Source organism: Solea senegalensis, linkage group LG16 (assembly GCF_019176455.1).
Source record: "Solea senegalensis isolate Sse05_10M linkage group LG16, IFAPA_SoseM_1, whole genome shotgun sequence".
Classification (NCBI taxonomy): domain Eukaryota; kingdom Metazoa; phylum Chordata; class Actinopteri; order Pleuronectiformes; family Soleidae; genus Solea; species Solea senegalensis.
The window spans coordinates 16,412,566-16,556,744 of NC_058036.1; the positions used below are offsets into that span (position 1 = coordinate 16,412,566).

At 42.2% G+C, this 144,179-nt stretch overlaps 4 protein-coding genes across 5 annotated transcripts; 2 read left to right on the plus strand and 2 right to left on the minus strand.

Annotated features, from left to right (window-relative positions):
• The first annotated feature begins 27,787 nt into the window (after nucleotides 1-27,787).
• Nucleotides 27,788-85,864, plus strand: hs6st1a (heparan sulfate 6-O-sulfotransferase 1a). The gene is made up of 4 exons (XM_044047251.1): nucleotides 27,788-28,690; nucleotides 79,448-79,670; nucleotides 82,057-82,305; nucleotides 85,242-85,864. Exons 1-4 carry the CDS (start codon nucleotides 28,191-28,193, stop codon nucleotides 85,581-85,583), a joined length of 1,314 nt encoding a protein of 437 aa, XP_043903186.1. The 5' UTR covers nucleotides 27,788-28,190; the 3' UTR covers nucleotides 85,584-85,864.
• An 8,593-nt stretch (nucleotides 85,865-94,457) lies between these two features.
• On the plus strand, nucleotides 94,458-123,607 carry uggt1 (UDP-glucose glycoprotein glucosyltransferase 1). Its single transcript, XM_044047533.1, has 40 exons — nucleotides 94,458-94,540; nucleotides 96,481-96,619; nucleotides 97,215-97,294; nucleotides 97,509-97,639; nucleotides 97,732-97,844; nucleotides 97,931-98,105; nucleotides 98,723-98,819; nucleotides 98,929-99,007; nucleotides 99,291-99,391; nucleotides 103,259-103,358; nucleotides 103,465-103,525; nucleotides 106,236-106,327; nucleotides 106,942-107,092; nucleotides 107,300-107,419; nucleotides 107,516-107,601; nucleotides 107,990-108,125; nucleotides 108,318-108,449; nucleotides 109,058-109,222; nucleotides 110,176-110,296; nucleotides 110,518-110,616; nucleotides 111,353-111,447; nucleotides 111,768-111,974; nucleotides 112,102-112,233; nucleotides 112,353-112,483; nucleotides 112,585-112,680; nucleotides 112,850-112,952; nucleotides 113,050-113,129; nucleotides 114,095-114,284; nucleotides 114,794-114,952; nucleotides 115,816-115,901; nucleotides 116,018-116,102; nucleotides 116,679-116,767; nucleotides 117,148-117,252; nucleotides 117,375-117,459; nucleotides 118,694-118,876; nucleotides 119,604-119,764; nucleotides 120,068-120,182; nucleotides 121,136-121,252; nucleotides 121,683-121,854; nucleotides 122,037-123,607. Exons 2-40 carry the CDS (start codon nucleotides 96,489-96,491, stop codon nucleotides 122,054-122,056), a joined length of 4,581 nt encoding a protein of 1,526 aa, XP_043903468.1. The 5' UTR covers nucleotides 94,458-94,540; nucleotides 96,481-96,488; the 3' UTR covers nucleotides 122,057-123,607.
• On the minus strand, nucleotides 123,348-133,267 carry LOC122782933 (transcription factor Sp3-like). 2 transcript variants are annotated; one of them, XM_044047535.1, is made up of 8 exons: nucleotides 133,112-133,267; nucleotides 130,894-131,124; nucleotides 129,621-130,196; nucleotides 128,890-129,087; nucleotides 128,034-128,238; nucleotides 127,755-127,944; nucleotides 127,251-127,447; nucleotides 123,348-126,068 (listed from the first exon to the last, which is right to left on the minus strand). In XM_044047535.1, the coding sequence occupies exons 2-8, from the start codon at nucleotides 131,113-131,115 to the stop codon at nucleotides 125,821-125,823; spliced, it is 1,836 nt and encodes a 611-aa protein (XP_043903470.1). In that variant the 5' UTR covers nucleotides 131,116-131,124; nucleotides 133,112-133,267; the 3' UTR covers nucleotides 123,348-125,820. The 2 variants fall into 2 exon arrangements, with proteins under 2 accessions (XP_043903470.1, XP_043903469.1); XM_044047534.1 differs by having other exon boundaries at nucleotides 132,688-133,267.
• Nucleotides 133,268-134,609: 1,342 nt separating this feature from the next.
• On the minus strand, nucleotides 134,610-139,814 carry LOC122782934 (obg-like ATPase 1). Its single transcript, XM_044047536.1, has 11 exons — nucleotides 139,720-139,814; nucleotides 139,324-139,421; nucleotides 138,572-138,715; nucleotides 138,219-138,346; nucleotides 137,574-137,749; nucleotides 137,407-137,487; nucleotides 137,202-137,299; nucleotides 136,973-137,113; nucleotides 136,669-136,765; nucleotides 136,031-136,153; nucleotides 134,610-135,936 (listed from the first exon to the last, which is right to left on the minus strand). The coding sequence occupies exons 2-11, from the start codon at nucleotides 139,419-139,421 to the stop codon at nucleotides 135,835-135,837; spliced, it is 1,188 nt and encodes a 395-aa protein (XP_043903471.1). The 5' UTR covers nucleotides 139,720-139,814; the 3' UTR covers nucleotides 134,610-135,834.
• Nucleotides 139,815-144,179: the final 4,365 nt, after the last annotated feature.

Consider the following 144,179-nt stretch of genomic DNA (forward strand, 5'->3'; position numbering starts at 1 on the left):
AAAGGATGTAAATACTCATTTCCACTCACTCTCTCTGCCATTTCCTTCCTCTTCATCAATGCTTTTTGCATTAGGTTTTTGTAGATTGAGCCGTTCAGCTTTAAAATGTCCATTGAGGCAAGATGACGTCCTCTGTGAGACAAGTCCCGTGTCTAAAGTGTATATTAAAGGCTTAGGGTGCACTCACACCAGCTCCTTCGTAATTGAACCCTAGTTTGTGTGCTGGGAAAGTCCGAATTGTTTGGAGGGGGTGTGAATGCACAGAGGTGGGGCTACAACGCAGGGCATTGCATTGTGGGTAAACACAACCAAAACATACGCGTGTGTGGAGGAAACAGAAGTTGCTCCGCGTTAACCAACAGATGAGCGAGTTTTCTTGTTCATCGTTTGTCTCGTCTTCTCCTTCAGTAATTCTCGATGCAGCGCCACCTCAGGCGAGGAGGGGAACGTTATTCAGAAGGCTCGGTTCGTTTCACTAAAGTGGGAATGGGTGAAAGCAAACCTGGACAGGATAAATGCTGCAACCCCCAATCGAACCAAGACTTAGGCGGGAAAGCGAAAATTGGTGTCGTTAAATCAGTCTCATCTACACTTGTTGCCTCTGCCATTCTTGTCAAAGCATGTCATTGACTTTACACAAACATCAAAGTTTCTGTTTTGGGAAATTAAAGCCACTTTTTACACCTTTTTTCTGTTCTGTTCAATTACAGTCCGTTGTGAATTCAACATCACATACTTTCTCTAAATTGAATATTTCTGAAAATTCTTTGACAAAAAGACAGCAAAAAGCAAAAACTGCGTGTTTTTTGTCATGTCATTCACACAGAGAAACCTTGTGGACAGATTTCTCCAAACCACAGAGAAACTAACTTATATAGACCACATGTTTTAATATTCGGGGCTGGGCTGTCGCTGCAATTTTAATTCAAGGTTTGATCCCCGCGAAAACTGCGATGACAAATTAAATTGTCAAACGTTACCCCCCCCACCCACCCCCGTGTAAATGACCCACAGTTTACCCACCACCCCCACCACCAGCAGCAGCTTCAAATAGCACGCTGAAGTAACCACACGACACTCAAACGCCTCCTCGTCTTACCATATTTTGTCATGTCTCATTTGTCTGCTCTTAGCACAAAATATCAATGGCAGCTGTAAATAACTGCACTCTCTCTCTCTCTCTCTTTAGTTTTCAACCACTGTATGCTATGATCCTGAGAGGGTATAATTTATCATGAACATGACAAATTACTTTTGGTGGTGTTGAAGATTGCTGGTCGGCTGTGTGTGTGTGTGTGTGTGTGTGCGCGCGTGCCCTAAAGGATGATATGCTGCATCTTGGTCCCAGTGAAGTGGAAGGTGGGAGTAAAATTGGAATTACCGCTTTGTTCTCAGTGTGTTAGGAATGAGCGCGGCCACAGACTGCGGTCGCAGATCACAATCAGGCCTTGTACTGTACAAACAGTGTGTGTGTGTGTGTGTGTGCGTGTGTGTTTGTGCGGCTGAGCCTGTTTGTTTTGGATTTTTCCCAGATGCTTATCTCCTCTTCTCGCCTATCATGTGTCGATCTTGTCCCATCAACTGTATGTGTGTGTGTATCTGTATTTGGTGCCTCTTCAGGACCTGGCATAAGCACTGACCGTGTCAGGACCAGTAACCCCTCATGCGGACCAAAACCTGGTCCTAATAACACAGAACCTCATGACTTGAAAGTGTTGAGGATAAGGCTTTGTTTAGGCCGTCCAGTGTCTCACAAATGAAGAAGAATGGCTCTGCAAAACTGTGTGTTTGGTTCTGTTGATGTCTCTACAACAACCGTGCAGGTGTCATCACATAAACAACAGTGCCAAAGTCGGCAATGCTGACCAGACAACAACGGTCAGGCAGAGTGGGCAATAAAGGCTCCGCGATGATACGCGTCAGCTGGCTATTTCTTAACTCAGTGCAGTCGGGGCTCTCTATAACAGGCATTTAGAGAAGAAGGTTCTATTTAAAGCTGTATAGTAAGTAATAATAACCATTATTATGTTTGTATAAGTGTACAATTGCTTTAAAATAAGCCTTAGTACGACTTGTATATGTACTTCACAAACAAAGAGCCATTAGACGTCACTAACTCTTACACACTGGACCTTTAAGATTGTGTACTTTTATACGACAGTCACTGCAGAGCGTACACCGACACAGGAAAGTAATGGTTACGATTGTGCAGAGAGGAGTTAACTGGAACATGTGCAGTCTTATACTGCCACAAACAACTCCCTGCAAATAAATTGCTGTCTTTCTCACACGCACACACACACACACACATGCACAAAAAGGTTTAAGAAACAATGTATGGAGCCAAACTCCATCAGCACCAGTCACAGGAGGACAGCGAAAGCAGAGGAGGATCGATATTCCAATACTCCCCTGTCTGCTCCACTGGCCCCTGATGTTATCCCACATCATCGCAGCGGACACAAAGAAGACAAATGACTCCCATGTCAGGAACATGGGACTGGTGGAGGGAAGAGGGTGGTGGTGTTGGTGGTGGTGGAGGGAGCGTGATGAAGGCTGGCTGTGGGCTGATGGGTCACAAGATGTACAGGGCGTCCCTAACATCGGAGCTGACAGTGTCTTTCGAGACTTGACAGCGAGCGCATGCTGCAAAAATCAAAGTGACAGGGGAAACAGCCAGGATGTTCTAAAATAATAGCGGAGAAGATTGCCTGCATGCGAGTGGCAACCAAAAAGCACACAGCCCAGAAATGAGAACACAAATAGACAGACGGCGTGCGCCGCACGTCCTCATCACCTGCAACAAACACCCGCGGCCTAAATTAAACCGCCAGCCTCAAACCCTCAAGGTATATGCAGATATATATATATATACGCAGACGAGGACGACACTGAGACTCAGATCTCTTCCCAGTGGTAGGTAGATATAGCAGGTAAGTGATGCAGATTTGGCGCCTGTGTGTGTGATATGTGACAATTCACAGAGTGACAGACTGCCTGCGCGAGGAAAGGTGCCGGAATGAGGGAAGATGGATGAAGGGGAGAAACGCTCCCCTTTGTACCACAAAGAGTCTTCTGTTGTTCTTTTGATCCGCGCCGACTTCAAAGTGCAGAAGTCGCTTTTTTTTTTTTATTCCGGGCAGAACCTCCCCTCCCTCTGTTGCCTTATCACACATCTCATTTGTGGGGCTCCAGACGCACAGACAGCGGCGCAGGGTTGAGGGCCGCTGTTAGATTGAGGTTTGACAAATTAGATTTCCCCGTGATTGATGCCGATTCAACAGCCGAAACAAAGTCAGGCAGAAGGGTGGGCCGAGAGAGGGAGAGAGAAGATGGGATGATGAGAAGAGGAAGCGAGGAAAGCCCGAAAAAGGGCTGGATCAAATAAAACGTCTAAAATCTTTTTAGCCACACAGAGCGGCAGCCGTATTTTCTGACAATGTCAGATTGCCGTTGTAATTTGTGGGCCAGGACTCAGGGGCGTCATGAGTGGAACTCACAATTAGATTTATTGAAGTTTGGCGGGTGTGTGTGCGCGCGCCTGCGCTTGTAATTAGACGTTATTGAAATGCAGAGTCCCTGTAGCCCCACCATTACACCAAAATCAATATTAATCAAAAACACGAGTGAGGGAGCAACATTAAAAATGCAAAGAAATCGAGAGGAAGAGGGGACAAAGTTTAAAGTGGGAGCGAGGCGGGATGTGAGAGACCGATAAAGCGGGGACAGCGGAGAAATGAAACGCGGAGCTTTATAAAAACTTGTGATGGTTTACGGCGTCTCGAGTCCAAACTATTCAGAAGCACTTTCTGCCATTTCTGTGACTGCCTGAGGCCACGACGAGGGTCGTCGCAGTAGCTCAGCTAATTAAAAAAAGAAGAAAAAAGAAATTACGATAGCCGCTACTGAGTCGACTTGCTTTGGCTAAGAGTCTGATCAAATGGTGGAAATATGGAGATCATTTCATTTTTGATTGGTCGTGACATCGTTTCTAAAGGTGTCCGTAGTTTTGCGCGTCTTTAATAAAACGCAGCCCCAGTGGCGTTTATGTACATCTCTCAACTGTAAAACCCTCTAAAAACCTGAGTGACAGGTGCAGGTATTTATTTACAGAGCAGAATTTATGCACGTTGAAGACGGAGTGGCGTTGACGTAACGTTTAACGTCTTTGTGACTCAAGTGAGTAGGCGGTAAGGGGTTAAAATAGTTTAACCTGCTATAGCTCGAGGTTAAACGGTCGAGGAAAGACCAGGAAGAGGGTCAGTACAGTAAAAGCCACCATCACTGCGGGAGATAGAGCTACAACATATACCAACATTCGTGGTTACATTTTCAACCCTTTCATTTCCACTCCTTCTTTCCTCGCTTCCTTCCTCCGTCTCCTCCCCTCTCGTCTCGTTGCCGCGCTGACTTGTGTTGTGTTGCATCTGTGACAGCGGCTGTTTTATAGAACTGCGGGCAGCGTCTCTTTGCCAAGGTCAGGCCGACGGAGTGCATTATGGGAAAGTAATTCACTCTACAATGGGGAGTGCATTTACACACTCGGCGAGGTCTGCGGCATGAAAATGACTCAGTCATGTTTATAAACACAGCATATACTTTTCACATCAGGGCTATTGAGTCGCTTCTGCGGAGCATGCGCGCACCTGCACTCTGTGTGTGTGTGTGTGTGTGTGTGTGCAATGTAGTGACATTTGCTGCAATGTCTGATTAATTATCTTACAGCATGGATAAATCGTGACAGGTGTTAGTCATTTCCTTGGGATTAGGTGGTGGGAGGAAGACAGGAAGAAAGGATGGAGGTGCAGAGGTGCACAAGGAAGAGAGAGAGAGTGTGTGTGTGTGCATTGAAGAGAGAGGAAGAGAGAGAGCGAGAGACTTCCCCCCATCTTGTTGGGAGCAATTATCTCTCTATTAGAATCAGTGCTGATGTCTGAGTAAAACCGTCTTTAAACGCTGAGTGCACCTAGACCTTATTTAATGTGACCGCCACACACACACACACACACACACACACATAAGCCGCTGATATTGTGTGTGATGGCAGTTTGCAGGCAGTGCTGCCTCCCTCTCTTGCTCCTCTCACTGCAGAGAGAGAGAGAAAAAGGAAAAAAGGAGAAGTCAGCAGTTGGATGTGTGGAGGTCTTGTAATGACGGGTGTCAGCAGCAGCACACACACATTTCAGTGAAGTAACAACACTGGTAACGCCTCATGTTACCTGAGGTGTGACTGCAAAAAGGGAACACACACACAATAAAAAAGATAACCTAAGCATTAGGTCATCATTAGGTGACTCGGGAGATGCATTACTCCTTTAAAAAGTAACGATTTTACCATTATTAAAGTCAAAAAAGTGATGCACGGTAAGTTTCGTATGGAGCTGAGTCCACTTCATCGAGACAAAATTAGCAGTCCAGCTGCAGAACTGCAAACATGGCAGCGTCTCAAAAGCTGGATATGACTATAGGTAATGGATGGATTAGTAGGCTAATGGTACAATATAATAGCACTTTAGGGGAGGTAACACCTGTCTGAACTGTCAATTTAGTTTTTGTTCGGTCCATTAAACTCACGAGCAAATTATGTTTCTCAAAATCCCTCCTCTGGTGTTCTGCAAACGCTGCAGTAGAGCTTCGGAGAGAGAGAAAAAAAGTTTTCTAAGAAATGACTTCTTTGAAAGATGATAACCTCAGTGTGAATCTGGGTTCATCACCTCATGCTTCACACTCCCTGCGGCCTGCGAGGCGCGAGGGCTGGTATACATCACCAGGCTGTGACAAGTGAACAAGGTGTAGAGGAGCTGTTATGCTGTATACGTGTAGGTGGTGCAAACTGGCAGACCCAAAAAAACAGGGAGGAAAACATCACTGAAACATTCCCTTCAACCACCAAATTCTTCACTGAACTACAATATGTTCTTCCTTGTAAAATGAGCACATTAAACCCTGGACTCACATGTGTCTCGTCCACAGGTCAGAGCGCTGTCTGTTGTTGCATCGGTAACATGGAGGAAAAACCTCGTCCTCAAGCTCGTGCTGTGATGTGATTGGCCAGCACCTACTCCATATCATTAGCATACCATGATTTGATTAGCAGACGCTTGAAAAGTTCTCGCATTTAACCCTTCAACACCAAACGTATCGCAGACGGCGCTTGCATTACCGCAATTACGCGATGGTATTGTGCTATCGCGAAGTTGCGCGTCAAAGCCAACGTGTGGTTATTACGGTTATTTCACTCGCACTGTTGCAGGAAGCTGGAGAATCAGCGTCTTAGTCGCCGGAGAGGAAAGAGTTGGAAAAACACCTGTACATACTTTTCCATTTTTCGACCTGTTTTTGGACATTGAGACAAAACTCTTGCAGTAAATTGTAAATAACTGCCAGACATTGAACATTTTTCTGGAATAATGGGGCGAAAGCACTTAGTCAAAGAACAATTTATGGCCCTTTTATGGTTAAAACAAGTCTAAAAGTCCAGACAGACCTTTTGAGGCTTAGGTGTTAAAGGGTTAAAGTGAATGAGAAGGGTTTTCAGTTGATGCCTCCACACAAAAAACATACAAACCTATCTTTGAGAGGACATGTTGACCTTGTGAGGACATTTTGTCTGGGCCCCATAAATTTAAAGGGCCTTTTTCAAGGTTAAGACTTGGTTTTAGAGTTAAGGTTAGAATTGGGTTTAGGGTAAGGCTTAGGCTGTTTTTTTGTCCCACTCTGTCCCTGTGGCCATAAATATGACACCATAAAACTGAGGCTGTGGGCCGTACAAACTCTAACTGAGGGCCGTGATTGGCCCGTGGGCCGGACTTTGGACATGCCTAGGCTAGAGAATGCATTATGTCTAAGATGTGGCCTCACTAAGAGATAAAAACAGGTGTGTGAATGTGTGAGTGTGCAGCCAACTTGCAATTTTCCATTAACTTTCATCATTATTTGAGCTTTTACAGGCAATCACCACAGTCATCATCCATGAATCAAAGCCATTCAGATAAATATTAATTCAGAGCGATTGTGTTTGGCGCTCAGTGTGAAACTCATGACTGGGTGAAATTTATGACACACAGACGTTTGCTGACACTCGTGCCGCGCTGATGACAGATGCTCTGTCTGCCTTTTAGCAAGTGAAACAGCGACGTAGCTGGACTGAGGTCGGGACTTTACTGCTGACTTTCAACAACAGCAGCCCATTGATGAGTGATAATTAAAAAAAATAACAAAAAAAACCTCCACCTTGGTTTCTTTAAGCTGTGTGTTCAAAATCATACAATACTTTATGCCTAAATTGAAGATCTGCTGTTCCTGTTGTCACGTTCTAAGTTCAGAGTCAGCGCTTTAATCTCAGAAAGTGCTTTATTTATATCCTATTTACACAGAAATGTACACACACATGCACACACACACACACGTTTGCTCTTCATTATAGTGAGGAACCCAAAATGTCATCACTCTATACGGTTTATACGTTTTTTTTGGACCTCACAAAGCCACAAATACGAAAACAAACATACATCTAATAGTGTGTTTGTGCATCTGGGACCAGGACCAACACTGAACAGACTAATATCAATAACTATAGATTAATAATAAGATTAATACTGTGTGTGTGTGTGTGTGTGTGTTTATATTAATTTTGTATGAATTTTCCTGTAAATCCAGGCTGTTCCTCTCGTTTCAGGTCGCTTGGCCCTTACCCTTGTGTCTCCCCCTTTCCCCTCGAAAGGGTTGTTTTGTTTGTTAACTTTAGCCCTTGTTTTTGCTAGTAGTTTTCCCCTCAAAAGAGTGGTTTTGTTTGTAAGCGTTAGCCCTTGTTTTTGCTAGTAGTTTTGCCCCTTAGTTAGCTTTAAGAAGAGTGGTTTTGTTTGTTAGCTTAGCCTTGTTTTTAGTAGTTTTCCCTCAAAAGAGTGGTTTTGTTTGTTAGCGTTAGCCCTTGTTTTTGCTAGTAGTTTTCCCCTCAAAAGAGTGGTTTTGTTTGTTAGCTTTAGCCCCGTTTTTGCTACTAGTTTTTCCCTCAAAAGAGTGGTTCTGTTTATTAGCTTTAGCCTTTGTTTTTGCTAACAGTTTTTCCCTCATGAGTGGTTTTTCGTTGCACTTTCAAAATAAAAGATTGTTGATTATTTTTACTTCGTCTCCCGAGTCATGCACTTTGGTCCAAATCCTTGTTCGGTTGTGACAGCTGTATGATTTCAAGAATGAAAACAGACGTTGAACATGGATAACTCCTCATCAGGAAGTCTTTATTGTGTCTGTATCGTGCTTTACAGTGAGTCGATCTGCAGCAGTGGCTGATGATGAGAACTGGCAATCCGCTTGGATGAGGATCTGCTCTGTGACGCAGTTTTCACCTGTTCAGAATGCAGCGTTATTGGCTTGTTAACCACCCACTGCCACCTCTGTCTTCTCTTCCCTCTCAGCTCTTCCCTCTATCTTTAGACATGCCTTGCAAACCGTTTCACGCTCTGTCACTTTGGCGATGCCTGAGAAGCCCTTTCTCTCTCTCCCTCCCTCCTTCTGCATGCCCATAGACAGATATGCTTCTCTCTACTCATTACCCTTTCCCTAACAGGAAACTGTATTTCTACCAAACACAATCCCCAAAAATCTCCATTTCAGCAAATCTGTGCCTTCCGAGCCGTCATCACTCAGCTCCCAATGCTTCTAAAAGCCGAACCACTTCATCTTTGTGTGTTCAGCACATTTGCAGGTCGAGCTCAGGTGCAATTTTGTTTTGATGAAAACTAATTTAGTGCTGTTTGTGCCACCGCCGGCATGTATTTGGACCAATTAGATGGGAATGAAGGACACAGATAGGAGGAGATGTGAGAGGGAGAGAAGAGAAAAGGATGAGAATATTTTCAAGTCCAATGGAAGTCATTTCCTCATTTCAGAGTCACTGAAGCTGTGTGTGTGTGTGTTTGCGATTGGCTTTGCATTATGATGAGTGTTCGGGGGTGGCAGTGTGTGTGTTGACATGCAGAGCACAATGCCTCCATCAGCAACAGGATAATGAATGCATTTGTGCTCCCACGTGCAAACACATCTAACAAGGCTGTTAACTCTTCTCACAGAAAATGTTCTCTCTCTGATTTTATAATTTCCCTCCAACCAGGTGAAGGCGCAGGTGACAGCCAGCTCTTGTGTGACTGTGTGTGTGTGTGAGACTGCAACACCAGTCAATGTTTATATGACAACAACAAAAAAAAGCATTCATTATTGTGTTGGTCCAACTGAGATCTGGCTTTTAGAACACATGTAAACATGAGGCTGACTGATTTTGTATTAAAGTCCATCCACGCCACCCACATAACACAGTTGGAAGGCGTCCAACTGGACCGATCCACAGTTCCCACCCGCTGGGCTTTGACCCTGAAAATTATAAGAAGCCAATAGCCAGAAGAGGACCATGACAACAGTGAGGAAAAACATGGCAGAATAAAAAAAAATTGCATTTTTGGACTAACATAAAGACAAATGTAATATTTCAAAGTTAACCCTTACAGTAGAACACAGAGTATTTAGGATGCTTTTTTCCTCATCACTACAGCTCTCCCCTTTTCCCTTCGCTGCCTTTTAAAGTTTTCGCTTTCAAAAAACAGTTAAAAACTTTTGTTTTCATTCAATCAGGCTTTTAGTTAAACAAAGGTTCTTATTGTTTGATTTGTTTTTATTGTTTTCTGTTTGAATAAACCTATGATTTCTTTCAGTATTTATCGGTATTTCATGTATTTTAATGTAACTGTTTGTGATTCCATATGCTATAATTAAATTTACTTACTTACAAGATTGTGACATAAAAATGGTTCCATTTTCATGAGCAAAAAGTACCCAAATGTTTTAAAACCAGATTAAATTTGTGAAATTTGGAAGTACGTCACATTTCAAAGGCTCATTTTTATGAGCAAAATAAAATAAAATAAAAACGTTCTATTTTGTGACGTCTGCACAATTATCACTACTCCCTGTTTTTTCTTATGTTGTTGAGTCATAACTGATAGCTCAACAACAAGACAAAAAAATGCATTTTGTAAAGCCTGACTATGTGACCTATAAACACACACTCTCAGGATGTCCATGTAAGGAGTTGTGTGTTATACCCACAGCAATTTACCAAGGGTGAACCTACGGGCACTAGGGGTTAATAGACGGGGCTCAAAGTTGTGTTAGCCTCGAGCTAAAGTTGTTTTGGTCTGTGACATAATGGGTTAACCAGAATGATATCGCCCCCTAGTGTAGCAGAGTTGGACAAACTTGTATTGCGTCACGTTAATGGGCGTATAGTCATTCCACTGTAACTCGACTATTAAATTCTTTCCACTGATCTGTCAGACATTCAGATCATCAACTCATTTCGGTTTCAAAAAGGCTCGGAGGCTCAGTGCTTCCTCCAGGCCGTCACTAAAGATGGCTCACATTTTCACCCCGTTATCAGAGCTTGTCTCTGGGCTGAGCCCGGCAGGAGGCCTGTCTGCCTCACCGCTCCTTCGGGCGAGACAGATAGTAACCAATCACTGGCACCAATGAGACTTCCCCACGGCTCTTGCTGCAGATTCACATTAACATATCCAGGTGTGTGTGCGTGTGTGTGTGCGTGTGCTAATCAAATTGCAGTAGGGCAGCTTAGGGTGCAGCACTGTGTATGTGTGTGTGTATGTGGGGGGGGGCTTAGTCTGAGCTTAATTCTCGGTCAAACTGCTGTGTTTGATTGTATTTTGTTTACATTTGTCGCCCTTATCATCTGAAAACTACACACACACACACACACACACACACACACAGACAAACCTTAATCACAGCAGCCCATGTGTGCAGTACATTCACTGCTCTCTCTCTACCTCTCTCTCTCTCTTCTACCCCGCAGCACATGATTTATGTGAAAATTATTTGTGGCTACACACACACACACACACGCACAGTACGTCATGGTATTTATGACAGCACCCGTGCTGTGCCAAGGGGATATTGGACTTTCTCTTCAGTTATCAATGTTTCGGTTTTGATTGATGACCTTTATTGTAATTATTTATTGAAAGGCAGGAACGGGATAATTAGAAAAGGTCTGGAGGGGAGGAAAGTGCTGATCCAGTGGGAATTCTGGGGGAGAAAACCGGAACGCTGAAGGTGATAAAGTTCACGGATCTCCTCAGAATTCTGTGTCAGCGAACGCTGGGGGGGGGGAGATCTGCATGAGGAATCAATGATCAGAGCTAATGGCATACTAATGATGTAACTACTCTGCCACACACGGAGGACACGGGAATAGGGAGGGAAGAAGAAAGAAAGAAGTAAATTATCAAAGTATATTTTAGGTAATTTTGCTTTAACTCTGGAGTCAAACTGTTGATTTATATTTCATGTCACACATTTAAAATCAATGTAATAATCATTTATCCAAGACCTGGATGATGACTATAGGAAATGACCTGAATGTTTCCCTGAACCCGCCACATACTCCAAAATGAACTGTTGTCTTGATGAATACTCAAAAAGCGTCTTTACACAGCAGTTTTTCCCATTCACACGTTCATACGGCGCATCTATACGCAGCACTTTTCCCATCACACATCGCTCATAACCGTTCACACGCTGCCATCAGGAGCACGTTTAGGTTAAGTGTCTCACCCAGAGACCCAGCGGTGGAAAGAGTACTGAAATATTCTACTCAAGTAAAAGTACCACTATTGAGATACAAATTTACTTAAGTACAACTAAAAGTACTGTTAAGTAACAAAAGTAGCTTGTTTAAAATTTACTAGTAAAAGTTACTTAGTTACTTTTTCAACATGGTTCTTTCCTGTGTCACGCAAAAAGGACAAGGGAACACACATCTCACATGTCCTCATCATTCACTGCCAAACCATTTTTTTCACTCAGTAACGGATGTGATTTAATAGTGAGGTACAGTACTTAAGTAAAAAACATACTTAAGTAAAAGTAAAATTCCCAATTTTAAAAATGACTTAAAAAAAGAAAAGTACACAAAAAATCTACTCAATTACAGTAACATACGAGTAAATGTACTTCATTACTTTCCACCTCTGCCGAAATGCTAACATGTTGACAAAGACCCTGTCTGGGTGTGTTTGTGGGCGTGTCTGCTTGTCTTTGTCCCTGCAGGCTGGTCGAAGAAACCCCTTTTCCCTCCAACTCACCTGTTGCAGATTACTCTGATTGCCACTCACTCCAGTTTCAAAGCCTGGAGCAGCTCACCAGTTTTTGCCATTGTTTTGTTTTCTTACTGGTAACGTTGGTCCTTGCCTTCTCAGCGTTTCATCCCAGCCACGGTAACTTATTTTGCTTTTCGTTTTTTCCACGATCACCTTCCCTTTTTGTCCCTTTAACTTTGTTACATTACATTACTGCTGTTGAGGTACTTTATTAATGGCATAATAGTGTATTGTCATCACTTGAGCCTTGTTAACACATTCACAAACACTCTGTCATTATTTACCAGTGAACATGTAACAGCTGTTGTCTTCTCCAGCACAGTGCTACTGCATGATTACCTGAACACTGTGCTACTGGCAATTAGCAGACGTTGATAATTCAGGCTAATTAGAGGAATACTAAATTACACAGGTGCCACGTTAGGCTAAAAAAGATCAACTCTGAATGAATGCAGCTGTTTTTTTGGTTTGTTTTTTTTAAATGTGATATGATGTCCTTTTCTTTTATTTATGAGGACAACACACATTCATCAGCCTTTTCTGTATTTGTGACAAGTGTAGCAGTAACAATACAATCAGTATTCTCAAGATACGGGACGCCTTAAAAACACTGGTGCAATGACAACAATAATAATATAATAGTCCTGTTTTCAATCAGGCTACTGTTCAGACAAGCCACATAAAATGATTGTTTCCTGATGATAATATAAGTGGATAAGTGGACCAAAAAAAACAGATTTTTCCTCCATCTCATATAACGAATGGAGTGAAATGATCTATTTTTACAGGAGATTTAATTATTTTGACTACAGCTACAAGAAATAACCTTTCATTTGATTTTTCCGCACCGCCGCCGTCGCAGTCAGGCCTTTCAAAAGCCCAGTCAAGCATACACACAAGGCCAATAAATCAGGTATTTCCTGCAACTGTTGCTTTCCGCCCGTTAAGAACAAAAGGTTATTAATTTTCTTGACATCACACGTTGGCACATAGTCACGTCACCGCGGAGAAGTCACAGTAACGAAAGTCGTTCCCTCGCTTTAGTGCCGTTGGATTTCCTTTGACAGTTTAATGGATTAGGCAAAACATGGTTAACCGATGTCAGTTTCTCTTCGCTGGCATCGCCGCGTGGGCTTAAGTGTGTGGTTTTCAAACGGTCTTTAAGTGAATGCCAGAGTGAGAACTGACTTGAAATGAGGAGGACGTCCTTGTAGCCGTGCACCGCTGCATCCAAAATAAACCCGTATGAATGAATGCCTGTGGTGAACGAACAAAAACAGTGTTTAATTTACCGTTCTCAAACAATACCATTGAACAACTAAATGATTTCAATGCCACAGCTGAACAGTGGGCTTAACAGAACCTTAGAAACGTGCACACAGTAAAGACAATCTGTGCCTGTGCAGAGTCATGTCCTCGCTTATCCTTTCACTCTGAAAGCTCAGGCAACCTGGATATTACTTTGGAAATAACATGGTTAAAGTTAGTATTGCTCATTCTGTGTGCAATATAACTCCTTAGTACTCATCCTATGTACAGTATAACACAGTAATACTCATCCTTTGTGCAATATTACACTAATACTCATCCTGTGTACAATACAACACCATAATACTCATCCTGTGTACAATACAACACCATAATACTCATCTTGTGTGCAATATAACACCGTAATACTCATCCTTTGTGCAATATTACACTAATACTCATCCTGTGTACAATACAACACCATAATAGTCATCCTGTGTACAATACAACACCATAATACTCATCTTGTGTGCAATATAACACCGTAATACTCATCCTGTGTACAATATAACACAGTAATACTCATCTTGTGTACAATACAACGCCGTAATACTCATCCTGTGTACAGTATAACACCCTAATGCTCACCCTGTGTACAATATAACGCTGTCATGTTATATCAAGCTCATGCTGTATATATGTGTTTATTTAATGTATAAACTTCATGATAGTCAATATTTTGCCATATTGTGTATTCATAGATGTGAAATTGCAGGTTTATTATTTATTACCTTCACTGTCTTTGCTGTAAATGTGTGTTACAGAACAAAGTTTAGGATCATCTTAGCTTATCCTATTATCTAATTGCATTTCAAATAAGCTGGTATTAACCGTTCAATTACCTCCCAATTACAAAATGATTACTTTACTATAACCATGTACTGTAATGTGAAGTGTTAACCTGTTAGCGGTTCGTCAAGTGTATAATTTACTTACTTTAGTAAATGACTGAACATATTATCTCGCTGTTAATGTGCTTGATATTAATACAGAGACATCAATCAATGCTAATTAACTCTGTGAGGAAGAACTCTCTCTATGTTGTGAATGATGTTTGTTTGTCTTCATTTATTTCTTTATTTTTAAATAGAGTACACAACACCAAAGAGCCTTATGAAACTGGGAGGTTATACGGTCAGGACTCGTAGACCCAGGATGTCACTGGTGCAGATATTGCGACTGGTGCTGCACACGTGTGTGAAAAAGATAAAGGATGGAGTTTGATTTAAACGCAGCCTCTGTCGTCTGCCAGGTGTAGCGTTCCGCCCACCGTGGGGCAACAGTCGCTTTCCAAACAGCTGAAATGGATGAGTGGATCCGGTCTGGTGTGTTGCAGCTGTCTGGTGTCGGGAGCGGTGACTCGCTTTACATCAAGTTTCAAAAGTAGGGAAATGTGAAAGAGTTTTTGGCAAACAAACATTAAATGAGGCCCACGTCTATTCTACCGTAAATTAAGTTTAACATGTGAAGAGGAACTGCAGGGAACCCCAGTTTATTATGCTAGTAATATAATGATCGCAGAGACTGCAGGAACAGGAAAGTAGTCAGAAAAAGGCTCCCTACTTTGACTAACCCTGGACGCAGTAAAAATCATGTAAAAAAATGCAGCACAAACAAGGTAGCGACAAATGCTGCAGAGCCAAAAACACAACAATAACACCAGCTCTCTCAGCAACTGACTGAAACTTTGCATCCTTTTTTTTGTCTGACTGGTTGTTGAGGAAGAAGCGCATGTGGCTGCCTCAATAATATGACATTTAGACAAATTCACTGACAGAACACTGTCTCCACTGTGTGTGAATGTGTGAACATGTCTGCCTTGAGAGTCTGTGTGTGTGTGTGTGTGTGTGTGTGTGTGCGCGCGAGCCTCTGTGTATTGTGTATTGTACCTTGTCAGGACCAGTAGTCCTCAGGTATTCTGAGAAACTGATTAACTGGTTATGATTAAGGTTAGGGATACTAGTTTAAGGCTGTCCAAATGAAAGGAAGCTTTTTTCATTAGGCTTTTAATGTTTGTTTATTCCACAGCGCAGGAAGCCTCTGATATCATTGAAACCAAACATTTCTGTTTGACAACATTGATGGACCCGACTGTGTTAGTGGACTAGCATTTGCCTCCATCATACTTCCACTTCCCTCTCCATGTCTGTCCTTTCACTTCTCTGTCACACTGTCTGTCACCACAAAACTCCATCATCAGATCTGTGTGACTGTGAACACTGACGGTCATGCTGAAGTGGTGGCATGACTCACAGCAGAGTATTGTTAACATGACAGCATTTGTTATTCTCTGTTGCAGAAGAACTCATGTACAGAGCTTTTATTCAAAATATTCAAAAATATTCACACATTCTCTCACTGCTGGGGGAAAAAAACCTGCTTAATCCTAGTCTTAAACAGGATTTTGACCAGTGGCAATGTGTTTGTTCACTCTGGGGTCTAATGACTCCACAGTTCATGTTGGTTTTCATTGATTCCATCTAATTTCAGCTTCGTTCATTTCTGTTTCTGTGTTTCTGTATGCTTCATTTAAGGCAGCGACGCTCATTCCAGCATCATTATAAGCAAATGTTTGTAGCACACTTTACTTTTACAACTTTAATTTCACGTTTATAATGATTCTCAGAGCAATAGCTAATAAGCACAATCATCCTATGGCTGGTAGCACAGCTGTTAGCCATGGATGTTTTTAGCAAAGCTTACGAGTTAGGACAGTGTTTAATATATTTAAACTATTTTAATTGTTTTTCCAGCTGTTAGCATAACCATTAGCCTTTTTTCCCTTTTAAAAAACCCCAACAATATTTACAATACTTAGAGGTGCAATCATCTTCCGGTTGTTAGCATAGCTGTTAGCCATTAATGTCTTTAGCAAAGCTTACGTTTTGTAACCTAGGACAGTGTTAAATATGTTCAAATTAATTTTAATTAATTTCCAGCTGTTAGCATAGCTTTTAGCGTAACTTGTTTACAATAATATTATAAACAAGTTAGGCTAAAAGCTATTCTTATTATTTACAATGCTAAGAAGTACAATCATCTTCTGACTGTTAGCAAAGCTGTTAGCCACTAATGGCTTCAGCAAATCTTAGTACTTGTGACAGTGGTCAATATTGTTTTATTTCATTTTATTATCATTTCCATTTCACATTCATTTTCCTTTAACCACTAGGTGGTTTTATTTCATCTTAATTGCTTTGATTAGTGACTTAAATTAGTTTACTTTGAAGGAAAAGAAAAGTCGTTGTGCTTGTTTATGTTATTGTTTTCTTCTTCCTCCAGCTTGTTTTGTTTCCGACATATTTGTGAGGTATTTAAATGAAACATAAATACCACAGGTCCGACCAACAACTGGCATCGGGAATCACGATGATAGCATCTTTTTTACTGGGATAACCTGGGTTCAAAAATCCTGTTTATACTCACTCATTTTATTGGGAAAGAGGTTCTATCGAAACCTCACACAGAGACACACATGACAGGAATACAGTTTCAAGACCGTGAAGACGTGAAGACGACGGCGGCTGAGCACATGGAAATAAATTCTAATGTATGGACACAAGAAAGAAGCGAGGAAATGAGAGTGCCTTAACCCAGCGAGACGAGGGAGAAACTCAGCGATGGAAGGTCTGCGCGTGTGTGAGAGACAAACACGTGTGCAAAATCAAAGTGCTCGCACCTCAATCATCGTGAGTTCAGATGGAGGGTGATGGAGTGAAGCACGGGGGACCGGGGGGACGATGATTAGAGCACTTTAAAAAAAAGTGGAAGGAAATTAGAGGCGGATCTCAGGTTATTTTTCATTTTTCTGGGTCAGATCTGCTCCGTTACTGTTTGTCCTCAATCACACAATTTCGACATCATACCAAAGCTGGAGGGGGGGGCGGATATCATGAGGGTGAATTTAATTTCCCAACTTCCAAATTGATTTAGTGGAACCTATTGGAGGCTACAAGCTGACCTCTGAATTCAGCTTATTGTGCCTCGCTGTGCACTGTCAAACAGGCTGGATTTCCGATCAGCGCCGAGTTATGACCTGACTACGCTAAGATGATAAGATGATTAAATATCTAATTCACTTTAGATCATTAACTTTAATCTGCTTATACTTAGGAGGCAGACGAGGCAGCGGGAGAGAAAGAGAGAGGAGGACGAGGAGGAGGAGGAGCTCAGTGTTCTGGCTTCCATCTTTCAATATTCATCATGGGACCGGTTTTATCTTCACTGTGCATCTGAAAAAAAAAATGCAGCAAAGGGAACGGAATATGAGAACATCATGATGGATGAGGAGGAAATATACTGTAGCACGTCTACTGTGCTGCATGCTGGTTTTTATCTCCGCATTCATCTGCTGCTGTGTTTCCTGTGTGACTGAGGTGACGCCACTATGTATTGACCCATGGTGGATATTTTAGGTGGAATAAACAACAATTTCCTCGAGTTTCAGAGCAGTTTAGACTGATCTCCTAGCTTCTAAACTGTATTTGCTGTCATTTAATTGCATTAGAAAATGAACATGTATAGCCTGTTGATGTGATGTTTTGCAGAAAGTACCTTAACTGTAATTTATTATTACAAGTAAGTATTAAAAATATATAATAATACTGTAAGTTGTCCAGTGTTTGACACGTTTGCGCAAGCACACTTTGCATCACTGTAATTGCGGTGGTTATTACGGTAATTTTGCTCATGCTGTTACCCGGAAGCCGACAAATCAGCAGCGTCTTTATCACCAGAAAGGAGAGAGTTGGAAAAACACTAGCATAGTTTCCATTTTTAGGGCCTGTTTTTGGACATTGAGACAAAAACTCAAACAAATGTTATTTTAAATACGTTTTACACTGTTCAAATTTCAAATGTAACACGCAAAATCTGGCATTTGTGTACAACTGCAGTGTTTTTTTAAATAAAACTTTTTGTTTTTCTTCATTTTAAATTGTTAAAACGGTATTTCAATGTGCAGTAAATTGCAAATAACTCCAGTTATTCTGGAAAAATGGGCAAAAGCACTTACTCACAGGACATGTTCTGGCCCTTTTCTGGTTAAAATAAGCAAGACGCTTAGGTGTTAAAGGGATAAGCAGAGTGTCATGCACAGCTGTTATGTAATTCCTAGTGATTATGAGGCTGTCGGAACCTGATGTAGACCTACATTCGATAAACAACGGTCTGCTGGCTTGTCTATATGCCTGAGGAATAAACTAATAATTTTATTCCACCTGAAGCTGTTAACACGATTCAAAACTTCCCTGGAATCTTAATTGTAGGGGGAAAATAAATGTTTCTCTACTTTCCCTCGGTTTCATGTGTTATTGATGCATTGGACCAGCACTGACATGGCAGGCAGACAGGCAGGCGTTTGTTTTCAAGTCTCGATCCTGAGAAGGTACACTGGCACGTCCGCTGTGTGATTAAAAATCGAGTTTTGGTTACAGTTTACTGTAACCTGCTCATGGCAGGAAGACAACACTGAGGCCAGACTCTGCAGCTATATTTGGAACCGCACTGTATTTGCCAATCAGTCATGCCAATAATGTGTAATTGACATGACGATGGAGGTTCCGTCTGACGGCGGCGGGCAAACGAGGCTCAGATGAAAGAGCTGACGCACATGAGAGGAGGAGAACGTGGGACTCTGAGGTGAAAACCACCCACGGCCCAGTAATTATTGTCCGTTTATTTCAAAGGGGATAAGTGGTGCGACGGAGGATCGTGTGGATTTCTCCGTGTGGGAACCCGATGCCATGTGTCTTACGATTAAAAGACATGGTGAGGCAAAAGAGGAAAAGAGAGTGGCAGATGAGAAAGGAAGACAGGAATAAAGGGAGGAGAGGAAGGAGGAGGAGGAGGGTGAGACAGTGTGAGGTTACGTGGCTTCCATTAGCCGTCCGCTGTGTTCCAAGAACTGGAGCAGCAGCTAGATCAGATTGCACTCCACTCAAACAAAGAGCTTTGGTTATTTGAGCCCGATGCCTTTGTACCAGCTAAATTTCCCAGGGCAAATGTTGACAAAGAAAATTGATATTGAGTGCAATATTATTCACCAACGATCGCAAGGTATTTCCTTCATCAAAAAGTTGGAATCTATGACGTCTCTAAAAAGCTGCCGTGCATTTTTTTTCTTTTTTTAAAATTTTTTTGCATGGGCAGCCTTTCAAATTTCAAATGCCCGTCTTTGATAACGTGGCATTTCACTCTCGTTGTTCCCCTTTTTAAAAATAAATTTGCGACACGTCAGCTACTGAGCCCCGCGTAATCTCCACCGATCAATACACGATCACATGCCGGTAAACAATAGACGGCGGTCATGTTAAGCATTTTAAATAACGCCTTAATCATTAGCGACGGCCTCCAAAACATGAGATAATCCAATTCTCTCCGGGCACACGCCTGTGCACTTTTAATCCCTCATGTCTGCGAAGGGAGAATTAAGCGCTAAACCCATCCTGGTGCGGGCATACGAAACGGCACGACCTCTGACAACAAAGTTCAAGGGTCAACGTGTCCCTTGAAAACAACAACAACGCAGCAAGAAACGTGCGGGTACTCACGCGGGAATGTTTGCACAGTGAGACGCCCGGCGTTGTCGTACACAGGAGCGGTGACCTATGGTGACCCTGAGCGATGAGCAGGGGTCATTGCAACAGACAAAAGTAGTGTTGTACAAAAACATTGTGCGTATTAAAGGTTTAGTGTGTGACATTTAGGAAACATATCTCAGGTGTTTGTAGGTGTTTAATTGCTTTAATTGGTTTTTGTAGGGTTTAGAATAAGCCTTTGACTTAAGGTAAGGGCCTTGCTTAACCGAGGCCGCCATCTTGAGCCGCCATGCAGCTTGAACGAGTGTTAGAAACAAATATTGTATACTCAATTTTTCAAGTTTTAAGAAAAAGAGTCTTCCTATGGGTTAAGCAAATCTCGCCTTAAAACTGACCTTAAAAATAATCTTGTTTTTCTAGATTAAGATGATTTTAAGGATATATACCTTGTTTTTCTTTTTTTTTCTTTTCTATTTTGCAATCAGTGATAGTGAATTTTAACTTGCTATTTAATTATTTCTCTTTTTAAGCAAAAAACTAAGAAACTTTCCCCCAGAAACATTATTGAAAATATTTTTTGGCACCGTACAAAATGTTTTATAGTCATTAGTTCATGAAAATTGATGCCGTATCACCTGATACTGTGGTCTAATATTTTCACCCCATTTCTGTGATGACGATTATTACTGCAATGATTAGCACAGTGTTTTATTTGTGCTGTGACTACCTTTAAAGTAGGCAGTGGAGTGACTTAACACAGTGCACACACACTTATTTTTGCTTTATTTTAATTTTATTTTACCTTTATTTTACCAGGCAAAACTACAAGAGCAACGTCTTATATACAAAACAGTGTCATATTGTGGTCAAACATGTACAAGTGTCATTAAAAATCACCTTAAATGGCCTTTAAAAGAGATAAAATCATCCAGTTTCAGTGGGGGTTTTGTAATAAAGTCCAGTCATTTGATGCAGCAAATGAAAAGGACAGTTGCAGTTTGATATTCAAATGTAACAACAGCTAATCCGTTGTGGGAGAGACAGAGATTAGGATTTTTATCATCAGTATCAGGAATATTATTTCAGGTCCGTCCCTGGGATGGATTGCGTTGACATTTTGCTCGCTTGTATCTGCAGGATATTCTCACCGTTATCCCGTCAACATTTGAACATGTACACGGGTCATTACTGAAGTTTATGAATGGGACAGTCATGGTTCCCAGAGGGTGAATCCTAAAGATTTTACCCTGCTGGCACAATCGCGATGGATGACATTTGCGGGCGACACGTCTTTATGTATATGTCTTATAATTCAAATGTCAGCTAATGCTGTGAGTTCCCATCAGCTGCACATGCACTCTAGCGCTAGTTAGCGTAAATGTTAGCATGCTAATGTGCTCCGTTGACATGACAGGAAACAGGAAAACGTTCATGTAGAGAATAAAAATGAACAATATCCACTCTTGGTTGTGGCTGTAAAAGCAGAGGAGGGAAGTAACGATGTACAGATACTTTGTTGTTGTACTTAAACGTCCACTTTACCCATAAAATGTATAGTTTCCAGAGATAAATGTGTTATTTGACGGTAAAAAAAGTATTTTTCCTTTTGTACTTGTATAATGTGGTATCATAATGTAAACTGATCCCTTAATATAATAATAATAGAAAAAATACCCAGTCCATGATACTGTGTGGTTTGATAGTGATTTATTCCATCTCCAAAACAATACAGAGAATTCCACTCACCTGGTATCTGTCATGTTTTTTCATGCTGTTTATTACGGCACAATAATCAGTAGTGACCAATTTAATAATGTTTTAATGAGCATTATTTTCCATTAACATTTCCTATTTTACCCATTTTATTTGTTGACTCTTTTTTACCTTATTTCTTTTGACTTTACTTAAACTTGTAAGGCATTTTGGGAGAAACGCAGGTAGTTTTTTTAATGTAATATATCAATAAACTTGACCTTGACCTTAGAAGTACTTGTGTCTGTACGGCGTTGCATCTCACTAGACAATCACCAAACAGGAACAACTAGAGACAGCGAGCTTCTAAGTTGCTTTTATTTTTATTTCATTTTTAAAGCTGCAGTATGTAACATCTGAGGAATTCTGAGTGATAACCAAACCGTGTGACATATAGCTATAGATGATCATATAGATGATCCGGCACCTCCTTCTGTCTCTGACTATTGAAGGTCGGGCTTGTTTTAGCCGTAGAATCCACTTCTGAACCAGCTCTTCTTTGCATTTTCACTCAAACTGTTGCTTCCTCCTTTCCTCTAATCACTTCCTGTGTGCAGCATGGAGAAATACAGAGCGTCGCGTGGCGCTTCGTCAGAACTAATTTGGCGCCGCGTTGAATGTAATGGACTTTCATTTCTATTTAAAAGCAGCCGGAATAAAAGTAACATAATTAACCTAAAACCTGGGAGTCTGCAATGTCACGGTCCACCTCTCGCATAAACGTAGCACCGTCTGCATCGACCGCGCACGTAACCCGGGCGGCAATTACTTTTCCATTTTGAACATAATTAACCAAACATATGAATAAAATATGAAGTTATTCTCCGAGACGGGACGGGACGCGGCGGGGGGAAGAAGCACATTAACGTGTGTTTATTCATACAAACGCACACTCGTAGAGCCACGTAGATTCTCACGTGCGGTGGCGTTAGATGATAACGTCTCAGGCATGCACGCACACACACACACACACACTCTCAAGCCTCCTGAGTGAACTCTCTCTCTCTCTCAAACACTAACAGACTGTGGAATGTCGGAAACACAGTGGTGCCCAGTTTTGTTTTCTTTCTACAGTATATGCAACTTCCCCCTATAGGCACGTCCAAAAACAATATTTGTGTCTGAAACGGAAAAGCTCATCTTTTTGCGTGCGTGATGAAAACAGATGACTAATTCTTTTGAGAGATATGCAGCGGCATTAAAGAATTTAAGTTGAGAAAATTGGTTTTGTGTGTGTGTGTGTACATTCGTGCTTTTGTGTGTCTTTAATACCCTATTGGCATTATTTTGTTTTTCTGTGTGTGTGTGGTATTCAGTCCTGACCGCTGGCTGCATAAAAAAACAAAGCATAAACAGACTGTCGGGGGCATGTCTGAGCATGTGTGTGTGTGTGTGTGTGTGTGTGTGCGTGATGGACATGGTGATCTAAGTAGAGCTTCATAAAACGAGCCCCGTTTCGCTTGTGTCAACACGAGAGTCCGCTCTAATCCGCGGGCCACTTATTAATGTATTAATGCACTGGAGATTTTAATTGAGGGCATTTTCTGGGTCTCATTCACTTGTAAATATTTGCATGTGTGTGTGTGTGTGTGTGTGTGGGAGGGCGTGTCAGTGTAGTCTCTTCCTGTAAACACACTGTATGTGACGACTATTTGCTCATCCCAAGGCAAACTTCATTAACAAAAATGTGTAAAAAGAAACAACAACTCGAGACAGACAACGTGTGCGTGCGTGTGCGTGTGTGTGTGTGTGTGTGTGTGAGAGAGAGACACTGAGGCAGGACATTACACACAGCTCAGAGCTTCTGGAAACAGGAGGGAAATATCCATCTAAACACGATCATTATGTGAGAGGCAGCGGGAAAAAAAAGTGGTTTTGATGATAAACAGACTGTCATATCTCTCTATACCCAAGCCAGAGGGCAACACACTCTGTGACATCCATCTTCTTTAAGTAACGCTGCTCATAATGACACTGTGCACAGGGTTAGAGCAACACACACACACACACACACACACACAGAAGTTAACACACAGTATTAATATTCACAGTCACTTTCTCTCCCAGTCCCAGTATTTAATAGAAGCTTGGTGACGCCAGAGGCGACACGGAAGTCACAATCAGCAGTGTGACGCGCGCGGACGCTGCTTCGGTGTAAGTTAAAAAACATGTAAATAAGAATTGTGAATTATTCAAAAAGACGGCTGGATCACACATGGCGGCGGCCCCGCGCCCCCGCCACGCTCGGCTCCCGTCATGCTTGTGTAATCTCGGGAAGCGAAGGCCGAGTCTGTCCAAGACCCAGACGGTTTGGTTTTTCCACACAAATGCAATTAATTCCTGTGAAATGATGACATCACGTCCACACACACACACACTCACAGTCACACACGCGTGCGCACGGCTGTGGTGAGCTCAGAGGAGATGAGGTTAACCCTTTAACACCTAAGCCTTTAACTTATTTTAAACGTTAGTGATCACGCACCCATGATAAATTTGCCATGGGAATAATACACAACTCCTTATATGGACATCCTGGGGCGGGGTGTTTATAGGTCACATATTCAAGCTTTACAAAATGTGTTGTCGATTCATTTTCAATCACGTTTTTAGTCATGATATAAAGTAGCAATAATTGTGCAGAAGTCACAAAAATACTATCCTTTTTGTTCATAAAAACGAGTCACGTGAACTCCTAAATTTCACAATTTCAATCCGATTTGAAACATTTTGAGTACTTGCTCACCTGTGTTGTCCGTCTGGAACTCGCTCCCAAAGTTTTCCCCCGTCAACATCCGACAAAATAATTGTAAGTAATCTAACGTTTGCCAGATTATAAACGTTAGATATCTACAATTATTTTTGTTGAACGTCGACAGAGAACGAGTTCCACATGGAAACTCAGTAGCCAATCAGCAAGCAGCTTTCTAAGGCCCGCCCACAAACAAAAATCACTACGCAAACAAATCAGGAAGCGCAAAGAACAAGTGTATTTTCAAACAATAGAATACAATATTTTTGAAGTTTGTTTTTTTTCTTCTTAAAAAGTATTGTTTGGAAACATTGACACAAATCTAATTCCATAGGGTTAAAGCACAAGAATGTGCAGGACTGTGCAGAAAGTGTTGCTGGGCTCCTGACACAAGTGACGGCCGCCTGACATAATATTTGAAATTATAAGTTATGACAGGTTTCAGGAGGAGGAGGAGGAGGAGGATCTTCATAGATCCACATCCTTCTGGGAAATCACGGACGCTGTGATAGCACAGAGTCACACAGGTGACTTAACACACATCCCATCATCATCATCATCATCATCATCGTCCCAAAACCACTGAGGGAAAACACAACCCTCTCATTTACCATCGGCCACAACTCAACTGCTGCTGCTTTCACACCCCCGAGGCCTCGGATTGAGCCTGATCTTAGTGATTAAAGCTTCATTTAAGGAACATGTGTGAATCAGGGCCTGGTCACGTGACTCTGCCTCTATTACCACAACAACCACCAGCAGCAGCAGCAGCAGCAGTGAATACAGGCCTGCGAAACTGCATGTAAACCTCTGGAGAGAGAGAGAGAGAGAGGGAGATAAAAAACAGTGAGAGGGGGGAGAAAAACCACACAGTCAGCTGCTGGTGGAGACGTGTGTGTGTGTGTGGAAACACGCCTCTGTTCTCCACTCGTGGATGTGATTAGTCAAAACATGTTCCACTGTAATCGCCCGTGGGAATCACGTAAACATCCCTGACACGTCGTTTGGGGCTGAATTAAGAGGCGAAGAGCAGCAGGACTCAGTGCTGACCACTAGCGGTGGCCACGCGAGAGGCAGCGTGAACCACAGGTACTGGTTGGTCTGATGGTTGTCGGACAACTTGAGGTGTTCTCCTAATTGACTCGGTGGGAGATTTTAAGTGTAATTGGCCTGTGATGGGAACGAGGAAGCCGCAATAAAGCTGCAATAAATACAATACTTTATTAACCGTTTAATTCAAGGCAGATTTATTCATAAAAAAGAAAAAGAAAAGAGAAACCTTAACAGCATAACATAAGACGACTGAAAGTGTTAAAACAGCTACAAAAAAGACATTAAGATATAGATATACAATCATGATAGATACATTAAAAATGGAATAAAGGGACAATATTGTAAAAGACAATATAGATAAAATGAATCCAAGATATCTAAAACAATAACATTTTAAAGGTATTTATATGTTTATACAGAAACCTAAGCTTGTTTTGTGTAAATAAGCGATAAAATATCAAGATTTTATAGTGAAATACCACACTTTACATCACACTGTTTCTTTATTTTCAAACAATATTTCTATTTCACCTTTTTTTTCCCCACAAAACTCTAACAACTAAAACAAATGTTGACGTAAAAGAGCTGGCCACTTTATTAGGTACACCTGTTCAACCACTTTAGACGCAGATATGTGTTCAGCCAGTCACATGACATCAGCTGACCTGTCAAAGTTCAAACTGAGCATCGCTGTGGGGGTCAAAGGTCATTTAAGAGACTTCCAACAAGGCATGGTTGGTCTGAGTATTTCACAAACTGTTGATCCACTGGGAGAAAAAAAACATCTCAGAAAAGCAATAATAACTCAAATAACCACCTGTTTATTAGACGTCCTGTGTGCCTAATAAAATGGCTCGTGGTTGTAGATTTCCCTCCAAAATCAATATTTCACATATTTCACAAAACTTACAACAGACATTTTTTAAAGAAATGGCTTTTAGTAAAAGTAATTTCCCTTTCTTTTTTTTATGATTTAATAAGATATGTAATTGGAATTCATGCACACTGCTGACCTGCCCATTACTTAAGAGATTAAACCGACATTAGTGTTGGGACAGAATCGCTCACTTTGACCACTTATATAATTAACCCTATGAATCAGCCATGAATTCGACCACTTTACGTGCACGAGAGCGTTACAGTTTGATGTTACATTAATGCTTTCTCTTTTTTTAGCGTTTATAAATGATCATTCATTTCAAGAGACTTGTTAGTGCTGAAGTGATGGGTGAAAAAAAAAAGCGTACTTTTAGTTTGCCATAAATAGCACAGAGCAGTTTAGTCCCTCTGCAACACACGGCGGAGTCACCGGAGAGCCCTGTCATTTCCTTTTTGTCGTGTTTAGTGGTTGATATTACCAAACACATTCATAAATAATCAAGTTAGTACAAAGTAAAAACCTACACAGACAATCTGGAGCCCTGTGGGCTACAGTCTGGGGCAGCGTGGTAATCCATCTCTGCCCTGGTACAGAACAGTGCGTTGTGTTTAATGCACTTTTTCATAGGTTTGGGGTTTTTTAGCCTGTAAATGAATCTTCAGAGGCAAACTAAACGACTCCAGTTAGATACATGCGGTGTAGCGCACTGTTGCGCTTTATCAAATGATTTCCTGACGCGTTAAAGTGAGTTTCAGATTCAGATTCAGACAACCGTATTGATCGCCAGGAAGGGAAATCCATATTCATGTTTTGTGCTCAGACAAGACATGTCTGGATGATGTCCAGAGATGGCTAGATGGGTCTGGAGTTTGCTGTTCACATGTGGAATATGATGCAGAGGAATTTCCAGAGAACTTGCATTCACACACACACACACACACACACACACACAGGTCCTCCAGACCATCTCCTGACTCCAGTTTATGTCTGAAAGTTGCTATCGAAGAATCAGGCGAATTTTCACAAGTAAAAACTATTATTTAAGCCAGTGTTTCTCAAACTTAGTTCCTTCCTTCCTGCCTACCTTCCTTCCTTCCTTCCTTATATCCATCTACCAACCTTCTGTCCTTACTACCTACCTACCTACCTACTTACCTTCCTTCCTTCTATCTATCTATCTATCTATTGGCCACTTGCTATTGGCTGCTGGCGGGTGACGCGGTCGTTACGTGTGAACCAATAAATTAAAGAGACTCTCCCTTTCACAGTGTTTTCAGAGAGAGAGAGCGCGCGAGAGAGAGAGCGAGCGAGAGAGCGAGGGAGAGAGAGAGAGAGAGAGAGAGAGGTTGAAAAGGTACGTCTTCGCTTCACGCTTCATCCGGGGTACACGGCTCCATGGAGACGCAGAGAGTGAGTGAGTGAGTGAGCGAGCGAGCGAGCGAGTGCGGTGTGTGTGTGTTGTGAGGAGCACAAACCAAAGTAAAGTGAGCGGAGCAGACTCGGCAGAGAGCAGGAGAGCGGTGTCGTCTAACAATGAGTGTTTCGCGGTGTTGAACGATGAGCCAACTTCGCCGGTCGCCTCGAAGCGGAGCGAGACACTCTTGAGCCCCGAAAACGAGAGCTTCCTGGCGGCGGAGGAGAAGGGGGAGAGAGCGAGTATGAAGAAGCCGAGCGCCCCGCTGCCTGTTATGGGCTTAACTGGGAAATGGTAGCGTACTGTGGGGACCGCACTTGGAAGGAACATGGTCGAGAGGAGCAGCAAATTCTTGTTGATCGTCGTCGGATCCGTGTGTTTCATGCTGATTCTCTATCAGTACGTGGCCCCCGGGGTGATCAATTTCGGCTCCCCGCACGGTTACTTCGCGGAGGAGGACGAGGGGGACATCTTCCCCACTCCGGACCCCCATTACGTTAAGAAATACTTCTTCCCCGTCAGGGACCTGGAGAGGACGATCGATTTCCAAATCAAAGGAGAGGACGTGATCGTGTTTTTGCACATCCAGAAGACCGGCGGGACTACCTTCGGCAGGCACCTGGTCCAGAATGTTCGCCTGGAGGTTCCGTGCGATTGCAGACCGGGCCAGAAGAAGTGTACCTGCTACCGGCCCAACCGCAAAGAGACCTGGCTCTTCTCCCGGTTCTCCACGGGCTGGAGCTGCGGCTTGCACGCCGACTGGACCGAGCTGACCAACTGTGTTCCGGGGGTCCTCAACAAGAAGGAGAGCAAGCAGAAAAACCTAAGGTGAGAGCTCGCACTTTGTTTGCTTTTTGGCTTTTGTATCGGACACAGAAGCGTGAGGTTGAAGTTTAAAAACCTGTGCTCGGAAAACCAGCTCCCCTCTGACCTTTAAAGTGCTGCAACTTTACAACTGGAGCTTTTTCGATAATCAGGGCTGCACGATTAATCGCACAACAATCAATGCACGAGTGCAAAATCCAAATCCAAGCCAGAAACAAGCACACAAGAAATTCTGCAGTGCAGCAGGAATTCAAAAATGTGTTTTGTTTGTGGACAGACTAAAACCTTTCAAATCTGTCTAATTATTTAAAATCAATAATGAATTAAAATATGACGATAAGTCATTGTCATTCTAAATGAATCTATCTTTTATGCACATTAACATACATGTTGGAATAAGTTCACATCTTTGAGGTCTCATCATGGCCATAGAATATAGAGAAATTCATGTTTTGATAGCAAAATCACACTTGGATATCCCCCCAAAGCCCTAGTTTCAAGTTCACATGGACAGAAACCTCACAGAGTTTTTATTATCTATCTATATATATATATACATACAGTACATATACATACACAGAACTGTTGCTGTATTGCCAATGGAGGAAGATATCGCGATACGTATTGTTATCGACTTTCTGTCGTGTACTAGCACAAACCCAGAAAGATGTGACTGTAGTTAAAAACACAAAATGACACCAAATAAAAGAAGCACCGTTTTAAACAGTGAATACATATCAATAAACATACAGTTATCAAGTTATGGGTATTATCTGCTTTGACGGACCTACTTGTTGTTGCATTATTCATTACATCATTCCCCTCCAGAGGCAGTCATTAGGTTTAATAAGGTGGTAAATATTGATCAATTCCATGCAAAATGTCAGATATTTATTAGAGGTTGATTTTTCTTTTTCTTTTTGCTCCTGAGTGACAGATGAAGAAACCACTTAATTGTGCCTGTCAAACTTCTTTCTGGACAGAAACATTTCTGCAAATCTGGGCTAAAATCTCTTGTTATACGCTATGAAAGAGAGGTGATTTGCATGATATATAATCGTTGAATTCAGAGCTTCAATGTTGGTCACCAACGGACTATTTTCTATATTTTTTTTGCTCATCATTTAAAACTGAATCATTTTGAAGTGAACCAAGCATTTTCTGACATCTTATTAACCAAACAACAACTGAATGGACAGATTAATAGATTATAGTTTAATTTAGTTGCAGCTCTAATCGAATCATTGCCATTTCTAGTCCAGTTTAAATCAGAGGATAGTCGTAGTGAGATAAGGCTAATGGTGTAATAATCCCATAAGTGAATACTTCAGTCACAGTCTACATTATTCACCTCGTTATTGTTCGGGTTGTGAGGTTTGTCTCATCCTGTGGATCGTCTTTGTTGTCGTTATGAGACGAGGCGGGATTGTGTGTGTGTGTGTGTGTGTGTGTGTGTGTGTGTGTGTGTGTGTGTGTGTGTGTGTGTGTGTGTGTGTGTGTGTGTGTGTGTGTGTGTGTGTGTGTGTGTGTGTGTGTGTGTGTGTGTGTGTGTGTGTGTGGAGGGATACAGAGACAAGACGTTGATTGACAATTCAGTGGCGTGCTGTCTGTCACAGGAGCTCCGTGGCGTCTCTGACAACTGTTGATGGGTGCCAGTATCGGGGTGCCCCCACACACACACACACTGAATCACATCGTGAGATTTGCTAGAATACATATCAGGCAGCGCGGTGCATCCAGGAAAAACACTTTCACGCAGCGATGATCCCTCACGTTGACTGCTGGGTTTTTCGAGACGCGACGCACATTCTTATTAAGTTATAACCTCTCCATGCCTCCTCATTGCTGTTGCCAACATATTGCATCCCTCATCCAGACATATTGACAGCTGTATCAACTTCCATTTCACTGCACCCTTGTGGTTAACGCCTGCGCTTGTTGAGCGGGGCAGAGTCTTTGTCTTGTCTGAGCTGGCTCGATATTTAATTTTGGCTATGGATGATCAATAGGACAAAAAAAGAGGGTTAGAGATATGAGAGGTTTTGAAGAAAGGAGCATTTGTCAGCTCTCTGTCTGTCTGTCTGTCTGTATCTGTCTGTCTGGCAGGCAGGCAGGCGTGGTGGAGATGTCAGGCCGGCTGCTCTTCTTCCCATGGCTGCTTAAAGTGGGGATCAGAGCTGCAGGCTGGGCAGGGCAGGGGCTCGGTTGGTAGGGGGGGAGAAGGTGGAGGGACCCCGCAGGGGTTTGGCTCCGCTCTAATCCGGGTGATTATTACCGCTGGGACACACAATCATACACACACACAAGCCCTGGTATTTGCTGCTGGCGTCAGTCCCGACTCCCGCGCTCTCCCCCCGGTCAGAGGTGATAACGCGTCCGGCCATTCTGCATGGTGCTGAGATATCACAGTGGTTGCAGGATAAACGGTCTTTCATCACTCTGTGAGCACTTTTTTCAAAAGCCTTAATGTGTGTGAGAGGGAGAGTGTGTGTCTGTGTTTGTGTGCACCTGAAGAAGCCGCAGGAACAGAAAGACAGAGAGAGAGAGAGAGACAGGGAGGCAGAGGAGAAGAGAGAGTTCTACTCCTGTATGTGCGAGTGTGAGCGCAGCACGGAGAGGATCTCGCCTCTGGTATAATCAACTATCCTATCACTCCTGACAGAAGAAACAAGGGACTATAAGCTTAATGGCACCCTGAAGAAAAACAAAGCTGCTCCATATTACACACACACAGCTCCACTTCCTCAGGGAGGAGGAGTGAATCGCTGCAGCTATGAACTCTGAAGAGAAACTGCAAACACACTCTCTGTTAATCTTCCTATTTTTGTTTCTCTTCTTCTTTTTTCCCTCTCTCTCTCTCTCTTTCTGTGCACGTGCTTCTGTCTGAGTGTGTTTTAAGTCCATGTGTCCCTCTTTGTTTGGCTCCCTTGTGTCAGTGTGGCGGTGCTTGTTCAGGGACATTTGTCTTGAGGGCAGTAGCAGTGTGGTGAGGAGGCCGGAGCAAGTGTGAAAAAGATCATCTGTGTTTACAGAGCTGTGGCGAGGCCCGGGATGTCTTGGCGCTGCGTTGTGTGTGTGTGTGTGTGTGTGTGTGTGTGTGTGTCTCGCTTTCAAGTCGGGGCCGTGCGTACTGTCAGTCCGGTGGAGACAAACAGTCGTGTTGCCGCAGAAGCTGACACGCCACATACCTGCCCACATAGCAGGGCAGAGTGGTTTTGGAGTTGTGTCTTTTTTAAACAAGGTGAAGAAAAAGACGACGCAGCCTAACTAGAAATCACTGACCACGCAGCAGCAGCAGTCGTCATAGTGCAGAGATCCAGCATCTCTCTCCTTCTACAGCTCATCTCTATGCGTATGCATACTCATTTGTTGTTGTTTTTTCATAGTTCTATTTCTGTTTATCATCACCAACACTTTAGTTATTGTTCATTTTTTCCTGAAGATCGGTTCCTTTAGGAGAAACATTGGTTATATATTCTTTTATGAGTAATAAACATGTCCTAGGAAGAAAAAGAACATTAAAGAAGGCTCACATTGGCAGTTTTCAAACATAGAACACCTAAAAACTCAATTTGAGAACTTCACAGTGTGTCTGTTACCCTTTAAATCAAAGCCAGAAACAGCCTCTCTGATATCAGTGAGGTTGTAAAAATCATTTCTCATTGACTAAAAGGCTGATTGAACTGTTTTCTATCGATACTGTAACTTTACAGAGTCAGTATTATGTCTACAGATGGGTCAGTATTATTATAGTGTGTGTTTTTGAAAATGGGAGCATTAAAAACGCTTTTTTTGAGACACTGGGGGAAGCTGCGTGAGAGAGTGTGTGTGTGTGGGGGGGGAGAATGCTACAATGGATTAAGCTCAGTTTGGTCTAAAGACAAATGGGTCCGCTTTAGAGGAAGGGCGCATTAAGTGGGAGCGAGCGGCAGCAAGATGAATGGTTAGCGATAGGAGAGACAGGTCTGGCTTTGATCGGTGGAGAGATGAGATGTAGACCAACAGTGGCACCGTGGGAGAGAGGAAGTTGGAGTCTGCAGTCAGCGCCGCTCGGGAGTGGATTTGTCATTTCTCACCTTTCATATCAGTTTTACTGTTCGTCGCTGATCCCCGGGGACACACTGACACACACGCGTGCAGTAATGAGTGTGTAAAACAAACACACAATCTAATGTAAGGCCTTGAAATGGGGCTTCTAATTGGTTAAGGAGGTTCCTATCACTTTGCTCAAATTAGAGCCTCACACTCAGATGAGAATACCATCTGTGTGTGTGTGTGTGTGTGTGTGTGTGTGTGTGTGTGTGTGTGTGTGTGTGTGTGTGTGTGTGTGTGTGTGTGTGCGTGTGTTAATGTCGTGTCATAGAGCATCTTGGTAAGCAAAGTGAAGTGGCTAATTTTACTGCTCGCTATCTCGGTCCTCTCTCAAGATTTTTCTCTCCCTCTTTCCCGCCCTCTCCTTCCATCCTTTCCTGCGTCCTTGCCTCCTTGATGGTGTCACTGTCTAATCAAATAGCAGCTAGCTTTCCACACGGTGGCTCCGTGGCCGGGGGCTCTAGCTATCTGTCTCTCTCCCTCACTTTCACCCCTCTCTCTCTCGCTCCCTTCCCCGCCGAGTGTGACGACCGCATTAGAGGAAATGTCTTTTCATGGAAGATTTGCTGCAATTTCCAAAATGGCCGCTTTGCCTAATGGACAACTGCCTTGATTCTAATGAATGATTACATGTATGAGGATGACTGGGGGGGAAGGAAAGAGGCAGGGGTGGTGGCAGAGGAGTTGAAGACCAATATGAGGAAGATGACGGGATGAGTGTGGGACAAGAGGCGAGCCGTCATGGAATGATTGAAAAGATAAAAGATGGGAGTGGGGGGGTGAAAACGTTTAGTTTCATTGAGGGGGCTGGTCAATTAGTACGGTTGTCAGGCACTTGGCATTGCTCTTCTTTCAATAGGTCTGTTTCAAATTCTCAGCACAAATCACTGCCTTCTAAGATGGTTCTGTGTGTGTGTGTGTGTGTGTGTGTGTGTGTGTGTGGTAGCTCAGCATGGTGCCATCAGCCAGTCAGCCAACAGAAACCAGATGAACTCCAGGAAGCTGCAGAGGCAGCCTCGCCTGATTGGCATATAGCACAAAAAAGTGTGTGTGTGTGTGTGCGAATGTGTCCGTGTCCACATAAAGTGCATGTGTGCGCGCTCATGTGTAGCCAGGCAGGTCGGTGTTAATCCAATCAGATTAACCGGGTTTAAGCGCTTGCGGCCAGGCGCACCAAAGCCGGTTACGTCCGCTCATCCTGCGAGTGCGGCCCGCGTTCCAACATTCCCGGCGAGCATTCCCACATCTCCCCTCCAGCCACTTATTCCCTGCCCAGTTTACTGGGCTCAAATTGCCGTTGCTTATGGCACAAGTCCGCTTCTCTGACTGGAAAGTAGGCTTGAGCTGAGATTATCAGGCATGGCTTAACACTTGTAACACCTGTATCCTCGGTGTACGAGGAAGGAGCATGTGTTTGCTTCACTTAAATAGATTCATTCACCTTTCGACTGGCATAAAATGAATCCGTGACATTGTTTAATTATTAATTATCCTCTATGTGGCCACTGGTTACTCATTATGAACCTTTTTTATTTAGAGATGTTAAACTCTAAACCCATAGCCCTTTATTTACCATATTTTTAACTCCCAAATACTGATACTGGTCCAAATAACTGGATCTATTTATGTATTTTGAAAAACAGAAAAGGATAAAAGAAGCAAAAAATAATTGGCGCGAGTGTTCAAGGACTGGTACGGGATCGGCATCATTATCAGTAGACACTCAACACTGTGGACACTGTGATATTGTTATTGGACATATTGAGCTGCCTGTAAGTGCAGCCATTATGTTCTAGTGGCTTATTGTGTTTTATACTTTCGCGAGGACTGAATAGGCGAAATTACCCAGTAAGTTTAAAAGCACTCTCTTCTTTTCCACACTCGTGTCCATCATCTCATGGCTCTTTGAAGTTTTCATTATGACCCTGTTGTTGGCTCACAGAGCATTTTCAGCTAAATCTCACCTCGCATGCAACACTTAACACGTATGCTTCTGTTGCCCGAGAGGCTCCGCTTTAATGTTGTTTTTCAAGCCCAGTCCTATAAATAGCACGATAATTATTTCTACAATGGTGTATTACTCACTTGAAAGATATCCCACCACTAATTATAGCCTCCGATTCAACACTAGATCAGCGCACTGACAGCTGAGTCTTCATGTTTTCACACACGCCGTAGTGAAAGGACGGTGGACTCGCACACAATCGTCGCACATAAAAGGCCGAGATAAGGCCCCTACGCACGTTTTTCTTCTTCAATAACTCGAGGCAAGTGTTGACAGGCCTCTCTTACCTACACTGCTGCTCTGCTGCTCCCTCTCCACGACGAGAGTTCAGCCGAGGTTCAGCCTCGGGTCACAGTGACGTAAAAAAAATTCCCGGTTTGAAAGAATCATGAGGATATGTGGAAACCTTTGTTGGGGCCCCCGTGATTTACACACACACACACACACACACATACTGTACGCAGTGCTTTGTTTGCGACTCCACCATGTGAAGCCAGTTTGTTAGCAGATGACTGTTTGGCTTTGGTTGATCAAGGATTTAAAAAAAGAAAAGAAAGAAAGAACCTTATTAAAGCCAAAACTGTTGCTTCCAGCCCGCGGACTCGTCTGTTTGGCTGGCGGTTCACAGTGACAGCATCGACGCTAAACCGAAACTGTCCAGAATACAAACCAGTGCGTCAAGTTGAGTTAAGGCTGATGCCACCATTGATTTGCCCCGGCTGTTTCACTTCGGTGCACTTTAAAGACAGAACACGGAGAGGAATCCGCCTGACCGCTGGTTGCTGTCTCCGTCGGGTGTTGCCTTTGCGAAGGGTTATCTTTGCTCTGCCTGCAAGCCTTCATTATTGATTAGCCGCTATGGATTAGCGAGGGTTTTTCAATGATTGATAAAAGCTGAATGACGCTGACACAGAGCAGAGGTTTCTCCGGGCTGTACGAGCACCGAAGATGGCAGGAGATACGGGAGAGAAAGTAGCAGTGAAAAGCCACAGTGATGTGGCTCTTAATTATTATTCTGGCCGCGCGACTTTGCGCGTCGTGCCGTCTCGTCCATGCACAGCTTCCAACTGTCAAATGTCACCCGCCACCTCCAGTGATGTGATTCCGCAGCCCCGTGGACAAATAAGCATGCAGGGAATGATTAGCAGGCATTTCTATGGCTGGTAATGAGGAGTGTTACGCCGCCGCCGCCGCAGCAGCGGCTCCACCACCAACTGGATTACTGCCTATTGAATTAGCCTAGCCTAGCATTAGCCATGCTAGCTAAAAGGCACTGACTGATTAGTGGACGTGTCTGTGGTGGTTAATAATGAGCGGTGCTGTGGAATGCTAGAATGAGAATGGGATTACAGGCTATTAATCAGACGGGCTGTGAGCTGGAGTCATTAGCCGGCCCTGCAGCAATGTCAGTGCAGTCTGTCCCTCTTCCGAGGTCTGGGTTTCTAAATCGGAGTTGGCCTTATCTCCTGGCAAATCGCCCACGAGTCTCCATCTCTCTTTTTACACCCACACCCTGTGGTGCCATATTGTTTGACGGCTACCACTCCTCTCTCCTCCTCTCCTTTACTTCTCCTGAGATAGAGAAGGACAGACAAGAGGCACGTCCCCGAGGACGTCTCTGCGCGTCCATTAGAGAGCTCTGTCTTCTCATGTCCCGTGGATGTGACAAGTCCAGACAGGAAGTGACCCCAGAGCTTCTCCGCATCCCTCAGCTCGAGCACCTCTCCTTTCCGTGTAAACAAACAAATGAATGCGTCTATTTGCTGCTGCGCGCGTGTTTATGAATAAATTCAGGCTGATGTGCATCTGTGGGAGAGAGTATTTGTGTGTGTATGTGTTTTTGTGTTTGTGTGTGTGAGTGAGAGATGGCCAAAGGAGGCATGTGAACGGAAAGAAGAGGCTGACAAGCGTGTTAATTGAATTGTGGGAAAAATGCAAATCCAGCACTGCCTCTGTGAATTAGAGGGCGGGGTCTTAACTAATTGTGACTGTCTCCTTTAGACGCACACACACACACACACACACACACACAGACTCAGTGGGTTAACTTTCGCTATCATTCATTCTCAAAAAGGGAATGAATGATAGCGTTGTGTCGGCATCCTTTCCACGCCTTGGCGTGTATTTTTCCCATCACGTCTCTGAATTTTCTGAACGTCATCTCAGGACCTCAGTGTCTTTTGTGTGTGTGTGTGTGTGTGTGTGTGTGTGTGTCATCAGAGGAGCTTAAGTGCTGATGCCATTCATTTAAAGACGGAGTGAAAGAGAAAAGCGAGAGATTCCTCGTTCTGCTACACTCGGTCTGTCTGCTCCACTCAAGGGTGGAGCTGTCTCTAATCCCAGTTTCTCGTTGTTGAAGCGGCACATGTGTGTGTGTGTGTGTGTCGCGATCGTATGTGTGTGTCTTCTGCCTTTTTGTGCATCCAAGCAGGGCTTGCATGTGACCATGTGGTTCGTGTGATCGGTGTTCACAGGTCTGTGCGGTAATTTGACATGTGTGACAGTGTGTGTGTGTGTGTGTGTGTGTGTGTGTGTGTGTGTGTGTGTGTGCGATCTAAAATGTTATGGACTTGCAGCTGAACGGACAGATTTTTGATAAGATTTCAGTTCTTCTATATAATGTTTACCGTTAGTATTTACTCGTCAGCTTTAGCTGTGTCGACCGTCAGTGTTAGCAACCAGGCTGGTAGACCTTGAACCGTAGTAAGGAGGCCACCGAAGACCGCTAGCTCCTTTAGCTCGGATTAGCTCATTACGGCAACAACACATTAAACCGCGGGACTCCGTCTGCGTTGAAGAACGGCACTTAATTCACAGCACTGCAGGCTGATACACATCCACTTTTCTATGTTGATAAAAGCATTAAAATGATTATAATTTTTTTACATACATTTTTTTGACATACTTCTCTTGAGTAATACTTCTCTCACACTCGACCTGGTCCTCTGTGAGCATTTTTGTCGTATTCATCACTGTCAGAAACACGGTTTCATCTCCTCTTGCATCACGGACATGTCTGGACGCGTCGTGTTTTCTCGGCCTGTCAGTGCTCTCGGCTCCTTTTTGTCAAAGAGTGACGCTTTTCCCCAGCATTAGTGCCGTGGACGTGCGGGAATTCACATTTGTCATAAACTGAAATGATATCAGATCTTTTTCTTCGTCCTTTATCTCACCCATTATATAAAGTGATTCATATGGGATTCTGTTATGTAAGACTGTGTACGATTTAATGGGTGTTTTTTCTTTTCTTTGTCATTAGTCATGTCATGGTGATTTTGAAGGTATTTCTCTCTCTATGGGACAGAGTCTTCCTTCACAGCTGTTCACTCTACATTACGCAGGCATCTGTAACTCAACATAAACAGTGCGGGCTTGAGAATGCGGCGAGGATATTAACCCGACGACGGCACACTGACGTCCAAATTACCCCTCCACGTTCTGTTTATACACACTAATTCTTTTATGAGTAGTTAAATCAATAAGTCACCTTCCTGCACAGATAATTGTGGCGTCAAACGTAGGTCAGACCTCGACTGTAACTGCTGTAAAAAGCAAATGGGAGATTGAAGCAGTGTCGCCCTGCTGAATAAAGGTCAGTCTCAAAGCTAATCCAGTTTAACTATTCTTAGTCTCCCTTCACCTCTTTGTTTCTCGCAGCTCTGCCTTCTCCTCTTCCTCCTCTTTATCCTGCATGTGGATCTGGGCCACGAGTATTTAGGTTTCACCTCTCTTTTTTTTTTTCCCTCAACTTCTACCGCTGTTTTCCCCCAATTCGTATCCCGTCCTCTCCTGTGGAAGCAGAGCCCTCTCTCATGTCCTGTCAAAAAAAAAAAAAAAAGTTTCACCCCTTCATCCTCTCCACCGGCACAGTGTTGTTTTGGGTTCCCAGCGCGTGTCGGCTTCCTCCAGAGAGAGGAAGTGATGTGTCAGGAAGTGCTTTTATCTGCCAGTGATCTGATCTGATGTGAAATCGAGATAAACACAGGAGGAGAGTTGTGCTCTCTCTTGCTCACCCTGGAGACCTTCATAAAGGAAATGCCATATATGTGTATATATATATATGTGTAGAAAGAGAGAGAGAGCTTCCTTTTTGTAGATTAAATTACAAAAGAAATACAAGATTGTGGATGTTCGCATACCTGCCCAGTTATTTGACTCCTCTCAAAAAAAATCTAGTTTAAGAAATAGTCTTGTAGCCCATTCATGTTATACTTTCAGAAGCTGTGGCACATGCAGAGTTCCCTGTTGTGGCATTTTGGCGGATTAGTACATGAAAAAAGAACCCAAAATATATCAATATTTTAAGATTTTGCCTTGGGTCGTCTTAACAAGCAAGAGTTTAAAAAGGAAGGGAAACCCCAGTCCCTCTGAGGCTTGACTATTTCCAGGAGTAGATGTGTCTTAAATGTAAGAGGCCTGTGTCTTCATGTTTTATTACATACATGAGAGGAAAAGGTTAGTCGTACTCATTCATCAACGGCCGATGCCTTTCAGACCCAAGGCAGGAGGTTTTTTTTTTTAAAAATAAATTCACAACTAAAAATGAACATCTGTTTTCAGGTTTTTTACATTTCGCTCTGCAAGGTACCAAACTCCTCCTCCTTCACTGGACTCGTACCCTGAGGATTCAAATGGGGATGCCATTCATTCTCCATTATACCTCAAACCCAGACAATGAATCCAGAGCCACAGTGTTGGCTCGCCGATGCCTCTATTTGTTCGGCGATGTAAGACGAGATGAACGCGATTCAAACTCTACCCCCTCAAGTGCTGATATAATGTGTCTGTGGTGGATAATCAGTAGGCACCAGCCTCCACACCGGCTATAATAACAGTCTGAGCTATTTGAATCGTTTACAGTTGTCATTGGTTTTTTGCCTGTCAGAATTTGACTTGGCTGAGTGTCTCCCTCTCTAATTACATAGGAAGGACAAATCGAGCCAAAACAGTGACAATCAAGCAGCTTTCTGAATGGCTGTCTGTCACACTGCCGTCATCTAAACTACCTATTCCCCCACAGCGAACGGGCAGACACGCTTTTGTCATTCTTTGAAAACCAAGACATTGTTGGTGGGAGCTTTAAAAGTTCCAAACAAATGTTCCCCCCGTGGCCAAAGGAACCTTGGAGCACTAAATACTGAGATTTCAGTAAGTAAACGTCTCATTGTGTAAGTGGTGCATGCTGTGCCCAGACAACCTTTCCTCCCGTCAGTGTATGTTTGTTTGACTGATTGATTTAAGATTCCTTTAACTACTCCACAAAGTGATTTTAATGCGTAGCAACCGGACTTGTAGATTTCTTAAAGATGTTTTCAAATGTCGTCCAAGAGGCTCCTCCATTGCTCCAGTAGAAGTGAAGAGGCCTCTCGAAAGCCTCTCCAAGGAGAGGTGAAACAACTACAGGAAGTCCAGTCGCTGCTGATTCAATCACTTTTGGAGACCTATGACTTACACAGACATTTCTTAAAGCATGGAACTCAGCTGCCCTGGTTCTAGGCCTTGGCTCCACCAAATGCTCCGACTGTCCACCTCACAGTACATCCTTAATTTCAAGCATTTTCCGATTAGATTTGATGGCTTAGAAGTGTATCAAACTGTGCATGATGTTAATTAAATACTTTTTATTTGGGAAGTCTCTTTTTTTTAAAGATAACAGTCATACATACAATGTTTCTGACTGTTTTTACTGCCATTACTGCAGCACTTGATTTTAAACCAAAGGGATACATCAGTCCCATGAATCCCAGCCTCATTTTATGATTAATATTTACAACGTATGAAGATAAGTCCAGAGAATCTCCCATGCCCCACACTCCGGTATCGACTGCTCTTGACTGTGGAGACTTGCCGTATTATCTAATCTGCATCTCCACAAATGAGTTTCCCTCATATCATGTATTGAAGTTTTTGACTTTAAGATGGTTCCCTGCACACAAGCTATTATGTTGTCGCACGCTTGCGCTATCAACAACAAAGTAGCCACACCTTTTTTTCATCTGAGCAGGGAGTGGAGCTCAAGGACTCCCGCTTTCACCCTCAAGTCTGTTCATTTGCCACTTAGTCTCTGTTGAGTGTGAAAAACTAGATAGTTTTATAAAAATAGATATTTGTATCTCACTGAAAATGGTTGAAATGTGTTTGGTTAACACAAAAAAAAACACAGAGGCCAAAAGAAAACAATCGTAAAAAAACAACACAGTGACTGCACTGAACACAACTAAAAGTAATTAAAGCGGGGCAGCACTGTTATGGGTATTGTGTATCCCATCAGCAGTTTGTCGGCTTCGGTGTCCAACAGCAATGGAAGCAGTGGCGTTTGAGGCCCATGAAAATCTAAAGACCTCCGGGCAGTGCGTGCGGTCCAGAAGGCTTGTTCCAGAAACATGACTCCTCATCAGGTCTTGGGTTATTTCCCACTTGCATGATGCTGGCCTTTTGCATGCTGGGCGCCACAATGCAAATACTCAGAGGCACTCATGCAAAAATGCAGGCCGTGCTCTCTCTCACACGCACAATCTGCTTCCGTCCCTCACTGATTTTATGGATCTTCGCTGTTTGACGTTAGCCCGCCCACCCGCCTCCTTCTGACCATTTTTCTTTTCCTCCTTTTCTCTTCTTGCATCTCTTCATGCTTGACCAGTCTTGCCGTGACTCTTGACTTCAAAGAAGTACTTCATTCATCAGTCACTCATCAGAGTGAGGGGGCCATTCATCGCCCGGGCTAAAAGAGAGGGAGGGAAAGAGGAGAGAGTGTATAAAAAAGAGGAGGGGGGGGGGCATGAGTGTATGAAAAGAGGGCACGAGAGAGAAAGAGAATCCGCTCTTGACCGCGGGGAACCCCAGGAGTCACAAAGGCAAAAGAGAGACGCACTCCCACACATTCACACACACACACACACACCCATACAGAGTCGCTCTCAACACTTAAACACACACACTCATTTTGTTTTTGTGTGTGTGTGTGTGTGTGTGCTGATGCAGCAGGCACAATCCCGGTCTCCTTTATCTGTCTGTCCATCTTCTTTCCATCTCGTATTTTCTTTTCTTTGGGGCCGACAGTACAAAGGAGGGCAGCGCAGGCCTGTTTCGTCCCATAATCCCTCACTGCACCTGGGTGTTGTGTGTGCGTGTGTGTGTGTGTGTTGTTTCAAATCGTAGTTGTACTGGGGTATTTCTTAATCTCACCTTCTGCATTTTCATCGCCCCCCCCCGTGCTCGCTGACATTCTTATTTTGCATTTTGAGGTGGCTGGCAGACTAGTAGTTTTCAGGTCAGTAGGAATTGCTATTGCTTCCCTTCCCAGCTGGAGTCTGGCTCACACTCAGCTGCACACACACACACACACAAATATGCATGCTTTCTCTTGTTGATTGCTTTTCCCTTTTGTGAGCCTACACACATGTGGTTGTGTGGTCCTGTATGCACGGTTGCCTGACTTGTAAAGAAGCGTCGCCTGTAGGTAGGTGTGCCAGGTTTCTGTTCGTTCACCACGTCTCTTCATTATTTCATTGTTTATTTGTCTCCCCCCCACGAGTAATAAGTCATAAATGAAAGTCTGTCTCGCCCTGTGAGCCGCTCGCCTCGCTCTTGTTTTTGTGGTTGTTCACTTTCTGTGTGAAGCACGGGAGGTTTTCTTTCTCTTTTATGATTCGCCGTGTTTGTACACAGCTATGAATGTCACCTCTGACCCAGATTAGCACACACTTTCTGTTGTGTCTCATAAAAAAGGTACAAGGTTCCTTTTTATATATGTGTATATATGTATACATATATGTGTATATGTATATATTCTTGGTGTTGAAAAGTGAGTTTGAAAAGTAGCTTGCATTTTCAGACTGACTTAAGTGAAAGTACACGCTCTGTCTGGGGCTGCAATCACCGGCCACTTTGCTTGCTGTTACTTTCAGGTTTTCTAAAAATGGTGATGTCGTGATGACCACTACAAACACTAGCACTAAAACAGAAATGGTCCGTTTATAATCACAAATGTCAAAGAAAATGGCGATTTCTAAGTAATGAATCCTCCATCAATGGTGTTTCTGCTTTAAGGAGCTGTGGAATTTCGTCATAAACAACATTTCTTCATACATTGAGCATCGCTCTGCTTTGTTTGTATACATGTTTACTTCCCAGCAGTCCTCTTCTTACTCTGACGTCTTTTCACTCAATCATTTACTCACGTAAGTGATTGTGAACCCATTGGCTGCAAGGAACCAAACATAGCAAGGACCCACTTTGCTTTATAATGTCACTCGTGGTGAAAAACTCCACAGGGCACCTTTAAATCAACCCCCGCCCCCTGTTGGAGCTCCACTTTCAGTCAGTTTGCAGTAGGAGGAGTAGATATAATTTAATGGGAAGTTAGTAGTTAAGTTTCAAATGGGTTTGACCTGTAATTTACATTTTTCTTAAACAATCTAGTGGAGGACAAGCTCCAGAGTCCGAGCTTTATAAGGAACACTGGTGCAGATTAGTTTGTTTACCTTTTTGTAATGTTTGTGTTGACATTGTGGCACATGCCTGTTAATTAAACTATGGTGGTGTTTTGGCTGCATGCAATTTTAGGTGTTTTTTTTTTAGTGTTTAATATTAAAAGGTGTTCCCAATAAACCCCCAACCCGAGGTGCAAACTGATTTGTAAAACTGAGAAAATGGAGAACTCCGACTGTCTCGACTAATGAAACACCCGTGTGTGTTTTGTCGCCGCATTTTAAAAGAGACGACGGAGAGGAATTGTACCAACTGTAACCAACTGGAGAGTCCATCAAAGAAAGTGACATTAATAGTAGTGTCTGATGTCTCAGAGGCACAAATACAAACACACAAGCGCAAAAAGCCTCGTTTATCAGGGACACGGTGTACCAGCGCGCGCGTCAACAGCCACGGAAAAGCCTTGAAAGAGGAGGCGTGGAGACGAACACCAGCCGCAGGCCTCGGTAAAGCACAAGAGGTTTGCAATAGTTAATGAATTTGTCACTCATTTATGAGGGGGGTTTTGTGTCTGCTTACGTAACCGTGCATAGTCCACTGAAGTGTTTTGAAGCGCTCGTCGGTGTACATCAGCGCGTCGGCTGCATGTACACACTCGATCCGGCGCAGTGACTCAGTGAAGTTCTCGTAAGTTGAGTTGACATTCATGCCGCGACCTGCCCAAACGACACACACACACACACACACACACACAAACACGTATATGCACAGACACATTGACCTTAAAGATGAATAAAGTGGAGATGGAGGAAGACAGACAGCAAGGGCTTAATAAACGTGCCTCAGAGGGTGAGATTGTATGGGAGGGATAATTGAGCTCAAGTAAGCAAACGGAAAAGAAAAGAGCGATGAAGCAAGGCACAGAGATAGAGCAGAGATGGCGTAAAATAAGCAGGAAAACAGAGGACAAGAAGGTGAAGGAAAGTGTCTCTTCATCCCCCCCCTTCTTCTCCCCTGCTGGAATGTTAATCAGCATAAAGAGGTCAGGCTTCAGTGTGTGTGTGTGTGTGAGTGTGAGTGGGTGATGGGGTGAAAAGGTTGGATGTGGTGTTCTGGCCTTTTGGTGTTTTGAAATGAACAACTGCGCACACAGGGGTCCATTACAATCGCCTTTACAACTCTTCTTTATGGCGCTCTCCCAGCCACGGAAAAACTCTGATAAACACTCCTCTGATTAATCGTTCTTGACAGCATTATTATGATAATGAAGCGTTTGCCTGAAGAGTTTATTTCCAACACATCAAATATTCAGTTTTGGAGATAAAACAGAGATGTGTTTATCACCTATAAAACACCGATACAGTGTCACAGGGCCGTTACTTTTCCCCCAAAATCATGCTTGAATGAATATTACATTATAAATATGATATTATGTGACAGACTATACAGCCACACACACACGTGATGACCAGGGCCGTTTCTAGCTTTGTGGGGACCCTATCTTAGTTTGCCAAACTACAATGGAAAGAGTCCTAACTGAATGATCAGCCACAATCAGGCTGTGCTCACAGTGCCCTCTGCTGGAGAACTTGGTAATTACTTCAAACAGCCTGACACACTTCTAGGCTGTATATTTTAAATTTAATCTGGTCATTTAAGGTTTGAGTTTGAACTTTCCCCTCCCGATTTCAGATTAAGAAAAAAGGCAGCCCTGCAGCATAACGCTTTCATATAATAATATTTCTGTCCACATCCATACCTGTCCCCTTTTTCCCCTTCCCTTGCCACTGGCTGAGCTGTGACAGGCAAACACTGAAGGGTTGCAGGTCAAAAAACAGCCAGAGGATTCATGTGTCATGCATGGCAATGATTTGATATCGATAGTTTTTTTTTGTTTTTTTTAGTTAAAAGGCGTGTAAGGTTATTACATGACAGCCATAGCCTGGGGGGGGTGTGAGGAGAGGACTTGTGCAATATTGACAAAAACATCATGTTTCTTCACTCTGGAATAGTGCACGTTGGCAGGAACTGCGGGGCATATTGACGCGTATTCCTCCCTCACACATCTAAATTAAAATTTCACTGCTTTAGAAGTAATGCACGGTGCATAAATAAATGAAAGTACAGCAGAGTTGCTTTGGGATTCCCTCTGTTTTAATGAGTTGAAGGATTTTCTCAAGCTACTGTCTGTGTTTATTGGCCAGGAGATGCATAACGACGTGTAGGAAGCGGCCTCAAACTATATCTTTTTTCTTTTTTCTTAGCTTTCGATATATAAAAAGAAAGATTACAGCCTCGGGTGATTTGGAAGCAGCAGCAGTCGATATTGAATTGCCTTCGCTTTATTTGATTCATCGTGCAGTGCCAGAACAAAGGCAGTTTGGAGACTTAGAGGGTTGCACTGATGAGAAATCGTGAAATATCAATGAATCAAAGTTATCCTGAAGTTGTCTGTCCAGCTCTGTGTTTGACACGGTGGTCAAATCCTGTACAAAGGCAGCTTTATTAGAGCCACAATATATGAAGAATTCTATAATATTTTAATTTGACATTGTAGTGTAGTATTTTTAGTTTTTTTGTGATATCTGGCTGACTTTAGTTACTTTTTATTGAAAGTAGTTGGCATTTAATTCACATTTGACCACATTTATCATGATACCACAATCATACACCGTCAATGGAAATCAAATACAATCCAAAAGAGTCATGTTTAGGCTGTTTATTTCTTCTTTTGGGGAGAACAATGTTTGATACACACAGTTGAAGAACTGAAGCACAAATGTGTTGTTAACAGCTTCATACGTTCATAAATGGTCAAAAAATGACTGTATTGGACTAATATCGGTATCGGTAGATACTTGAGTTTGCGATATCGGTGTCGGACACAAAAAAGTGAAATAAAAATGTGCAACTTTGTCCTACATTTTACTTGGGAGAGTAGATTTTCCTCGGTCAATCGACTCTCACCAACTCATTTCACACACTTCACACTGACTGCCACATTTCCTGGGTCACTAGTTCAACAGTCAGCGTGGGTCTCTGCAGCTGAGGCCTTTTTATTTTTTTTTATTTTTTTTTTTAACGGCTTAATCAGTCGGAGCAGCTTTTTTTTCTTCTTTTTTCTCAAACTGGGATTGCTTTTCCGATTATTTCAGTTTATTGGGCTATATAAGAAATTGGGCCGTGTAATTCCACTCGGGACCAAAAACAGTCAAACCTTGTGGCAGCAGTGCGCTCTGTAAGTCTCACTGCACCAAAAGTGAGCGTTGTTTGGCGCGAGGATGACAAACCTGCGTCGATCTCAACATCTGGACGACACAAACACAGAAGTCGCAGGACTCTACTTTCTGTTTCAGTTCCTAATAGTTCAAGGGGATAAATGGAACGACGGGAGACGAGAGCTACTTTTTCACTATCTAATTTTGTAAGTCGTGGGATCATCCTTTTTAATACATTAGGATGACGATGACGACGCCGCGTGCGTTAATCAGTGCAATGATCCACATCCGCAGCAGATGCTGATGCTTCATGTTTGTTTAGCTGTTGAGGAAGTGCTCTCTCCAGCTACAGACGTCTGACTAATGAAGAAGCGCGGATCAAACGGGTCAGATCTGTTCCTCTTCAGTCATCAGAAAAGTTTCCAAAAATACTGTACCTTCATCCAGCTAACAAAAAAAACCCCAAAAACTTTATTAAAGCAGAAATGGTCTGTTCAGAACTTATGTGCTGTGCTGTGCCCATGAATATTAATAGATTTGACTTTTGAGAACATCACATGTACACAAATAGTAAAATTATTCTTCAAACTATCAGGGCTGTGCAATATGACTCTATATTACAGAGAACTTGTGGTTTTATAATATTTGACACCAATATCAAAGTGTAACAGGAAGTGCAGTCAAGGTGAAGCACACCTCAAACGAGCCATTTCCTGCAACACAAGTCAAACAATCACAACTTTGTTTGCAAATACCTGGTCCAGTTTACACATTAACAATAAGCCATTCACAAAATGTTCTAGTGTTGTGTTGTGTTGTGTTGTGTTGTTATGCGGATATGAACCCGTATCACATAGCAGTGTGAGATTTTGTTAGTTAATCTGTCCATTTCAGATTTCAGGGCTTTGCAAAACTGTTATGATACATGACCAGTTTTTTTTTGTTTGTTTTTTTTTAGAGGTGAAATGATCAGTTCATATGTTGCCAAGTCGATTTACTGAAGTGGTTTTATTAACTTGTAAATTGTCTTTTCACGCCAAACGAAAATCTTTTTTAAAAGTTTTAAAAAATGTTAGTTTTTAGGTTGTTGATGTATTTGGGGAGAATGAATTGTCGATGCCTACGTCCACATTTTCCAGATGGAGCCGACTTGATTCGCCACAAAATAAAAGTCAAACTCGGTTACCGTGCGCCGCTGCCTCGACTGTCTTCATCATCATAGTTCACAGAGTTGACTTTTGAGATTTATCGGCAAAAACAAAGACGTAGTGGTGGTGGAAACTAGTCCCGTGAGCAACTTCAAACTGTCACCATTCCCCCCTCTCTCTCTCTGTCTCTCTCTCTCTGTGTGCTTGAGTTGAGATCGCATGTGTTGAACTGATAGTGCCGCGTTAATACATATGTATGACCACGCTCCCGTTAGCTGTCGACGTTGTCACATCTCCCTTTGATTAATGTAACGCTGAGGTAAAAGTTAAGTGACTCTGCGGCTTCACCTACCACACACACACACACACGCACGCGCGCACACACACTCTCACATATGGTTTCTGACAGTGTTGACTGCTGTGGATATCTGGAATGAGACGTGGTCCCCGTGGAATAAGAGACGCTATCTCTCTGTTTGTCCCTCCCTCCGTGTTCCACTGCGTCTCCTTCCCAATTTCTCTATTTCTTAACTGTGCACACTCTGTCATCTCTTCATCTCTCTCTGTCCCTCCCCGCGTCTCTTCCTCTTTCTCTTCCTCTTCTTCTTCTTCTTCTCCTCCCTTCCATCAGATTGAAGGCGACAGCTGCCATCAGGCTTATTTCAGGCACACACACAGGCTTCCTCCCTCCTTGCTTTTCACACTTACTCTGTTTGTCACCTCATTTTGTAATTTCTCCGTCCTTCTGTCTACCTGCGTGTGTGTGTGTGAAGTATGTGACAAGTAGAAGATCTGGAGGATGACAAAAAGCAAATCTACTGCTTCTTCCTCCCGTCTCCCTGTCCCTACCTGTCCATCTGCTGTCCTACCCCAGGGATGGAACTTCTCACTTCTTACACTGTTTAATTGGACGACTGTCCTTGTCTCAGCATTCACAAGCACTGGCAGGGAATTCATGAACGGATTGAAGCGCGTCCGCCTCCGCTACACTAGGTGGCGGTACTTCCCATGTTAGCGTCAGGCATTTTCTGCCGTGTGTGTTGCATAATAGATCGAAGACAACGTTGACAATTTCAGTCAAACAAATGTTTCTATTTGTTTTTTGTTTTTTGTTGGATGGAGTCATTTCTCCTTCCTCCTGATCACCTGCTTGTGTGTGTGTGTGTTCTTGTGTGTATATTGTCAATGGAACCAAACAGTGTATTAACGTTATAGGTTTGAAGAAAAGCCTTTTCAGGGTTAAGACCTGTTGTATGGGTTAGGGTCAGAATGGTTTCGACAGTTAGTCATTCTGTGTTTTAGAATGTGTGAGATTGCTTGCTGAAGATGTGGAAGAAGACGAAGATGAAGAAGAAGACAAAAGCAAAGCTGAGAATCCCTCCTCTGCTACTCACCCCACCCCATCCATCTGGTCACCTAGTTTGTGTTTGTGTGTCTCTCCCCTGAGCATCAGTCTCCTTGAGCGCACGTCCCTCATTCATTTATAATGAGGTGTCAACTCGTTCTGTCCACCCTTGCTTTCCACAACTACCCCCTTACTTTTGACATCCTTTCTCTGTCGTAGCCAACATGTCCTCGTGTCCGTCTCTATCGCTCTGTCCCCGTCCACCTGTCTGCTGGGCCACGCTGTCTCTCTTCATTACATAAATGGGTCATGCACCTCGTGGTTTGTCCTTCCGTCCCTCTCTGTCATTCATTCTTCTCTCTTCCTCCTCATGTAAGTGAGCCAATGAGTGACATTTTGAGCTGGTTGATCTTTTTATGTGGCTGTTGGATGTTTACACAGTGTCGCTCTGATGCCCCCCCCTCATGTCAGCGCAACTCATTATTTACCTTCCCATGTCTTTTTCATGGCCTCCCCATCATTCTCCTTTTTACTTGAGCCCATGCAATCGCAATCTGTTGTCCCTGAGCCACACGCACACACACACACACACACACACACACACACACACAGCGGCTGATTTACTAAACTAGTTAAATGTTAACTCGAGTTTGAAGGTCTGTGTGTGTCGGGACTTTGCAGCGATCCCAGATGGGATTGGCTCTTTCCTACCTCGCAGTCGTGCCGCCTGTGGGACTGGTTTTACATTTGTGTGATTTGTTTATAGGTGTGAACAGCGTGTGTTCGCGTGTGTCATCACCTGCAGGATGTTGTTTTTCCCCACGCCGTCTCCTGTGATCCCTCCCGCCCCGCGAAACTCTTCCGCTCTCCTCTAATTCCCCATCATTTTGTGTTCTTGCCATTCCCTCCATCTTCTGCCCCCACCAGCCTCCTCTAACTCCTGTCCCTTATCTCTTGTTTGCAGCAGAGTGGAGTCTCAGAAAAAGCACCTGTGCAGACCTCTGTGCCCGTGTGTATGTACTCATTTATATGGGGGACCACAAAACAACCACAGGATGAGACTGGGGACATTTTGGCTGGTCCTCTGGTGCTCTGTCACACTTTGAAAGGGCTGTTTATCTATTGAGACCTGGTTTTAGGGTTAGGGTTAAATTAAGGTTTAGGTTAAGGGATAGGTTTATGCACTTAATTGTGATGGTTTAAGGCGCCGGTATACTTACTATACCCAATGTGCCAGATTTTGGCCGTTGTTTTCGGAACTTCTGGTGGAGTATTAAGCCCCGCTCAAAAGAACATTTTGACAACAGAAGAAATAGTCGCCAAGGAAAGTCATCCGACCCTCGACCTTGCGACCCACGGACCGCTGGACCCCCCCCCTTCATCTGTGAACCAGACGTGTCCGAGGGAACTGTAGCATCGTTCTCTTATTCTGTGGCAGGAACGCGTCCCGTTCCCCCGTGTCCAGACTTGTGCCGCCACCCCGATGGTGAAGTGGTATACCAGGGTCCGTGACATGTGACGCGCACTTCGGCACGGAAGTAAACCAGGGCCTTTAGGTTAGGGTAAGCGGCAGTGGAAAGTATTATGTGTCTATGGGTGACCTCACTACAAGAGCTATACAAATATGTGTGTGTGTGTGTGTGTGTGTGTGTGTGTGTGTGTGTGTGTGGGTGTGAGTTGTTACGCGTGAAGTCAGGAATCACGTTTCTCCAGATTCCATCGCCCATCTGTATTTCCTTCAATTAGTTTTTTCAATCCTTTATTAACTCTGTTCTTGCCCTACCCTTTTCTCTCTCCCCCTACTCTCTCTCTCTCTCCCTTTCGTGTGTCCCCCTCCTCCCTCTCTCCCCTGAGTGGTCCACAGTTTTACAATCTGTTGAAAATCTGTGTTTCCAGTCCAGTGCCCTGCTTCCTCCCACATGCGTGTGTGTGTATTCAGCTACATGAACACAGTGTGTGTGTGTGTGTGTGTGTAGATCTCTCCGTGGTCTCCGCTGCATTGGGCCCCACTGCGGAGCGTTCGCGTTCAGTCCACTGATGTCGAACATGAAAGCGCCGTCCTCCTCTTCATCTTCTTCCCCTTCATGATCTTCCTCCTTTTTCTAAGCTCTTTTTTTTCTCTTTAACTAAACAGAAGGCTGACACAACAACAACAACAACAACAACAACAAAAACAGTCAAAAAACAATACATTTTGAATCACTGTGTCAGTGAGGTTTGTGATGCTCTGCTCCCCAGGCTGATGTACAGTAGAACTGTCTTTTTTTTGTGTGTGTGGACTTGGTGATGAGAGACTTTTGGGGGTGCTCGACTCCCCCTCCGCACTCGATTTCTTAATTTATTTTTCCTCGTTTTGTTCTCAAACAACCCGTGCCCCCTCGGGGAATCAGAAGAAAGGATGACCCAGATAATATATACGGGTGTGAGAGTAAAACGGTGATATTGCGACTAGAGACGGCGGCGGAGACATTTTTACTGGTGACACCTGCTTCACGTCAGCACTCTGTCGAGAAAGGAGACACATCCTTTCCTCTCCCTTTTCTCTCTTTCTCCTCAGTCTGTCTTTTCCTCTTTGCCTTTTCTTTTTCTTTTTTTTCTTCCTCTTGCAGCTGTGAAAGGAAAGGACGAGGGAATAGGAGGGGCCAGACAAGAGCATGTCATGCAGAGAGGAAGGGAGGCAGCGTCCCATGTGTTCTTTTTGTGTGTCGTGTGTCGCGTGTGTGCGCACTTGTCTGTCTGAGAATGCGGGGTGCGTTTGAAGAGGGATTCTCAAACAGCATTATTAACTCATCTGGGTTTTGCATGAGTCGCCTCCCATTCTTTGACAACACACACACACACACACACACACACACACACACACTCGCACTTAACACACACGCTCTGGGAAAGTGGTGCAGTGTGTCTTGACAGCTCCCCAGGCTCCTATCCTGGAAAGGCGAGACAGGAGAGCAGCGGAGCATGCTGGGATAGCAAAGGACCAGGACGTTCATCTCTGAGCCCCCAGCTCAGTTAATACTTAATGTCCCAGCACGCACATGCACATACACACGCACATACACACGCACACGCACACAGTAGCAGCATATAGACTTTGTGCAAGCTGATACACAAAGCCAGGACCACACACACACACACATATGCAGACTATATGAAAAATTCACAAGTGCATGAAATAATGATGAACACTGATGGAATGAAACTTGCTAATTTAACTGGGACCCTCTTTCCTCCTTTGTCAGACAGAGATGACAGACAATGAGTTGAGACACACTCACACACACACACGCAGGCTGACTTACACACACCTTCAGAGACGTGACTGCAGCAGGAAAAAGGGAAGTGACAGCTCAGGGACAGATTCTAAACCGCAGAGTGTTTTTTTTCTTACTTATTTATTTGTTTTTAAAGCATCTGTTCCCCCTTTGAATGAAGGCACGCCGACGCTCGCACACACACACACGTGCACGCATCATGTTTGAGTTTTGCAGCGGTTTTGATTGTGCGAGTGCATGTGTATTGTGTAAGTAGGGCAGCTGTCCTGTTTCCTTCGGTGCGGCAGCTTCAGCAGCGAGTGGGAAGTGAAGCGGCGTGGCTGCTGCTATAAGGATTAATAATGCCGGCTGCCGTTTGTAGCATTGAGATGGAAGTTTTTTGTAATCAGTTAATTAAATCAGCTAATTAAATCAGTGTTTGGAGGCGAGAGTATTTTTCACACTTTGCTTTCCTGAATGGTGGCAAACAGTGGGAAGGAGCCGGAGAGAGAGAGAGAGAGAGAGAGTACAGGGAATGAAGGGAAAGTTGGACGGATGGAGATGAGGAGGTCCTGCTGAAAGGGCAGGGGACAAACGTGCGTGCACGGCAGTCGACATGTCTGCACATGTCTCCGCATGTGCGTTTGTTTAAGGGGGAGTTGCTTGAGTTGCGTGTGGCCGCGAGTGTTTGTGAGTAATGTTCTTGTTTTCAGAGAGCATTATTAACTCATCTGGCTTTCGTTCCCCTCTGTGTGTTTAACCTAAACAGTTTCCAACACCAACAGCCCCACATTCCCCGAGTGGCGAATTCTAAGTGTGTGCATTGTGCACATTTTCCACTGATGTCAGCATCTGAAGACGGAATCACCTTATAGTGAAAGTTGTTGCAGTGGAACGCAACCCCTCCCCCTCCCCCCCCCGCCATAACAACCAGCATTAATGCTGTGCTATCCAGCACTGATTGTGTTTTTTTGCTGCTCTAAGCTGTCAGATAGAAGGCGAGGCAAAATAAAAATGTCTCCCTTTATGTTCGCGGATTCCAATTTAGACAATTATATGAGCTGCAAGACTTGAATTACATTAAACTTCACACTTAAATCTTCCTCAAAACAGAGTTGAGAGTTTTGGAAAACAGCGAGGGAGGAAAGCCATTAAGATTAACAGCATAACGAGATGAAACTGCGAGACATGAATTAAAACGCGCGGCTGCAGGTGAATGTAATCTGCAGAAAACACAGTTGGAATCCAAACCAAAACTAAATAATGTCAAGGCTTCTCTGTGAAGGTACATTTTTAACAAGTCAATCTTGGAACTTGTTGGTTTTTTTTTAGCCTGAGTTCTTCAGGCAGTGCGTTAAACAGCCTCAGAGCCCAGGCACCACATCAGGCCCCAAGGCGCATTACTTGCTGCAGTGCCTTCAAACTACAGTGCATTAAAGTTAAGAGTTTGAATCAGCATTACTTTGTAATTCTGTTTGTCATGACTCAGTGCTGCGAGGAGAGGAGGTCAGGATTGGACGACGCCAAGTTCAACCTTAAGTGTTTTAAAACACTTACTGCTGTCCCTGTTCAAAACAGTGCATTGCGTGGTTGCCAACATTTCTGAAACACCAAAACAAAGAGCCACTTTTATACCCAGGGTTACGCTCATACACATCCATATAAAAGCTGTCCCACTGTCTGTTTTTAATTTCTTATAAACACTAAATCTGTTGGGCAAATTTTCATGTGTCAGAGATTGAAAATGAAACAATGTCTTTGTTTGGCGCAGCGGCAGGGAATGATCACATGACGAGAGGAGGCGTCAAGGTGACAATAATGAGCTGCAAAAACATCTGCCATCGATGTGTTCTTGATTCCTCTCTCTTTGAACACCTCTCCACTGCACAGCCTCGTCTGGCTTCTGCTTCGGTTGAGATGTTTTTGAGAAGGGTAGTGAGGCTTTTTAGGTTTGCTAACTTTCAGCATTTCTTACCCAGAGCTGCAGCTCACCTTGTTGTTCACTCTGCCGGTGCAAGCTGCGTTATTGGGTGACTCAACCCAATTTAAAATGTAAGTAACCTTTCATGACACGCCGTGGTCCTTGTATGACTTGATATAGCACACTTCAGGTGCGGTAGCGAGGCATTTGTTTGTGCGTACACGACAGTTTGAGGCCACTTCATGTGTCTGTGTGCTCTAAAAATGGAGGATCCCCCACTGCTTGGCAGATTGGCACTCCAGATCTCTGTTTGCCACCCTTTAATCTGTGCCCCCCACCACATCCCGCCGTAATCCGCCCCCTGCGAAACCTGCACTGACAGGTGGAAGTTTCACTGGGGTGTCCTTGACCTCTGCAGTACTGTGGGCCGGTGTAGGACTGGATCAGACCGGATCAGACCCAAACTCCCCCTGTGCTTGTGAGAGGCTTTTTTCCTTATTTTCCTGACAGTGAGAGCAGTGACTCCCACTGCACATTTGATAGCCAGATATTTTCAGGCACAAAGATTTCAACTGATGCCGGGATGTTAGCCGAGGTAAACATCAGCCGGAGGAGGTTTTACTCTTGTTATCGAGGTGCATATTCCGATTTTAAATTGGCTGGAAAAAGTCATTAACATTCATCATGGTGTCACATCAATTTGTAAATGGACACACACACACACACACTCCCCACATGAGAAAACATGGATGTGATGGTCTGTGAGCTGCAGGCATGTTTTTGCAGGACGCTTTCCAGGCAGAAACTAGTGTCTCCCTGCGAGTGTCAGCTGATTGACAGGAAGCAGCAGGCATCCCAACACATTCGGCCCATGCAGAGTGATTTAACCATGTCGCTGCATCGCGGGGCAGAATCACAGTCCGTCTTCTGAAGCACTTTTCCTTACTATATGAAAGTAAATGCTTGTTAATGGTTTTCCAAAAGGAAAGGATATTATTATAGGGGCTGTGTTCATACAAAAGGAGCAAGGGAACATCAATGATCAGACTTAAAAACCACCAACATTATCCTTCAGTTGAGTGCCCTGCAGGTCAGACCAGATAAATCCATTTGTCCAATGTATGCAGCCGTAAGATAAAGCCACATTACATGGTTTCTATTGACGCTGAAGAGCGACGTACAAGGAGAACGTAATAGTGCGACGCGTTTTTTATGAGATAGTCTGGCAATGTATGCTTTTTAGAACACTGGTCATGAACTGGATAAATTCCTATTATCCTGGTGTTTGATTGCCTTGTTTTCCCTCGCAGGAACGACCAGATAAGCGAAAAAAAAGGAAGCACTAAAAGTGTTTCAGATACATGTGGGAGTGTAGCTTCAGGGCGGGGACGCAGCCAAAATGATAAACAGTGCTGATTTACACCATCACACACTCGTCTGTCAACTCAAAACAAAAGCACCAGAAAAAAAAAACAAAAAAACAAATACCACCGTCTCGTGTCTGCAGATTCAGCTAAACCAAGTGTTAGTGGATTTTGTGGTCGGAGAGCGATGGAGATACAATTATGTGAAACAATTTATTCTGTGTTGCGCCGTAAATCTCCATCCCCTTTGATTATGTGCTGTGTGTTATTGTGCTCACCCTCACTGCGAGTGTTGCATCTTTTGTTTATATATATATATATATATATATATGCAATAATTGGACTTAAAGAATTCCACTTAAAGGCACAACGACGCACTCTAGCAATAACATGACATGGTTTGCCCTGAAAAGCTTTCAATTATAAATGAACCTGCACGTGATTTTTGCTTTTTCGTTTTTAAGCTAAATGTCAGAAAACGGTAGAAATCCCACTGAGCCCAGTGTGACCTCTTCGTATCGATCGTTTGTTCAACCAGCAGTGCGAACTTTAAGATTTCCACTTTGCTCTCCCCCAGGAAAGAGACAAGCAACAAATTCATGCAACTAAGACTCTGCAACTCTGGCATTCGTGTTTAAAAAAAGTTTGAATCAATTCTAAATGTATCTGCCCCTGTTCACTATAGTATAAAATATAGTATATGTTGTATACCAGTTGTATAAAACATTAGAACCAGTATACCTTAAATAGAAATGCGATAATGTGAAGCATCGTCAGTGGCCCAAGTAATAGTTCTGTGTATACATACGTACATAGGGCTATGCATTGATTGAATAAGTTCAAATAAGTATAAAAAAAAATTACACATTACAATAACTTTATTTGGTTTTAGACGGTGAAAAACCCATGCACGCAAGTTTGAAGTTCAATACCCAGCCCTAAATATATACTGTAGAGTATAATAAATCCCGGTTCTGTAGAATTTAAAGGTTACCTAATAATACAATATAAATGCCCACAGTTTCAGTAAATGTGAAGGCTGGCCTTTAGCTGTAAGATCTGTGGGCAAATTCCCCGAGCAACACAGGAATCCACCTGGCTGAGAACATCCTCGTGCAATGAACCCTACGGGGCCTCAGATAGATATCTAATCTCACAGCACACATTCTTAGCTCGGGGGTTTAGGCGGTACCTGGCAGCCTCGGAGACAAACCTACCACTGCCCCCGGAGAACTGTGAATACCCTTCTAATCACTTAATGGATGCTGGTGACTCACAAAGCGTCTGGCTACACGATTGTTTTCGATCTCTCCGAATGTGTCCTGCAGGGCTGGTTAGCAATGTGGTCACCCGGTGCGGACAAGTGCAGCTGAATTCTCAGACCCAGTGTCTGCTGTTATGGTGGAGGCGAGGTGTCCTCGCAGCGCGGGATGAATCACGCCGCTCGCTGTGACCCTCTCTGCCGTGCTCCAGTAAAGCAAAAAAAAGATCATGACAAAATGAATCTACCGACGGCTATCTCTTAATTACCCCCTCTGCCAGACTGTTGGTTTCTACTTTAATACTGTTCATTAACTTTTTGTAAGTCTAGATAAGGATTCAATTTATTTAGTTTTATTCAATTTTTTTTCAAGACCTGTGTCCTTTAAAATGTAGGGAGCAGGAATGTTTGGACTGGAGTCAGTTTGACATAAACCAGGACAGTCTTATCTGCTATCTGACGTCTGTGTCGGCCTGACTTTATTGTCGGCTTTTGTCAGTGTCCTCTGTGTACACACGCTCTTTGTCCTCTTCATTTGCACCACTCAGAGCCGCCGCTGCTTTTTAAAGCAGTTTTTATTTTTTCTTTGTGCGACTTCTGTTCCGTGTCGCCGCAGTTGATGCAGGAAACCCTGTAAAATCCATTATGATCATCATCATCATCGCCGGAGCCCCCTGGCCCCCAGAAGATGCTGTACATCACAGTCCCCGCATCTATTTTCCAGCTGGCTTTTTTCTCTCTCTCTCTCTCTCTCTCACACTCTCTCTCTCCCCCTGCAGGACAGTCCCAGCGCCGCGGTTATGGATCTGTGGAGTTGCAGTCGATAGCGTCCTGTAGTTTTCGTATCTGTGGTCGCTTCCTTTTTGAACCCCGCGGTCAGTGCGTCCGCCGTATAGACCTCCCCGGTTCTCGCGTGCCGGGTTGAGGAATTGAACCAGTCCTGTCACTGATAGATTTCCCTCCGCAGATGTGTAGGGAGAAAGGGGGGAAAAGTCGCGGACTGTAATGTGAGAGCCACATATTTGAGCAATAATTACAGATCGATTTCAGTGCCTGCAGCGCAGTTAGATTTAGGGCTGATGGGAAAATCATGGCTGTGTTTGAAGTTTGAGTTCCATAATGACCATAGCATCTCTCACACTGGAATTTCTGACCCGTTCTTTCACCATATGAAGTCACTACTACAGCCTGTTTTTATATAAAGGCTGTATGTTGACTATCAGTCTGACTTATTCCTTATTTTCTCCTTCTTCTGCTTCTCTTGGCGATATTGATTATTGAGTCGGTAAACAATAATGAAGATTCACAGTAGTTGACATAGACGGTGTTCTCACCTCACATGGTCCATTTAACTGCTCGTTAGCTTCATGTCATACGGGCTTCTCTGTCTACAAGGTTATTTCTCCTGGATCGATTTATTGCCTTTTCCGTTCCATATACATTTTGTGCTGCATCGAGATTTAATTTCACTCGAATCACACCACGCAAACTTTATCTCCATTTCTCCCGAACACTAAAGACTCTTCGTTCTCTTTAAGTTACACAATGTTCATTTCTCGACCTTGTGAACAGCAGCCAACAAAGCGAGACAGACAACAGGAGCAGAGAACATTGTGCCGTGTGATTGGATTGAACTGGTGTTGTTTTGTTCGCCACCGTTTTTCAGGCTCCAGAATGTGAATCGTGAACTCCGACCTGAAGAATAATAGAGAAAAAATGTGTGACGTGTGCTCTGATGGCTGATTAAAAAAGAGTTAACTTCCAACAACTTTGACTTAATGTGCCTTCACAACCTCTGTTTGGACGATTTTATTTTGCTGCCAAGTGCTATTGAACGTGGAGCTGAATGTAATGGAGCAGATTAGAAATCTACAGTAGAATTCTAATTCTTCTTTACTAATGGCCTACAGTAAAGCTAGAATAATATGAAAAGGATTAACGCCGGGACAAATGCACACGAGGACGGAGAGAGTCTGAGATTACAATGAGAGCTTTGTTTCCCCCAACTATCGAGCTGAGGTTTCTGCAAGGATCCATTATTCTTGCTTTGATGCTGCTGTCTCAATGAAAAGTGGTCGGCGGCTATGCATTGTTTCAACAGCAAAGGGGATATCACTGCAGTGCTATTCAGCATAATTTACACTACTCCCCCTCCTCCTTTCACACCCTTAGCTCGCTCCCCGCCTGCTCCGTTGTGACTCCGTGCAATTACCTGCGGTGCTAAATCAGAGTTTGACAGCAGCCGCTAAATATGGAGCTTCATGCCCACCTTCACCTTATCAAACTTTCAGGAGTTTGCCGAGCAGAAACCACTCCATATGGAACAGGGGGGCCTCTGATAAACGCCCCGGTTACCCAGGACGACGGTTGTCGAGGGCACCGTTTGTCAGTTATATGGGCTGGTTGTCAAGGAACAGATTGTCAGAGACCAGAGAAGTCGGGGACAATTAGAAGATGGGTGATTTATCGCGCGTGATAAAAACCCCTTTCGAGCCGCTCCCCTGTTCTGTGTTCCGCGGGTGTCGCCGCGTAGAGTCCACGCGGTCCTCAGCCATGCGTGTTTTCAAAATGCATGCACGCGGTCGGACGTGCCGATGTGTCGGGGTGTGACCGATATCCCTGGATTGGAACTTGCAACGTCTTTCGCTGCAGATGTTTGCCACTGATCACATTCTCCGCCCCACACACACACACACGCACACACACGCACTCGCATAATAGGTGCATGTATCTCAGCTCCAGCTGTTCCAGCAGTTAGTGGGACATGGTGGATGCCTCTATTAGAGAGCCACAAATCCCTGCAGAGGTAGAGAAAAGAGATGGAGTGAGCGATGGGTAAGGAATGAACAATGACCCCCGGTGCTGCAGGGAGGGAGGGAGGGAGGGAGGGAGGAATTGTTCTCCAGCTCTGGCAAGTCTCACAGCAGACATTCTGGACATTTCTGGATCCAGCGGCAGATTTTACTAGGGCCGGGGGGGGTACACGCACACGCTGCAGTGGTCTGTGGGGAGGGGGAGTTTGAGGAAGGGTCTTGGAGGGGTGATGAATGCTGGCAAAATGTTCCAGGAATGTCGGACTGGGCTTTTGTAGAGGCGGCCCACTCAACGAGGGCAGATGTGGCCCCGGGGGAAATCAGAGGATCATCATTCCATGACTGCTTACCTTCTCCCCTCCAACACACACGCACACTTGCCCAACTATTCTTCTTAGGACACTGCACTGACATTCATTTGGAGAAGGCTTAAACAAATCATCAGCCCTAAAGCTTAACCATGACCAGTTTAATCATAAGTCAGTTTAAATCGTGACCCTAAACTCTTTAACATAACCAGCAACTCAGAAATGAGGTTCTACTTCATCAGAACCGGGGTTTTGGTCTCCATGAGGACTACTGGTCCCGATAAGGTCAGCGTTTATTCCGGAAAAGGCCCCTAAAGAGGTAACAAATACAAGTATACACTCCCACACACACGGACATATATCTTGTGGAATTCCACTGGAACATTCTCTGTTAACAACCATGCCGGGGAGGAAGGTCTAAGGGGGAATTTAACCCCTGGCTTCTCCGAGTTACCGCCAACCTTTACAGACGATGTTTGCCTCTGTGAAGCTGCTGGTGGTGCATAGGTTAAGCGCTGCAAAATAAAGTAGAGGATTGGTGAAAAATCCTTCAGTTACAGCAGCGTTTTCTGAGCCTTGAATCATACCTGACCTCTCAGCACAAGTCCACATTGTACACCACCAATCCCTCCCTATTTCTTGCTCATCCCTCTGTCCCACCACCGCTCCCCCGAGGCCGGGGCTGCTGCTGTGAGCTTTGTGTACGTACACCATCGCCACTGCTAGGCAAGGGAAAAAAAAGTAGGCGTAGGCTCGCTGAACAGACGTGTCCTGCAGGCTTCTGGGTGATTAGCTCTCTCTTCGTGCCTTGAGGTTGCTCCTTTTTCACAGCGTTTAATAATGTTTCCCGTTACACAGGGATGAACCAGTGTGGGTGGATTAGCAGATAATAGGCAGTTTGAAGACACGGGAGGAAAGACACGGCGAGCTTTCAGCACGGTGACCCGGAGTGGGAGGTAGTGCAGGCAGGCTCTGATAAGAGCCAGACTGCTAACCCTTTCCCCCAGTTTCTCCTGAATGCTAATCAGGAGGAGAAGACGACAGTATTGGCTATTTCTCTTATTTCCTCCATCGAGCGTCTTTACGCTCCATCCATCTCGTGGCCCTGCGCTCATCTCTTCTTTGTCCCAGACTGAGCCATTAGCTGTTTACTAAATTACAAGGGCTTTGCAGTGTTAGCATGAGAATGAGGGCGAGCACTCGGCTCCTCAGTGTGTATGTGCTCATTTGTGCGCGTGTGTTTAGTGGCATCTGAATGGAATTTATTTTGATTTTATTGTCAACAGTCAAATATAAACCGATTTAAATTGGAGCTTTGATCGTTGTTTTGATTTCCGATTTCCATTTCCAAAATCTCCCCCATGACCCGCCCAGGCTTTGTGAAAGACGCTGTGAATGTGACCCTCTCTCACACACACAGTCGACCGTGTTAACACCCCGGTCTGCCCCGCGTTTCTTCTCCCTCCCGCCGCACCCACGCACCACAGCATCTGATCCAAGGATTTGTTTGGGATTCTGTGGGATTCGCCTGATTCTTCCCGTTATCGGGTGTGTTTGAGTGTCTGCCTGCGCGCACACATGTGCTCTCTTGAACGTGTTTCTTCTGGCTGGGCAGATGAATTTAATTACATATCCGCCTCCACCCACACGGTCTTTGATGTCTTCCAAGGACACAGAATCGTTGTATTGTTAGTCTTTGTTGAGGGACACATTCACTGGGTGTTCCGTCTGTTTGTGGGGGTGTTCGGCTCTGTGGTGGTTTGGAGGGGGCCGGGCTTTGGTCATGGTGTCCCTGTGAAAATATGCATCCGCGCATAATTTTTTTTTTTTTTCACTACAATAGTCACACAAACACAGGTTGTTGTTTTCCTGAGCGAAGTGTATTTAATTCTTCAGGGTTTTATGAACGCGTATGAGAGGTGGACCTTCATTATAATCGGCACATTCCAATTACAGTTTAATGAATCGGCCAATTAACACGTAATTACGCAACAGTTTGTGCTATCGGAAAAATTCTGAGAGCTGAGGAGTTGCACGTCAAAGCAAACGTGTGGTTATTACTGGTGGGGTTGGGTTTGGGTACCCTAATCGGACAAGTACCCAATCCCCATTGCTCCCCAATGATTGGGTTAATTGAATCCAGCTACCCTGGTTTAATAGGCATTAATCTGTCGGTTATTTTCTCAATTACTAGAGTGTTTGTCTGGTCTATAAAATGTTGAAAAATGGGGATTAGTTTTTCCCAAACTTCGAAGTTATCATGTCTTGTTTTGTCCGTAAACCAACATTTTTCACTTGAAATGATTTCCTTGTCAAATGGAACCAGTAATTATTCACTTTTAAGAAGCGGACAAATCAGAAAGCTTGTTTTTCTTAATGATTTCTTAAAAATATTCTCCTTGAATTATTTAAAAAAAACTAACTCTGACCTATTAATTAGTGATCAAAATAGTTGATGAATAATTAAGTAGCCGATGAATAATCGATGAATCATTGTAGCCCTACAACAGGACTTGTCGTGCAGTTGATTTACACAACACTTTACTCCCATAACCATCTGATAATGTAATGATAATCGATGTCGTGTCCAGGAAGACGTCTGTGGACAGTTCACTGTCCTGGTGGACACTGATCAGCTGACTCACTGACTCATTGTTGGGACATAAATATTCTCTCTTGAAAGTTCACACTTTTTTCATCATCTGTGGCAGACTGAATACGTCTCTTAGTCGCCGTACGAGCAGACACTGAGCACATTTTGCTCCGTTCATTAAACTTAATGTATTTGCTATATGTGATGTAGCATCAGTACTTGTTTCCCCAGACGTTTAATGAGCCAATTTTGTTTTTTAATAAAAGTCTATAATAAGTTCTTGTGCTTTTTTTAATGGTGCAGCTTCAGTTAAGTAAAGGCTGAGTGCCACTGTGGGGAAACCTTGTTTGGGGGTTTGTTCTTGTGTTTCTTGCTCCGTTTACCACGTACCCTGATCTCAGCTATTGATTTGAGTTTATTGCAATGATATATAATATCATTTATTTTTAAAAGGGACAGGAAAGTAAAGTGATAACCCCATCTTCCCATATATATGTTATCTTTGTGGCCTCGTGTAAGGGAATTAACTGACTGCTTTTTCATTCTCTGACCCTTGGCCTCTTGTTCTCTTTCATATTTGTGGATGGGATAAATTGTGTATTTCTGCTTTTTGACTCTCTTTTTTTCCCATTGATACATCGTTCATTTTGAGATAATCCCAAAGCTTGAGCTCAGTTTGTTCTGGAAGAACAACAGCTTCATGCCAGTTTAGTTCCATAAGACAAATGAGCAAATTTCCCTGCCAAATCCAACCAGGTGGCACAAATTGTGAAAGGCACCATAGATGCCAGGCTTGAAATTAATTTTGCGCTGGTTTATCGACGTTGAAATGTCCCAGATTTCAACATTGACGTTGATTCTGCTTTTGAATTCTGACTAAATGACTCTTGGGTGAGTTGGGGGTCTTATGGTTGAACTTAAATGTTAATTGGAGCAGACTCGCACACACACGCACACACACACACACACACACCCTGCATGTACCGTGTCCTCAGCTGTGTTAAATGTTAGGGTGTTGATGCTTGGTAACTTTCTATCCCGCTTGGTTGGCGAGGAGCGTTGCCAGGCCGACAGCTGCTCCAACTCCACATTCCCCCGCATGTGATCCAGGACTGGAAACTCAGGGAGGGTCTGCCTGACACACACACACACACACACACACACACACACACACACAAACAGGGAAAAACACATGTACTTGGAGAGACGCACACATGTGCCAGCTTAGAGCCACACTCACACACACACACACATACAGGGTGAGCGGTGAAGAGCTGGAGAGGCTAGATGTCACAGGCCTTATAATAGAGGGATGCCCTTTTAAGCTGCTTCACGGCATCACCCAGAAAATCTAACTGTCATATCAATGAGAAGCTCTCCTCCTCACTGTCTTTCCCAGCCTCTCGTCTGTCTCCTTTCTCCCTCCTTTGTTTGAATTATTGTGACAGACTGAGTGGGATTTTTTGAGGGGAAAGTGATGCCAATATCAGTCTAATACACTGTATTTTTGTTTTGTTTTTGATTTTTGGATAATGAATTCGATTTAGGGCTGCGACTAACGATGATTTTCATAATCGATGAATCTGTCGATTATTTTCCCGATTGATCGAGTGGTCGTCTGCTCTGGAAAATGTCGAACAGTGTTCCTCACACCTGGAAAGGATGATGTTCTCAAATGTCTCGTCCTGTCGTCTTGTCAAAAAAAGCAAACATGATTTCTTGTTACGTGGAGCAAAGTAACCAGAAAGTGTTCACATTTACCGTATATTGTGGTTAGTTTACCCAAAAGTCGTCTATTTTAAGAAAACCTTAGTCAAATATAGTAAAAACGAGTGAGAGAGACGAATGCCTGAAAGCCCCCAGTGCCAACTAGTCTCAACTACAACGTGAAGCCATTGTTGGGAATATTTCTAATATTTCATAATAGCACTTCAAGTAATCGATTTGTGTATCATTGTAATTTATCTGTATGTTCTTACACACCGCTGATATCTGATCCAGTCGTGGACCAGTACCGAATGTTTTTTCAGGCTCATCATCTTCTCCTCTTTGTTATTTCTGAAAGGACGGAAGAAGCGAGAGGTGAGGGGAGCCTAACTCTTGTTTGTTTGCAGACTAAATGAAGATCAAATTCAATTTAGTTTATGACCAAAGACTGGGTTTCAAACTCAAAATAGAGTCACAGCAGAGAGGCAGGGACTTCCAAAAACTCCCTCTTACTCTTGTTCTTAAAAGTTTGTCTGATACGAGCATATCTTCTCTCCCGTTGCCCCCGACATTGTATTGTTGCAGCCGTGACGGCCGGCCCCTTTGAATCTGGGTGCGTGCGCGTCGTCAATATGCACCCAACAGATGGTGCGAGGCTTCGCTGCTTTTTCTTCCTCCTCAGTTTCTTTTTTTTCACCTCTTGTTTTTTCCGTCTCCTCTCTACTTGCCAGTAACAGTTTGCTGCTCAATGTATATTAGAGCTGCGTTTGTTTGTTCTGTTCTCTTTTCTCCCTCCCTCCCTCCCTCTCCCTCTCTCTCTCCCTCTCTCTCTCTCTGTCACAGATGTAGCCTGAAATCACGTCTGTCACACTGGCCTTAATCTCGGGGTTAGCAGCTGCCAGTTGATTGTGCGTGCGTGCGTGTGTGTGTGTGTGTAGTCTTGTGTGAAAAATCAAATAAGCTATTTCATTCACTTCACTGTTCTGGTCACCTGAATTTAGTAAATGTTAGTTGTTCAGAGCCACTGGTCAGTTTGATAATGAAAGTACCTTTTAATTCTCTAGTGCTAAATGGAATGAAAACCTGATAATAGTCTCATAGCTCACAGCTTGTTACCTTAGATCAGCATGAATGTGGCACAGTCAGCCTCAGTCAGTGAGTCTTGTTCCTGTTATGAATCAAAAATCTGCCCGTCAGCATGTGCAAAGTTCACATGTTGTATCGTTTATCAGAATACACTTAAAAAACCCAACAACAACGACGATTTACAGGGAGATAAATGCTGGATTATTTCTCAGCCGATAGCATCGACTGGCGAAATCACAATGACGGCAAACTATTTTTGTTCAGTTTCACTTCAGTAACGATGGTGCTGACCAGACAGAATAGACAGTTTAAGAACCACAGTTGTTAAAAATACAATAAAACACAGTTTTGTTGCTGTGGGTCGCCATGACCACCGCTGTTTTTTTTTTTAAACTCAATTATAAGCGTTAATATGACATGTGCGTCACTTTTGGAGGATATTTAGCTGGAGCCACGCTAGCTGTTTTATCCAAATGTCTTGTTTTAATGCCGAGCCGTGGCCTCATATTTACTGGAAAGACATCAGAGCGATGTCGACTTCCTGTCTCATTTTGGCGAGGGAGCGAATAAGCATGTCCCCCCCCTCCCCCGCCTCAATGATGATGAACTATCTCTTTAAGAGGGGCATCCAGCGAATAGGGTGGACATAAAGGGAAGGAGTGAAGGACACAGGGAAGGAAGGGACGCCACAGCCTCACAGCTCATTCAAGGCAACGCTGTGGCTGTGAGCTTAAGTTACACCGCCAGACAATGGGCCTCTTTCACCCAAACTCCCCAGCACTTGCACAGACACTCGCGCTTGCACAACACAGAGGCGTTCTTTTACAAAGTGTTGTTGCACAATGTTTGGCTTTTATTATTTCATTAGGACCCCTGCTCCTCTGCCTCTCCGGCTTTATTTCCCCGGCTGCTTGTTTTCGTCTCAGTCAAGACGTCTCCATGTAATATGTCGGCCTGGATTTCGCCATTTTTCCCCCCTCACTAATATCATCTAACCCTCGTACTATCTTCATCTATCGTTGTGGTGCACGATACTGATAATATCACAAGGCAACGATTGTGTGATTATGAATATATATATCACAAGAAATCATATTGCGACGCATGGAGCATCTCCTAAGGTCGGCTGAGGATTTTTTGGAGGGTGCGGCCAACTATTCCCCAAGCTAGAAGTCCCGAAAGTTTTCACTACAGACGAGGATTTTGAGAGAAATCTCAGAAAAGTGGAAGAGGAGACGGCTTCTAAGAATATATCACAACTCAATTTAGGGTTAGGCATGGAGCAGAAGTGAGGTTAGGGTTAGGGCCAAGATGATCTGGTGAGGCCATATAACAAGTGAAAAAAGGTCATGGTAAAATCCTCAACCCTTAAGGTCACTTTCTCCGCCATTATCCCGCTCTTCTTCAGCCAGGTCCCCTCATTCATTTGAACAGCCCCATCGTGAGGAGACTGGCGGGAACTGTTCACTTTGGATATATCCCCACATCGATATTTTGACCCGCCCCTAATTATCTGGCTGCACTGGTGCGATTGAATGCAGACTCTAACACGCTTATACGTATGTTTTAGGTTCCCACATAACTTTTTTTTTTTAAACATCCTGACTGACTGTATGTCACACACACACTCACACACATCCAGACTCTACCGTATGATTGCGTTGATGATAACAAAGGCTAATTTTAGTGGCGAAATCCCTCTGACATTGTCGCGGCTGCATAATTGGAGAGAAGGCAGGAGGAGCGGACCAAAAAAACTGGGGAATGTCATCCTTATTCTTTAAATCCCTGGAATTTTCTTTTTCTTTTTTTTCTTCCCCTCCCTTTCCTCTGTGTCTCTCCCCCATGCTCTTCCCTCCCTCCCTCCCTCCCTCGAGGCAGTGCTCATTAGCCCCATGGTCCCCCTCTAAACAGGTGGAGCATGTTTGGCACAGCCCTCCGACATGCAGTCAGGCTTAATTGGGCTTGTAGGACCCCCTCACACACACACACACACACACACACACACACACACACACACACACGTCACTCATATGCCCCTTCCTTCACACATTTTCCCTCCTGATTCAAAAGAGCCAATTGTCCTCTTCCTATTCCCCAGGGTGAGGTAGTGGATCTGGGGCTGTAGATTTTAAATCCAGCCCCAGGCTCGTCTCCAGGCCGCTCTGACCGGCCTCGTCGCGGCTTCACCTCCTCCATCATCTCCCCTCTTTTCCTAAAAGATAATAACAACCACTGCCTTTACAAGCTCCATTGATATGCAGAAGCATCCTCCAAATGTCACTAGGTCGTTCGCGCTGCTTCCTCCGCAGTCTCCTCGCTCACTACCCCCCCCCACCTCGCCTCTACCTCTCCACCACCTCTTTATCTATCTATCTTCCTTTCTCCTCTCTCTGTCTCTTTCCCTCTCTGTGCTTCTTTGTGCCTTTCGTTGCTGGAGATTTTTTTTTTTAGCCCTTCAGAGACTAGTCTTTTCTTCCCGCGCCTCGTTTTCCTGCCTTTTTCTTTACTTTTCTTCAAGGATGCCCAGAGACCGCAGAGGTATCCTCGTGTGACTTTTTTTTGTTTTTGTGTGTTTGCGCCACGTATTACCACTCTGCGGCTAAAGCATCACCGGCGCACTTGCCTGCTTGCCGGTGTAATTACAGCCACATCGGCCCCTATTTTGTTTTCCTTGACACACTACCTTTGACGAGAGTGTTTCGTAAATAAACAAAAAAGAAGATTCCACTTAATGCCAGCCATCTTTTCCCCCTTCCACTTCTCTCGTTCTCAACTCACAAACGCATACTTATCTGCAGTGCTCGCCTCATTATCCTCTTTATACATACAACAAATGCCTACTTTTCACACACACACACACACAAATATAGGGCTGTGATGCTGAATAGTGAGGGAGATAAACAAGCACTTGTGTGTGTGTGTGTGTGGGGTGTTGCAACGGCCAGGTGGGGAGGTTTGAATGTTAACTGCCTTATCACTCCAATTTCACACTCTCGCCTCCAGACACACACACACACACACAATAAGTGCACACAAAAAACACCCTGTTGCCTCCAATCTCATATGTGACGACTGATTAACAGGGAAACGGGGGTCTCTTTCTCTCTCTCTCTCTCTCTCTCCCTCTCTCACACACACACACACTTGAACTCGCACTAATCCTCGCCAGAGGGGAGGTTTTGTGTGTACAAGTGTGTTAATGAGTGTGTGTGTGTGTGTGCGCCTGTTTCTGTAATGGGTCCACCTGTCTTCTCATTAGCCTCGTTACCCAGCCTTTTAATTGCCCCCAAATACCGAATCCATGTCTCCTCCTCTTCCTTCCTTGCCCCCTTCTCTTCCCTTCTCTTCTTTTTTTCCCCCTTCCCTTCAACGCATGACGTGAGCGACTGGGACGTATCAACAGTCTGACCTCAACACATGCAGCAAGGATTATGTCATCACATGCAGGTGTGTGTGTGTGTGTGTGTTGTGGGATTGGGCGGAGTTAAGTGCAGCATGGCCATATGTCAGCGTATTAGAGAAATGATTGCTTTGACCTCAGTGTCAGTAGACAAATGAACACGACACCAGTTGGAAAAGCATTTGCACAAACACGCAGCAGCGTACACACACACACAGACACACACACACACACACACACACACACACACACACACACACACACACACACACACACACACACACACAAGGTTATCAGGGTGATTCCAATTGCCTTGAACAACCTAAACCTCTGTCTGCGTCCTTCTCACTTCTTGGTCCTTGTTTCGACTGCTGCTGTTTTCATGGTAATGTTAGTGTTGTCTCTGTACAGGAAACTACTGCAGATAAGTCCTTTGAGTTGACACGATTTAGCCAGTAATCACTTCTTTATTACCTTCTTTATTATTATAAAATTAAAGATAAGCTTTGAAATTTTGGGGGTTGGAATTCATTTTCTTTTCAAAACCCGAGCCAATGCAGTGTGTTTGGAAAATTAAAAATAGCTAAAATACACAGCTCGACATGAAGTTTTAAGTCTTCTTTTAATTATTATATGGACCAAATAACAACTTCGATTAATCGAAAGAAGTTATTTTAGTGACGAAAATTAGTAAAAAAGTGAAGTTTCCTTCAGGATTGTTACATCAAATATAACATGCTTTTATAGTTAGAGACATTCTCACACTAATAATAATAATGTTATGTTTTCTTTTTTCATGAGAGAAAGTAGAAAGAGGGTCAAATGGGCTGAAATCCTGCTGCCAGCTAGTGGTCGGAGGCTTAAATGCAACAGTGTCACCAGCAGTTGACGTATAGCGCTTTAAAGACGTGACACAGAATCGCGCGGCGTGTAAATATTTCCCTCCACTCCTCGTAAGTACACGCACTCACACACACATGCATGTGCGGTCTGTCCCGTCCGAAAACACCGTATTACTTTTAAATTGTGAAACATGAAAAATGATCCACGATTACTCAGAAAACCCTGCTTGTCCTCCTCCTGTCTCCCTCTCACCCAATCCATCTTTCCTCTCTCTCTCTCTCTCTCTCGCTCTCCCCCCCGCCTCCCTCTCTGTGTGTCTCTGTCAGACAGTTTTCTGGGCCGTTGCCAGTCAAGTTACATGAGAGAACAGGCGGCAGTACATTCCTGCTGAGCATAGCTTTGCACTCGGGGGATTCCCTCCCCTGTCTCTCTCCCTCCCTCTCTTTCTCTGTCTGCCCTTTCTTTTGTTTTGGACCGTTTCTCTACTGTAACGTCCGTCTCGATCCGTATTGCGGGCATTCTTCAACGTGTTCTTTTTCTGCAAAAAAGCTCGTTTTTTGTGGCAAAAATTGCAGCGAATCGTGTCATTTTCACACGCTCCCTTCGCCGCGTGGTCGCGCGGCAACTGTCACTTATTGTTGCCAACTTGCAATTTGTTTAGTAAAGAATACCTCGCATGCAGATAAAAACTGTGCCTGAATAGTTCAGTGGCTGCTGGGGCCCCTGGAACCCAGATTTATTGTCCCGCTGTGACGGAGACTGAAGAAACACTGTACTGTACACAAACGCCATGAACAGGCCTCGCTTTAGTCCTTGATCTAATAAAACACTTTGCCTGATATGTTTAAATCTTGGCTCCTGATGCGCCGTTGCTGTATTTTCCTTTCTACAGGTTTTTCATAATGAAATTGCCACTTTTTTTTCTCTCTCTTTTTTTCTTAATAAAACTCGACACTGATGCCAAAGCAGTTTCCCTCCGTGGGGATGAAAAATAAAATGTCTTTTATTCTAATAAAAGACATTTTTGGGAGCGATACTAACACTGTTTTAATCAAGACAAAAGTAATAATGTTAATAAATAGCTGCGGCTTCGCTGTTTGAGTGAACCAAGATTTTTGAAATTGAATATTTCAAATTAACTGTGAAATTAATTAGCATTTGATCATTAAATGTGTCGCCTCTATTTCACTGGGCATTATTTTATAATTAATAGTTGATTCATTCATAAAATAGCTGACCGGTTCCGTGATAGTTTGATTGTGGATATAGTTATATTCTATTATATTCTATTATATCCTATGTTTCGTCCAATCCTCGTAGAGAATAAGTTAAATCATAGTAATCTTGTCAAAATCCAGCCAAAGTGGCAAATATTGAGTAGTAGAGGTTGGAGCCCACTGTTTTCCCTATGAATTCAAACTCAAATTATTAATGAATTATCAAAATGTTAGAGTAATAAGGTGTCGGTTGGATTCATTGAAAATAATATAACATAGCGTCTCCATCACAACGGGACTCGTGACTAATGTGCTCTCATTAAACAATAACTATTTTAATGTACTTTGTTCCAGTTTTAAATCAACTCTTTGTGTGTCGCGCAATTAGAGCAGAAATAATTCATCAATGAGCCCCGTTAGAAAGACGAGGCTTAAACTATTTCTGGCAATCGATAAATCTTTTAATTCATTTTCCCTCCGTCTCTGCCGCCTGACACAAGAGGGTCTCGTGCATTTCCTCACAAGTGCCTTTATAAATTAAATATCGCATTCTCTTTGTTGTTGTTGTTGTTTTGGTTGACACTTTTGCCTTCCGGGAAATATTCCCAGTTTGTCATAAAGAAACAATGCATTTATTACCCCCGAGGAAATAATAGATCATTTAATAAAGAAAGAAAAGGAACTGTCAGTTTTGAGAGTATGGCTCATGAAGCCCAGACGCTGGTCGACCACATCAGCACACAGCGGATCAAATTGCGCCCAAACGTCTGCGAGTCGCAGTCGGGATTTTATAGCATATAGAAAATATGGAAAGTTTTGGACGGAAAATATTGAGAAACCATTTGTTCTTGGCCCGTTAGTTTCTCTTTAAACCCAATCTCCAGATGGCTGCCTCGCTCCAGCTCGTCCCCACCAAGTCCCCCTCTCTCTCTCCGCCGACGTCACCGCTGTCTACTCTTACTCAGGTTTCTCTCTCTCTCTCCGTCTTTTATACGTCTTCTGTGTTTAAAGTCCAATCTACCAAGGTGAGCTGTCTGAGTCCTCGGGCTGATATTGATCGACTAACACAGAGCGAGCGAGAAAGAGAGAGAGAGAGAATGAGTGGTATCAAGAGTAAGCCAGGGCGAGTAGAAAAGATGCCTCAAGAGCTTGTCAGAACCTGGGGGGTCTATTTCTGTCTTGTCTCAGTGCGTCAGTATTGACCAAAAAGACATCCAGAACACATGGGATGACATGAGTAAAGGAGAAAAAGTAGGAGGAGAGGCGAAGGGTAAAATTTAGCCTTGAGAGGACGAGGGGCCGCTCATTATGTGCTGCAGATATGAAGATGAGGCGCCTTTTTATTTATTTATTATTATTTTTTTGCCGTTTATAGCCTTAATCCTCGTCTGATTGTTCATCCTGGTACATGCTATGCCTTTTCGCCACGTGACAACTCATGGCTTTAAAGGGTGACCTTGTCTGTGTTTATGCAAACGGAGCGTCTAAACAGACGAGTGCAGGAAGGACGCTGCGGAAGAATTAAGTCTCGACATGTTCTTCCTCACTCTCTCCCTCTGCTATAAACACACACACACGCGAGCGAACACTGACGGGGCTGATATCATCTGCGTCTGCAGCCAGCACATTCCTCGGACCATTCCTCTAAAGGCAAAAAAAGGGAGTGGAGGCTCACAGACCAGCGCTCCGATACTGTGCTCTCAGGGTGGGGCTCGGTCCAACTAACACACACAGTTATTCCGTCTTCGATCAACCATCCATCATCTGTACGGCTTAATCCTTCGAGGGTCGTTTAAGCCAGCTGACATTGGGCGAGAGGCAGCTACGACCTGAACACCTTCTGTGTTGCTGCTGGTTTCTGTTTTTATGGAAATCTACAGCGCACCCTAGCGGCAGCAAGTTTAATTTGCAGCCAGCGTTCTGTCTAGAAACTCCTCGTTAGATCGCGAGCTGCAAAATTCAAACTCTGGTTTGGCCAATCACACGGTGATGCTGCGTCGATTTTTAGGTCTTCCAGGACTTGCAGGTTTTTCAAGGCCCTGGGTGTCTTCAAAGGGTAGGCTTGCAGTCCTGTTGTGGTTTCTACAGTGGAGGCTTCCTCCTCGTTCTTTTCATCCTCCAAATCATGTTCAAGTCTTGATAAAAGGATGAGACACCGCTGACGTGCAGAGGGAATTTGAAAGATAACCATCGATCCTACCCCTCGGATTGAGCCCTGCCAATTGTGTGTGCCCAGATCAAACATCTTGATCCATCCATCATCTACCGTTTTTCTTTGGTCAGGTGTCAATAATGTAATTATTGTAATGTGTATCAACGTGTAGAAAACATCAACGCTTAAGGAAGCAAACGCGTGCCAAGGCTCCTGCATTGTCAACACAGATCAAGGTCTGGATTTTAGACCCCATATGTGGTCCTCTTACATGTGTTTTTAAGTCAAGACTTATGTTTTCAGCAGAGTTATTAAGGACCATTTTGAAAACTCCCCCATGTCACGAGGTTAAAAAAAAAATCCCAGAATCCAGATGTGGATCTGGATCAACATCAAAATCTAATCATTTCTTCCTTAGGCCATAACTTACGTCGTCAGAAGATTTAATCAAAATCTGTTCTTAACGTCCTGATTTATGCCGCACACAAACTGACAGACAAATGGCTGCAGAAACTGTCTTGGCGTCAAGTTCGCTGGACGATTATGAAAAGATCCACGTAAAGGCTGATGTTTTTCTGCTCCGTCTCCTCCGTTAAAGTCGCCGCTCTCACACCCTGCCACGAAATGTTGAAACAAGTGAAACGTCACAGGTGATGGATTGTTGGCAGATTGTTGTAGCGTCCGGCGGGTGATTTCTTTATTTTTCTTCGAGCCAGGCCAAGAAACACACCGACATTTCTGCCACTGACCATAAATCTTGTTTTCTCTGTCTTTGTTTGATCTTGATTTGGTTGTTTGTTTTGCCAGCGGCACTTTAACTCTCCCACCTTCTCTTCTCTCTGTCTGTGCTTTTAAATTGTGATCAGCTCAAACGCACAAACGGTTCTCAGGTGAGGGGAAACCTGTCCCTTCTCCTTTCCTCTGAGGTGGGATACGGCCGTCTGGTTTCCACAAACATCCGCGGACTATTACTAAATCACGGTCGCTCTGCGCCGTGGGATGATGTTGGCGTCGCCCGTGTTTGTGTATCTGGGCGTTCACATGTCCGCGTGCGTTGGTAAATCATTGCGTGAGTCATAACCTCGTATGTAAACAACTTTTTCACCCTCCCTTGAGAACACTTTGTAACTATGGCAAAAACATACATTTGAAATGAATAATCCCCGCTTTTCTGTCCCTCCTGTATTGACGTCTAAATGAACCGCCGACCACTTTGATATTTATTACATTAAATGGGTTTGGGTGGAGTTTTTTTCTTTCTTAATTAAAAACAAGTTGCTTGATTTTACGCCCTTTTAAATGTGAATATTTTCTGGTTTCTTTCATCGTCGATGCCAACGAACTGAATATCTTTTGGTTTGTGGACAAAACAAAAGACGTTTTGTAGATGTCATCATGTTGAGGTTTTTGGAAACTCTGATAAACATTTTCCACAAATCAGCTATTGAGAAAATAATCAACAGATGAACGAACAAATTCAAACGGTCATTAGTTGCAGCCCTGGACCACATCGCCCCTCCGTCACGTTGCATCTTGGGGGAGAACACACTGATGTCAGACTCGGCTGCAGGGGAAGACAGAGAGAGTAAGAGATGGTCTGAAAGAAGACGGGTGACAGAAAGGGAAAGATTTAAACAGAAAGGGGAAAAAGAGGTTAAATGGAAAAGGTGGAGGTTCCCAGAGTGGTGATTTGTGACCCACAGGAAACGGGCAAAGGGCTTATTTTCCCCCGGCCTCTCCGAGACCAAAACAGGAAAAGCCTCCTGTGTGTTTCCTCTTGATAACACTCGACAAACTCGCACTGACCCAATAACACACTCGAGTTTGACTGATGTGGCCGTTGGAGCTGCTGACGTCTCACTCTGTTAGTTTGAACATGTTATCATACCAATGATATTTCGAGTGTTTCCTCCGATAATTGCGCTCTCGGCGAGGTGGAGAAAATGTGGAACGAGTGTCTCATTCGCACTTGTTTGTGGCACGGGTAAACACAGGGGAGGCTGACACTGGGAGTTATTTTGTGTTTGACTCCTTTTTCTCACTGGTACACGTCGTCCTGCACTTAGGGGACTGGGTTTTTGTGTTCGGTTGAAGTGATAAGAATAAAAGAGAGATAAGGGACACAACTGTCCTTGTTCGGTCCAGATCCCACAGTGGTGCAGACAATAGCTCCATCACACTTCTCTCCGACCAAACACCCGCTCATTTTTTATCAGCCTACAACTGCTCTCCGCCGGTCTGATGGGATAAATCAATGCGGCGATGGAGCGCTCACTGACTCGTCAACATGTCTGACACCTGACGAATGTAGTTCTGTGTGCTTCTGTGAGGGTGTGAGGAGGATCCTTCCGTTTGTGACCGAAAACAAAATGGGTGCAAGTCCGACTGCAGTCACACGCAGGAGGGGAGTGCTGAAACCTCAACCTGTGAGAGTGCTGCGTGGAAGCGTTGAAGTAAGAGGGAATGTGCAATTTCTTAGCTCACCTAATAAATTGTAAATAGCATATTTGAACTTACTAATGGCCCTTTTCCACTATGGTTCCAGCTCGCCACGGCACAGTTTAGGTCGGTTTTCTACTACAAAATAGCACCTACTCAACGTGGGCGGAGTCATCGCTGCACGGCTGCGTGAAACTGCAATGACTTCGCTTTACACGCGACACACACACACAAACGAGTGACTAGTGACTTGTAAAGCAGTTGTTTTCAGTGTAACTGAATCAGTTAAATCAGTTAAATTAAAACTATTTCTTGACCGCTAAAAACACCAGACTCCTCTGTTAAGTATTGAGATTGTAGACATTTCTCTGGTAATTGTTGGAGATTAACCCGCGTTTTTAGGATTGTTAAGTCTTTTTAACACAGTTCGGCATTGTTCGGCTTGAGTCTTGTTTCGGACGTCTCTTCCTGTGACGGCACTCTGACCAATCAGTGGCCGGCATAGAGCAGGCATAGATTAGGACCAGATGAGTCTTTCGGTAAATCAGGTTAGGCGGTAGGTTTACCTTTTTTTTTTTCTTTTTTTTTGCTGATGGCAGCCGTGTGCAAGTGCCCGGCTCCCAGTCGGATCCATGGAAATGAATCTTGACAATATGGATTATATGTCAGTGTATCAATAACCATATCTATTTGAACGTGACGGGTGCTTCAGCTGTAAGCAACATCACCTGTAAATAAAACATCAGCTGGGGAGCGGGAGCATGTTCATGTGTCACAGTGGACTTGCAGGTGATTGAATAATTATATATATATATACATACATATACGTGGACGCGTCTGTCTGTGTGGAAACATCATTACCTAGCGATTTGAGTACACAGTCAGACATCATTAGGCTTTAAGGCGAGGAAAGTCTCCACGGCACCAGTTGTTGAGTCTGCCCGACCCAGCGAACATGACAGGCAGCCGCGCCGTTTAAGATCATTTATTTGGCTCTGTATGTACAAACGCCGGCGTTTGGATTACTATGTGTGCGCTGCATCCTGCGCGTGTTTTTTATTTTTTTCATTTTGCCTGGTAATATGCCTGAGCCTTCATTATAGCCGGAGCTATAACTTTGATAAATCACTTGGGCCCTCACCGCTTTCACAGTATTAGAAAACTAATTGAAATTCTCTTCCGCCCCCCGAATCCCGCACCCCCTGCCCCCCGCTCTCGTTCTTGCTCTCTCCCTGTTTTTCACTCTTTCCCTCGCTCTCTCTTTCCGTCTCTGTAGCAGGAGCCAAACAGTGCCGTGGTGTTTTTTTTCAACAGAAGCCAAGAGGGGGAAATGTCATCACTGATTTAATAGGCGTAGTCTTACCTAGAAACACACACAGAAAGCTCACACACACACACACACACACACACACTCAGGGGAGTGTTTTGGAATCCTGATAATGTCATCATTGGAATCTCCATAATGTGGCCTACTCTGCTGCAGGCTCCAGTCCGACTGTGCCTCCTCTGCTTCTGATTAGATCGGGAGCGGATGAGATTTGAGGTTTAGGTTGATGGGATTTGGAGTTCAGATACTCGTTTCTATGGCCGTGATCTCCCCGCCGTCCTCGGATTGAGGGTCTGTTTGGTCCGTTGCCTGGGTTCTCCCAGCTGCCACTGGATTTAGGGTTTAGTCCTCTCATTGTCCACGATCCCCCCGCTGCTACTGAGATCTGTTTCATTTACAGGGATCAGTCACTCTCACTCTCTCCGTGCTGTGGATGGATTCAGGGTGTGGTTGATTACTTGTGCAGAATATTCCCCAGATGCAGTTTGTGTTTGAGCTGTTTTATTCAGTCCAAGAACTCCTCAGCCTCTGCAGGATGTAGGGTTTGGTTGTTTAATCACGTACTAGCACTCAGCTGTTTCTAGATTTAGCTTTCATTTGTGTATGTGTGTGTGTTGTAGGCTACGGCGACAGATTTTCATTCCAACCTTTCTTTGTGAGGTCATTTCTGACTGCTCCTCACAAATTAGAAGGGCTTTGTGAGGGTTGATGGCATCATATTCAACTGAAATTTCAAGTGCAGTGGCCTGGGGGTTTGCCAACCATCACTGCCTCAGGCTAAAGGACAGTGATACAGATAAAATGTGCAAAAATGTGGATGTATTTTCTCCATCTTCCTGCTACGACTAAGATCTGTTTCATTTCTGCTTCAGTTCAGGTGTATCAGGTTGATGAGGCAAGGTGACCACAAAAATGGACTGTAAAAATGTTACATAAATGAAATATCCTCCCAACTCCAACCTCTCCTCTTTCATTCATCTGTATTCAGACGTATCTCCTCTGTAAACCTTCAGGTCAAGACATTTTTGAGAGTTGTGCCCTGGCTTTTTAGTTATAAGCTAGTTGCACCATTGTTATCGGTGAAGGCAGCATTCCAGTTTAACATATTCCCTTAATCTCCAATGATGTGTCATGGGTATTTTATGTCTTTATATTAGGGCTTGATCGCACAGATTTTGACAAACCAAAATGATTCTGTTTTAATGATTTCTTTGTTATACGGAGCAAAGAAACTGGAAAGGAAATAATGACACTTAAGAAGCTGAAAAATCAGAAAGCTTCTTTTAATTATCAAAAACTTAACTATTATTGATTGTCACCTTTAAACTTATTAGTCAGAAACATTTTCCATATTTGAGGCAGAACATCCATAGCCGTTATTAAGTCGTGTCGCAAAAGATTGAATCCCTGTTTTATTGATATTGAAATAAACGATAAATAGTTACCAAGCCCCAGTCGTGCAAGATCTCGGGTTGTTTGTGTCGTTTTATTGAGTTCAGTTCAGGATCCCCTCGCCACTGCAGGATGAAAGGTTCGGTTGTTTAATCATGCACCAACGCTCAGCTGTTGCTAGATTTAGCTTTGACTTGTGTGTGTGTGTTTTGCCCAGGATCTCCCTGCTGCCGCTGGATTTCAGCAGGCTTAGCCACTCTTTTTTTATATCCAGACACTGCTACTGTTTGTGTGACCCTTGGGGAGAGGGGGGGGGGCTTGATGTCCACCCAGCAACCCCCTCCTCTCCCCCTCTGGTGAGCTTTGTAGTGCGATGGAAGCAGGGAGTCTGTGTGCATGTGTGACTCGCCGCCTTGTGTGGACCGATTTCGTGGCGTCCTGTCAGCACACAAAATTTCTCTCTGCAAACATTCCTCTGACGTGATGCGAAGCCCCAGGAGAAGAGGACCAGTGTGTGTTTTTGACCGGCGGTGTGTGTGTGTGTGTGTGTGTTTCTGTCGAGCAGACAAATCCATACCATCGCGTCCAGACACATTGCAGGCACATAGCCACACACACAGGTTGTGTGTTAATGAGGATGTGTTGATTGATTAGACTGCAGTAATTAGCTGGAGTGTGAAGGCCTGGAAAGGTCTCTGCTCTGGTGGGAGCGTCCCCTCTGGAGAGACATTGAACTGTGCACCATCACACACACACACTCCACAGAAACAGTCCCATCCAAATCTCGGATGCGGATGAGTCATCTCTTGGAGACAGACCTAATTCTCTGTGCGAGTGTGGGGAAAGAGGAAGGATGTTTGCTGCCTGTGTGTGTGTGTGTGTGTGCGTGACATAAGGATGCTCACAGCACAGAGATGTGTGTGTCGTTGCACAGTGAGATGTGCTTGTGCCAGCAGTTTCTTTTCCTGCTGCGCGCTGACCTGATCCTCCCGCCTGACAAATCCACCCGCACCCACATCCTCCTCGACCCGCTCGTTTGTACTCAAGCTTCTTATCTGCGGCGGCCCACTTTACTCTCTCGAGCACCGCGCGCCCGCTTTCTGTGGTTAAATGCAAATAATATGCCATTACGAATGACAGCCTCCATCTGTAGCCTTCCTGCCATTGAGTTTGGAGGCTGTGGTGTGAACTTTGTTGTCAGAAAAGTGTTGTAAATAGTGCCCCCACATGGACAACTGGGGCATTACATTGACTGCAGTGTTATAGAATGTGTTGCCTCCTAATTGCTTCATTTAATCCATAACACATGATTTGTTGTTACATCCTGTTCTGTTTTTGCTGTATTGATTAATTCAACCTATATGAAAGACAATTATAATTAGAATTGAACATATTTTTTTTTCTCTCTCCTCCCCGTGTCCTTCCCTTCGACCCACCAACAGGAAGTTCTACTACATCACTCTGCTGAGGGACCCCGTGTCGCGTTACCTGAGCGAGTGGAGGCATGTTCAGCGAGGAGCCACGTGGAAAACCTCCCTCCACATGTGCGACGGACGCACCCCGACGCCGGAGGAGCTGCCCTCCTGCTACGAGGGCTCCGACTGGTCCGGGTGCACGCTGCAGCAGTTCATGGACTGTCCCTACAACCTGGCCAACAACAGACAGGTGAGCAACAGTGATTTAATTCGACTCCAGAAAGATGTCATATGCTGCGGCGTTGTCACGTTGACGGTCACGGCCACCCTGTGCTGTAGTTATTTAAATGTTTGCGATGAAGAGGGCGAAAAGGTCCATAAATCCTCAGACAGTTCTTTGTTTCTCGCAGGCTTTTATTGGTGCTCAGAGTCACTTTCACTGCACACTAAAAGAAAAAAACAAGAGCAGCTGATTTCGGCCTTAATTCGTGCCATTCATCACTCCTGTCTGCACCTGACCTGACTTCTGTCTCTCCCTGTCTGCAGGACTGCTATCAGATTATTGCCCTGATATTTTCGGCTGGTACCGTTTAATCAAAAAAGTCCACAGGAGAACACCAACATGGGGAATTCACCTCTGCATAAAACTAGTTTAGATTACCGTCTGACCGATCACATGAGAAACCAAACACAGATAATGGTGAAAGCCACTCTCTAGTCATTTAATAACGTCGCATTTATTTGAATTTATTCACATGGTAATGCAGTCGTGCAAGGATTATAATAATATTTATATAATATTGTTTTTACCCGATTTTGTGTTTCAAATCCAGTGACGAGTATAAACTGCAGCATTTCCAGTATGTAAGGCAATATGTCAGTGCGACTTGTCTCTTTGCCAGTTGTATTCATAAAACGTAAAGATGGTAGTTGAGCCCCGTTGAGCCCCCGGGGGGGAGGGGGGATAACAAAACGCACAGCATTTTACTGGCTCGTCAAAGATCCTGAGAGACAACAGCGATGGATGGATCGCTGCCATAAAACACACACACTCAAAGTGACCGTAGAAGACGGAGCAGTGGGAATCGACAAGAGACAGAATCCAAAACGAATTGACTGATGAAGCTGAATATTTTACGTGCTTCAGTTACGATTTCGAAGCATTCTCTGGAGTAGGACGAGGGAGAGTTTATCAGAAAGTTTGAAGATAACTGCAGGTCTGGAATAATGTCCACTCTGGCTGTTTTTATACTCTTATTGCTCAATCGCTGTAGATTTAAAGTGCACAGTGAACTGACGGCTTGAAACCAGCACTGGTGTTTTTCCCGCTACCATGGCGATGTAAACAAACTTGACGTCTGGAACTCCGCATCCTTTTATTTATATATATTTGGGAGTTTGCCCGCTGGCGATAAACACCTCAGATTTGTTTCTCCTGCTATCTTGTCAATTTAATGTAATTTTACTATAAAATGATACACACAAATAAGCCAAATATTCTCCCTATTGATTAAAAACAAATGTTACTTGGTTAGAATTCTTAAAAACTTGCCTATAAATTACTTTCAGACTGTAATGTTCCTTAAAATGAGGAAAAATGGGCCAAAAGCTAGACACAACTGGGCAAAATTTAAGAAAGTTGTACATTTTCAACAAGCAAATTAATTAAAATGAGTCTTCCTTAACTTAATTAAGATGAATTTAAGAGTTCATACCTTTAGTATTTCTTATATTTGCGGACACACTTTCATGCAAACCATTACTACTGTTGTAATTAAAGCAAGTGAGCTGTAATATCTTATTGAGACAAAGTTAGATATGTTTTCCTAAAATTAGGTTAGTGTCCAAATAATTTTTCTAAAAAATAAAAAATAAGAACAATTTCCCATTAACAAGCTTATTTTACTTTCTTGAAGCTCAATTTCTTTGCAGTTTAGTCTCCCACCGAAACATTCGAGACACACGCACACACACACACATACACACACAGACACAGACACTGTTTTTTTAACCCAGTGCTCAAGTTCAACAAATTGATGATTTTTCACTCTTAATTTTGTTTTTTGTTTTTTTTAACTGATTTTCTTTTCACTGTTTTCATAAATGTGATTAAACATTTAAAGTGATGTCTTCCAAAGTCGATTAATAACGTTTAATGACTTCATTTTCTTTAAAGTTTGTCCATGATTTGTCTCTTTCAAGAAAGGACAACCAGGATATTGACATCATATTTGTACATGTATTCATTTAGATATAGAGCGATGATGTTAATAATAATAATAATGATAATAATAATAATAATAATAAGCAGTCTGAGTCTATGTTAGCAAGTGATCGTGGTATTTCTATCAGATGCCCGAACATTTGCCGCTTGTCAAATACATGAAACTCTGACACTTCTCTGTGAACAAAAACAATGTAAGCAAATGTGTTGATCAATTAAATCATATTTTTAATTTAGTTACTGATTAATCACAAGAACAGTTGGCGGTTAATTAGTGAAGATGGTAATCATTGGTGGCAGCCATAGATGATTAGTTTTCTGATTATTTTTCCTTTTTTTTTCTAATTTGACTTGTGTACATACTTTGTACGTGTTTTTGATGCATGTGGACACATGAACCCCTTCTCTTCAGGTGCGTATGCTGGCGGACCTGAGCCTCGTCGGCTGCTACAACATGTCCACGGTGCCGGAGAAGAAGAGGGCGCAGCTCCTCCTGGAGTCGGCCAAGAAGAACCTGCGAGACATGGCCTTCTTCGGTCTGACGGAGTACCAGCGGAAAACCCAGTTCCTGTTCGAGCGGACGTTCAGGTTGCGCTTCATCAGGCCCTTCATGCAATACAACAGCACCCGGGCGTCAGGGGTGGATCTGGATAATACCACGGTGAGTTCAGCGGCTCGCTCGCTCCTTCAGTAGATTGATTGATCATTTTCTATTTCAGTAGATTTTTCTAATCCAACTTTTTGAGTAGTGGTGGACAATAATGTCATGATTTTTCCATCATGACATAGCAATGGCAATTTTTGTTCTGATGCTATTTCACCCAATTTCAAAATAAAACCACATGTATAGTATACACTTAAAAAAAGAAAACGCATGTATGATTGAAGATGAATACATATGGAAAAAATCTCATTATAATTTGATATTAACCCTTAGTGGTGCAGGTGCACCCGTGAGAATAATACACAGCTCCTTATATGGATATCCTGGGTGTGTGTGTGTGTGTGTGTGTGTTAATAGGTCACATATTCAGGCTTTAAAGTAGTGATGTATAGTAGCAATAATTGTGCAGAAGTCACAAAACTAGAAAAATTATTTTCTTTTTGTTCATAAAAACGAGCAAACCTGATTTTTTTTTTGTGCTGAAAAAAAGGATATAGGACACTCTATATTGCACATATTCTTATATCTTCTGTATATCCTGTAGTAAAAAGCCAAAATGCTCTGTGTTCTAAGGGTTAAGTCGCTGCGAGTTTGAGATCTCTGATCGTGCGCAACTTGAATAAAAATACCAAATCACATAATACACACAGCCTATTTTCTTCCTTAACAATTTTAAATCTACCCACTTCAAGATTCCCGTTCTTAGCTGAGCACCTAAAGATCTCAGACCTCTCAGATAGAAGGTCCAGCATAGATTTAAACACAACAATAAGTGCATGATCTCTGTGGAAGAGCGGCTACTGCAGTCCACATGAAAAATAATGGAGAGTACGGCTCCCTCCTCTCCTCCCCACAGATGCCAGGATGACGGGTACTTTTAAGGGAACAATTCTGCATGAACCCAAAGATGAATTATCGAGGAGACACACTTGTAGCACTTTTCAGCCACATAAACAAAAACAGAGAGCTGTCACTTGTGACTGAGCTGTCTGTACCGTTGTTTTCAGCCAAACTAGTATTTCACTTCGCTGTGTTTACGCGGCTTCTCTTAACATTTTTGCTATTTGTTCTCCAGTAGATTCAAATCTCAAGACTGTGAGGGGGAAAAACTCTGGAGACAATAGTGCATGTGCAACACTGTAAATAATGTATAACAGTTATAGTACATATTTATAAGTTTAACACGGCGTGCTGGATTATAATATCCCAACATCTCACGATCATGATCCTTAAACAAAGTATGTGATTTACTTTTTTCTTTAGGGGATTTAGTTCTGAAAGACAGCGAGATACTGTAAATAATAGAACACACATGTATGAGGTGTGATCATTGCTGTGTGTATATCATTTCCATTATGTTTCTTTCTAATAATTATTTTTATTAATGTATAGAAAATGAAAAGCACGATTTTCTTACAGCAGAAAATGAAAAACAGTGCTTGTTTATTTTTTTACATGCTGTGAAATGTGATGTGCAGCAGCTTCAAACATGTTCTTCACACTCTGGTCCTGTGTGGGAGGTTCTGAGGCTCCATTTTGTGGAAAAATAAAAGTCCTCTCCTGTACACAGCATTCTGCTAACTTATACATCAAAAACGCAGGCAGGAAGGAGAGCGAGAAATAAAAGTGACAGAGGCCGAGAGAATATCGTGTGGTGATGTGTATCCTGAGCGATAAGGTCAGCCCCGTGTGTGTGTGTGTGTGTGTGTGTGTGTGTGTGTGTAATTTGACTGAAAATTAGATTCTAAAATCAGCCTTTTAAATGAAATACTCTGAGGAGCTACGTGCGACATTGTGAAAACACTTCATTATTCTTACAAAAGTCAAATAAATTACATCAGCAGGTGATGACGAGTGTATTAACCTTAAGCGCGTGGTGGCTCCGCGGCTTTGTGCCGGTGTGCACATTTTCACATTTTCTAACATCGACGCAGCACTCCACAGCTCTCTGTTGTCACACACACACAAATGATATTTCAGATGTCAAAGGGATTCTGTTAATGAGAACGTATTTCCTGCTCTGTGTTGTGTTCACACGCGGCAGATAAAACGCGCCATTAAAGCTCGGGCTCGCGTGCTTCAGTCGCCTCTCTCACACATATTGCCAACATCTCTCTCTCTCTGTCTCAGCTCCGTTGAAAGCCATTAATAATGTTTGTGCACATGTTATATAATCATGTCTAATTTGCTCTGTGGGGACCGAGGAACGCGACGCGACAGTCCGTGCACTATTTGTCGTGTTTTGGGAGTGTCTGTGCTGGTTTTTGCAGCCGTGAACAACAAATAGTTGATCAAACACAGACTTGATCTGTGGCTAGTATGACTTATTCAAAAATAAATAAATAAATAACAATAATGAAGCTTTAGTGCTTTAGGGTCCACATTACTATTTCATAATGGTTGCATACTAATGAGAAAGTGAATTATCGCCGAGTGTGAGTCTGTTGTTTGTTCTTTGGAAATCCACGAGTCCTCAGATGTGACAGAAATGAAAACAGGAGCGTTCATTATGAGTTTCCTAAGTTTAGTTCCCCTTGGTTTCAGTGGATCACTTTTTTTTAGAGATGGGACCCACTTTTTTTGCTTTCCCACTTGACAATATGAATCATGATAGCACACATTTTATTCTGTATATGTAAACCAGACATTTCCACATTTTTTACTTTGTTAAATGAATCACAATATTGTAATGCACGTTATTTAAAAAAGGCTGACAGATATTGGAAGTTTTTGTGGAAAAATGGGCAAAAACACTTAGTTACAGGACATTCTCTGGTCCTTTTATGGTTAAATTAAGCAAAAAAGACATTTTGAGGGTGTTAAAGGGTTAAGTTATATTTCTTTCCCACATGTCGCCCCTCTCTGAATTATGAGAGCTCAAATATTTACTTGTTGATAACATTTTCCTCCCTCCTTCCCTCCCTCCCTGTTAGGTCCAGCGCATCGAGGAGTTAAACGAGCTCGACATGGAGCTGTACGACTACGCCCGCGACCTGTTCCAGCAGCGCTACCAGTACACGCGGCAGCAGGAGCGGCGGCAGCAGCGCATCAAGCACCACATGCAGCAGCAGCAGCAGAGCCACCAGGGCCTGGGCCTGGGCGTCAGCCTGTGGCCCTCCCGCAACCGGCAGAGCTCCGTGCCGACGCTGGAGGACGGCGAAATGGAGCGCGAGGAGCGGGAGGAGGGGGGCGAGGAGGCGGGGGGCCGGACGGAAGAGGCGGGCAGCCGGCTCCCCACCGAGGACTACATGAACCAGATCATCAACCGCTGGTAGCAGCCGAATGAGAGCGAACACGCAGACACATGGTGCATAATGTAACAGGAGCGGCCCACACACACACACACACACACACACACACACACACACACACACACACACACACACACAGACAGATAGAAGGTGGCACCTGCATCAAAGACCCAAATAAAAGACTTAACCAGAGAGTTGGGCTGCGGGAATGAGAGTCCAAGTGGTTGCTATGGAGACCAGGGCTTGGTCGATTGCATCAGCTCATGCTATTGAGGTTTGCCCAGTTGTTAATAGCAACCGCTTACCCCCCGACACTTAGTTCATGTCTCTCTCATCATCATCATCATTATTGACTGAGCAGAGGAGAGATGTTTATAAGAGTTGCTGACAACACATCTTGTCCTCGTTCTTGTCCTCGTCCTCCTGCCGTGTCCCTCTTGTTCTCCGTGGCCTGATGTGGAGCATGAGAACATTAAGAAACTAAAGTCTGTGAATTCTTGCTTGTCCTTTTGCTAAGGACCGGTCGACTACCTGGACGCTCCGATTTCAAAAAGGAACTGGGAGGAGGAATGAGAGTATGTGCATAGCTGAGCTTGAACAAAGAAGAAAAGAAAAAAAACAATGGGAATCCACGAGACTGTGCTGTAAAGACAGAAGATGGACCGAGTTGTGTAATGAAAAAAAAAAAAAGAATCAGCCATTTCACCCATGAACACGCTTCGTTCATGAAATAGTGACTCATTTTAGGGTGATGATTTTATTTTTGTTTGTTTGTATTTTCCTCTTGTGTTTGTTTTTGTTTTTTTAAAAAGCAGAATTGTAATGACACTGAGACCAATATTGCTGCCTAAAGGACAAGTGATTCCTTTTATTTCTTTATATTTTTGTTTCTTAAAGTCAAAGATAATGGGACGGGAAGGACGTGCCGTGGACCATAGCCATTACTGAAGCCTTGTATCCTGGGGGGGCAGAAAGACAAAAGTGTCCTGTTTCTCTGTTCAAGCTTCCCAAAGCATCTGCCGCTCGCTAAACTTCGTTATTTCTCCCTTTTTGTCTTATGTGTGTGTGTGTGTGTGTGTGTGTGTCTCAGTCCCACAGAGACTGCGAGCCAATTACAGACCCTGATTTCACATGTAGGTGCGAAGGAACCAAAGGGAGGGAGAGAGGAGGCAGTCTGCTGCGGGTTGTTGCCAAGAACCCGCGCAGTTAGTGTGAGCGGCGAGCGCTTTTGGAAGCTTTAACTCAGACAAACGCTCGAGATGGGAGTTGTGGAACTGCTGGTCACCATGGCAATGTGAGCCCTTAATGTAGTGGGTGGCATTTTCAGTTTCTCCCTCTTTTTTTTTATTATTTCTCTGACCGAGAGCGTTGTTAAAGCTGCGCCGGGTCTGGAACGGGCATCCGTCCCACCTGCTGATAAAGGCCGCGCGTTGCTCTGGTGACCTGCAGTTCGTTAGTGCGACCGAAATCTCAGCCACCTTGACCCTGACGGGGGAGAGAGAGAGAGAGACAGAGAGAGGAAGGACGAGGCGAGGGTAGCAGTGCCTCTATGTATGGGGATCATAGTCAACATAACTATTGCCAGATATTATATCTATTACAGTAATTTCTCTGACTACTCGTGTGCGTGTGTAAATAGTATGTTGAGTATGCCTTTGATTGGTGTGTGTGTGTGTGTGTGTTTGTAAATAGTGTGCCTGACTGAAAGAGAATGTGTGCAGAGTTTTGTCACCGACTAGTTTTCATGGCCAATTATCTTGCCATGTTTCAGCAGCGGAGGAAGCTAAAGTCCCGCTGACAGCAGTGTCGCAGTGAGACCATCACACCGACCAACGGAAGCCAGTAATATTCCTTTAGCCGTTATCTTCATTTCTCTCGTTTCCTCCTTTACTGGGTTACATATGAAGACTCCATTGAACTATAGGATTAAGCCCAAAAATCTCAGCTGATGTTTCAAAGAAATCCGTGTCTGTGCTGCAGCGTTGGGTCATGATAGCCGGCTCTGTTTTCAAATCAAATTCTGATCCCTAGGGTCAATGACAATTCCATTAACGGTTGGTTGAGGACTGGGCAATAACAACAATGACCACAATATGGTTTTAATGACAATAGCAAAGGTTCTGTACGCGCTGGTAAATCAATAGAATGTTTCTGCATCGTGCAAACACACTTTGAGATGAAGCATTGTATTCATAGTTTAACGGCTTTATCTCTGTCACTCAGGAGCAAAACTAGGATTTTTTTTTAGTATGCATGACACTATTGACAGATTTTAACTGAGCCCAGAAACATTAGCTATTAGCTCTGTTTTGGCTACGGCCGCCGATAAAACGCCAATAACGATGATGGAATCCTGATTTTTTATTTTTTTGCTGCTATCAAAACCCAACCCTATTCACACGAAAAAGGAATCTGGGCAATAACAACAAGGAGAAGTCAAAGTGAATGTAGTCCAGATGTTTAAGGACGCACGCAGATGAACTGCTGCTTCTTTCGGCATCGTCACTATAAATAAATGCGGCGATAAGAGAAACCGTTTAACTGCCCGCCGTCGTCCTCGTTACATTTCATCTAATCGCCCTGGATGCTCCGGTGTCTTTTTTTTTTATTTTGATCTTCTCTCTCCTTTTTAAAACGGTGGTGATTTATGAAGGGAAGAGCAGAATAAAAGAGGGGGCAGATGATGATGATGATGATGATGATGAAAGGTATTGGGACACATCCAGAGTTGATGTGCTGCCTTTTTGTGTGTGTGTGTGTGTGCACGTCGCCTTCAAAGTAGTACAATGGGGACGGAGAAAATGGATATGGAAAGAGAGAGATGTTCCTTTTTTGTTTCATTTCAAACTCCCCCCCTCCTCCCCCCTTCATTGTTGTCTTGAAACCAGAGACTTGAAAAGCTCCTCAGCTCCAGGCACTTTGCCCAACAATTGTCCGCCTTGTATTAGAACATGTTTGAACTTCAAACCAGTATGTGGCTCTTCATTAGTGGTTAACCACGGAAGACAAAGACCTATATATGTCCATTTTTTTTTTAGTTTCAGAGTTCCCTGTTTTTCAAGCGAACGTCTGATTTCGACAAATCCCTCCCCCACCTGAACAACCGTGTGTCTTTTTTTTTTTGTTGTTGTTGCTGAAATAATTCCAGACATTGATGCTGTAAAGCTATACTCAAATATGTTATGTCTCATCACGATGTATATCTAATGTCTTAACAGCGTTTTGCTTTCGCGACAGTGAAGCAGCCCAGGTGTCACTAGCATCGTCCTCCTTTGTGTTTCCATTAAAAGAGAGTGTGATAGAGACTATATATTTTTATTTTTTTCCCCCTTTCGGATTGATGTTAAGTCCTTCTCTGGCTCTGTCTGTATGCATAATTCTGGGTTTGTTTCTTATGATTGCAAAATGACTCATGAAAACCACCAATTAAAAATATTTCATTTTTACAGCCCTGTCTGTGTCGTGGTTGTCACTGGATATGTTTTTTATGATGTTCCCCGTTCTGTTGTTTTATGATCAAGCTCGCACTCCTGTTTTAGATGGATTTTTTTACTCGAAGACACTGAACTTGAAATGCGGCCAAATCATTTAAGACTCCTTTTTTTCCAGTGATATTATTCCCGACAGCTTGTGTGGGGAGCTTTGCCCTCCAGGTTTCTACACTTCAGTCCACAGGCCAATCTATAACCAGAGGACATTTTCTACCACTCACCCACACTAACCACAGGACTGTGACCCCCATAAAGCAGCCTGTTCCCCTTCCTAATGATAGCCTCAGCCCTGTCAGTGCTGATCTACAGTCTAATTCAATCTGCAAACACTCTGTGCTCTGACTAACACGCGTATATATACACAAAAATGCACTTCTTCCTCGGCTGTTGGGGGTGGGCGTTTATTTGGCGACTGGAGGGAGGACATAAATATCCCCCGTCCTTGAATGAGAATGCAGTGGAGATGGAGCACAGAGTGGTCTCATCATCGGTCCCATTGAGCTTCAACTTTGAACCCCTCACTCGCACACAAAGAGCAGGAGAAAATGAGTGCTGATGAGCAGCGGCAGTTAGCCGGAGGGAGATGTAAGTGCAACAAGAGCAAGAGTGTAAATGACACGAGTACTCGGAGAGGACGTTGATGGCAGAGAAAGCGAGATGTTTTTGTGCCTGACGTGAACAGACAACAGATGAGAGGGGAAGGAAAGGAAAGGAAGGAAAGACTGTGCAGGATCTCGGACGGCTGGTTTCTGGGTCACTGTCATTTCAAGTGCACGACTAAACAAACCCTCACGTCTGTGCTGCAGAGCTTTTGTTGGGCCGAGCGTACACGTGTGCATCACAGAGAGAAAAGTAAGTACTTCCTGTCCACGGGAATACGGCTCTGAGCGATTGTACGAACTCTGGCTGCAATCCATTAATCCGGGGGGTCAAAGTGGCTGCAGCTCCTCATTACTGGTCCCATGCTTTTTTTCTTTCTTGCATTATTATTGTTTATGTTCAGCAAGGAATTGTACTGATAAGTTCACACTGAGTGCCTCCCTTACATGCACCAGAGCCTGGCTATTGTCATTCTGAAGGATTGCCCCCCATTGGCACTGGAGCTGGTCATGATGGACTCTGGTCTTTTGTCTACGTTTGAGTCATTTCCAGCCGCGCCGTGGCTTAGCAGACCTTCATCATCAAATAAACAATGTGGATAAATCACTGGGCTCACACAATTTACAGAGTTTCAATGCCCTGTTTTGTCAGGGAAAAAAAAAAGAAAGAAAAGTAAATTCATGGGGCAAAAAGAGGCTGCAATCCAGCATGGGAGTGAGCATTTTTCTTTCAGTAATAACATGTAACAAATATGAGTACAGTGGACATCTGGGCCATTACCTGACCTTCCATTCCAGGGTCTGGCTAATCTCTCAGGTCAAGACAAATCGTCCCTCATGATATTAAAGGATTTAACAGAAGAATCCAACCTCCCAGGCAGAGCGGACTCTGCTTACACTGAGCTCTGCTCCACTAAAACCAATGAGAATCCCACTGCAATCCCATTATGCTCTGTGTGTGTGTGTGTGTGTGCATGAGAGCGAGCGCTCTGGCCTTAGAACCCATAACGATCTGATCCGTTGCAAACTTATTAACCTCGACATAAAGCTATGATGAATGTTGATGTGGGAGAAATGAAGCAGGATACAACCTCCTAATCTAAAGCTATTATGGTATATTTTTTTTCCATTTATATGCATGATAATATTGTAAGGTCTCAACCTTACCATCCAAAGTGCCTTGAGATTATGTATATTGTGTTGTCTCCCCCACCTGCCTATACAGTACGTCTTCATGTCTTCTTCTGCACTCGACTGCCACTTTGTTTCGCTATCGAGGTCCTTGTCACGTCTCTTTTTGAGTTAGTGAAGCCTTTCTCTCATCTCAAACCAGTCTGGACGTTCTACTCTGACCTCTGGCATCACCGAAACAACTGCTGCTCACTGCGTATTTTCTGTCAACCCTAGACATCAACACCCATGCCAGCTGACACAGGGTAAAAAGGCGGGGTAAACCCTGCACAGGTCACCAGTCCATCACCCATGAGCGAGGACAACTAGAAGGTGGCTGGTTCAATCCCGGGACGGCCATGTGCTGGAGTGCCCCTGAGCAAGGCATGGGTTAATAGCAGAGGACAAATTCACTGTTACTAATTGGTGTGTGTGCGAAAAAGACCAAATTCTTAAATCACCTTCATTCACCATTCTGATGCTGGATTCCATATTTACATTAACCCTCAGTAAATTGCCCTGGGAATAATACACAACTCCTTATATGGACATCCTGGCAGGTGTGTGTTAATAGGTCACATATTCAGGCTTTAAAAATGTGTTTTTATTGCATCTTCTCAAGTCAAAGATGATTTATTTTGTATCACATTTTTAATCGTAATATAACGTAGCAATAATTTGCGCATAAGTCACAACATAGAGCATTTTTTCTTGTCTTTTTCTTCATAAAAAGTGAACTTTGAACTGTGATGTATTTCCATATTTCACCAATTCAATCTGATTTTAAACATTTTGAGTACTTTTTGCTCAGGTGTGTTTATATAGTTGGTGAAAGTTGACATTTTCTCACCAGATTGCCCAGGTTGTGCTGAAAAAACTGTATGTTTAAACATAGTAACAGAAAAATGCTCTGTGTTCTAAGGGTTAATGAGCAGTTAAACAAAAGTGGCTGGTGACTTGTGTTATGAGCTGAATGCTTTATTTTGAAGTGACAAACACATACAAGATATACACATTCAAGTCGTGTTATTAGGAAATCTCTCGCCGAGTAACAGTTTGCGTACACGCCAGAGTGTGTGTAACTTTTACAAACACGAAGGTGCTAAAGTTTGCCCCTTGTCTCCATCTGTACTTAACACTGGAGCTCGGGCCAGCCCATTGTGCGGTTGGCTGTAAAGTGGTGAATTAGCTTCATGTGGGAGACCCCGGCTGACCCCCATTATACAGCCAGGGACACATATAATTAGTGGCAACTCACGTGAAACGACAAAAAGTATTAATATTAATGGAGGTTTAATTGAGGTCGTTTTGGTCCCCCGCCGAGGCTTTCAACCTCTAAAATGGCTGACGTGTGATAGTGTGAGGGCGACGGAGCCAACAGCTCACACTCACCATTTCTTTCATGACCCCAGAGAAGATGACAACCATCTCCCATAATTCATCTGAAGATGTCACCTTCCTGACAGATGAACAAGCCTCATGGGCAGCCTGTGTGAAGATATGTTTAGTTATACTTGAGGGGACTCTAGTGGGGACATTTTGGCCTTTGCACACACAGGGAAACACATGAAAGTATGTGTGTGTGTGCGTGTGTGCGCATGTGCACATCAAAATGAAGGTCAAATCCAACAGGATAATTAATGTCGCTGCTTTTTTATACAATGTTAAATCAAATCCTGGAACTGTTCCCTCTTGAGGATCAGCTGTCCAATTTAATTTAGGCAGCAGAGCAAGTAAATGAAAACGCAAAAACCCATGTCTTTACACCCTGGAACAGTGTCTCTGTACCTTTCATCTTGTCTTTTTGTCACGACCGCACAACAGGTAGCAGACAGCCAGAAGCCTGGCACATTTCACCAGTCTGCCCCCAGAGGACAGCCAGTTCAAAAGACAGAGACTATTACACACATTCAAGGTAAAGATTCACAAAATGGACCGCAGGGAGTTCAGCTTTCTCTACATTTTTATTACCACGTTGCAAATATCAATAACGAGGGAGACTGCTCTGGCCTTTTTTTAAATACATGATTTATTTCCATTGGTTAATATTCCATGCTCATGCAAACTGCATTTGCAGTTTTAGAATTGAATACACAGCCTCAAATTTATTTATTTACTGTTCACTTGAAATGGAGAATCCCTCTTAAACTGCTTCAGTTTTTTGTATTTTATTAATCTGGCAAAAAAAAAAAACCCTAGTTAATAGGCACTTATAAAATAGCAATATATACAGTAGAAAAGAACTTAAATCTGTGTCTACACATATTCACACCCACGTAACATGCACACACCTGGAAATGGCATGATAAAATGTTGTATCATGGAACAACTTCCTGCTTCTTAGTTGCAGGCGCTGCTGTCAGATGAAATGAGTGTAACATCCCACTCATGGTTATGATGTAATGATAACTCATTAAGTGTCAGTAATCTTCCTCATTAAAGTGACTTTTACAGTTATTTACATCCACAGACAGACAGTTGTGTGTGTTAGTGATTATTAACTTTAGGGTCAAAATCAATGGGCTATGCCAATGTGTACTGCTGCGAAAAAACATAATTTTTTTTGTATTAGTTTTATTTTTTTGTATTAGCCACATTTGTACTGTCCCAGTATTATGAGAGATGATTTTAGTAGTGCTATCATAGTTCTATAATTTCTATTAATTTGCAGTCAGACCAATTTTTAAAAATGTGTTGTATCTTGTAATTAAGTCTTTACTTTAAATGTCCTGTGCTTGAATAAGTAGTTATACACAGTACATTTATAAGTAATTATTTATAAATGAAAGAAAGAAGACTATGAATTATGAAGCAATTGCTAGATTACATTTCCTTCAGTTTTGTAATACTGAGCGGCACGTGTTGCTTAGATTCAAGATTCAAGATTCAAAGTGTTTATTGTCATATGCACAGTAAATAAACACGTTTCCCTGTACAATGAAATTCTTACTTTGCTGTCCACTCAAAAACACCAGCATAAAGTAAAAAGTAAAAAAGAGATGCTTTTGTAAAAAAAAGTATAAATATACATAAGAAAAATATAAATATTACAAAGAGACTAAAATAACATATATGCATAAAATAAATGTAAAAATAAGAACTGTACATAAAGTGAACACAGATTTAAAGTGGCATGTTTCAGGTTTTAAAGTGACAGTAACAGAGTGTTACGTTAGTGTTACGTTTCCCTGTTTATTATGTCGTAAAGTGGTCACAAACTCGTGGCCTCCAATCGACTTCATGTGGCCCATTTCTGTATGTTCATGAGTCATTTCTGTATGTTTTTTTTATTAATAGATTAATTTTGCATCATAAATATGTTTTTCTTTTATTGTGAACTACGTATTGTTGCATGAAACAACAATTTTGAAATTCTCCAGTGCAATCCAACTTATTTGTGAAGCACTTTAAAAACAACCACACCAGTGGAACAAAGTGCTGCACAGAATAATAGATAAGACAGAATAAATACAAATATATAAAGCTCACACATCATATAAAAAAGAAAATAATAAATTAAACGACAAAACAATAAAAACTTCTCCTGACCGGACACGAAGCTCATGTGGCCCCCGGTTATTTTGAGTTTGAGTCCCCGGTGTAGTGCTTTTAATCAGAGTCATTTTTTATCAGGCGACGTTTGTAGTTACCTAATACGGCTGGCAGGACCCTCCCACTAGTAGCGGAACCGTAGATACAGGAAGCTACGTTGCCGGCTTCGGTGAGGATAAATCTTCATTTTTTATGCAAATAAGCTTTAACAGAGTGCATTTAATGAGGTTTTCATTGCAGGTTTAGAGGCTGTGACTAGAGCTTTCTGTGAGTGAACCGAGGCAAGTCAAAACGGGCAGTTTCCCTCTTGTAAAGGAAGAGTTAGCTAGCTAATTGGCAGCGTTTTTTTTTTTATTTTTTAGAAATGACTTAAGCCATTTACATTCACTGCAAACCTTAAGTTTATACGCTACTGACGATCTATCTATGTGAATATATAACACACGCCGAATATGCTTAAAGTGGGCAAAGGCTACAGTGGGGTGATGCTCGCCGTTAGCTTGTTGCTAGCGCTCCGGTTGTCATTGACACAGTGCGGATGTTCAGACTTGAGGAGCCACGCTGAAGTTTCCTATTGGACGGAGATCATGGAGCTGTTTGTTTACACAGTGCTAACAAACTCATCGCCTCCTGTTACCAGGAAACGACCAGATAATGTAGATGTCGCGACCGGGCTTGTTTTTCTTCCTCTTCATCACTTTATGTTTATGTGCCCTCGCTTGCAATGAATACACTCACACATGCCACTTTATTAGGTGTACAGGTAATACATTGGCGGGAGTGGCACTTACGACAAGCCTTTCTTAACATTTAATCGCCAGGTTTGACTAACTGGAATGACCATTGCGTATAGCTGGTAGTACTGACTAGTCAAAAGTGACGTCACAGATGCCCATAATTCAGGTATCTCTAGCAAACCCTATATCCGTAAATGACAAGTGAAATTGCATATTGATAGTGAATATCCTGTCTACAGATTACATGTTAAAACTGCTTGCCTTAGGCACTGTGGTCTTCTGCTGCTGTAGCTTATCTAGAGATGCTGGAATGCATACCTTTTGTTGTGATAAGTAGTTCTAGTTACTTTTTCCTTGTAGTGGGGATGATCAACGCCAATTTCAGTTTGATTGGGTAATTTTAAATTTCTTGAACCCATTCTAATACTTGGTTATAGTTTTAATAGGTCATATTGAAAATGTATAAATAAGTAGCTAAATAAAGTGTACCTAATAAAGGCATGACAGGGCCCAACCTATTTGTATGTCCCTGTGACCTGAATGTGTCTATCAATTACACTAAAACAATTCCAGTATAACAATTAACAACATTCCTGCAATAAATCGTCACCCTTGACAAGGCGATGTGTTCAGTATTGTTTTCCTGTATGACAACTTCAGAGTATGTGAGCTGTTGTGCTGTTGAGCTTAAGTGTTCCTATTATTTTCACTGTCCCACATGTTTTCTTATTTTCCTCTGTTTCATTATTCATCAAATTAATATTCTTCCTCTCTGTTGGGAAAAGCCAAAAAGAGGACCTCCTTTTACATATGATCGTGTCTTGATTCAACTATTATAGGTAAATTTTTGTTGTATTTGCAAGAGAAGTAGTGGGACATGAAAGGGCTGAGCAAACCTCTTCTACAATATAGTGATATAATCGCTTGAAAATAATGATACTAGCATGTAGAATAAAGAAAAACAAATTGGCACCTTATTCTGGCTAAGAACCTCTAAATCTTGTTTGAGCAATTAAGCAAACAAACATTATCCCTGTGGGAAGATTGTTTAGCTGAAATCAGTGGCACAAGGTCATGAGATCACACACATTTGCAGAAAACAAAAATCTTATACCCCAGATTAGTGAAATGCTACTCTCTTTGTTCAACTTTTGTTTGTCCACAAATAAGCTTTAACCACAATAACACATTTCTTCACTTCACAAAAATCAATCTTTGGCTATATATATACTGAATATTGTGATAATAACAGAATATATGGAATTAAACCTCTATCTTTTTTCTCTTTTGCCCACTCCTAAATACAAGTCTTACTTCTTCATAGTATCTGTGTCTCCCTCCCACTCAAAGTCTCCTACCACTGTTTTCCCAGACTCGAGTATGAGAATGTGGCTTCTGTGGGTTCTGCTGCTGTCACTGCTCTCTGCTGTTTCTGGGGGTACGGACTCCAAAGCTGTCACGACCACCCTGACAACCAAATGGGCTGATACTCCTCTGCTGCTTGAAGCCAGGTACAACACTGCACTGCTTAAAAATGCAGTAGCAGCCACCTTGCATTACATCTGACATTATGTGTGGGAAGCAGATAACAGCAATGTCCTGAGAGCTGGTAGGATCATTACAGAGAGTTTCCTCTAAGCACATTTCATCTTCTTCTTATTTTGTCCTTTCAGCAAGTTGAAATACAGCTGGCCCTCTCCTCTTACATTTCTATGGTTTAAGTGTATTGTTAATCCAAATCTAGCTCTTTACATTTATTCAACCCATTGTCCAGCTGGTTTACACCATGCTGATTAAACTTTTCAGCACCATACAACTCTCTCTGTCAGTAAATTTACATGCACAGTTTAATCGAGTTTAGGGCTCCAGTCCAACTCAGCATATACATGCAGGAGTAATCAGACTATGAATCACATTATCCAGGTATGTTCGTTGGACTAAATACTGTGCACAGCAAGACCAAACAGAGGCAGACTATTAAAGTCAACAACAGAACTCTCCAAAAGTTACAAACTGCAGCTTTAACACACCCTGTGCAATTTATAAATAGTGTGTCAATAAGATCTTATGTACAGTACCTGTCACATTTGTCTTCTTCTTCCTCAGTGAATTCCTGGCAGAGGAGAGCCAGGAGAAGTTCTGGGACTTTGTTGAGGCCAATCAAAACATAGAAGGAGAGCATGATGGTAAAGTACTGCTGCTTCAGCTTCTCCAGACCAGTTTTCATTATTAGTCATTTATGATGTGTATGCAAGTGTCTTGGCAGCAATTGCAGTGTCAGTGTTTTGACCAAACACTTATGCAAGCAATAACACTACAGAATAGAGATGAAAACTTTCTTTCTGCGTTGCTGTAGTAAATAGAATCAGCTAACACTGTGCTCCTGTTGTCCTCACATAGACACAGATCAGGCCTACTATGACCTGATACTGAAGAAAGCCAGTGCCTTGCTTAGCTCCGTCCAGGTGAACATGCTGAAGTTTGCTCTTTCCCTCAGAGCCTACTCTGCAACGGTGCACTCTTTCCAACAGGTAACAGAAGGATGACTTGAATTTGAACTCTGTGTCTTCTGGAAACAGCATTTAAATGTGTTGAATCATCCTACTCTTCTTCATATTTTTAGATAGCGTCCAATGAGCCCCCTCCATCTGGCTGCTCAGCTTTTTTCAGCGTCCACGGAGAGAAGACGTGTGATGTCGAAAGCTTGGCAGCAATGCTGAAATCTGCACCTGAACGGTATTTAAAAACATGCACACTGATTTTGATGTTCATAAATCAGTGTAATGACATTATGATTGACTTCACTGTCCTTATTCATGCAGGCCAAAGCCGTTCCTGTTCAAAGGTGACCACAAATACCCAGGATCAAACCCAGATGGTCCTGTTGTCATCCTCTATGCCGAGTTTGGAAAACCGGATTTCCAGAGGCTTCATGAAGTTGTATCATCCAAAGTCAGCGAAGGCCTGGTCACTTATGTGCTCCGCCATTACCTGGCTGTAGGTATATCTCTTGTCAACAACAGGAATACTGTGATATCTGAATGATGAATATAGTAGTGACATGTATTTCGCAAAGCTGTTTATCAGCTGATAAGGTATTGTACTGGCAGTATCATTGATCATTTTGGCATTTATACATTGCATACTTAAGTCCACTGAATAGATTTTGCATCTCTTTGTCTTCATTAGAGTATGCTCATATATTAAGCATGTTTTCTGTACATCTTCATTCACTGGAAATTCTGTAAGCTGCTGCTGCATTGCTTTGGTCCAGTGTAAATAATGAGATTATACTAAAAAGACAGAGATTAGCGTTTAAGACGATTAGTGGATTAATGAATTAGTTGACACAGTGAATTGAGAATTCCTGTGACAGTTAAAATAATTTTTAAAATCACAAAAATAATATTAATCTTGTTTTCGCGCCAGGACGTACATGTGCTGGTTTTCGTAGCTTTTATATGACAATACTCTGAATATTTGTCTAATCGTGGCGCATGCAACATCTTCAACACTTTGCTAGCTACAGCTGGTTATCTGTATTTGAAGCCTTGATCAGATCTTGTGTGTTTGTGTAGCTATTTCTGTTGTGAGATTCATATTTATTTTTCCAGAATCCCAGCGGAAGGACAGTGTATCTGTCTGGGTATGGAGTGGAGCTTGCAATCAAAAACCAGGAGTACAAGGCGAAGGACGACACACAAGTCCAAGGTACACACACGCAAGAACACACACTGTCGATAGATACGCAGATGGCAATGATCGTGTAATCCCCGAGGAGTCCTGATGTGAATAATGAGTTAATTGATTGGGGTTTCAGGAACAGAGGTGAACGCTACAGTGATTGGAGAGAATGATCCAGTGGACGAGGTCCAGGGATTTCTTTTTGGCAAACTCAAGTGAGTGGTTCTGTGTCAGGCCATGATAAAAATTCAAAGCTTGGATTTGCTCCAGGAGCTGCACCACGCTCACATCAGCCAAGATTTTTTTTCCCCCTTCTCTCCTATCCAATTTTCTTCTCTCAAAGCACTGACTCTAACCCTTTTTTTTATCTTGGATAAACAAACCTTAAAATAAACTAATTTATCTTTGAATCAGTCCAATCACTCTTAATTAGCAATTTGCTATTTAAGTATTCAGGAGAAGCATTTAAACTCTCGCTGTCTGTCTTTTTCTTCACAGGACGCTCTACCCGGAGCTTAAAGAGCAGCTAAAAGAGTTGAGGAAACATTTGATTGAGAGCACCAATGAAATGGCACCTCTGAAAGTCTGGCAAATGCAAGGTAATGCTTCTTCCATATTTCATTCTCCACAACTGAGTTTCTATTCTTTTGTTTCCCACTGTAACATGGTTGAATATGCTGATACAAACATGCCACATGGGAAGTGTTTGTTTGTGCTTTTTCATATTACATCAGTTAGAAATAACTTCATTGACTGTTGACAAAAAGAACAGATGGTGATAGGTGAAATAAAGTAAACTGTTAAGTCCCCAGACTGTGTGCCAAAGATAAACACTTTTTTAACTTACAGTTAACACCTAAAGGCATTATTTCTGTCACTTAGATGTTGAGGGAATCGATTTTTAGATCCTGTAAATATACCCCCAGGACTCTGACTGAGCACTCTGCCCATTAGTTTCATAGCTACATCTCACAAAAGATAATTATCTTGTGGCAGAAATCCCAGATCCTCTTCACTATCAAACTGTAATCAATTGTTTCTTGACCCACAGATCTTTCTGTCCTCATAATTTCACGGAAAAAGTGGTCTCACAGCAGGTTTCATGCATGCCTTGCTTAACTCGCCGCCAAGATGGCAAATAAAATAGGAGCACAGAAAAGATAGCATGGCAACATTTTGATTAAATAACTGTATAAAGACTAAGAAATGGAAGTCAATGTGTTCTCTTTGTTTACCAAAGATGTTGTGAACGCCTTCATTCAATCACTTGTTAAGGCCTAAGGAACCGTGAGAAAATTTACCTTAATAAAATTATTAGATTTTGAGTGTGATCTGAGAACATTTTAATATTGTATACAATTCAATCAAGATCATTTTTTTCTTGGCCGGTAGTACTTGATGATACCAAGTACACATGTTCAATTAATCGAAATATAGATTTTATATTGGGTCAGTCAATCCTTGACCAAATCCACTTAACTACAGGTATAAACGCTCTTTAAATATGTATGTGTGTTTAACTTTGGTTTCTCTTTTGTGAAACTGTGATGAAAACATTTTCATAAAATCACCCCACTATATCACACTGAGAGCATTTAAAATTAACTAATTCCAGTGGGAGGAATTGCATCCCTGTTGATGTTGTTTCATTTTTCCTTATTTTATTTATTTTGTCTCTTCATTGATGATTAAAAGATAAATGAATATCTACTTCTGTTGCTTTAACAGAGGGATCATTCCATCAGTGAACCTGCAGCAAAAAATGTTTTATGTCTACTTCTGTAATCGATGACTGCGATCGATCAGTGTCATCTTGATGCATCTGAGTCGTAAGATCAGAGCATTCCCTGCTGCAGCATAAAAGTGTTATTGATTAGAGTTGCATCATCTGATGAATCACAGACTTAATTGTATATGCTTCTGGATTCTGTGCATTTTTCTTACCTCATCCATACTTTTGGTTAGTTTATGTTGCTGTTCCTGGTTTATATCAACCCGGAATTGAGTGACACTAAATTGCCTCTGTCTGAATGCAAAATAACTAAAAGTGTGATGTAAAATAGCAACAGAGAATGATCTGAATTCCCATTGCTGTAGAGAAAATATATTGCCCACTTTGTTGCAGTAGCAGATTCAGCAGTCACAAGCTTTGTTGTTAACTGAAATGTTTCAGCCGTGACTCTCCACTGTGTTTTGTTTCAAAAATGCCCCCTTTTGGATAAATGATTGTGACTGAACCAGAGGTGTCCAGGTTACCTGCCCATTTGTAGAAAAACATTGTACAACAGTTAGTTCTGACCAGTTGTAAGGATTCAATGAGCGAACTGTAGCATTGCTCTGCTTCACAGATGTTCATAATAATAATACATAATATGAATACACTGTCAGGCGCCATCAACCTGAACCTACAGTGAAAAAGACATCTTTTAGAGAAACAACATTTGAATTAAATAAGAAATAGTCGTGAGGAGAGGACAAGGAGAAGGAGCAGGATACTTCCGTGCAAACCTCCCAGAGTGCTGATGTGACATCAGCGAGGGAGATCATGTCAGTGAGTGGGCACAGGTGCGATACTAAATATAAGAATGATGACTTTATTATGCGTCATGAACACAAAAAATGTAGCCTAAACGAAGGAAAAAAAAAAAACCTGTTCTGTCTTGGGAGTTGGAAACGATGGTGCAGTGAACTAACAAGCTGTTGACTCTTTGATGACTGTTGACTCGCTAGATTTATACAAACCGCCAAAACAACTCTCAACTGACACGATTTTCTCTGGTTGCAGAATTAATGGATACAAATAAATGTACAAAGTAGTCGACATAACCTGTGTAGCATGTATGAAAAGCTCATTGTTCAAGTCGGTGTGGTTGCGGAACTCGTTAAATCTGTTATAGCTTATAATTTTCTACTCTTGGGCAGAGTTTGTAGAACTTTATACTGAGTATGAGCGCTGTGATATCTGCAGCCTTGTGTCTATGACGTTACAGTACAACAGCACTTCCTCTCGTTTGATATTGCTTAATTAGAGGTTATCGGTCTTGTTTCTATAAACCGTCGTTAAACTAACATATAAGAATCTGCCTTCTTTCTTTTGTTGATTTGATTGTGTTGAATAAATGCTGTGAGGGGATGAAGGGGTTCGACTGAGCTCAGAGTCAGACTGTCATGTTGGCGTCTGTCTTTATCTTTCTACCCCACTGGGGCTCATTATCTCGGTGTGTTCATAAAGAGAGGGAGACCCCTAGGGGCTAATAATCACACAGGCTACAACACCATTACAAAGATTCTCCCTGCACCGAAATGATCCTCCGCAAATCAATCCTCAGCACATTCACCCCTTCGTCACAAGGAAAAGATGTCTATTATACAATATGTTATATACAGTACTTAAAATATATATTGTATAAAATAAAATTCCAGTTGAAATTCTCAATTTGGGTTTATATGCCTCCGTGTTTCCAGACATTACATTACATGTCATTTAGCAGACGCTTTTATCCAAAGCGACTTACAATAAGTGCATTTAAACATTTGGGTACAAATAAGAGCTTCAAGTAAACCAAACTATGAAGTGCTAGTCAAAAGTGCGATTTTTTTGTTTTTTGTTGTCGTCTTAGTCGGAGGAAATGTGTTTTTAGTTGGCGGCGGAAGATGTGGAGGCTTTCCGCTGTCCGGATGTCGATGGGGAGCTCGTTCCACCATTTGGGAGCGAGCACAGTGAACAGTCTCAGACAAATTAAGTTGGGAAGAAAACATGAAATTAGTTTCAAATGAATATATAAATTGGCTAAACTGAAGCTTTTTTACACCATGTTAGCAGAATGGCTCATGGGTCTGTCAAAGTTTGTACTAGAGTTTGACTGATTGTGATACACTTATGATAGTTTGAAATCATTCAAAAATCGTGATTCCCAACTACATTTGATCTCATTTCTAAATGACAATGATTCTTCTGCATATATATATATATATATATATTTATATGGTGGACTGTTGTGTAATGTGGTGCACATATTCATGTCCGCCCCCCTCCAATCTCAGTCACATTGTTCAAGCTTTAATTTGCTCCATAATTAGTTTACGACCAAAAAAATAAAAAAATCTAATTATGTTCCCCCGTCAGCTTCAGTTGTACTACTTGTTAGACAATGTTAGCATGTGATCACACTCATCTAAGGTGGTGAACGTGTTAACACAGCCTCACACACGCATACATAGCTCCTTTTAGTTAATTCATAATAACAGTAACACACAGCACCAAATGATGAGCAGAAACTTGAGCCTTTTAACGTTTTGTCAGTTTCTTCGTACACTACAAATGTTCCTGATGCCTTTATTTTGTGGAATATTTTCTTTTTCCCCCCTGCACTCTCTTGTATGCCTCCTGCTCTTCTCTCTGCTTTTCCCCTTTCATGTCTTTTCTAATCTTTTGCCCTCTATGCCCGCTATCTTTTATTAAATAGATCTGAGCTTCCAGACGGCAGCTCGCATTCTTGCTGCTCCCGCTGTTGATGCCCTCAATGTCATGAAAGACCTCAGTCAGAACTTCCCCACCAAAGCCAGGTAAAGAAGACAGACTGACACATACACAAAAAGTATCAGTTTGTATTTCCACACATATCCATTAGACGGCTGTTTCACAGTGCAGTCTGTGTATTTCCCATTGCAGATCCATCACTAAAACAGTGGTCAACTCAGAGATACGCAAAGAGATCGAAGAGAATCAGAAGGTATGTGTTTGTTTATCATCTTATCATTGATACTGTCCTTTATCTCTCTATTTTATCGCTGGTATCCGTCCACTGGTTAATTGACCTCCACACTTCCCATTCATTGTCCATACAAAACACCCCTCCAGTGTGTTGTGGTAGTGAAGTCATGTGTTTTGTGATATGGGTATTTGAAGCTCAGGCTACTTTATGGCTATCTCGCAAAAAGTCTGACTTTTATTTTTGTTCTAATCCCCTGGTTTTCAAAATAAAAAAAGGCAGCAACAGCAATTACACAGATTATATCTCATTAAAAAAAATCTATTCAGAAACATATAATTTAATAAATCGTGTTCTCACAAGAGGGAAATTCTCCGTATGAGCTGCCATGTTGGTCTGGCTTGAAATCTGACAGCAGACAGCCCACGAGCGAAAGCTTTCATCCCGTCAGTTGCAGGCAGTGTTATGGCAGTTGTAGGAGGCGGGTGTATGCCTGTAGGATGCTAGAGAGACACTGGACACTGCCTCGTGCCATGTCCATCAAGTGTGCAATGCCCTGTCAAGATGATGACCTTATTCTGTATTTTTGTCAGTGACAATTAGCCCACGGTCCACATATTCATACTAAAGATGGAGATCCTCTGCTGTGGGTCATATATTGTTTAAATTTCCGATGAAGGCTAAATGATTCACTGAATTAAATTTTTTTGGCTCTGTAGTTTCTAGCAACTCTTATTAAGCCAGAAGAAATAATGCCTTCATAGTAAACAATTTTCAGCTATTTAATGGTCTGGTAAGTATTTGCAGCAGAGTAGTATTTACTTCAAATAAACTACAGTGCCACTGCTCCTGGTAATGTAGTTGCATATCAGCCAGTGCAATGGTGAGGCTCATTAATGTGTTTAGTCTTTTTTTTATGTAATTTTGTGTGTTTTGGAGAACAATAAGCCTTTACGGTGTTGACAAACCCTGTAAGCTACACTGAGCTGTGGCTAAAAAGATGAAACTTATATGTAGAATAATAAATAAAAGGCCTTTTATGGACTTTGTTGACAAGAATTAAACAAACAAAAAAAAAACAGCCTTATGTTTTAAAGGTCAAAGCTTTGTATTTTATATGACATGTTTTGAGTTAGGTGGAAATGAATTGCTTTACGAGCTCGCTCTCTTTTTTTGTATTTCGTGATTTACATTCAATAGTCTATTGCTGTTTTTTTTTTTTATTATATATCCGAATATCCAAAAAGGTTTAATCGTTATGTTTTATGTTATTGTCAAGTACGTTTTGCCATTATCAGATAAGGATGATGGAAGGAGGATGATATGCGGTAATGGACCTTTGCTAGAGACATTAGTATTTTAAATCCTTAAATCACCAGGACGCCCTTGTACTCTCTTCTTTTTCTTTTGTTTTTGTTTTGTCAACAGATATAAAATATTAAGCCTCAGTGTGCATGTTGATGATTTCCATTAAAAAGGGGAGCCTTTATGGTGTGTTACATTATGTTTTATGCTTAAAATATTCATAATAGTCTCAAAAAAAGCACAGATTTCCCTTCATCACAGTTCCCACAGTCTGTACATCACTGTGCGACTTCCTCGTCCTCATTTACTCGCCTCTGTCTTTGCTCCGCAGCATGCCAGCATCCTTACCTTTCTGCTGACTGTGTTGTCGAGTTGCTGGGGATAATTAAGGTTTAGCTGTTTACCAATCCGCTCCAATAAAGAAGAAAAATAAATAAAAACAGAGCGCATTATTGCGTGCAGCCACAACCACAAGCGCTGCAGCCTCTTAGCCTTTGTCTTTAGGGAAATATCTCAAAATGAGAACCTGCTCTCCTGTTTTTGTTTCGTCCCGCTCACCTTTTATTATGTGATAAATCGTAAACAGCGTCTGATTTGAAAAGCGTTTCATTTCTGACAACGTGTTTGGGTTTGCCCTGCTAATGGAATAGGTAATCACCCCTTTTTCTTGTCAGTTGTTTTTTTTCACTTCCCCGACTTCCCCCTCCTCTCTCCTCCTCAAGCTGTGTTCACATTATCTTGGTGTGCAGACAGGAGTTTGGGTGGGTGTTGGCAGAGAGCAGCAAAATGTCCTAATTACTGATTCGGTGATTCATTCAGCAGGCACACTGAGTCCTGCAGCGAGAAAGGATTATTGATTGAAGTAGTTTGGACACATTCACTTGCACGCAGACATTTCTCTCTCTCTCTCACGCACACACATGCGTCCACGCACTGTTTAAGGGGGATGAACAATATTAGTGTTAATCATGTCTTGTTGTAATTGCAGTGTCTCGAGTATGATTAATCTGATGTCTTTGTCTTTCTCTAATGAGATTTGACCGTGCCAGGACGACTTTGAGCTTTTCTTTTTCCTGTGCTGACAAACGCACACACACTGCTCCTCATTGCCATGAAAACACACACACACACACACATGCATTCACATATTCTTTCTCTAATAATTCGATTTGTTTCGTGCATGGTTCGTTTGGTCTAAACAGACTTTAAATAGAGCTGTCACTGCTTGTTCCGAGATGTTGATGTGTGTCTGGGAACAGCCAGACAATTGCCTCAGGTTTTGCAATATAGTTGACCACACCATGGTCATCTTTGACTTTATTCGCTACACAATGTGGCAGGTCGTTCACTGCAGGGGGAACAAGGAGTTTTAAGGGTTTGGTGAGGAACAGGTTGTTGACTTGTGCTGATGTTCATTTCTCCGTAGTTTTTCAAGGGGACTCTGGGCCTGCAGCCTGGAGATTCAGCCTTATTCATCAATGGACTGCACATAGATATGGACACACAAGACATCTTCAGGTACAGACATGCAATTATTGTTGATTGTTTATTTCTACTATATTATCATTCAGTTTTAAAGCTATGTAAAAACAGACAAGGCGTATGTTTAAATGAAAGTGTTTTTTTAAGATGTTATGGAGCAGCTCCACTTCACACCACTGTTTGTGTCTCTTAGCAACAGAAACCCACTGATCATACAGCAGTTTATAGTAATACAATTTTGCCAGTTTTTCATGAAGTCAGTAAAATAATGCATGCCAGAATACCTAGCAAACAAAAACCAGTCCAAAGATATTCAGTTTAAGCCATGCCCACTGAAATAGTAGTTGGTAAAATGACAGAAATGTAGCATACCTGTGAAGGTCCTCAGTCGTCCAGATCATCCCCTGAAGACTGAAATGTAGAGGTGTAACAAGTTGTTATTTTCCAATCTGCTGATGACCAGGCAATCAGTTTGTCTCACCTGCAGCCATGTCTTCAATTTCCTTGTTTTGTCTGAACATGAGTATCTTTCTCATACCTTTCTCCCAGCTTCATGTTCTCATTTATACCTACAGAAAAACACACACCCTCACAATTTCACTATAAGTCTTCAAACACTGGCTCACCTCTGCCCCCCCTCTCCCCTGCAGTGTGTTTGAGATGCTGCGCAGTGAGACGAGAGTGATGGACGGTCTGCGCTCTCTGCACGTCGAGACGCCGTACATCCACGACATCCTGAAGCTCAACGTCCAGCCCTCTGACTCGGACTACGCCGTCGACATCCGCAGCTCTGCCATCAGTGTAAGAAATCCAGTCTTCAACCACCAAGTCATCTACTGACAGATCAGTTGCTGGTTTTACCTTTTTATATGTGCTGTCATTTTGATTAGTTTTTTGAAGATGTGGAGTTGTTGCCTGAAAAAACAAAAAAATATTTATTACTGACACCCTGGTTTCCGGCCCACTGAGTAGTCAACTGAAATTTCATCTTTTTTTTCTGTTTTTTAGTGGATTAACAACCTGGAAACAGACCACAGGTACAGCTCTTGGCCCTACAACGTTCAGGAGCTGCTCAGACCAACATTCCCTGGAGTTATCAGACAGATCCGCAAGAATTTCCACAATCTGGTATGTCTGTCCCTGATTAATCAAGTTCTGGGACTCAAAAGCGATTATGGATCTTTGTGTGTGAGTGTTTTGTGTGTGTGTGTGTGTGTGTTGCAGGTAATTATTCTGGACCCAACTCAGGAGGCTGCCACTGAGCTGCTGAGTGTCGCAGAGATGTTTTATGCCAACAACATCCCACTCAGGTTTGTGTTTGTGTCATCAAGTTAGTGGTGAAGTGTTAAGATTGATTCTTTATGTTCTGGATGTTTGTATATCCATGTATTCCCCTAATGAATATTTAAAATGGAATATTAATGATTTTTATCGCACCACAGTTCCTTTTAAAACCAAGGCAAATCATAATGAAGCTGCTGCAACAGTCTGCTGAGAAAGGACGTGTAGTTAAAAGTTAAAATCCCAATTTTGGAAGGCAGTTTAAGGAGACCTTTAATGCCTCCCAGCATGTGGCGTCTTGGGACAGTTCATTAGTTTGAATACTGATGAACTAGACGGCACTCACTCTGCATTTCAGCTGTCCAATACACATTGGAGTTATTTGGTAAACGTATTTGCTTTCTGCTTGTGTTTCAGGATCGGGTTGGTGTTTGTGGTGTCGGATGAAGATGACGTAGATGGCATGCAGGATGCTGGCGTGGCACTGGTGCGCGCCTACAACTACATCAGCGATGAAGTGAACAGTCAGAATGCTTTTGAAGCTGTCATTTCGGTGAGTTGACCTTTTGCCGTCCCTGCAATAAAGACTGCTGATTAGAGCGTGTAGAGGCTTTGTTGTTTTCTCATAAAATTATATTGGTGATTTTGACACCACTTAAAAAACCTGCATGGATGAGCAGAGACATGCATCCTTTAATATCACCTCTTCTTGTCCTTCCTTTGCTGTCTCCCTCTTTCCTTTCAGATGTATAACCGGGTGCCTGTTGGTGGAAAGCTAAGTGTCGGCGATGTAGTGAAGGTGCTGGAGAAGAGGTTCCCCTACGTGGAGGTCAGCAGCATCCTGGGAGCCGACTCCAGCTATGACAGCAACAGGAAGGTCAGTCTGGTTTATTATGGATGCTACGTTCATTTTGTGGTTATGTTGTTGCATCAATTATTAGTGAATTAATGTATTTTTTTGAAACTAATTGAAAATATATTTTGAGTTAAAAGTGGTGACTTGTCTATGATATACTTTGCCTCTTGCTTAATGTCAGCTGGAATTAGCTCTGGCCTCCACAACCCTTAAAGCATAAGCAGTGGAGAAAATGAATCTGTAATTAACTTGGAGGCATGATCAGTGTTTGTTTAGTGTACTTAAATAGCTAAACTCAGCTTCTGTTTTTTATCATGATTTTATGAGCTCAGTTTGAAAAAACCCAATAATTATTTTGTTTGTGAAAAGTAAAGGTTTTAGAAAATAGGATTGTGAAATCAACTCTCTGAGCCAATAATGAGACCGGACAGCAAATACATGTGCATTTTGTTTTCGTTTTAACTCTGTCAAATGCATTTTATAGAGATTGTTGTTGCCTGACCTGGAGCTGTTATAAATGTCAAATCCACATAAGCTTGGAGTGGCTTTTATAGATCCTATTTAGAGACTTAAGCTATGTTTTATTTTTTTATTAGACAAACAATACCTCTGTGTGTCTCCTTTACTAGGAAGCCCGGGCGTACTATGAGCAGACAGGAGTGGGCCCATTACCTGTTGTCATGTACAATGGCATCCCTTACCAGCGTGAACAGCTGGATCCGGACGAACTGGAGACAGTCACCATGCAAAAGATCCTGGAGACTACCTCCTTCTACCAGAGGGCCGTCTACCTGGTCAGTCACACACACTCTTTGATAATAGTGTCAATGCAAAACAGTGATTTTAAGTTAGATTTTGTTATTTTATTAGTATTGTTTTTATAAAGATGCCTTGTTTTGCCTGTATTAGATTGAGTGAAGAAAACCCTCTAGGAGCATTTAACATATTCATTGTGGTTTTTTTCTTATTTGTCTTCAAAGCAAAAATCTATTTTCTATTTGTAGATGATACAAAATTAGTTTGATTTAAAACATTTTTTATTTTATTTGCATAATTCTAAAATGACACACTAACATTCTGTGCAGTTGTTTCCTCCATTTTCCTCCAACAAGGAGATTCAGACTGTACTCATGTTCAGCAACAACAGCTAGATTCACCTCATTATATAAAACTAAATAGATGTGGTCACATATTCACTGATAATTAAGTTTACTGATTATAGCAGTTGGGGCATTCCGCTGCTGAGTCTTTTTCCGTCTTCTTTTAAATCAAGCTATTTAGAAGAAAGTTGTTAATTTTTCATGAAGTACACTATTAAGGATTATTGGGAAGAAACTGTCTTTCACACAGAATCTTTGTGCGGTGCTCCAGCTGCCATTTGCTTCAGTTTTAATGTTGCCCCTGCAATTAATTGATCCCACTTTTTGAATTGGTTCTTTCAAAGGTGTTTCAAAGGGCAATTAAGCACAGTGGACAGTGCTTAATTTGATTTTAGTGTTATTGCTGAAAAGAGTGTTAGTCATCACTCTTGTTCTCTCCTGTTTAATGTTTAATCCTTACTTGTCAGTGGCAAACTTTTCAGTCGATATGCAGACATTAGTAACTGCAGTGGAGAAGCTGTTAGAGTTTGAAAATGCTCTTCGTTACTGTGGGGATGGAAAGCAGAATGGCCCAGGGCCTCCTGCGTCACTGTCCTCTGTGATTTGTCCTTTTCACATTATTGAAACTTTGCTCATGCGGCTCCCAGGGTGAACTGGCTACGGATCATGACGTTGTAGACTACATCATGAACCAGGCCAACGTTGTTCCTCGCATCAACCCCAGAGTGCTGTCCACGAGCAGGACATACCTGGACTTGTCTGATACCAGTGAGTACATGGGAGGTTCTTCAGTAGCACATGAGGTTCACTTTGTAAATTATGGTCCCATTTAGAGGAAAAGACATGATAAAATATGGCACATGTGAGTGGACACCAGTGTAATGAGTGTTTATCCACTCGCTTCTTCTCGTTTGTGTTGTCCCTATCAACATATTGGCAACACATGTAATCTCCAAGTCATGCATTTTCACCTCTTTTTTTCCCCCCAGATAACTTCTTTGTAGACGATTATGCTCGCTTCTCGACACTGGACAGTAAAGAGAAGAGCACGGCTGTGGCCAACAGCATGAACTACATGACCAAGAAAGGTACAGAGGTGCAGGAGTGTGTTGTGTGACCGAATGAGAGGAAGTTTGTGGACGTGCATTTGTTTCTAGTGAAAGATGCATTAGTCATGTTCCAGGCTAAACTCTCCTCATGTATTCTCCTTCTGTTCTCTCCTCCTCCTTTTTTCTGTTTATATTCATGTGTTTAAAAAAAAAATAAAAAAATCCCTACACCAGGGATGACCACCACCAACAGGCATGGTAATCACACTTCTCCTCATTATTTCCTCTCCTCCTCACTTGCTCTTTTTTTTTTTTCTTTTTCCTGTGTTCTCTGAACAATGTTGCTGGCAATGTTTAGATATGTGAGTGGATCCACCACCATTCCTCCATCTGTGTTGCAATCCTCACAAGAGATAAATGACTAATTTATGCATGTGGTGCTTGTTTGTCTGCAGTGAAAAAATCTCACAAAAATATTTGTGATTTCTAACATAATTTCCTCCGTCTTCTCAAGGGAAGCATGTCCGTTTAGACGACATTAAACGCCACATCTTGTAGCTGCATGGAGAATGAGATGCCAAAGGCTGAATTTTGCATAAAATAATTTTGTAATATAATATAACATAGTAATAATAATATAATATAGTCACTTTTTTGATTACTTGTGGTGTAATATAGTACAGTACTCATGCTGGATTTGGTTGAGTCTGATTTACCAATCTTGCCCAACACATGCCCAACTTCACCTCTGTTTTTCTTCTTCTGTGGTTGTCAGATGATGCTTACATCCGTCCTGTGACCTTCTGGGTGGTGGGAGACTTCGACAAGCCGTCAGGACGACAGCTCCTTTATGATGCCATCAGACACATGGTACAGAAACCTATGGTTTACCAGAGTTTTATTGAGCTGCCTGAATGAAATGATCCTGTGCAAATGTTCAAAACTTTAACTTTAAAATTAACATTTTTGCTGATTTATATGATATTGATATCATTTAAAATAGCTGCATGATAATTTAGCCAGCATATGTAGCCTGATTTTAACTATACTATAGCCTTGTTTTATATATTGCTCTAACTGTGAGTAGTTGTTATGGTCCTGTAACATTTAAAAGTTAAGTTATAGGTGGTTTAAAGCACAAGTTTTGTCTTCAGGTGTGCGATTTTACTTTTCACCTTCTCCACATTTAGAAAACCAGCAATAACGTGCGACTGGGGATGATCAACAACCCGTCGGCTGATCTGACCGCAGAGACGACACACGTGGCCCGAGCGATCTGGGCCGCCATGCAGACACAGTCTGCCAACAACGCCAAGAACTTCATCACTAAGATGGCCAAAGAAGAGACGGCCACAGCGCTGCAGAAGGGCGTCGACATTGGCGAGTTCGCTGTCGGGGTGAGGGAGATGAATAACTTCACTTTTCTTTGCAGAGGTCATGATTCAGAATTATAGATCTCTTCTCACTTTTTTTTTGATGAATTGAAAAAGATTTAGAATAAATAAGTGTTTTTTTCCCCCTCAGGGTATGGATGTGTCTCTGTTCAAGAGTGCGTATGAAGAAAACAAATTTGATGTCCTGCTCTCCCATGCTGCCTACTGCCGAGATGTGCTCAAACTGAAGAAAGGACAGAGAGCAGTCATAAGCAACGGCAGAGTGAGTGACAGTCTGGTTTATTGTCGTTGGTAGAACTTAAAACCTGCACTGAAATACATTACTTTGTATTAACGTGTGAATGTGTACATTTACAAGCGTTATTCATTCATTATTCACAGATCATAGGTCCACTGGAGGATGAGGAGGTGTTTAATCAGGATGACTTCCTGCTTTTGGAGAACATCATCCTGAAGACATCTGGAGAGCGAATTAAAAGCAAAGTTCAGCAGTTTGGCATCGAGGAAGACAGGTATTTTATTTCATCAAGTCGAGTTACTCTGTAACACTCCAGAAAAATTATATTTTCACTGTTTGTTGAGTTTTGTGAGTTAAATTGTGGTTTTCTCGCAGGGCCAGTGACCTTGTGATGAAGGTCGATGCTCTGCTCTCCTCCCAGCCCAAAGGAGAAGCCCGAGCAGAATATGACTTTGCTGATGACCGCTACAGGTAAAGTTGTGACACTTGGACATAATTAGACAAGCAGGCCTCTTTGATTTCCTGGGAGAGTCCGTGCAGTAAATGTTTCAGGGTGATTGTGTCACTACATGTAGTTATCCTTCTAAGAAGTCAAAACGCAGGGTCCATTTCAAATTGTTGTTGTGTTTTATTCCTGTAGTGCCGTGAAGATCCGTCCCAAAGAAGGAGATGTGTACTTTGATGTTGTTGCCGTCGTGGATCCAGTAACTAGAGATGCACAAAAGCTCGCTCCTCTCCTACTGGTAGTGTGACTGTCCATCTTTTTCTGTCTCTTCCTGATCAGTCCAGTTGATTAATTGGACCACATGTTTAACATCTTTCCCCCCCCTACATCTGCAGGTCCTGAGGCAGCTGATAAATGTCAACATGCGGGTTTTCATGAACTGCCAATCCAAACTGTCTGAAATCCCTCTCAAGAGGTGAGGACGCAAACTATTCCTGCAAATACTCAAAACCATACATCCTAGTTACACCGGTAGATATTCACCTTTATGTCCAGTAACTTTCGTTGAGTGTCATTTAGCCTCCCTGTCTATGTCTATATAGCTCTACATTATTTTAAATTTGCATTGTTGTAAGGATAATGTGGGAAAAACACCATAAACATATAAATTAAGCGAATGTTATACATTAGAAAACCTTAAAATGTACATAAATAATCTTCAGAAACACAGTTAGAAAAAACATTCAAATGTGATGATCTGTGTTCTTTTTTTAGCAGGAAACATAACTTTAAAACATGAGAAACATTTTTTCATTCTAAAATAATTCCTAAATCCAGTTTAAGACCGTTTCACAATATTGTTTTTTTGTTTTGTTTTTTTTACCTCAAGCCTTGGCTTCAAGGAGATGCATTAATAGACTTGCAAATATAGTCACCGTGAACAGCATTGTTAGGCGCAGACTTTTTCCAGACCTTGCACCCGCAGTACATTAGATATTCTAACAGCTCTGAAAAGAGCGAGCAAGGGAAATTTTAAGTTGTGATTGCTTTGACAGACTGTCAGCGAAATCCTTTTATTAAAATCTATGTCACTAGCTCTGTGTTCCGACAGCTGTCGCCGATCTAAAGTTTGCTCTGTGACAGGTGTCTCTCAGTCTCTGGTTTTCTGATAGTGAATCTAGGAGAATACTTTCCAGTATCCCACAGGGACAAAGAGGGAGAGAGGGTTGTTAACGGCAGCAACAAACAGGGAGTTAGCCAAAAGACATCGTTAACAGCCACCTGTAATTCTAGTGCCTATCATTCTAACAAGTCAGTTCAGGAAATGTGGACATTTGTCTGTGAAAACCAGTAGAAAATATCTGTGTTATTCATCCACCTAATGCTGGTTGAGCTCAATGTTTAACTCGTTGCTGTGATTCTCCTGTGTTGTCTGTCCAGTTTTTACCGCTACGTGCTGGAGCCTGAGGTGATGTTTCAGAGCGACAGTAGCTTCTCTCCTGGCCCCATGGCCAAGTTCCTGGACATGCCTCAGTCTCCGCTCTTCACCCTGAACCTCAACACTCCCGAGAGCTGGATGGTGGAGTCCGTGCGCACTCGCTACGACCTGGACAACATCTACCTGCAGGAGGTAAAGAGAATCTGTGTGCCTGGATCAACTGTGATGAAATATTTCAAACTCAGTCACTGTTCAGGTTCTGGTTCCATGTAGCTGGACACTTCACTAAGATTTATATTTGATTTATTTGTATAAAAGGCTGCTTTACATAAAGGAGGGACTGTTTTGGTTTTATTACTCATATGTTGTTTTCATTAGTCATTTAACGTTATAGTGAGGATTATTTAACGAGGTGAAACTTGAGTAGCACTTCAACAAATGTGCAGTTTCTAATTAAACCCTTGCTGTTTTTACTCTATATTTCTTATGAATCGTAACAGATTTTTCTTTCACTTGTTTTTACCTCCTCTGCACTGAGAGGTGTGATATCTGTTTTAATCGGAGATTTCTATTCTCTGAGGTCTCCTTCCCTTTTGTTTTTTTTTCTTTTTATATTTCATGAAATTGTGAAGCCTAGTCAGCGGGACTTTGATATTGGGCTGCACAAAATAAACGTGTCTCGTCTCCTGCGGTGCTAACAGGTGGAGAACATTGTGGCAGCAGAGTACGAGCTGGAGCATCTTTTGTTGGAAGGTCATTGCTTTGACGTCAGCTCGGGCCAACCGCCTCGTGGACTGCAGTTCACACTGGGAACGGCCTCTGAGCCGGTCATTGTGGACACTATCGTCATGGCAAACTTGGTAAGCTTTCAGCCTGCTGAAAATTCAGCCATTTAAAATCATTTGATATTGATAATTATTACTATAAATTTGGGCTAATAAAAGAGGGATTTTTACTCCTAAGTGAGGGTTGAAGAAGCCAGTTAATTGAGGTTTTATATACATATATATAATTTGTAAAAATGCACATTTATTTAAAGAGATGGGAGCATATGACAGGGGTAAAAGGATCCTAACATCAACAAGAAAACATTTTGTTGCTCATGCACTGGGTATCCATGCAGATTCATTTGCCATTGACACCTGCAATAATTGTCTTGCCATTTCTTCTTGATTTATATCTATTTCTTCTTGTATTATATATGCATTTAAAGGTGATGTATATGTACAGTAGCAACCTTTAGCTTTTCAAATGCTTATTGAAATTCCAATTCAAATCACAACAGACACGTGGTTGAGATATTTATTTCAATTTCATTTTAATTTAAAAATATGACGCTGTACACAAAAAGGCCGTTACACTATGCTTTTTATAATCAATTCATCAGTCAATTATTTTCTTGGTTATTCGAGGAAACATTTGGTCCATACATTGTCAGAAAATGTATTGAAAAATGTAAAGATTGTCATTTCCCAAACCTGGAAACGATGATCTTGTTTTTCTAATGTCTTAATGTTTTCTTTGTTGTATGAAGCAAATAAAACAGGAAATACCCATAATACACCAAACCTAAACATAAATACAGTTTGTGGTTGGCCACAGACTCACAAACACTCCTATTTAAGACGGCTTTTTAAGTCAATCTTTGTTTTGATTTCCATATTATTTTTGTCCTCTTTTTCCTGTCAAAAATGTAATAAATATTCTGTGTTCTGCTCTGTAGGGTTACTTCCAGCTCAAGGCCAACCCAGGCGCCTGGATCCTGAAGCTGAGGAAAGGACGCTCCGATGAAATCTACAAGATTTACAGGTGACTCTGATTAGCTTTTAAGTTCAGCACATGCTGAATTTACTATTGGAATTAAACAACAGTTGTAAAGATTCTATTATAATTTTAATATTTTTTCTCCCCTCTCTGATCTACAGTCACGATGGCACTGATTCTCCGGCAGACTCTGACGACACTATAGTCGTACTGAACAACTTCAAGAGCAGGATCATTAAAGTCAAGGTCGGTTCACCACTGATAAAGTGACGCCTGTCTGGCACAACAGCCTGCACAATGACAGGCATATGCCCTTCAGCGCATTGAACTGATTTAATTTTTGTCCCCGGATAAATAAAATCAAGTCCAGGACAGTGAGTGAGTGACGACGTTTTTAATCCCCTCAATTTCTGAGCTCATAAATTTTAATGTGAGGTAGAGACTCCGGTCTGTGTCGAGCCTTTTACATAATGCACAACATATAAATTACATGGGGAACGTCATACATCACCTGTCACCCCTTTGCTTTTTTAATATTTCACTTTTGATGGGATATAGCAGCGGCACGTTTTAATGTAGTATGCGGAGGACTAGAATATATATGTAGAATAAAATTGTATCATAATAGTTAAAGAGGTTAAAGGTTAAAAGAAATTTGCAAAACAAGGGGTCAGTGTTGTCAGGATACATTTTTGTTTCATTTCTTAGGGTAGGCCGGTTTTGTTTATTCTTCAAATTGGGGCTGCAAAATAGGACAAAGGAACCTTTAGCCTTTAAATTAACGCTTTTCAGTAATTGATTTTAACCCTGCATGTCGATCAGGTCCAGAAGAAATCCGACAAGTTGAACGAGGAACTGCTGAGTGATGGGACAGAGGAGAACGACACAGGCTTCTGGAAATCTCTGACCAGGTACAAACCTACTCGCGGTTTAGGTTGTGTTTCCATTACAATATAGTACCTCCTCAACGTGGTTACTAAGAATAGTACCAGGTACTGTCGCTAATGGAAGCGCAAAATAACCGTGCTGTGCTGAGACGAGGCGAGTAGCGCTAGTGAAAACACACCATTACAATCTAGAAATCCTAAAAGGGCATTGATTAATCAATAATTACCATAATTGTTAGTTGCATCCTTAAATTGTTTTCACCACCATCTAAAACACAAAGAGGTGAACTCAAGAAAATCTCTCTCATAAATGTATTTTGAGTTGAAAATAAAAGGGATTTTTTTCTTGTTTTTTTTTTTTTTAAATGTGTAAAAATATGTTTATTTAGCCTTTTGTCTTTCAGAGGGTTTACAAGTGGAGGAAAGGTGGAGGAGCCAAAGCAGGAGAAAGACGACGTGATCAACATCTTCTCCGTGGCCTCGGGGCATCTGTACGAGAGGTTCCTCAGGTCAGTGTCAGAGATCAGAGGACGGGCACAAAGATCATCCATTCTTCTTCTTGTGTGAATAAAGAATGCATTGATTTTTACTCGTTTATCGCCAGTCTTTTGAAACATTTTCATTCTTTCAGAATCATGATGCTGTCAGTTCTGAAAAACACCAAGACTCCCGTCAAGTTCTGGTTCCTCAAGAACTACCTGTCCCCGGCGTTCAAGGTAAGAATTTTTTTCCTTGAGTGTTTCTTTTAAAACTGTCTTTGGCGTCACACCATTGATTTGGTGATTTTCTATGATTGGCAGCAGCTTTTTCTTTACAAAGATGAGCCCTGAAAATCAACGTGAAAGATTCTGCAGACGAAAATCACCTGATAAATAAAATTGTAGCACTTCAGTGCTTTTTTTTTCAGCTCACAGTTTCATCCGTCGCCATCATTGATGTCTCATCTTTACCACTTTCGCTCTGGTTTTAGTTGTTAAGCCTGGTTATCCTCCACATATCATTGTTTTACTGCCTTTATATCCGCTTTCTGTCACACTGTTACCTAGAGGCGTCAGAAGATGTTGCAATTTCAAGGATTTCTTTTAATATTCTTTTATATTATGACACTTCAGAGAGTTTTTCCCCTTCTCTTTACTGTTAAAACAAACAATCCCCCGTGGCATTCACCAAAGAATCTTGGGGCCGGTTTAACGGTCTTAATTTTAAAAAAAAATGAACAACATGACACTTCTGTGAATGTGTCGCTGTCACGTCAGCCTGCTAATTTTCAACTGCAGTCCTTTGATTAGATGAGAGCAGTTAAAGGACTAAAGATGGTAGCTCAGCAATCATAAGTGCTTGTAGGATCCACTCAAGTTTGCCTGCTTTTGTAAAGCAATAATCATCAATCAAACACTATCTATAGAACACATTTACAGCTAATCAAATGCAATTTAAGCTTTTCAAACGATGGACAGAATGAGTTCGAAATATCATAATGTGATGACAACTGTTTCTGTTAATTATGTTTTCTTGTGCTTTATGTCGTCAATTAATCAAATCAAATTTGTTCATCAAACATTTAACGTTCAGATTTACGAGACTAATACATACATAACTAAAAAAAATTAGGACATAACAAGAGATGTAAACAAATCAGAATTAATTAAAAACTGAATGATTCTGCTTTGTGAACGAAACAATAGATTTGAGAACCAAACAAGTACTCCATTAATCAAGATTATGAAATATGCATTAGTTGCAGCCCTTAACGTCGTGTGTGAACCATAACCACATCTGTTTTTTGCAAACCTGTGACCTTATGGATAAAAAATGCTCCCTAAATTGTTTTTTTGCATTGGTGTATTTACTGTAGGCATGTACAGTATATTCTGGTTTAGAGATTATTTTCATAATCAATTCACCGGTCAATTATTTTCTCGATGAATCGTGTGTCTGTGTGTGTCACAGGAGTTCATCCCCTACATGGCAAAGGAATACGGCTTCCAGTACGAGCTGGTGCAGTACAAGTGGCCACGCTGGCTACACCAGCAGACGGAGAAGCAGAGGATCATCTGGGGCTACAAGATCCTGTTCCTGGACGTGCTGTTTCCTCTCGCTGTCGACAAGATCCTGTTTGTGGACGCTGACCAGGTGAGCTCACGTGTGTAGCTGCACAAACACTGGGCTGTGCAAATATTTGAAGGAACCCGTTCTCTTAACTGATGATAATTGGGGTGTTGGATTGTGTTTGATCCTTTAAATACTTTGGAATTTGCAATCAAATATTTACTTTTTACCCTTTGGTCTAACTGTGATCAGTCAGAGTTGGCCTACTTTTTAAATTAATCTTTAATATTTTTGTTTCACAGCAGTTTGAAGTGAAATATAATTAAATTATGGTGTGTTCCAGTTGTTGTCAAATAGGACATAGGATTCTAAGGTGGCTGCCACTTGCTTCAACAGACAAAACACTGCAGTACTTTTAGTTTTGGTTGCACTTCCTTTGTATTTGTTCCTCCTTTGGTCGTACACACAGTACTGTTTAGATTTTATCTGAGGACATGTTTGTGTTCAAAATACTATGTACAGTGTTAATATTGACTTGTATTGCTAACCCTGGCAACTCGGGTGTTCCTTTTACATCTGAACATACAAATTCTAATCCATTTTAATCGTTTTGAGGAGATAAAAACAAGTATTTGCTGGTTTTATCATGTTTTCTGTTAATATTCTGTTATTTTTACTTGAATTAGACAAACAAAACACAATATGAAGATGTCTTTAGCTGTTTTCTGTCTCTTGTGAGAAAATATTGTGGTAGTAGGTGCCCTGAAGTGATCCATGTGTATCATTTACTCCTCATCCTCTCCTCGGGCAGATTGTGCGAACAGACCTGAAGGATCTGCGTGACTTTGACCTGGAAGGAGCTCCGTATGGTTACACTCCGTTCTGCGAGAGTCGGAGAGAGATGGATGGCTATCGCTTCTGGAAGTCTGGCTACTGGGCGAGTCACCTCGCCGGACGCAAATATCACATCAGGTACAGACACTGTGGTCCGTCGGCTCTAGTTTAAAACACTCAAACACACACACACACAGGCTTTACAGTAATTCTTTGTAGGAAACTAGATTTAAGTTCATTCATTTGGACAGTCTAAACAAAGCTTTAGGTTAAGGTCTAACCGTAACATTAACTTAACCACAATTCAAGTCTTAGCTCTAAATTGGACCTACTGGTCCTAGCAATGTCAGTGTTTATGCCAGACAAGGTCCTGAAGAGGTAACAAACACAAATACACACACTGACCTTCATCTGTACTGTATTGTCATTTGTCTTGTGCAGTGCCCTGTATGTGGTCGACCTCAAGAAATTCAGGAAAATAGCAGCAGGAGATCGACTCAGAGGACAATACCAGGGTCTCAGCCAAGATCCAAACAGCCTCTCCAATCTGGACCAGGTCTGTCTCTTCACTGTCTGTCCATATGTGCTCTTTTTTAAACCAGTAAGGGTCTGAATTTAGGTCGTTTTCACACCTAATATTACGCTAGACTCGGGTCAATGTGGGGTTGACCCGCGACTCATTCAGCCGGTCCGAGTTTGCCTTCACACTGAAACCAAACCTGCATGGTCTTCTTCTTCTGTTTTGTGGGTGCTTACTAGCAGTTGTGATATGTTTTCGTCTGACCATATTTCTATAAGAGCTTTTATCTTGCTGCATTTGGTTCTTTCATATGAGGATGGCAGCTCAAAGTGCTTCACAATAAAAAGGAAATGCAACAATAAATTGCATTTCAATTAAATAAAGGAAAGAGTCTAAAGTTAAAATAGTAAAAACTTAAACAAAAGATGCAAATAAAACAATAAAATACACAAAAGTAGAAAAGAGTCAAGAGGTTAAAACCCTGTTTTAACTTTAAAATGCACTAAAAATTCAAATAAAATTTTTTATCTTTTATATATTAAACATCTAGTGAGCTGGCTTCCCTGATATCTAAGGGTAGTGTGTGCCCAGTTTTCTTCGCGTTCGGATACACATTCACACCTCCCCAAACCAACTGGACTTTCCGAGCAAACAAACTAGGTTTTGGTTGAGAAGGAGCTGGTGTGAACGCGCCCTTAAAGACCAAGAATGTCTGGTGAAAAGTTTCACAAAGACACAGACAGATTGATAGATAGCAAGCACACGAGCCCCTGTCTGCACAATATTCTTGTACCAGTTAATGTCTGAAGAAAGAAATTGACGGTAATGAATCTCCAGCATTGAAGTGACACGTCCTGCTGTGATTCACATGAGAAACTATAATGAGACCATTATAAAAGTTCTGTGTAAAAATAGTAATCATTTCTGTTCCTGCTTCGCACATTGTCTCACTGTTCAACTGTTTTTTTTTGTTTTTTTCCGTTGGTCAGGATCTGCCCAACAACATGATCCACCAGGTTCCCATCAAGTCTCTGCCTCAGGAGTGGCTGTGGTGCGAGACGTGGTGTGACGACAGCACCAAGAAAAGCGCCAAGACTATAGACTTGGTAAAAAAAAACAACTCACGCTTTTGTCGGGAATAATATCAGGACAAATCCAGCTGCAGGAGGGAGAGATGGGACTTATTACAAGTGCAGTGTCTCTTAAAGACCACTAGAGGGCAGAGGACTGGGAGGAGTTTTCTGTGTATGAGGGTTTTTTGAGCTCAAAGGGTGATTATGAGATGAAATATATGTAATTATTACATCTTCTGTAAGTGAACATGGATTTGTAGGATAAGTTGTTGTTGTTTTTTAATTAAGACTAAGTCACTGCAGAGTTTCCCACAAACTTAACACTTAATCACTCAATGTACACAAGTATAACATGCATAAAACAGATCATCGTGAATGTCCAGTAACATGAAACAGGCTGTTCTTGTGTGGAAAATGAGGCAGATCCTGTTCTCATCACCCTTTTCATTTCTCCTGATTTTAGTGTAACAACCCAATGACCAAGGAGCCAAAGCTGCAGGCAGCGGTGAGGATCGTGGCCGAGTGGTCTGATTATGACCAGGAGGTTAAACGTCTGCAGACCAGAGTCCAGGAAGCAGCAAACCACAGAACGCAGCGGCAGCAGCAGCAGCAGCAGGAGCAGCAGGAGGACACAGGTAATCACAATATGTTTAAAGTGAGAGTTCAGGTTGTGAGACACTGATTTTACCACAAGCCAGACAGGTGACGGTCCTACAAACCCTCTTCCAAAAAAAACAAAAACAAACCTGAGTATAATTGTGAGAAAAGTGTCCAGAAGTGTGTGATGTTTATCTTTTTTTTTTTCTTTCGTTGTCAGACGCTCACACAGAGTTGTGAGGATCCAGCAGTAGCTGCAGTGAAGCGGTGAACTGGACTCTGTTTAAAGAGTCTGCTTCATGAAGACGAGCTTCTCTGGACCTGGTGACAGACTGACCACTGACAGGTCTACACCAATCAAACGTTAGGGATTCTTTATTTTTCATCTTTCCTTTTATTAAAGTTTGAATGGACGTTTCTATGGCTGCGTGTGTGTGTGTACGTACGTGTGTGTGAGAAAGTCTTTTGTTCAGTGGATCACACTCTTATTTTCTGGTATAATGTTTGCACTGATTGGGATTCTGCCCTGTGGTTAAAGGACTCTGGATCTCACTGCTGGTGAACTTGGGTTTCTGGTGGTGGGATTCGGGGGTTTTCTGCGAGGTAGATTTATAGGTTTATACTTACTTGTACGTGTTGTGCTCTGTTGAAAGTTCGGGAAGCCGTGGATCATTTGGCGGGTTTTCAAACCTTAAGGGAAAAATTGAACATTTCTAAGACTTTATCTTGTGTGGAAAAATCACCTCAGATTTTCGTGGACATCGTGCCTCGTCTAAACTTTTCTATTTAATGTGGATGAGGACCTCATTTTCACACTCATCATCATCAGGCATGAAAATCCTAAACAAAATGACTCAGCAGTTTCTTAAGGAACCTAAAAACAATCGCTTAGACTCTCAGGGTTTGAGGGTGAAGAGTTGTCATGATGTGTTTTTACGTTCTCAGTTAGTCAGTGGGTTAGTTTTGGCCCCCTGATCATTTTGTCCAGTAAACCCCCAATAAAGACGTGGTCCAGTGAATCGTCACAGTTTCATGTATTTTTCACTTAAATAATGTTGAGCTTTAACGTGTTTATTTCATAACAATGTCTGTTCATGCATTACGAAGAGTGAGAGGGTGCAAACAACACAAGCGTCATGTTTCAAAGTGAAGAGGTTGGGTTGAGGATGACTTGTTTCAACTATTATGGTTAAGTAATGGATCCAAACTATTTTAGCATAGGTGATAATGGATTCATTCAGTATCGTTTGATTCATGAAATGTCAGAAAATGATTTATCAGTGTTTCCCCAAACCAAAAATCTTTTAAGTTTAAATGTATTTCTTTGTCACATGGAAACAGTAAAACCAGAAAAGAAGCTGATGCTGTGAAGTCTCGAGTTAAAATAGTTTTAAGCGCTATAATTAATCAATTATGGAGTCAATCGCCATCACTTAGAGTATTTTTTGTAATTAACTGATTTTTTGAAGCTTCTGAAAAGAAATCATTAAAACTGATTGAAACACTGTAGAACAGACAAACACGTCCCCTGTAAATGTTTCAGACTTTTATTGTGATTCATTTGAAAAAAATGTTTTACAAAAGGTAACATTCAATTTTTACACCAATTCTTTAAAAAAAAAAATCACTTAAAATAAGTTTCTGATACATCAAATTCTGATAACTAGTTAATGGCTTCTATAAACAATGTGGAAAATAAGATAATATACACGTAAATGAATGCTACAAACGTAATAGACAAACATGGGGAAGGATTACATGAATTCAAAAATGAAACAAACAAAATGGGGGGGGGAAAATTAAAATACACACATAAAACAATGGCATGATTGTTTTTCCTTTTGAGCGACATCTGGCCAGGAAACTTAATCCCACATCATCTGGTATCCGACTGGAATGTTCCATGACAAAAACGCCCCCCACCCTTTGGGGCTTGACAATTGGTTGCATCCGTGTTTGGGTTCTTCCCCACATGGCAACACTGTTGCGTGTTTCTGCTCCCGCAGCCGTGCGTGGGCGTGGCTTTTGATTTAGCCGACCCCCAGGTTGGCGAAAAGGACACGTGACAAAAAAAAAAAAGACATACAATGCAAATTTACAACACAAATATGCGAAAAGGAGACGAAAATGAAGACGTGTATAGATGTGGACGAGCACAGAGGACGGTGTGAGGACAGGTTCTGTTCACACGGACCCCATGCTGGAAGAAGTTGCCCTTTTTTTCCCCCTCCGTCCTTCGAGGAGGGAAAACAACGTCAAATCAGTGACGGCGACACCACTGCCGCCGTCCTTCTCTGCTGCTGCTTGAAACAACACGACAGCACACCTGTGTCGCCGCCCTGCTGGATGTCAGTGATTGGAAGTTTGACATTTAAAAAAACAAACAAAAAAACAGTTTACTCACTTTCTTGCTGAGAACTAGATGAGAACGTGTCAGTCTGTGTTCAAAAAGGTCACAGCGCGATGTGACGTAACAAGAATCCACCCAACAGAACGAGCTGCGCAATTATTAACGGTGAAAATAATCCAAATCACAATACGACCAAGTGCAAATCTCCAAAGCGACAGAAATTATTTGATTAAGATTTTTAAAAAAGGGAAAAATGTGACAAAAACAGCAATTTTGTGTCCAGTGCTGCAGGAGCTCACTGCCCAAAAATAACTTGAAATTTAAATGTGTCAGTCTTAATTTTTTTTTGTAGCTCCAAGTGTTAAACCCAAAACAACAACCACGTACCGGACTATTTCTTGGTAACGTCCTTAAAAGGTGAATACTACCGTGGATTAAAAAAAAGCGACAAAAGCTGTCTGTGAAATATTTCAGTTAAAAATTTCATCTGTGAGTCTGACTTTTTAACCAATCAGGAGCCAGAACTCGGTGATTGAATGTCCCGCCCTCGACAAACAATATCGCAGCTTAAAAACGTGATGAGAGGCGGAGTCGTTGCGTGAATGAAAGGCCCAGTTTGTGTCATTTAGGAGCGGAAGTCGTATATACTACCCATAACTATGTTTGTATAAGAGTATAATCATTTAAAATAGGCCACCATCTTGTGCCGCCACGTTTCTATGGCAACCTGAACAGACAAAAAAACCCTCTGTAACTATGTTAACCTCATAAACTGATGAGCTTGATTCACAACAACATCCTTCCTGGTATGTGTGGTCCTCAGTTTGGTGTAATCTGTAGTCTCACCATTAGATGTCACTAATTCCTACACACTGGACCTTTAATGCTAAACTAAGATACCTGGTGGTTGCTGGCTGCGTATTTCCGTGTGCAAACCTGGCGACGCTGTCACACACATACACACACTCTCTCACGTAACCCTCAGCAAGAAATCCAATAATGACATTTGACCACAAACAGTCCAACAACTCCTCTGAACGCTTAAAAAAAGGCATTTTGTTTCCCCCACGACAGGAAACGGGGTTGAGCGCGGACGGTTTTTGCGCTGCTTCAAACAGAGAGGTCGGTTTTAAACCCGAAACTCTCCCACAGACACGATTCAATGATCCCAGAGAGGTTCGCTCCTTCGTTTTTTTTTTCTCCCCCCGAAAAACTCCCGAGACGTCGTTTTGTCGTCTGCGTTTTCACAAACAGTTACATCATCATCTGGAAAGCTTAAAAACACACATGCACCTCCAGCATTTTATACAAGAGTATGATACAAAATAAGGCATTTCATTGAGTTTGAGTATTCATGTTGTGTGTCGAGTGTTTTCTGTCTCTGTGTGTGTATGTGTGTGTGTGTGTGTGTGTGTGTGTGTACATAGCAACCACATTTAATGTTTGTTTTTGCCCGCCTATAAAAAGACTGCAAAAAACAAACATAAAGTCATGATAACTCTTACTTAAAATATATATATTTGTCATATATATTTACGTATATATTCATTATGTAAAAAAAGGAAGGGAGGGGGGAGGGAGGGGAAAAGCCCGAGAGTCCCTGTGATAGGCCAGTTCTCAAAAAAAGACAAAAACGGAGGAGAAAAACAACGCCTCATTCCAAGACCTCACCCGGCGCCACGGTGACCAGCTGCAGAGGGATCTCCTGATTGCCTACGAGGTCGTTAGTGGTCTGGAGGATGAGCGTGGTGCCGTCGGCCGTGATGAGGGTGTCGGTGGTGGGCGGAGACGTGGCGACGGGAACCCCGCCTTTTTTATTCTGGTGAGTCTTTATGTGCTTGGCCAGGTGGTCGCTCCGCATGAACCTCTTGGAACATTCTGTGCACACAAACTTCTTCTCTCCTGCGACAGAGGACGGGAAACAGTCATTTAAATAAAAAAAAAAGAAAAGAAAACACCACTCAGTTTGGCTGTGGAACACTTGACGTGTGTGTGTGTTTGCTGTAAGTAATGAGCAGTAAACTGCAGCACAAAGTGTGGGCCACAAAGTCTGTTTAACATCACTGGCGGTGACGTCATTACACAGTCTGCCCACCAGAGAGCGCTGACGTGACAAAAGTCCAGTATGCCAGTGTTCTCTGTTAATGGGGCTTAAGTTAAAAAGGAAAAACACATGAATTTCCGTTTTTAGCTTGTGTGCAACATAAAAATATTGTTGTTTCCATCAATGAAAGTATCTAAAAATGTGCAATTATACAACTATTTCAACTCCACTATATACTTGAGCCTGTGTGTTGTATTTAAAAGGCCGTGATTATTATTATTTCAAAAAAAATCTTTGTTTTCTCTAAAGACCTTTCAATAATTGTGGATTTATTACTTTTACTACATCATTTACCTTGGTTTTACTGTTTTATTCCACTACCCTACTGCTTTTGCTTTATTCTAAGGAAAGCACTTTGAGAAACTATTTTGAAAAGTGTGATACAGCTAACATTATTATCAGGGCTGCAGCTAACGATTATTTTCAAAACCGATCAATCAGTCGATTATACTCCACCGATTACTTGAGGACTTGTTTGGTCCCTGAAATGTCAGAAAACGTTGACCGGTGTTTCTCAAACCTGGAAAAGTCTTGTTTTCGCCCACAAAGCAGCTGATAAGTTATCAATGAATCATTGCATCATATTATTATTATTTTTATTGCTTTTACTTTCTAATGAAACTGAGTTCAATATTTAACGCTGTTAAAGTCCTGCTGATTCCAACTCATATTTTACACTGTAGTGAATGAAAATCACATGATAAGTGTTAATACGCTGTCATCTTTAAGCTATCGCTAAACTAAAGGTCCCTGCTGATTAATGTTTTGATCAAAACTACCTCACGTTGAGCGTTCAGATTTTTTAATTTCCTCACTTTACACGTTCATGCTCGACCCTCTTATCTCAGCGACAACAACATTTTGACAAATATCTACAAGAAACAATGCACATGTTATGTTTGTATCAAGTGAACAGTGAAACAGTGATGGACGTGAACACAATTCCAAACAGAAAGACAACAGGAAGTCGAATGTCTCACCTGTGTGTGTCCTCCGGTGTCTCTGCAGCTCGTCGCTCCTGGTGAATCTCTTTCCGCAGAACATCCAGTTGCAGACGAACGGCCTCTCCCCGCTGTGCCAGCGCAGGTGAGCTCGGAGGTGGGACGTCTTGCCGTAAACCTTCCCGCAGCCGGCGATGTGACAGATGTGCTGCTTCTTCTTCCCCATGCCCGAACCTCTGCGACACAAACGGAGAAATGTGGAGTGAGCGGACGTTTCCAATCGTCCAGGTGGGAAAATTACAGAATGAGTGAATGGAACGGCTATAATCGACAATTAAACATAAGGAAAGAAAGGGGAAAATGCCCAGGGCTGCAACGATTGAATTATACGCAAATATTTCTTGGTTTCTTTATATATCAATATTAACAAATTAATATAAAGGATTATATAGGATATAGATTTCCATTACTGTTGTTTAACAACTGATATTTCAGAAACGTTCTGCAACTCCAAAGGAATCTGATCCTGCTCATCTTGCTCACCTTCCTCCAGACTCCTTGCAGTTGGGGCAGGTGCAGGCTACTCTGCGGAGCCGCTTGCCTTCGCCGCTCGGCATGTCCATGTCCTCGTCCACCATCTGAACGCGCAGGTTGTTCAGGTCGCTTGGGTTCAGCGTGGAATCTCCACTCAGCTGCCACTCCTCAGAGTCTGGCTCCTCTTTTATGTGTATACCTGAAACACAATGAATGACGAGCGATGTGAGCTCTGTGTGTGTGTGAGAATGTTAAGTACATGCGGGGGGTGGGTGGGGAATAACGTACCAGCCGGACTGTTTGGATCATCTCCGTGTGTGTACTGAACTCCACCTTGTGTTACAGAGTTGACTGTGACAGTCTGGAGGTTGGGTAGACTGACCTGACCCGCCTGGCCCAGAGGGAGGGTCTGAACGGGGGCTAAGGTCAGCTGCTGGGCCTGACCCTGGCCTTGGGGCAACTGGAGCCCCTGGAGTGACTGGACACCTTGAACCTAGTGAGATAGAACCGATATATGCATAAAAACACAACACAATACTTTGAAATGTTTTTCTTGGTCCCTGAAGCTTTAAGTAAGTTAAATTCAAGACTTTTAAGACTGAAATTTAAGACCAATTTCACAACAAAGATGTGAATGTTATCTGGAGATCTGTCAGAGACCTGTGAGACATTTTTTTTTTAACTGTATTTACCTTTTCCCACATTGTCCAGGTTAAAGCGACTGACACACTACAACTTCGGAAAAGAATCATAAGTTTATTCTTCCCATGATTTTTAAGACTTTTTTTTAAAAAAAAAGGTACAGTGTGAATCATTACATCATTTATGGGTGAAGTTGCCCGTTACATCTCATCCTTCCCTTCCAACTGAACCTATGTAAGCCTCAAAATTCAGAAGACGTTTAGTTTGTCCTTTGTGGGCTACTGTAAAAACATGTTGTCCTCCATAGAGCTGACCCACATCCTGATATAAATTTTAAAAAAAGTCTTATTTGTGGTTGTATACTTGAGATGAAGTATGTTTATTTCTGCCAAAATAACATTTTATCACTAAGTTATACACACTGGACCTTTAATACTAATTAAAGCCATGATTATTAGATGAATTAATTCAATGCCTTATAGAACTGAACCCTGGTTCTTACCTGGAAGGTCTGCCACTGGATCTGTCCTGTGGCGGACACCGTTTGGGCCTGGATGAGGAAGGTCCCAGGGTTGACCAGCTGCACACTCTGCATGGTCTGACCAGCTGCATTCAGGTCCTGACCTTGAACCACCTGAGCCTGATTGTCCCCGGACAGATGCAGGATGGGCTGTGAGATAGTGGTGTTGGCGGAGGACACCTGGAAGAAAAAACAAGGTTTGTTTTTTTTATAGTTGTGTGGTCTGTCAAGTCTCTGAATCAGACGGGTTAAACAGTGCCTTTGTCACAGTTGGAATATTTCCCACAGTTAAAGAAATTTGAGGTTGGAAATGTTTTCAAAGCTGGTTAAACTACAACATTTACAAATGCATTTGATTATGAGGTTTTTTTTTGTTTTTTTTACAAAGTAAAACAAGTGAATTATGACATTGGAAAAATGTCTTCTATTATGGACTGGAAGGCAGTGACTCTGATGACTAAAGCTGTACATTCATTCATATTTTAGATACTATTGATAATATAATTGGGTTTGAACACTAGTAACAAAATAACAGTCAATTTTTTTATTATATTTTACCAAAAAAGCACAAGCAACCGAACAGGAACTTTTCAAAACTAAACGAAATCGAAAAACAAGAAGGTATTTTTAAGTAGGAACTTAACATTGAAAGAGTACGAACGAAAGGGCTCAGGCTTGACACACGTGGCATCATATAGTCGGCGTGGGCTCACCTGGATCTGCTGCAGGTGGTTGTGAGAGTTGTAGTTCTCCGAGGAGGGGTCAGACACGCCAGCGGACACGGCCGTGGCTTGGGTCAGAACTCCAGTGCCGTCGATGGTGGCGGGGAGGTGGGAAGAGTTGGACGAGGTGGTGGTTGGCACGTAGAGCTCTTGGTTGGCGTCGCTCACAGTCACCAGCGACTGCTTGCCAACGCCCTGACCTTGCGTGTCCAGCGTCTGTCCGCTCATGATCAGCTGGCCTTCGGGTGTTACCCCAGTTGCGATTGGGACTGTCTGCGCTCCTGTGAGCCCTAGTGACTCCAGGTCCACGCTGTTTATGGGGACGAATGTTATGTTGCCGGGCAGCCCTACAGGTACCGAGCTGGTGTACGTTGCCCCCCCAGTCAGTGAGACACCTTGGATTGACTGCACTTGCCCCGCCTGCGTCAGAAGGTCTGTGGTCGCTGTTGTCCCGATGCTGCACTGGCTGCCGTCTTGGAGGAGGTGGATCTGACCCGTGCCGTCGTCCATTCCCTGTGTGGAGAATCCCGCAAGGGTCCCATCTGCATTTTGGATTTGGGGGATGACCTGGACAGAGGAGTGACAGCTAGAAGTAAAATCACCAGCTAAAAAGTTAGCTTTCCTATCTTTGGCAACATGCATGCTGATCAGATCTCACTTCACCAGCGCTAAACAGTAAGAGAAACCTTGGGAATCATCTTTAAAATCTCTTCTTAAAACTCACTTTTGTCACATGGTTTTTGTTGTTACATTTTACATTTAAATTTGTATAACAAATCATTTTAACACCTATTTAATGTAAAGCACCTTGTAACTGTTTTGAAATAGAAGTCATTCATGTTTGTTGGAGTGAATGTGTCTATGTATGAGCACAACTGATAGGTAGTGAACCAGTGCACTGCAGTAACACCACATAGGAATAGTTAAATAACAAAAATCATGTGGCGATCGGTGTTAATATTGTGTAGGTGGCTGCAGACATCTGGACCCTGAGGAGTGTGAAAACACTCTGTGTTTGCTGTCAAACAACAGCAATTCAAAAGGACATTCAATCTGCCCCAAGGACGTATTTGCGCTCAAACATGCAAAAGAATGTGGCCACATGCATCCCTAAACCACAACAAGTGTGTTTGTTGTGATCTGAGAGTGCATACGGGACACATTGAATGCGTTCAGACGTGCACTTGTAAGCGCTGTCCGCTTGTAATCAAATCAACCAGGGTGCTGGTGAGGATGCTTCCTTCTCCCTTTTTTTTTTTTTTACCTGATACTGAATGCCTGACACTCCATTGGCTGCAGCCTCATTCCCAGACGCTGTAACATAAATGGGCTGGCTCGGAAGACTCCCGAGAGGAAGCACGTACTGCCCGTTGGACGTAACGATCCCCGAGTTTGGAATGTGAAGAACTCCCTGGTCGTCCTTCCCAGCTGAGACAGGTGTTAACACCTCCCATCGGTCTGAACCCGTTAGTTGAATGGCGGACATGTCGGTCGTCTGGAAATAAAATTAACACAAGTTAAAAATCATCTCAAGTTTCAAATTAGATGACAGTACATTCGGTAATGGGTGCAGAGACTGTGCCAATACATAAAAAGACAGAGGATATGTTCAGACTGCAGGAAAATCAGACTTTTATTCTCCAATCAGATACATTTCTGTCTGCACTGTAAACTGCGAGTGTTCAGGTAAGATTTTTGTCCATAACTAATCCATGTTTGTGATGCAGCTTTTTACCACAGATGCAGAAACTATTTGCGTGACAAGTTGAGTTGGATTCGAATAGTTTTTCTGGTGCGACAGAGTAGACTAGTATATCCTGAAATGTTCCATAATGTGGTCAAATCTGGCTTTGGTGTGTCATCACATTGTCACAAATTACATTTAACCACCTCCAAATGTGGTATAAATCCAATTTGGGGAAAAAAACGTTTCCATTTCTGTTTTTGTTCAAACAAACCCTAAAATAAGTGACATGAAATCTAAGTACAGAAAAAACCTAGAAAGAAACAAAGAAGTCTGTGGCTGTGGCATCACTAAGATGGACGACAAATCAGGCACAATCCAAACACAATCACCAACATAGAGAGAAGAGAATGGCTCAGAAATAGTTTGAGATTTGGCACAGGGTAAAACTAATTCATGTCAGCATTATCCAGACCAAAAAGAATCGAGAGTCACAATGTCGTAGAGATAATTCCAAAAATGTGCTTTCAATTAGTTCTTTATTTGTAAATGGAAACAGAGTGATTTGTCAAAACTCTGTCTGCATTGTCAACATTTAGTTACACATGCGGAGGAAACGGATAAACTAATGTAATAATGATGTGACAAAAAAAACTGACACAGAAACATGTTACTACTGATCCATATTTTAAAGTGAACAGTTTTAAAAGAGAATAACAAGATGCTTATAGGAGGTCATAATAAATCACTAAGACTCCATGTTCCAGATTCACAATCATCACAATAACCAAAAATGACCATTACCAACTTATTCTGAGAAGAAGAGGTTCCCCTTTGTGACACTTCAAGATAAATCACTAGGACTGTATGTAGGCGAGCCATGCAGCATTCCCAAGTCACTCAACATGAAATGTAAACGATTTTTCACATTCACTTTTATCTTAATAATGTCAATTCACCACGATCACATATCGTGAACGCCTTATGACACGATAATATCGTGATTTGCCCCCATACCTATACGAGAGCAGGGAGTGGGGGATGGGTGGCTACTACAACAGAATTGAACGCCACTGTTTACTGTGATTATGGAGGCAATCCGTGCTACACTGGCACACCTCTGCATCCTTCAACCCCAAGGTACAGCGGCTATCTTCCAGCGAGCCGACCCAAGTGACTGACTTCAGTGTCCTACCCACTATGGGCGGGTTTTACAGGGGTAAAGTGGGTGGCCGTTATTGAGGGGAACACAGGAAGTGTACGGCTTTCACCCCATGCCATCAAAAATTTAAAACGTGTGAACTTCATGCTCTCAAAAACACAACAGGGCAGTCGAAGGCGAGCGACAGAGACGAGCTAGAAAATGTCGGATACCTGTGTTTCCGCGGCGCCGCCGGGTTGCAGGAACTCGCTTTGACTGCTGTCCACGTCCGCGGACGCCATTTCTCCTTGTTTCAGCGGCTGCTCTAGCGCTAGCAGGGAGAGAGGGGGAAACTCGGCAAAACTCTGTAATCTTCAACTCCTAGCAGCCAGAAAATCCCGCAAAGCATCCCCACCCTCCAGTCCAAAAGAAGCCAACTGCGAAACTCAACTTTGCAGCGGGGGTTCCGGGGCGATTTCGGCCCAGATCGACTGTTTACTTTGTCAACTCCGTGGCTAGCCCGCTAGCTCGGTTAGCTAACCATGTCTAGCTAGTTAGCATCGGAGCAGAAGATAAAAAAGACGCAGCTCGTTTCGCTGTTTTCCGGACAAACTCACCGATTAGTTGCACACCTCGATGCGCTAAATGTATACGTACCAGTCATATCGTGAGTGCTAGTAAGCGGGAGGATTATCTGATCTACTAAACTCCGAACATGATTGTTTTATCAAAGGCGGGCTAGTGTTGATCGGTGAATTCGGGTCGATTTTTTTCTATTTTGATTGACGGTGCGGGAAACACAAAAAGGTGGGACCAACACGGTCAGTCGACCAATTTGCATCGCATTACAGGACGTCCCGCCCTTCTTCTCTAGTGTGACTGGCTGAGTGTGATGTACAGCGACACGTCATTGGATAACCAGCACGCCAATCATTATTTGTATAAGACGTGTGTTTCCTGTTTGTTGTTGAGAGAAGGAATGCAGTCGTTAAGAGTTTGAGTGCAGACAGTTGTAAAACAGCGGTTTCTATGTCGAAACTAATCACATAACTAACCATAGAAGAATTAAAATAAACTTATTAACCACGTTTTGCCATTGCTTTTCACATTGATGTGATTCTTTTTGCCAAAACAGGCCCGTTTTTTAAGTTATGGTTACTTTATGTTTGCCAGCTGGTTTCCATTATACTACCATTGAAAATCATCACAGCTGTTACAGTCAAATCCAAACTTTTCCATCACTAATGAAAAATAGGTTCAAGTACAAGCTACATCAGCAGCAGCTACTTTGTCTGAACTCATTGTACTTAAACAACGAAAAAGCAGCTCTTTTAGTAGATAAACTCCCCCTCTCAATGGTTCACTTACTCTCTTTTCGTTCTTAGTTACAATCACATGTGCACACACATATCAGCGGATTAGGCATATGCTGAATAATTCAGTGTTTGAACATACAACCATAGTCACATGAACAGAGATTAGTCAATGGTGTGTGCATTCATTACAAGTAGACCGAGAGGACGTGAGCGAATTTAGAAGTTTTTACAAAGGGAATTGTATGGAGCATGAGAGAACCACTACACCTTATCACTTTTAAATTGTCATCTTAAACTTATTAAATGGTGCATTTATGAACTGACACACAGTGACTTTGGCATAATGTAAACTTTATTTCTGTAGAACAAGAAATGCAGACTGAATTTTGGTGTTTAAATTTAGATACCGTCGAAAACAAGGTGAACCAAAGTTCTCAGTAGTCTTTTTTTAATCAAGTCCAGAAAAGATTCTGAAATATTTTAATAGGTAGACACAAGAGGAAGGAATTGCAATGCCCCAAAAATAAAGTTATTATATTGGATTTATATGACAAATGTCTATCCAGCTGTGACAATAGCGTAATTTATACTGTACAAAAATGAGTTCACACAATTCCGATTAAGCATAATCAAAATTTAAAATTAAGAAATTATAGGTTCAATTTGAGGCACAGGGCCAAGTCTTGGAGTTAGTCAAACTGTGTTTGCTTGACAGAAGTTACACACTGGAGCTTTAATTTGTTTGAAACTGCTTCACATCAAGTTCAGTAAAGCAGAATTCAAAATGCAACATCAATTTTTGCCCAATTCCAAGTCAAAATAAGAAATACACAAAGTAATGACAGAGGTTTGTCTCCATTTATTGACATGCATATCGATGAGATTGTTAGTTATTAGACCTGCAGTAACATCTTTCAAGCTTTCTTCATAAAGAGGGCCGAGCTTCTGCATCTGCAAATTTGGCATGTTATTTGGAAAGGTGAAGGTAAATTCTCTGGAAAATAAAGACAATCACACTGTGAAGGTACTGAGAACAGTTGAAACCAGATGTAGTCCAGACGATGGAAAGCTTTTTTCTTGTAGCGCTCCAGAATTCACAAAGAATTGTCTCATAAAGCAGGATAGAGTTCATAATGTGAAGAGTCCTTTTTTTCCACAAGCCCCAAATAGTCAATAAAAGCAACTGTATATTTTTTATGTATGACAACATCCTCTGTTCAAGGGTTGCCACCGTCAGGGATGCCTGCATTGTTCTGTCTAAAATAGCTCTTCTGCTCAGAATACAGCCCGACACTGTGCCTGAAGGCAACACGGTGATGGATTTCTCTCTCTTATGAAGTAAACTCTCTGGCCATCAAATTATGAAGTTACAATTTTTAGTCATTTTCTTGTTTCAAGTGATACAACTTTGTTAATCTAGGGAAGATCAACTAAAGGGGAAACTATGAAAAGTCCAAGTACCAAATCAGAATAGGGTAGTTTTTGTTAACTCTGACAAGGAAACCACTACACTGTTTATTAATGATGATAAAACACTAATTTAAAGACTCATTAGGATCTGAGAGCTTAATCAGCAGACATCACAGAGGCAAGTGTCGACTTTAAGATAAGGTTTCATTGCTCAAAGGTTTCATTTATATTTATCTTTAAGACCACATTTGATTCCTCTAAGTATCTTAAAGCTTTAAATGATGAAAAATAACACTTATTAAACTGGGGATGCTTTGCTACATTCAGAGCTTTAATCAAGTAAGCAATTTAAATTCAGCTTCAGGCTTCTAATCTGATTTCCAGTAAAACACTAAGTTGATATTTTTAACTAAACTTATTTGTTGCTCCTTTTTCCAAAATATTTGACTGGCTGTGCGGTTTCAAAAGCTGCTCACATTTGTTGACATAGGAATTAATGTTGTACAAAAAAAATGTAACTCTCCAGAGATTCTGGTCCAGGCTCTTGTTGATCCTCTGAATTTACGAGAGAAGAATGAAAACCAGCAGACAGTGTAGCTCTCTGCAGTACCGAGCAGTATTCTGAGCTCTCCCTCTGGTGATTGTGTCGTCTCATTATTTCTTTTTGGGGGCGTTGGGTGTGTTGAATTTGAAAAAGATGATGTCCCCGTCTTCCACGATGTAGTTCCTGCCCTGTTGTCTATATTTGCCCGCAGACTGGGGAAAAAAAAGATGGTAAACATCAGAGGAAATTGATTCAACAAGATTGTTCCATTTCGTCAAGGCAGTTGTCGCTTGCACAAATACGCACCTTGACTGCATTCTCACTGCCCTCCTCTTTGAAGTCGCTGTACTTCATCACCTCAGCCATGATGAAGCCTTTCTCAAAGTCAGTGTGAATCTTTCCTGCGGCCTGAGGAGCCCTTGAACCTTTCTGTTGAAACAGAACAGGATGGTGTTAAGACGTCAGCCCACTGTCTCCTAGAGAAACTTTTAACAGACAGGACTACAAATTATTAGGGCTGGGTATAGCTACTGATTTCCTGAATCAATTTGATTCCAATTCACAAGATTCCAAATCCAGTTTAGAGATATTTCAGTTTTCATACCTATTTTACTTGGTTATGAAAGATTTTCATGACCACGAAGTGCAACTCTACTGTACATAGATGATAATTCTTAAAAAATAAACCGTAAAAATCTATCATAGAATTGCATCAGGCTGTCTGAAGTAATTACTAATCAGATTTGATCTTTCAAATGAAGATAGATGTGAATTGGAAAATGATTTTTTTAAGCCATTTATTTTAAATTTATAGCAACAGTTGGCTATTACCCCAATATTCTGCCCATGACACGAAGAAGTACTTCACATCTGTCTTTAAACTTTAAATGTCAGTATCAAAGAACTGGGCAGGCAAAAAGAAATTTTTGTATCACATGACTTACCCTAATGGTCCAAGCTCGCACCTCATCTGGTCCCGCTGTGAAGAAGTATTCCAGCTGCAGCGCTGCATAGCCGGTCTTTATTATTTTGGTCAGAACACTTAAATAAACACAGAAAAAGCAAAAAGATTTGACGTTTCATAAAACCCCCCAAAAAAACATCTTTGAATTTTGTGGCAATAAAATGACCGATATGAATGACATTACAGTCTGGAAAATGTGGATAATCAAAATTAAAAAAGACTAATCAAACGGTTTCAACTTTTTTCTGAACCTGATCAAATAGATTCTTGTCATCTTGTCTCACCTCTGGGTCTTCTGCTCCTCACAGAACTTATTCCTCTCCTCTTCCTCCATGTCCTGCAGCTTGGACTCCACCGCTCCACTCAGAGGAATCACCAGCGCACCAGGGTCATGAGCATCGACCCACTCCTTGATTTTTGCCAGCCTGCAGAAGTGGTGAGGTTTATGAATCCTTTTATGAATTCATCTCAATGTAGGGAACACATGAATAATGTATGGGATGTGTAGCCTACCACTTGTTCTTTTTTCTGATGTAATCCTTTTCCGAGAGATTCACCAGATAGATCATGGGCTTGGACGTCAGTAAAAGATGTTTATTCAACACTTCAATCTGAGAAAAGGAATCAAAAACGTACAGATCATAATTTTGCAATCAATAATTTTGTTTTTAGGATATTTCACAGCTCAGACACATTTAATCCCAAACACTCAAAATACCTCTTTGTCGTTCCAATCATGGCAAAATCTGATGTGTTTCTTCTCCTCTACCACCCAGTTATGTATCTTCAACATGATGTCCTGGAGCAAGAAGCAGCAGGTGAGGTTGTTGATAAAAATATGTAAACAAAAACACGATGATGCTCATGCCAACCAACTTTACTTACATATTCAGGCTTCAGTTTTTTGTCGCTTCCCCTGACGGCGGTTTTCTCCAGTTTGTCAATAATTGGAGCAATCAGTTCCTCGTCTTTTAGCCGCAGTTCCTCGTGGATGATTTCAATGTCTCTCACCGGGTCTACGTTACCCTCCACGTGGACAATGTCCTCATCATCAAATGCACCTACCAAACGAACATTGACAGATGCAGCCATGCTGTTACAGAAATGTACACATTTTGAAGTCTGGCAACCGCCCACTAATGTGGATGTTGAATTCTTTTCATTAGCAAAATCTGCATTTTAGTTATTTCTAATTAAGCAAACACTTCCTGAAGCGTTCAATAAGAGAACTGATCTAACCTCTGTGCACACACACTTTCCCTTTTCAAAATGTAACAAAACAAGCCAAAATTGTCAAAAATACAAACATATTACGACTAATACTGCCTTTCAATATTTGACAATTGGAAAAGCATGTCAGAACCAAATTACACACTTAGCCATACGACTGTCTGGCTGAGTAGACCTGTCTAGCCCCCCTTTAAAAAGTGCAGCACTCTAAATGCCTGCCCCTGTTTCAGCTGTCAACTCTAACCCTGCACACAGTTGCTGTTACCCAGCAGCTGCAGCATGACGCAAATGACAACTCACGGGTCATGTGGAAAATGGCATCACAGGCACTGATGTGGGAGAGGAAGTTATTTCCAAGTCCCTGTCCTGCGTGAGCTCCCTTCACCAGACCAGCAATGTCCACAACATTTAGGAAGGCAGGGACTTTACTGTAAACACACAAAGAAAAAAGAAAAGACTAGATTGTTAATGAGATGCAATAATAGCCTTGACCAGACTTTGGTATTCAAATGTATCTGAGATCTGATTACACATGGACAGCAGCACTAAATATGACTGTTAAAAACCCTATTCAGGATGGACGTGAAACAAACAAAACCCACAACACACTGTCGTTGTCACATCTTCTCACCGATTCTATCGATTCTACACACCTGGCTGGTTTGTGGTACTGACAGAGGAAATCAAAGCGCTCATCGGGAACAGGTACCCTGCTCTCGTTTGGGTCGATGGTGCAGAATGGGAAGTTCTCTGCCGCTGCTTGACTTTTGGTCAGCACGTTGAAAAAAGTAGATTTCCTGTAACATATAAGGACTTTGTTTTGGTATTTTGGTGCATTACAAACACAGTGACAATAAATTAAGTTGTAAAGATTAAAGACTATGGATCATCAAATCAAGATGGATGCAGGTTACAAATCATTATAGAATCTATGAATGTCTGTAATATTACAGTAGGTAATATAAACAAGAGCTATTTTTTATAATGTAATGCATAAGAAAGTTTAAAGAAATTAAAAAAAACAACACACATTTTTTCAAGCAAGACACTGAAATACAACACAATACATGGGATTCATTTCAACAGTGTTGAACCACATTGGACTTTTTGCCAATATCTGATATGCTAATATATTGAGAGTGCTTGGGCCGATAACCCATACCGATATACAGTGTATATTGTGTCAATAATATGAAAACAAATCAGTGTAATAGAGTGAGCACGACAAAAGATGCTTCTACAGTAAAATGTAATTATGTGTTTTTAAATTGAACATTTCCTGAAGTGAAGAATAATAGATTATAATGATGTGGGAAGCACTAAATCCATGAGCAGGATCAGAGTGTGATTTTTTGATTGAGCAAAATGAGTATTAGACCAGGTATATATACACACAGGTACGTACCCGACATTAGGTAATCCCACTATTCCAATTTTCAGAGATGTGCCGAATCGTCCAATCAGTGGAGCCTCTTTGGGTGCTTCTCCCTTCTTTGGAGCCATCTGCAAGAGACACAACCATGACACGCATGCCAAAAACACGCCATCACAGTCGGGGTAATGTGACAACCATCACCGGGCTCTCTATTTTATTTTTTGTTGACGAGGCAGCTTCACTAAAAACGTGTTCAGTCATATGCTCATTCAAACACAGCATGCTAGCGTTGAGCTAGCGGCTAACAGGAATCACATTTGGTTGTTAGCAAGAATGTTTCACCGAACACAGAGTCCTGAGTGTATTTTACAACTCAGTGCAAACATCTGGGAAGTCATAAGGCTATATAACCCACTGATGCAGTACCTGTGTGTTATTCCTTAGCCCGTGGTCTACGTGGAGTTTGGGGTTGTGATATCGCCACACTAGCCGCCCCGCTGGAAAGACAGGCTGTACAACACTGCGCAGGTGCGTGCGTTTACTTCCGCGTTCTCTGATTGGTCGGAAGGACAACTGAAACGTCACGCTAGAGGTAAGTTCAGTGCAAACAGTATTACTTTGATTTTAGGTTTTTATTTTGTTGTCATTTTTACATTTTGGGTGAATTACATTTTCAATGAGTATTATGTTATACATGCAGACGTTATTAAAGTCCCCATTCGTCGATTTACTCGGTTTAGCATGGGATATTACGCCCTCGCGTGGCCCAACTGAAGACTACTGCTTCTTCTTCTTGGTTTTATTTGGTAGATCCACGTGAGTTTTAACATATGTTCTACACTAGATGGCGCAGTCTACTAAGAACTCACCTTGTAAAGCAAACGGAGCACCATGGATAGCAACATATGATTTAACCTTCCTGAAATTGGAGTCATTTTTAATTATTAGTTAATTCTCATTCTGGCATTTTATTGCACATTAAGAATTTCTTTGCAAAAGTTGACTAAGGTTATTTGAACACACACAATCCCTGTGTAGTTAAAGGCTGCTGCTTTTATTTGCTTTTCACAGCCAGGTAATTAACACATGCCATTATAAAATGGCCAACACCCAGTTAGAGACTGACAGAGGCACAGCAAGGAGGTGACTGTGCTTTACTCTTAGTAAACCTACTACACATGTTCATGCAATCATTAATAATAGGCACAAAGCCTCCTGAGAAGATGCACACTGCGGGGCAGATAAAATAGGACAATATCAATATTGCACAAGTAAAGGGATGTGTTGCAGAGAGTGTGACTCACATCCAGACTTTCATATTTATGAACAACAAGTTAAGAGGTTCAGCTTTTGTGTCCAATGTGAAAAAAAGAATTGGGGGCAGCATCTCTCTTTGACTCCTGAAATCAGGTCTCTCAAATCTGGGGCACATATCCGTAATTAGAAGTTGCATGTCACTTCTTTCCTCACTTTCCCCCAGGCAAGAGTCTATCAAGAAATATACACTACCTTCTGGTATTTATATTGCAGCTTACTTGGTGAGTGTAGTGGATATACTGTATGTAGGCAAGGATCACAAATGTGGCCTCTTCTGTGGCTGCATTGAAACATTTGCATGATTTACCTGGACGGAGCCAGAATTTGGACAAAAGCTGTGTACAGGTATCCACCAGCAAGATGTGGAGCAGTTCCCTAGATGCAGAGCAAGGACACAGGGAAGTAAAACTATAGGACAGCAAAGAACAGATTGGTGTACAAAAATAACCTGAGTAATAGACAACATGTCAGTGAACATAAAGGCCAAGGTCTCACTCTCCTTAAATATCTACAAAGCATTATTATTGTTATTATTATTGCATCTCCTAAGTGCTGAGTAAGTCACTTGCACTTCACTTAATTTGCATTTGTAGCAACTCATTGCTTTCAGGATGAAGATTTATTCAACACATGTACAACGTTTAAAAGTGTGCATTATTTGTATTAATATTCAATATTTCTTCTGCTTCATTTAACCTCATAAAGCCTGGATTTTAGTATGATTTAATTAAATAAGTTTTTTCAGTGTACCATGTTCTATTTTACAGACAAAACAAGTAAAATAATTGACAGATTAATCGATTATCAAAGCAATCGTTGGTGGTGGGTCAACCTTAAGTTTCTAGTCAATATTGTAATACGTCATTACCAGAATGCTTTGTCTGTGTTTGATTATCCTCTACATGAAATACATCATAGTTTCCAGTAGAGAATATACAGTACATTACAATAATGTCTTTTTGTAACATGTTTTCTACCATTGACATGTGACATTTCTTGAACCCTCTTCAGTTTAGCACACCTGTTCGTTGACACAGTTCACTCTGGGTGGTGCATTTTTGCATTATATTTCCTCCCTCCAGTAAAACCAGGTCATGCTGGTAGCTTTTCTCTGCTATTGGCCATATCAAGCCAAGCTGCAGTGCTGATGCCTGGGACTCAGCTCATCTCACTGTGAAGTGATTAACAGATAATTATATGCATGGATTGCATAACAGACAAGTAACACCCAGAGCGGGGATCGGATAGGTTGTGACTTAAGGAGAAATATGTGACAGCCTGAATTATTAAAATGTTTCAGGGCATTCTCTCTCTCTCCCTCTCCCTCTCCCTCTCTCTCTCTTTCTCTCACACACACTTTCTGTTTCTGTGGTTTGAGAAAACGGTTGTCACTGTTTCACAGTTCCTGGCCTCTCATTATACAGTAGTGGGTCAGTCACCAACACATCTTGGTTGCACGGGGAGTTTCGCAGACTTTTCCCAGCACGACGTGCTTCATGCTGACTTGTTTATTAGCAAATAAATTAGCCTGACTATCAGTGGTTTATCTGAAAATTGAGCTCAGTTGTCTCCACAGAGGTGTTTATGAGGCAGCCCACACAATATTGAAAAAAAGAAAACTGGCAACAAAAAGGGGGAGATATATGAATATAAATTTGTACGGCTCACAGGCTGAAATAGCTCATGGATATTTATTCACAACTCTGTGTCAAAATCCGGTCTTGTTGGAACGTTTAACCAACAGAAGCCTGTGTTTGGCACTTTGGTCTCCAGCAGCGGAGTGGGCTGGTTCACTTTGATCCAGACTCTGTGGTGCTTTTCACTGTCACACATCATCGTTTGTTTGACAAGGAAGACACCTGCCTCATCAATATTTATACTGTCATACGAATGGTGAGGTAGAATATGATCACGAACATTGTATCTGTGGAATTAGAGCATTTGAACCCTGGCTGCAAGCTGTGCACGTGTGTCTTCAAATTTGAACACATTTTTACAAGCAGGTCATATAGCGGTCATGTTTAACTTCACACATACTTTATGTATAATCAATGTCCATCCATATATTATTATTTGAGTTGCAGCACTGCAAACAGAAATTAGTCAGATGTAAAAATCATCAAACAAGAAACATGTATGCATTTAGTAAACCAATCGCTAGTCAACTTCCAGCTTAGACAGAAAAGAACACAACCATGCTACTAAATAATTAGTTGTATTTTGTAGGTACTTTTAAAAAAAAATCTATTTACGGTTCTCGTATGTGTAGATGCAAAAGAAACCATTTAAAAACCCACTGAATTATCTTTAAAAAGAAAAGCCTTCTACTGTAATGATGAAATGCATTATAGTAACAGCAGTGTAGTTTTGTGTAACAGTAGTAGAAGTGAAGAAAGAAAAACAAATGCTAGGAGATGCCTATAGGCGTAGGCTTATTGCCTATAAGTACACTCTTTTAATAAATGCTATTTATAAATGTTGTTCATATTGTACCTTTGCTATCTGTCCATTAACCTGATACTGTATTCTTTTACTGTATAGTTTTGTCATAAATATCCATGTGTGTTTTTGGTTATTGACATAACTGAAGCAACATGTAGGTGATAGAGGTAAAATAAATTGTGTCTGTGGGCCCCTGGTGACCCATATTTATTAATAAAACAGGACCAGCTTTTGTTAACACTGTATTTAAGTGCAAATTAATATGGCACAACTAGAGATGTTTTAATGATCCCCTTTGGTAAGCAATAATGAGGCAGTCCCCTTGTTGTTAGCAATTTAGTGTTGACTATGATAATTGGTATGACAGTATTACTTGGCTCCAATTGGCTTTATTCAGCTAATAATGCCTCAGAGAGAGGTTTATCCCTAAATGCTATTTTTCCTCTAAAAAGCTTTTTTTTCTCTCTCTCTCTTTTTTAAAAACCAGCCTGTGAATATTATGTGTAGAGAAGCCGGCTAAGTCTCTGTCCTTCCTTGTCATGTTGTTTGTTGGCCATTACAGGACAGCATTGTCTTTATAGTGTTAAAATCCACTGTTGCTCCCAACTCTGAACATTTCAAACCACTCTTGGCCTTAAAGAAAGATAAAAATAAGTCTGTTTTGTTCTAGCTCTGAAGATTCATTAATTTCATGCAGGTAGGAGGTTTTTATTTGGCAGATGGATTTCAGTTTCTGGATTTGAATTCCTGGTGCCCCCAGATACAGAGCAAGTGCTGCTTCTATTTGTTTATCATGAGTGGTATGATTTAAGATTATCCAACTGGACCTTCACTTTAACATTATGTAACAAGTAAAGTGAGACTTTAACCACATTACATTTCTGGAATAAAATGGTATGTTTCCATGGACACTGGCTGGGAACTAAATTCGGAGCTGAGAAAACATTGAGTAAAAATGATGCAGTTTTACTTGCTGCAGGTTCCAGGCTTGAAAACATAGAATACACTGTAAACTTATTCAGCTAGTCATGTTAAAGCAGAAGTCAGAGTTTGACGGCGTTTGTTGTCTCACCATGTGTGCATAGGTTTTCTCCTGGTACTCCAGCTTCTTCCCCAGCAGCTTGACC

What these genes read in the sequence shown, in the direction of transcription:
- hs6st1a (XM_044047251.1), top strand. Translation starts at nt 28,191, where the DNA reads ATGGTCGAGAGGAGCAGCAAATTCTTGTTGATCGTCGTCGGATCCGTG. An exon ending in ACCTGGCCAACAACAGACAG is followed by an intron (nt 79,671 to 82,056) that starts GTGAGCAACAGT and finishes CCTTCTCTTCAG; the next exon opens with GTGCGTATGCTGGCGGACCT. An exon ending in TGGATCTGGATAATACCACG is followed by an intron (nt 82,306 to 85,241) that starts GTGAGTTCAGCG and finishes CCTCCCTGTTAG; the next exon opens with GTCCAGCGCATCGAGGAGTT.
- uggt1 (XM_044047533.1), top strand. Translation starts at nt 96,489, where the DNA reads ATGAGAATGTGGCTTCTGTGGGTTCTGCTGCTGTCACTGCTCTCTGCT. An exon ending in AGCTCGCTCCTCTCCTACTG is followed by an intron (nt 112,953 to 113,049) that starts GTAGTGTGACTG and finishes CTACATCTGCAG; the next exon opens with GTCCTGAGGCAGCTGATAAA. An exon ending in GAAATCTACAAGATTTACAG is followed by an intron (nt 115,902 to 116,017) that starts GTGACTCTGATT and finishes TCTGATCTACAG; the next exon opens with TCACGATGGCACTGATTCTC.
- LOC122782933 (XM_044047534.1), bottom strand. Translation starts at nt 132,756, where the DNA reads ATGGCGTCCGCGGACGTGGACAGCAGTCAAAGCGAGTTCCTGCAACCC. An exon ending in TGTCAGGCATTCAGTATCAG is followed by an intron (nt 130,197 to 130,893) that starts GTAAAAAAAAAA and finishes TCCTCTGTCCAG; the next exon opens with GTCATCCCCCAAATCCAAAA. An exon ending in TGATCCAAACAGTCCGGCTG is followed by an intron (nt 127,945 to 128,033) that starts GTACGTTATTCC and finishes ATTGTGTTTCAG; the next exon opens with GTATACACATAAAAGAGGAG.
- LOC122782934 (XM_044047536.1), bottom strand. Translation starts at nt 139,421, where the DNA reads ATGGCTCCAAAGAAGGGAGAAGCACCCAAAGAGGCTCCACTGATTGGA. An exon ending in TGCCATTTTCCACATGACCC is followed by an intron (nt 137,750 to 138,218) that starts GTGAGTTGTCAT and finishes TTCGTTTGGTAG; the next exon opens with GTGCATTTGATGATGAGGAC. An exon ending in ATCAGAAAAAAGAACAAGTG is followed by an intron (nt 137,114 to 137,201) that starts GTAGGCTACACA and finishes CCACTTCTGCAG; the next exon opens with GCTGGCAAAAATCAAGGAGT.